The sequence below is a fragment of the Camelina sativa genome, chromosome 12 (genome assembly GCF_030686135.1).
Source record: "Camelina sativa cultivar CO46 ecotype springtype chromosome 12, ASM3068613v1".
Lineage (NCBI taxonomy): Eukaryota > Viridiplantae > Streptophyta > Magnoliopsida > Brassicales > Brassicaceae > Camelina > Camelina sativa.
The window spans coordinates 11,973,580-12,105,880 of NC_141891.1; the positions used below are offsets into that span (position 1 = coordinate 11,973,580).

Sequence of the window (132,301 nt, forward strand, 5' to 3'; positions counted from 1 at the left end):
GAACCCCATCACGACTTCTCCAACTCCAATTCAGCTTCCTCGACACCGGTCCAAGGTAAGACACCTTATCCTCTCACTAATTATATATCGGATGATCTTTTCTCACCTGCTCATCAAGTGTTTTTAGCCGCTGTGGTTGCTGCTGTTGAACCGACTATGTATAAACAAGCTATTAAAGATCCACGGTGGACAAATGCTATAGGAACAGAGGTCGATGCCCTTGAAGGTCTTGATTCTTGGGATGTTGTTGATCTACCACCAGGAAAAATAGCAATCGACAATAAATGGGTTTACAAGCTGAAGTTTCATGCTGATGGTTCATTGGAACGATACAAAGCGCGTCTAGTTGCTTGTGGTAATCGTCAGGTTGAGGGTGAAGATTACAATGAGACATTTGCTCCTGTTGTGAAAATGTCCATTGTACGTGGTCTTTTGCGCATTGTTGCAGCAAAGAATTGGGTAGCTCACCAGATGGATGTGCACAATGCTTTTCTCCATGGTGATTTAGAAGAGGAAGTTTATATGAAGTTGCCGGTGGGTTTTCGTCATTCTGATTCTAATAAAGTTAGTTCGTCTCAAGAAATCAATCTATGGGCTCAAGCAAGCTTCGCGTTGTTGGTTCGCTAAGCTCACCTCTGCCTTAACTAAGTTTGGTTTTGTTCAGTCATATTCTGATTATTCGTTGTTTACATATTCACGAGGTGATGTTGAGCTTTGTGTCCTTGTCTATGTTGATGATTTGCTTATTTGTGGGAACAATCTCCGTATGCTCGAAAGTTTTAAAGCTTGTTTGGGCAGATGTTTTCATATGAAAGATTTGGGTAAGGCTAAGTATTTTCTTGGTATTGAAATTGCTCGGAGCTCAGAAGGTATGTATCTCTCTCAGAGAAAATATGCTCTCGACATCATTAGTGAAACTGGACTACTTGGATCGCAGCCAGCAGCGACGCCAATGGAACAAAATCACAAATTGGGTTTAAGTAAGAGTGCTTTTTTGTCTGATCCCGAGATTTATAGGCGTCTGGTTGGTCGTCTCATTTATCTTCTTACTACTAGACCGGAGCTTGCGTATTCCATTCACATTCTTTCTCAGTTCATGAAGTTTCCGCGTGTTGATCACTGGGATGCGGCTTTGCGTGTTGTTCATTATTTGAAAGGTGCTCCAGGTCGTGGCATATTATTGAGTTCCAACCCTGACCTCACTCTTACGGCATATTGTGACGCCGATTTTTCTACATGTCCTCTTACACGTCGTTCCTTGAGTGGATATGTTATGTTTTTAGGTGGTTCGCCTATCTCATGGAAGACGAAGAAGCAGAAAACTGTCTCACAATCTTCCGCTGAATCTGAATATCGTGCAATGCGTAATGCTTTGAATGAAATATTGTGGCTTAAACAACTACTTGGTGATTTAGGGTGTCCTCAGAAGCATTCTATACATCTGTTTTGTGACAGTCAGGCTGCCATTCATATTTCTAATAATCCCGTTTTTCATGAAAGAACGAAACATATTGAACGGGATTGTCATGTTGTCCGTGATGCTGTTCAAGATGGTGTTTTGACAATGGTTCATATTGGTACGGATGAGCAGCTTGCTAATATACTTACTAAGGCTTTGGGAGGTGTTCCGTTTATACGGTTACTGTCCAAGTTGGGCATTTGTGATTTACATGCTCCAACTTGAGAGAGAGTATTGGAATGTATTGTAGAGTATATTGTATATTTTCTTATTCTAGATATCAATCTACTTTGAATAGGAAATAGAATAACTTAATCCCCAAGCATTGCTTGGTACACAAGTTAGTTTCTCTTGTATAAATATAGGATTGTAATTGTATTTGATTCAATAAGAAAGACAGAAAAGTTTATTCTAAACCTAGCCGCTTCTAGTTTTACAGATATCTTGTTCCACACGTTAATGTGTTTGCCTGTTTGGATGGATAAAAACGAGCTATATACATTATCATGTTTTAATTCCCTTATTTTATAATATCTTTATTTGAACCTAAACTTGACAAGATCACATTTCACATAAACCTAACTAAAACTTACACTTCACAGTCTTCACTCTACACTAGCTAGGCTCTAGCTCTCTGCTTTTTAGCACAAGATATCAATATCTTTACTCTTTATAACACTGACTCTTTCAAATAACTTCAACAAACCTAAAAGGAGGAATACTCTGTTCATCACAGAAGAAATCACAAGGATCAACACTTGTCTTAACTCTCACCAGCCTCTCAAAATTGTTCTTAAAATACTTCACTCCCCAACTCTTCCCTTCCTCATACTTACTCCTCTTACCTCCAACGTACATCCCCAAATCAAGATCCCTCAGATTTATATAAGCTCCTCTGGGAGACCTCGCCACAAACTCACTCATATCATCGTATACTCTCTCCACCCATCTCATATACTTCTCTTTCTCGTCTCCTCTCCAATGATTCAAGTACTGAATCTCATAGATATTACCCTTTCGATGCGGAAACGGTGTTTCGTAATCAGCAATCTCACTCATCCTACCACCAAATGGAGTGAAGATTAGCTGAGCTAGCTCTGCTTCCGGTTCTTGCAACCATCTCCACAGCTTCGAAACCGCGGTTTCAGGCATTGGTTCTTGAATAAAATCAGATTTAGCCTTGAAAGCTAGTGACCCTCGTGTCCGTTTACTAAGAACATCAATAGGTTCTTCACCTAACTCAGCAAACCAAACCACAGACTCAATCCAACTCATCTCTTTACAATCATCTTCCTCCAAACCTAACTCAGGAAACTCCCGGTTTACCAATCGCAACAGACTCTTAACCGGACCAAGATACAGACCCGGGAACGAAGCTCGAACAATGTTCTTGTATCTCTGCAACATAACTCGTATGAATAAATCATCAGAGACTTTATCAGACACGTATTGCCAACGATGAATGATCTTTAAAGCACTCTGTTCTGAGAATTTCGTGACGTTGAAGACAGTTACTGTTGATGGTACATCGATTAAACCTATCTTCCATGAAAGCACAACGCAGAAGCTTGATCCACCACCTCCACGAATCGCCCAGAAGAAGTCTTCACCCATCTCTCGTCTTTCAAGAACCCTCCCTCGTGCATCGACCACACGTGCGTCGATCACGTGATCGGCTGCTAAACCGTGTTTTCTCAGTAAAGTACCGTACCCTCCGCCGCTGAAGTGTCCTCCGACACCGACGGTGGGGCAAACACCGGCGGGGAACGCTAAAGTTTGGTTCTTTTTACCGATTTCGTAGTATAGTTCACCGATGGTGGCTCCGGTTTGGACCCAAACCGACCGGTTATCGACGTCGATTGTGATAGACCGGAGGTTTCTTAAATCGAGGATTACGAATGGTTTGTGCGTAAGGTAAGAGAGGCCTTCGTAATCGTGTCCTCCGCTTCGGGTTCTGATGTGGATACCGAACCGGCGTGCGCATTTAACCGCTGATTGAACATCGGAAGGTTGAACCGGTGTTAAGATTAAAACCGGTTTAGGTGTATGAGGAGCAGAGAATCTTGGGTTCTGTATTGATGAAGCTAAGACTGAGTAGAAAGAAGTGTCGTTTGGTCTGTGTATGACTTTGGAGACGATGTTGGAGTCGTTTAACCGGAGAGAGAGACATTGGAGAAAACCGGATTGATTAGACCGGTTAGCTGAAACATGATGAGATATTGATAGAAGTATGAAGATCATCAGTATAGAAGTAAAGAATCTTTGGAGTTTCATTTTATTTTCTGTAACAATGGGGTTTGGTTTCTAGTTAGAAGTGTGTTTTTAGTTTAGACAGAAGCTAGCAGACAAAATATTTACTAATTTTAAATAAGTTTTTGGTGGAGAAATTGAAAGGTGAAAACATTTGTTGTTGATTTGGTACAGTAGGCTATAGCATGATATATGAAAAGTTGTGGATAGATAGGATCACACGTCTTGATCCAAATAATACTAGTAGATGGATGTGATGATTGAATGGCATTTGTCATGCTGATGCACCAGTCGTAAAAGAGCTGAATCATTGAGACTATTTTGGATTGATGCGAGGAAAAAAAAGTGAAGTAAATAATGGTCATGTTCCTATCTAATAGATAAAAAGGAGTTAATTATTCAATCAATTTAATATATTGCATTTAATTCATATTGTAAAGGTTGAGATAGGAACCATAGACTTGCTTACATGCAAAATAAGATAATTGTATAACTATGATTTTGTTAAATTTATGCTGGAGTTAAAAATAAAATAATGATGAAAATCCTATAATGATATATAGATACATGTATACAGTCACAACATCAAAGATTTTGTTACAATTTATCTTTTCAATTTTAATTTTTAAATATCTCGAAATTCAATAATTTAATGGAGTGTATTCAACTTGACATTTTAAGTGATTTGTGTAAAAGTTACAAATTTTATATTATTCAATTATGAATTTTAAAAAGTCTTATAAAATCTACTGTTATTGAACTGATGATTTAAAATCTACTTTAAAATCCACTGTTATTCAAAACAGTTTGTGAATTTGGATTTTAATAAGTTTTAGGGATTCTGGAGGATTTGAGAAGATTTGTTTAGTTAAAAATACAGAAATCCAAATCTCATTGTTTTAGGTGGGATTGGAAAGAATTTTCCTATAAATCATATCAACTTCCATAAAATCTACAAAAATTCTAAATTTCTTACATCCTATCAAATCCTCCAAAATCATTGTTTCAATAATTTTTTTTAATATGAATATTTACTTACCAAATTTTTATTTTTTAATATGGAAACACATATTTTGTCAAAAATTATGGATATATTTATTTTAATATTTCCATATTTATTTATATTGTCTTGGGGGAAAAGCTATAAATACACAAAGACGAAAGAGTCTTTACGCCGTTTTCTGTTTCACTGTGTTCGTCCCCCTCTCTCTCTCTCGGTCTCAGGTAAAGCAGCTTCGTCGAGATCCGATAGTGTTCTCAAACTAGAGAGAGATTTGATGAACTCTAGAATAAATATATCTCACAGAATCTTGACCTAGCTAGATTTGTTGGGCTGTTCTACTTGTTGCTTCGAGTTGAGTTCGTCGCTCTGAACGTAGAAACCCTAATTCCGTGGTCCATTAGTGCTCATAACCACGAAATCGATCCCAGTCTGTCCATTACCCTTATTAGCGATTTTCAACGTCTCTCTTACGTTCACCAAGAACTTCGAACTATCTTATTGAAAAAATCTTAGGTCAAATTTCAAAGAAAACAATCAATTGACAAAAACGAAAGTACGAGATTACTCTCTCTTCTTCTTGGTTTATATATATAAGATGTTTGCTCTACTAACATCAAAACTTGGAGTATGTCACTCGTTTGGTCCTATATCGAGGGAGTGGTATATTGACTTGTTAAAAACGTATCCTGTGATGAACAGTTTCCAAGAACTAACTCGGGTGGCTGCTCTGTTTTGAATTTCAAGTGATTCTCTTACTTTACCCAGTAGATTGCTCTGTTTTGACGGTTACGTGTATTCTCTTTGCGAATAAAGTAATCTTCTGTATCAGCTTGGAGGGTCAATAACTGTCACAAGACTAGCAATTGCAAGAAACTTCCCATCGTAGGTGTTTCATACATATATATATATATATATATATATATGCATGCTAGCTAGGCCCTGACTCAACTAGTATCAAACACAAACCTAATTTAATATTGGTTCCTCGTTTGGTAAATGTAAAGTCTCTGGTTTGTTAACTCCATCGCAAAATCAAGCCCCGTGGTTGTGCGCGAGCCATTTGTCAGGTAAGTCTTGTTTCGCCATATAAAAAATTATGGATACTTTAGTTTATATAACCTCTGTTCAATCAAACAGTTCCTATGTTGATTTGCATCAAATTTCAGGCTGGTGAAGCTTGTAGCAAGTGCTTTCTATGATAACTATACTCCGGAAAGTGATAAACAGCAGAAATCTGCAAAGAGTGACAACAAAGGGATTGCTGTTATTGTGCTGAATGCGCTTACGAGGTTTGTTGTGCATCTCTTCAGTTTCTATCCCTAAACGTCTACTTCTCACATATAACTATTTTGGGTGTCCACTGCGTTATTATAGAGTTTTTTGAGTAAAATATTGTGATATGGATGGACTGGTTAACTTTTGGTATTGCTTATATTGGTTAATGGTTATTTAAGTCTGCTATGTTTTCACTAAATTTCATTTCTGGTATGTTTCTTGTTCCGTGTATGCTAGGTGGCAATGGGTTAAAGAAGAAGACCTCTTGCCAGGTGGTCCCAAGCAACTTCTTCGGAAAGTATTAAGATACTTTGAAGAACAAAAATTTATCATGCGTGTTGACAGGAAAGAGGTCAGTGCAGAAACCATTTTCTTTCAGATTGACATATTGCACTCTTTTCACAATATTGTTCTTGCTAAGCCTATGACTCAACGACTCTGTTAGTCTTATGATAAACAGCATATTGTCATAAAATATCTAGAGTAATACAATGATTGAAGAATATGAGTATGAGAGAATGTTTGGTTGATTCTCAAAAACACTTCTTTCCTTACTATGCTGTTTTGTTGATTCTCAATCTTTTCAATAATAGAGTGCAAGGGGTGCAAAGAAGAATAGTGTTTCAGTGGCTAATGGCCAACCAGGGGCAAAAGTTAAGGTCCACATACACTCGTATTACTGTCTCGATTATTCACAGGTATATATATGCTTCATGTCCCTAATAGATATACTTTTTTTTAATGTTTATTCAGTTTTCTTTTCTATATATATCACATTGCCCTATATTACTTCTTGTCTCTTACAGATATATGATGTTGTTCGTTATAAACTGCACCGTATGAAGAAAGAATTGAAAGATGAACTAGAAGATAAGGATACTATTCAGGAGTATGGTTGTCTTAACTGCAAAAGGAAGTAAAGCCCACTACTCTAGCTTTCTGTTATACAATCTTTACGTACATTCATGATGTCTTGTGATCTGTTCACTAAACCTGGATTCTCATTTCTGATTTCTAGATACAATGCACTGGATGCCCTGAGATTGATTTCTATGGCAGACGATTCTTTTCATTGTGAAAAATGCAATGGTGAACTTGTTATGGAAGAAACAGTAGATGGGGATGACAATGCAAGGAGACGGCAACGGGAAGATCTGCTTCAGAAGATGGAGGTACGTGTATACTGTTTGAGTGTTTCAGTTCCGTAACTCAATATTGTAGTAAATTTGATAAAACTGAAACTGCTTTGCCTTGACCGAAGCTGTGCATCTTTCCATATTCATCATGACATCAGAATAATTTATTATTGGTTTAAGAATAGAGAGCTCTGCACTTTAGTTATATATGCTGAGATATTAGCTCACTCTCGAGTACATCATCTTTATTTATGTAGTTTGTGCGCTGACACAATAAGAAATATAAAATTGCAGGTTCAGTTAAAACCTCTGATGGATCATATAAACAGAATAAAAGACATACCGGTTCCTAGCTTCGAATCTTTTCCGGCATGGGAAGCTCGTGCAGCTAAGGCTGCTCGTGAAAATGGTTATCTTAACCCTGATGATCCTTCAAGGTCACAGGGTGGGTATGGTTCAACACTGATGCCATTTCTCAGGGAAACAGAGGTACTCTTTAGTGTATGCCAAAGTTTTCCCTGCATATTTCCTGTTTTTATTGTGAATCGGTTAGTTGATTTCTTAAATATTACATGGTTAGGTTGAGGTTAACCTTGGTGAAAAAAGAGAAGATGTCAACTCTGAAGGTGGTGGAGATCCTAGTGTGAAACTCTTTCCATCATGGCTGATCAAGGAAGGAATGAATCTGACTGAGGAACAAAGAGGGTATCAGATGAGACAGGAAACTAAGGTTGATGATGGTGGCTCAGGAGGAGCATCAGAAATTTCAGATGACAAGAAACCAGCCATGGGAAGTGGCGATGATAAGTATCTGATGGTATGCCTTTTGGGGAAAATTATTTGCGTCTATGTATTTACATTTCTCAGTGTAGCATGTTTTGATTTGTTATTTACATTTTGCTTCAGGATGAGTATATCAAAGCTTGCTACGCTGCTATACTGGAGCAGAAAGAGATTGCTGAAAAGCTGAATAAGCAAGAATCCTCAGGCAAACTAAGCCCTGACATTCAATTGGCTACTAGTACATCCTTGGATCGTCAGGTTGGTATGAAGTGTAAACGTGAAGATCAAGAAGATGTTGAATGGGAAGAAGAAGCTCCTGTTGCAGGTCAGTATGAATTTACTATTCTGACTTCAATTTCCTATTGGTTTACTAGCTAGATGATCATATGAAACAAAGTATCATATACTGTTAGTTAGAAGCGACCTTCTTTAGTATTTTCAAGTACTTATAAAACCGAAATAGAGCGTTTGCATTGCTCCAAACTGACCTGCAACAAGAAGATACTCATAGTATTAGTTAACTATACTAGTTTAGGTCTCATGAGTACATGTGATGATGCTCAGCTTGGTAACTTTCTTAATATGCAGCAAATGGAAACTACAAGGAAGAAGAAGACGAGGAGGACGTCGATTGGGAAGAAGGCTGAAAGTAAATGGATCAACCAATTATCATAGACTTTTTTTCCTTGAATATCATCAATTTTGTCAAAGGTTGTACATTTTATACTTAATGTTGAAGCAGCAAAAGGTTGTATGGACCTTTTACCCCACGGCACCGAGATAGTTCTAACACAGTCCCGAATTCTCTTTATTGATCATTGAATCATATCACAAAACAGAGACAATCGTACTATAAGGATAAATATGCTATGCAAGTTAAAGTTACATATGAGCTATATAATGCATCCATGCTGACATAACTTTTTCATTTTTATATTTATTGGTTAAATGATCATATGATAAATTAAACAGAAGAGTTACATTGCACGAACAGGAGGAATACTCTGCTCGTATCTAAAGAAATTCTGAGGATCATACTTAGCTTTAACTTCCATCAATCTCTTTAGATTCCCTAAGAAATACTTCGATCCGTAGATCTTAGCTTCTTCAACGTCGGTCTTATCACTAGGATTGTTTCCGACATCCATGTCTCTGTAATTCAAGAACGCCTCTCTCGGGTTGCTTGACACGTACGGCTCCATCGCATCGTATATCTCATTCATCAAACCTAGATTAGCCTCTGTGGCGTTTGCGTAGGGCCATAACGCAAAGTACTGAATCTTGAACAAGTTCCCTTTCCGGTGAGGAAACGGGGTGGCATTTTCCGGAATCGTGTCCATCACTCCACCGTAAGGGTTCCATTGCATGAACATGTTGTTGAACTTCAACATTATTTTCCAAACCTTCTCCATTCCTTCTTTTGGGATCGGTTTCTTGACGTAATCCGACTTACTCTTGAAGAGTGCTCCTGCCGGATTCGTTGGTCTATCCAAAAGAACGCTTATCGGTGTTCCCACAGGATAGTTCTGCCAAAACAACGTCGTATTAATCCAGCTCATTTCGTAGCAGTCTTCACGTTTTAGCCCCAATTCAGGGAAACTCTTGTTCATAATCGCCATGAGCCTCCTGGCTGGTCCTAAAAACTGAGCGTAGAACACAACCGCTATGGTTTTCTTGCTAGGTATCGCGACATTTGCGAGTTCAGGCATTGCTCTTAGGAAAAGCTCATGAGGCAATTTGCTGGAGACAAGCTGCCACTTGTAAAGAACATCAGTGGCTCCTTGCTCCAATGTTTTGTTAACCTTAAAAACTGTCAAGGTCTTTGGAACATCGACGAGCTTGATCTTCCAAGAGAGGATAACACCGAAGCTGGCTCCACCACCGCCTCGAATTGCCCACAATAGATCCTTTCCCAAGGTAGGTCCAGTCAAGATACTCCCATTGACATCAACCACTCGAGCATCAACGACATGATCGACTGAGATTCCGTATTTTCTGATCAGATTACCGTATCCTCCGCCGCTGATGTGTCCTCCCGCTCCTAATGTAGGGCAAACGCCAGCCGCAAACGCCAGCGTTTTGCTAGCTTCTGCGATTTTGGTGTAGAGCTCTCCCAATGTGGCACCAGCTTCAACCCAAGCTTGCTTTCTTGACACGTCAATGGAGATAGACCGGAGATCGTGCATGTCGAGGATAACAAACGGTACGGATGAGATGTAAGACAGTCCCTCGTAGTCGTGACCGCCACTTCGGATACGGATCTGGATTCCGTTGAACTTTGCACAGACCACGGTAGCCTGAACATGAGATTCATGGTTTGCAGCAACAATGGCGACTAGTTTTGTGTCGTTAGGGTTGGAGTACCGTTTGTTTTTCGCGTAGGAGACGTAAGATGACACGAAGGTGGAGTTATCATGAGTGTAGACTGCTTCGGTGATCGGATTCTCCGGATTGGTTCGATAACGAAGGCATCGAAGGAAGTTTTCTTCATTTGGTTTCGTAACATGTGCACCTGAGGCCGAAACAAGAAGAACAAGTAACAAAAGAGATACTATTTCTCTCATTTTCTTTGTTTGTTTGAAGATCTCAAAAACTAGAATTACTAACTAATCACCCTTCCTTTTATGTATTTATTGTGATTTTTGACTTATAGGAATACTGGAAAGAAAATAAAATTTAAAGTTGAAGATTTTGGTCATAGAAAACTTCTTTGAATAAGAAGAAACCTATGAAATTATGGAAACTAAAGTAATGAGGGTAAGTTGAATATGTAAATAGATGTTCTTTTTAATGCAATCGGAAACGTAACGTAATGAAACTTCATTCATTTATTCAAGAGAATCGAATTGATTATGATCAAAAAAATTTGGTTACAAATAATACGTAAAACTGTAACTCTATTTTCTAGAATACAGTGACTTATTGCTTGTCCTCTCCTTATTTTTTGCGTTAGTACGTATTATAAATCCCGTTGAAATCGTCTTCGAATGCGTTGCATTAGTATTGTTGAATAATGCGGTTGCGTTTGTATTAGTGTAAAATCCTCTAACGATTAAGATGTCTGAGTAAGTTTGCGATAAAATTTATTTTATTCGGTAGAAACGTTGACTTCTTTACTCAAATTAACATTAATGTTAATTTTGTTATTTTTATTCGATGTTAATTTTGTTATTTTTATTCGGTAGAAAGTTTTGTTATTTTTTGACATCAATGTTTATGTGGTTTAATTGCTGCATCTTTGGAAGAATTTTAATTCTCCGCAGATTATAACCTCTATACAAATATATTATGATTAACAACCTATTAAATAAACGTTGAACAGAAAAAAAACCTTCTGAAATTAAATGTTGAACAGAAAAAAAAAACTTATTCAATATGTAGTAGTTACTTGAATATTTTATGTGATTATTTTTTTTTGGTCGGAGGCCGGAGCTACTGATTACTTTTTTTAAGTGTATACATAAATATATTCTTTATTAAACAATTGCAAATTTGAAATGTTTTCATGATATTTTTCCTATTCAATAAAAAGCCTTTCCTGATAAATAATTATTACCAAATAAATATTGTATCTATCCTGGTCTCACTAGTCACTACAGAGTATTACTACTATACACGTAGATTTTGTTTCTTCTCGCAAGAAAGAGAAAAAACATTTAAACAAAATAAATAGACCAAAGTGAGAAAAAAAATACGTGAAAGGGATACGTATTACAATCTTACGTACAAGCAAAACCATTCTAGATCATGTTTACCAACTAATTTTACCGCATAAACACGTAACTTTTTTGGTTTACAATATGGGTACAAAAAGATCTTGGGCCCGTATTAGTTAGAAATTTCGTTAGTTTAGTTGGTTTCATCTGTCGGTTAACACACTACATAAGTGAATTCATCTACATATTTTGCTAATTCTTTCACAAATTTAACTCAGATAGTCCAAAGTCAGTCATTGAATAACCAAAACAGACAATCCTACTATGTATTAAAAGGATAGGTATGTTATGCAAAATTGTAAATTACATGAGCACGGTCTAGTAGTAGTAGTGGTAGTGGTAGCAAAGGAAGTGGGGGAGGTTGTAATGAGCGAGCTATCTTAGATTCACTACAAAAAAGTGTGGTATTACATCATTTATTTTCTATTTTTACATCAGTTTTAAATGATGCAAAAATAAGCTGCATCATTTTAATAAATGATTTACACTTTGTTGATGTAAATAATTTGCATCGATTGAAATGAATATTTGTTTTAATTAGTGAAATTGATGTTCATTTACAAAAAATGTTGTAAGTCTTACATCAGTTTATTAAATTGATATAAAATATTTGTATCAGCTATTAACACTAATTTAAAATATTTGTATCATTTTAGAAAATGTTGTTAAAATTAATAAAATAATAAATAATATGAAAGTATTTTTCTGTAATGTAATATTTAATTATTTATGTTTTTCAATCATTTAAAAAAAATATTCAACTGATAAAAATTATTTATACTTTGGTTGAAAAAAAAAATTAGTTATATTATATTTATGATGGGCCCTACAGTTTTTTGTTATCACCACAAAAAATGGATCAATGTGGAGAACTTTGTTATGCCCCAGTCGATGTGGGATACAAACTATTTTGGATTTTTTTTTTTTTTTCATTTTAGATTTTAAGTTTGAATCGATTAAAGAATATAACTTAATTATTTTTTAAAAAAAATTTTCTTTGTTTTAAGTTTTTGAACTAGAAGTCTTATTTTTGAAAAACAAAAGGAAATAAATATTTAAAAGTTTTATATTTTGATTTAAAAAATAAAATAAAAAATTTGCTTAACACTTTTCATGCTAAAGAATAAAAAAAATAGAGAATAGTGAAATCAAATTATATATATAGATATAGTTCAATCGACATAACTTAAAATAAAAAAATAACATATGTTTATCCAATTACTTTTTTCTTGAAATATATGCTAACATCATTTATAAAATGATGTAAAACTTGTATTATTTTCTAATTAGTGCTGTGAATATAAATTAATAAATACATCAATTATTAAGTGAAGCAAATTTATATATTTGTATCAATATTTTTAAAGTGATGTAAGTGATTTAGATTTGCATTGGTTATAATGAAATGATGCTATACAAATCAATAATTGTATCGCTTATTGTAATTGATGTTAATATCTAATTTCTATATCAGTTATTAAAAATAATTTTAAAAAATATCATTTAGTTTTGTGATACAATACGTTTGTTTTTTTTTGTCGTGATTGATCCATCCTAAAAACATTTATCACATTCACGTGGGAAGTCTAGATCTGAGATTTTGTGCAGACAGTTTATATGGTATCTTGATAACATGCATTAGTTGAATAGTATTCCATATTCGGATTTGAGAATTTGTTAAAAATGCCTCTTTTGATATATCCCTTTTCAAAAATACTCTCTTTTCTGGCCATTTTTATTTATGCCCTCTTTTAATTTTTAATGACCATTTTACCCTTAGATGAAAATTATTTTATTCAATAAAAAGAAAAACAAAATTTTCCCGCCAAAAAATTTCCGACATATTTTCCCGCCAAAAATTTTTCAAAAAAATTTTCCCGCCAAAATTTTTTTTGTCAAAAAACTTTTGATAAAAAATTTCGAAAAAAAAAATTTTCCCGCCAAAAATTTTCCCGCCAAAAAAAATTTACAAGGTTTTTAAAAGGTTTTATAAGGTTTCTACCTTATAAAAGCCTTATAAACACCTTGTAAAGGCTTTTACAAGATTTTTTAAAGAGTTTTAAAAAGTTTTTTAAACAACTTGTAAACGCTTTTACAAGATTTTTAAAAGGTTTTTAAAAGGTTTTAAAAGGTTTTAAAAGGTTTTTAAAAGGTTTTCAAATGGTTTTTAAAAGGATTTTTAAAAGGTTTTTAAACACCTTCTAAACCCTTTTACAATGTTTTTAAAAACCTTGTAAAAGTTTTTATAAAATTTTTAAAAGGTTTTTAAACACCTTTTAAATGCTTTTAAAAAGTTTTTAAAAGCGTTTACAAGGTGTTTAAAAACCTTTTAAAGCATTTACAAGCTTTTTAAAAGCATTTACAAGGTTTTTAAAAGCGTTTACAATGTGTTTAAAAACCTTTTAAAAACCTTGTAAACGCTTTTAAAAGTTTTTTAAAAACATTTACAAGGTTTTTAAAAGGTATAAATTTCAATATTTTTGGCGGGAAAATTTTTTGATTTTGGTGGGAAATTTTTTTTTTTTGGTGGGAAAAAATAATTTTTCCGGGAAAAATTTTCGATTTTGGCGGGAAATTTTTTTGGCGGGAAAATATTTTCGATTTTGATGACTGTACATTCTTGCAGTACATTCAACACTGCCATTGAAGTAATTCCCATCAAGCATCAGACTTTGAAGCAACACCAATCTTGATAAATCAGGAGGGATAGAACCAAACAGATAATTCGAACTCAAATCCAAGTACTCTAGAGAATTCAACCGATGGATCTTCCCTGGTAACTCACCAAAGATACCTAGAGACACTAAGCTAAGAACCCTTAAGCTTGTAAGCCTTATCAACGTGGTAACAAAAGAATCAATTAAGAAAGCTTGAGAGAGAGTGTGATTTGGAAGTGAAGACCCATCAAACATACCAAATGTGATTTTTTCTTTCCTTTCTATATTCTAAAATCACCAAAAATTTAATAATCAAATCTCACCGAATTCTAAAACCCAAATCTCAAAATTCTGTCAAAATATCAAAATCTCCTAAAATTACACTCAAATCTCTCAAAATCCTGAAATATTAAAATCTCAGTAAATCCCCTAAAATATCAAATTCAATACACCCCCTAAGTTAAATCAATTTGATTTTATGTCAAATATTCTAATATTAGTAGTGTTGGTAAATAATTAAATAATGATTTAACCTGTGTTAACACCAATTTAATAATATTTAATTAATACCAACATGTCCTCTTTATAACTCATCTACTATATAACCACATTATATAGTATTTTAGACTTTTTAATTTTACATATTCATTATAATTAAAAAAATTATTAAGTTTATATATGTTAATTATAATTTTTAAATAAAAGTCAATCGAAGTTTTTTTTAACGTTAAGAATCAAAACTCAAAAGTTTTGGAAAACAAAATAGAATCAAATTGTTGTTTTCTTTGTTTGCGAAGGATTCAGAATTTCAGATATAGAAAATATCTTCAACACACAACATAATGTGTGATTAAATATATGATAGTTTCTATTTCTATATTGACTGCTGTTATTTTTTTAGTTGGAATAAAATGAAAGATATTTAGAAAACAAAATGAGAATTTGTTAAAAATACCCCTTTTGATATACCCCTTTTCAAAAATACCTTCTTTTCTAGTAATTTTTATTTTTGCCCTGTTTTAATTTTTAATGACCATTTTACCCTTAAATGAAAAATATTTTATTCAATAAAAAAAACAAAATTTTTCTGCCAAAAAATTTTCGAAAAAATTTTCCCGCCAAAAATATTTTTTTGTCCAAAAATTTTGATAAAAATTTTCGACAAAAAATTTCCCGCCAAAAATTTTCCCGCCAAAAAAAATTTACAAGGTTTTTAAAAGGTTTTATAAGGTAGAAGAAACCTTATAAAAACCTTATAAACACCTTTTAAACGCTTTTAAAAGGTTTTTAAACACCTTGTAAACGCTTTTAAAAGGTTCTTAAACACCTTGTAAACGCTTTTAAAAGGTTTTTAAACACCTTGTAAACACTTTTACAAGGTGTTTAAAAGGATTTACAATATTTTTATAAGGTATAAATTTCAATTTTTTTGACGGGAAAATTTTTCGATTTTGGCGGAAATTTTTTTTTTTGGCGGGAAAATTTTTTTTTTTTGACGAGAAAATTTTTGATTTTGGCGGAAAAAAAAAATTTTTGGCGGGAAAAATTTTTATTTTTGGCAGGAAAATTTTTTTTGATTTTGGTGACTATACATTCTTGTTGTCATTTAAAGAAAGGGTAATTTGGTCATTTTGTTCAAAAAGAGGGGTAGTTTTAAAAATGGTCAACATGGAAGGGTATTTTTAAAAAGGGAATTGAAAAAAAAAGGTATTTTTGAGAATGCCCCTTCGGATTTAAGCGTTGTGGCGGCTCTGCGGAGAGATGTCCATTTTGTAACATTTTAGTGCGTTTCTACCAGAACTGACCAGAGCAGTTGATAGGGTTTATGAAAAAAAAAAATAGATGAGCTATAATGCATATGCATGCTAACATAACTTTTTTATTGATTAAATGCTCACATGAATTATTAAATAAAATATATAAATGAATAAAAAAACAATTCAAAAGAGTTGGTTAAATTACACTGCTCTTCGAATATAATAAAATGGATTTGCTCTTCAGGTTTAATAATATGGATTATAGACGGATTAATTTGCCTTCAGTGAAACCGAATGAGAAGCTAGAGTCTCTTCAAGGTTGATAGAACCGGATATGGTTCTATCAAGGAACAATCAGAAATTAGATGAGAATAGAAGAAAGAGATAAGGATTAGAAGAACAGAGTTGAATTAGAATAGAAGAGAGGAAGGAGAGAGACGAGAAGAGAATTGTTGTTTTGATTGATCTTTTCTTTTTTGATAATCGTTTACAGGGTAAAGAGCAAAGCTAAAATACAAGCAAACAAGTAGCTAACTGGGCTTTTACGATAACACAATAATAAGGCCCAACCAATATGGAAGTAGCATGCTAGTAAGTTGACACCGCTTAGGACACATGCTACTTCCATATACCCTGAAATTTCAATCTCTATAATTTTGGTAAAATTAGGTAACTCAGCCTTTGATCTGGATTCCGTTGAACTTTGCACATAACAAGGTTGCCTGAACATGAGATTAATGTTTTGCAGCAACAATGGCTATTAGTTTTGTGTCGTTAGGGTTTGAGTACCTTTTGTTTTTCGGGTAGGAAGCGTAAGATGATACGAAGGTGGAGTTGTCATGACTCATGAGTGTAGATGGGATTGTAGAGGGCTTGGGCAAAGTAGAGGGCTTGGGTGATCGGATTGTCTGGACTGGTCCGGTTTCATAACATGTGCATCTGAAACCGAAGCAAAAAGAATAAGTAGCAGAACAGAAACTACTTCTTTCATTTGTTTGACGATCTCAAAAACTAGAAAAGTTAAGTAATTTGCTCTATGTATTTTTCGTGATTTTGACTTATATAGGAAAAGATTCTGGAAAGAAAGTACGTAAAACGTAAAGTTGAAATCAATTCCTATAATGCAACATTTAGATCATATATATTGTACATGCATTGTTGTTAATAGATCAACAAAACTATGTAAATTCTTCTATTTATGTCTTCTCTTTGTGAGTTTCATCTCCTTACTCAACCTATCATTGCCTTCTTCAGTGTCACGTTCATCTCCGTGTCGTTTTTAGCCTTCACCATAACCATGAAGACTTCTCCTATGTATCTTCTCACTGCCATGGCGACTATGCTCTCTCTTCTCCCTCTTGGGACTTTTAAGTAGATCACCCTCAAACACCATTCCGTAGTCTTTAGCAACATGATCTGCCGACCCTTTACCATGTTGTTGGGAGTCTTTCCGCTGGAACTGCCGCCAAATTTCAAATACACTCTGACTGAAATCTACACGTATTCTTCTATCATCGATCAAAGCACCGGCCATCTTTAAAACCGCTTGTTCGCATGCTTCCTTAGTCTCAAACTTTATAAAAGCATAGCACAAGCTATTACCCGTCTTGGAATCTCGGATGACATCAGCCGATATGACCGTTCCAAAGCGTGAAAAAATGGTGTGGAGGTCCTCACCCTCAGTTACAGGATTCAGATCACAGACAAACAACACATTGTCAGGAGGTTTTACCTCAGCCTCAGGGATATCTCCTATACATTCAAGTATAACGGCACTAGAATGTGCAGCCTTTTCGCGGATAACATCGACCAGTTCCTGTGGACAAAGTTTTTCATCCAAAGGAACCCAACCAGCTTCAAGTCTTACATGTTTGACACCTTCAAGGGGAGCATCTGCTATCATCTTACTTAGCTGTGGAGGATCTTCAAATGGATCTTCAAATATATGTATGTCTGTGATTACAATATTAATAAATGGTCTGTTTTCTGCATCGACGTAAGCTTCATTTATCTTAGTCAAAGTGTCAAGCCCATCAGCGATTTGCCCAAACACGGTGTGTTTTCCATCAAGATAGTCCAAATCGTCACGAAGTGTGATATAGAACTGGGAGGCATTGAGATTTTCACCAGCACTGGCCATTGCAACGGTGCCAGTCTTCGAGTGTTTTAATTCGGGATGGATCTCATGGCCGAAAAAACGAACATGCTCACCGTGAAGGAATTTGTATATTGAATCTCCACCAGTTCCTGTGCCGGTTGGATCGCCTGTCTGTGCAATGAAACCCTTTTGCACATTGTGAAAGACGCACCCTTTGTAGTAATTGCACTTGCAGAGCTTGAGGAAATTCTTGCAGGTCAGAGGACATGTGTCTGTGTAAAGATCAATCACTATATCCCCAAGGCTCGTCCCAATAAAAACTGACATGTTCGAGTTCGACAACCTCGAATGGAGCCGATCGAGAGAGAAGAGTCAAGAGATGGAGGAGGGTGACAATAGATCCGTAAGGAATCAGAGATTTATTATTCACCTATTCTCTGATTTTTGCTAATAGGGTTATGTTTTGGGGCATTCTCAAAAATGCCCCTTTTTCCATACCCCTTTTTAAAAATACCCCTTCATGTTGATTATTTTTAAAACTACCCCTCTTTATATACAAAATGACCAAATTACCCTTTTTTAGTGACAGTAAGAATGTACAATCATCAAAATCGAAAATATTTTCCCACCAAAAAAATTTCCCGCCAAATTTTTTTTTCCCGCCAAAATCAAAAAATTTTCCCGAAAAAATTATTTTTTCCCGCCAAAAAAAAAAATTTTCCCGCCAAAATCAAAAATTTTTCCTGTCAAATTATTGAAATTTATACCTTTTAAAAACATTGTAAACGCTTTTAAAAAACTTTTAAAAACGTTTACAAGGTTTTTAAAAAGTTTTTAAACACATTGTAAACGCTTTTAAAAACCTTGTAAATGCTTTTAAAAAGCTTGTAAATGCTTTTAAAAGGTTTTTAAACACCTTATAAACGCTTTTAAAAACTTTTTAAAAGCATTTACAAGGTGTTTAAAAACCTTTTAAAAATCTTATAAAAACTTTTACAAAGTTTTTAAAATCATTGTAAAAGCGTTTAAAAGGTGTTTAAAAACCTTTTAAAAATCTTTTTAAAAACCATTTGAAAACCTTTTAAAAACCTTTTAAAAACCTTTTAAAACCTTTTAAAAACCTTTTAAAAATCTTGTAAAAGCGTTTACAAGTTGTTTAAAAAACCTTTTAAAACTCTTTAAAAAATCTTGTAAAAGCCTTTACAAGGTGTTTATAAGGTAGAAACCTTATAAAACCTTTTAAAAACCTTGTAAATTTTTTTTGGCGGGAAAAATTTTGGCGGGAAAATTTTTTCGAAAAATTTTTGGCGGGAAAATATGTCGGAAATTTTTTGGCGGGAAAATTTTGTTTTTCTTTTTATTGAATAAAATAATTTTCACCTAAGGGTAAAATGGTCATTAAAAATTAAAAGAGGGCAAAAATAAAAATGGCCAGAAAAGAGGGTATTTTTGAAAAGGGGCATATCAAAAGGGGCATTTTTAACAAATTCTCTTATGTTTTTTGTATCATAATTCTAGAACAGATATATATACTAACGTATCCCGTTTAGCTTTTTTCCTTTTCTTTTGCCCAGAATAAAATAATATAAATTAATATTAGGAAAATAACTAAAAAAGACTCAAACTATTTTTATTTAATACCTAATAGTTTTTGGTTAAAATAAAAATACCTAGTCTATAAAATTGATGCAAAATAATCATTTATTTTTAAATCGTTGGAAGATTTTAACCCAGGATTTAACAACGGCCGTTACGAAATTGTAACTGGCATTAAATTTCAACCTAGATTTTTTCAGGTTAGAAATAAAAATAATACGTAATAATACTCTGTGTCGAATAATATGGGTTTCGTTTGTATTAGTGTAAAACCATGTCTAAGACCTTCTTCAATGGAGGGTTTACAAAGGGGTTCATAGAAGGGTTTTAGTGTTTTGTGGGAAAAAAATAAATCAGTAGAAAAGACAAAAGTTAAGGAAGCCTCTTATATAGTATACCCAAATTTGATCTAAGAGACGCTACGTGTCACCATTCTGTTGGTGAAAGAATATAATAGAAGAGAAAAAAAAAATTTACTACAGGCTATTGATCTGTTGGAAATGCTAAAGAGAGAATAGGAAATGTTCTCTGCAATAAAGGAAAGACAGTTAAAGGTAGCTTACCTTGGTGTTAATTCTTTTAAGTTTAAGCTGATTCACATTTTACTTGCATAGAATAGCACATAAACAAGTACACCTTTAACTATTTCTTTCATTGATAGGTATTCTCAACTCCAGAAGCAAGTATCGGGTTTCACACTGATTGTGGGTTCTCCTACATCCATTCACGTCTTCCTGGTTATTTAGGTAACTACGAATTTCACAATGATCGGGTTTCACACTGATTGTAGGTAATTAATCATTCTCTCCATTTATGAATTGCATTTCTATTGTAATATGTATTAATGTTTAATGTTTTTATTATGTTTTGTATATTTGAAAATTAATTAAATGCAATATTTTCTATTTTTATAAAATCTTAAATGCTTACACATTTATACCACTTCTATTCTATTTAAAATTTTTAAATTTCAAAAAACAATATTTTCAAAAATAGAGACCCAAAATTAGAATCTATCATTGGAGGAGAAAATTTTAACCAAGAGATCATGGGTACTTATATTCAAAACAATACACAATTAATTCATAAAAAAATCAAACAGTATTTAACAACCCACATATAAGAGACCACCGATAATCTTGCCCTAAAGATTAATATGTCTGAGTAAGTTTGCTAAATAATTACCAAACAAGTGTTGTATCTTATCGGTCTTGGTAATTTTGGTCATATAGGCCTTCCCTGACAAATAAATAATCACACTATATATGATTTTTCTTAAAACCATTTCCATTTATACTGATGAAATTTTAGAGATATAATGGTTTTTTAGAAAAATATTTTCTATACATGGACTCTATTTTTATGTAACAACTAGGTGGTTCGTTATGTATAGACTTGTTATTATATTACAACTAGGATTTACCCCGTGGTACACCACGAGTCCATTTTTTTATATAAATCAATAACCCCGTGCATTCTGAAGAAATTAATTAGAATATTTTATTATAAATTTGAATAGGTCATTATAATTTCAAATCAATAAATTAGTTCCTCTATTTTTAACTATAACAAAGTAACTCAAATGTAAAATAATCTATATCCAGATATACTTGTTTGGTTACAAAAATCCTAAAATAATTTTTAAAATATATATTCGTTTATAAAAATTCAAATCACATCATATAATGAAAAAAAATCTAAAATTTTATTAACTTTGAGTATGAAATAGTAATTCAAATAATTAAATATAAGATTAAATAAAAGTGAAAGGAGAATTATATTTTAATCTAACATATTGCTTTAAATTAGATAGATAGACTTTAGGAAATTTGAAATTAATATTAACAAATAAAGAAATGATTGTGTTTGGTTGTAAGGACTAAGGATTGTAGAGAATTTAGTTGGGACTTGTGTGGATACAAATAAAAAAAGATGGCACAAAAATGTACTCCAAAAATGTTAAGATAGATTTTTAAAATATATATCTGTTTATAAAAATTCAAATCACATCATATGATGAAAAAAATTTAAAATTTTATTAACTTTATGTATGAAATAGTAATTCAAATAATTAAATATAAAATTAAATAAAAGTGAAAGGAGAATTATATTTTAATCTAACATATTGCTTTAAATTAGGTAGATAGACTTTCAGAAATTTGAAATTAATATTAACAAATAAGGAAATGATTGTGTTTGGTTGTAAGGATTGTAAAGAATTTAGTTGGGACTTGTTTGGATACAAAGATAAAAAAAGATAGCACAAAAATGTACTCTAAACATGTTAAGATAGATGATATGGTTTATCAATATAACTAGATTAGGACCATGCTAGAGCACGGGTTGAAATTCATTTTATTTATATTGCATTTTTTATATAAAACATAATTTATGTGATTGTTTAAAAATATTTTTTGGATAATATGTGGTTGTCTATAACCGTACCCGTGCTTCTACACGGTTAAAATCTAGTGATTAAAATCAAGCTGTTCTCTAGCACATTGGTGACTGAAAATTTCTCATGACTTTTCAATTCCCTTTTGTAAGAACTTTCTTAAATTTCGTAACATCCTCCTTTTTCACTCCTGCTTGGATTTTGTTACCCTGTAAAAAAAAGTATAATCGAAAATCACTCATAATCCGCGGAAGAGTGATTAAGTTTTGAGATTTTGTTACCTATATATGGTTAATTGAATATTCTTTGGAGATTTGATGATATCTTTTAAGAGGATCTTAAATCAAGATTTAATTAATGGTTAAAATCCATATAACCTATAATCTATCAAATATTAAATAGTTAATTTTATAACCTATATTATATATTCTAAAAAAAAAATTGTGTACTTCTGTTTTATTATATAGGGGATAAATATATAGTTAATATAATATGAAACGTAACAATATTTACTTATTTACGTATATTTGATAAAAGATGTATGTAATGGAGCTGTTTTGTATTCAACTATTCATAGATGTAAAGTTCTCTTTTAATATTATTCTTATAAAACGGAACATGTTACTTTTATTTAGAGAAAAGTGAAAACCTTTAAAAGAGTTACATTGCACGAATAGGAGGAATACTCTGTTCGAATCTAAAGAAATTCTCAGGATCATATTTGGCTTTAACTTGCATCAATCGCTTCAAATTCCCCAAGAAATACTTGTATCCATATATCTTAGCTTCTTCAACGTTGGTCTTACCACTCGGATTGTTTCCGATATCCATGTCTCTGTAATTCAAGAACGCTTCTCTTGGGTTGCTTGACACGTACGGCTCCATCGCATCGTATATCTCTTTCATCAGACCAAGATTAGCGTCTGTGGCGTTTGCGTCGGTCCATAAGGCAAAGTACTGAATCTTGTACAAGTTCCCGCTTCGGTGAGGAAACGCGGTGGCATTCGCCGGAATCTTGTCCATGGCTCCACCGTAAGGGTTCCATTGCATAAACATGTTGTTGAACTTCAACATGATTTTCCAAATCTTCTCCATTCCTTCTTTTGGGATCGGTTTCTTGACGTAGTCCGATTTACTCTTGAAGAGTGCTCCTGGCGGATCCGTTGGTCTATCCAAAAGAACGCTTATCGGTGTTCCCACAGGATAGTACTGCCAAAACAACGTCGTATTAATCCAGCTCATTTCGTAGCAATCTTCACGTTTTAGCCCTAATTCAGGTAAATTCTTGTTAATAATCTCCGTAAGCTTCTTTGCTGGTCCTAAAAACTGAGCGTAGAACTTAACCGCTATGGTTTTCTTGCTAGGTATCGCGACATTTGCAAGTTCAGGCATTGCTCTCAAGAAAAAGCTCTTGAGGCAATTTGCTAGAGACAAGCTGCCATTTGTAGAGAACATCAGTACCTCCTTGCTCCAATGTTTTGTTAACCTTAAAAACTGTCACGGTCTCTGGAACATCGACGAGGTTGATCTTCCAGGATAGTATTACCCCGAAGCTCCCTCCACCACCGCCTCGAATCGCCCACAATAGATCATCTCCCAAGGTAGCTCCATGCAAGATATTACCGTTGACATCAACTACTCGAGCATCAACGACATTATCGACGGAGATTCCGTACTTTCTCATAAGATTACCGTATCCTCCTCCGCTGATGTGTCCTCCCGCTCCTAACGTAGAGCAAACCCCAGCCGGAAACGCTAGCGTTTTGCTAGCTATTGAGATTTTGGTGTAGAGCTCTCCGAGTGTCGCACCAGCATCAACCCAAGCTTGCTTTTTGGACACGTCAATGATGATGGACCGGAGTTCGTGCATGTCGAGAATAACAAACGGTACAGACGAGATGTAAGATAGTCCCTCGTAGTCATGACCGCCGCTTCGTATACGGATCTGGATTTTGTTGGACTTTGCGCAGACCACAGTTGCCTGAACATGAGATTCATGTTTTGCAGCAACAATGGCTATTAGTTTTGTGTCCTTAGGGTTTACGTACCTTTTGTTTTTCGTGTAGGACACGTAAGATGACACGAAGGTGGAGTTATCATGAGTGTAGACTGCTTCGGTGATCGGATTCTCTGAACGGGTCCGATTGTGAAGGCATGGAGGAAGTTTTCAGTAATATTTGGTTTCGTTACTTTTGCATTCGAAACAGAAACAAAAAGTACAAGTAACAGAACATATACTACTACTTCTTTCATTGTTTTGTTTGTTTGTAAGATCTTACAAAATGAAAAGATCAAGTTATTTGTTATATAAGTATGATATTTTGACTTATATATAGAAAAATAATTAAATTCTGAAAATCATATTTTAAAGAAATAAAAGCTTCGAGATTCATAAAAATGAAACAGAATTGTTGAAATTTAAAATCATATACATATATGATTATATAAACTTAATTTTAAATTAGGCACAACAAGGAAACAAATATCAAAAAATTTTGGTAAGAATTGAAGAAAGTGTAAACTTTCTATTATATGTATTTTTTTCAACCTAACATTAATTAAAATAAAACTCCTAGATTGGTTGCTCAAAATGGAGGAAAGGTGTTTACAAAATCGTTTCTAACAATAGCATTCTAGAAGAACGAGCTAAACAATCAGTCTTCACATTGGACGTCCTTTGTATCTTGGAAAAAGTAAAATGAGGCAAGAAGGCACTAAGCACCTGGAACTCATCAAGAAGCGTATAGAAAGCCGGCCACTCCTCCAGAGCTTGCAACTCTGCAGAATCCATCTCGAACCTCCGACGATCAATTCCTCTGGAAAGAATACACTCCATCGCCCATAATAACGTTTTTAGCTCTGAATGAAGTGGAGATGCACTGCGACGTTGACATCTGGCACCCAAAACTAAAGTCTGATTCTCACTATCACCACACCACCATCCTAAACTTGAATATGGTTCCGTAGCTTTCCACGAACCATCAACTTGACAATGAATTATCATCTCCGAAGTATGCAAGGATTCCGTCGAAACAGAGCCAACCCTTGCAGCTATTTGGGCTTCCTCCTATCAACTTTCTATTATATATGACGTAATATATATATATATATATATATAGCAACATCGAAAACTATTATAGAACAATTTTTATTGCTAATTATTAACCCAAAAATATATTTAAGATTGACCATATTTATATTTTGATAGTGTCTTTATAATTTTTAGAATGTAAAAAAGTTTTAAATTATATAGCAAGGATCAAAGAGAATTTTGAGAAATACCACTTTCAAAAATACAAACTAAGAGAAAAATTGTTCACACTTTAAAATCTCTATTCCAAAACCTTATATGGTAACTTTAGAATCAAAATTCACGAATGCTTAGGATAAAGGCATATTATAAGATATTTGGTCCTTGTCAAAAAAATGTTTGATAAATTTTCCTTTAGAAATCAAATTAATCTGCTCTAGTTTCAATCTAGCCCATATGAACGATATTTTTTATAATAAGGTAAAAAACATTTGAAATTTGTTTTGACAAATTAACTCATTAAACTGTAAAAGTTGTAGATATTTCCAATATTTAAATACTTCACTTTTTTTTTTTTTTGAAATCTTCATTTTCCAAGCACACACGATCACTAAAAGAAAGAAAATGGGCGCGTAAGTCTCTTCCCACTCTGTTTCAACATAACCGCCAACAACAACACCACCTCAAATTATAACTTACCTCTCTGCTTCTCTCATCTTCTCTCTCACCCATACACGAAAACAAAACAAAACGTTCTCCTTCTCTCCAATGGCGTCATCTCACTTCTTCTTCGTCTCCTTCCTCATTTCATTATCATCAACTCTTCTTCCTCTCTCAGTACTCTCAGCAACAGTCGTGGAAGATCTCGCCAATCTTAGCCCACCTCCTGATTTTACCACTACAATCACCAACAACTGTCTCCGTGATCCCTTGCTCCGTTACTGCAACAACACTTCATCCTCTCCAATGGACATCGTCGAGATATTCAGATCAACCATCGTCGCTAGCCATCTCTGCAACGAGTCCAAGAACCCTAACTGCGTTGAATCTTTCCCGAGGATCAGAATCCACGGTCGTCCCAAAACCGCCGCGCTTTACCTCTCTTTCGATTTCTTCTGGAAGTACTGTCCTTTAACCGTAGTCGATATCGAGCTAGTTAACAACTCTCTCAAGGATGGTTTCCCTAAAAATGTTCTGTCTTGTGCTCAGATACGTACTCTTGATCTGAGTTACAACCAGTTCTCTGGTTTTGTTCCGGTTCAGGATCTCTCTGGATTAACCAACTTGACGCATTTGAACCTATCGTATAACCGTTTCTCTGAGAACAAGATCTCAGATTCTGACTTCTTCAAACGGTTCAACGCCTCTAGTTTCATACAGTCCGGTGTTCTTCCAAATGTCAAGCGTTACAAGATGAAACTTTTGGTCTTGTTGATCGTGTTTCCGATAATGGTGATATTGCTCTGTTTTTGCTTTGGATGGTTATGTATCAAGAGACCTGATTACTTTCCAAGAACTTGCCGGAGAAGTTACAAGTTCACATACGCGATGCTCGAAGCTGCGACGGATGAGTTTTCAGATCAGCATCTTTTGAGCACGAGTGATAGAGTTGATATCTACAAAGGAACGTTGAGAGACGGGACAGAGACGAAGATCGAGATTTATAAAGAGAAGGTTTCGAGTGAGAAGAGGCGTGAGTTCGGAGAGGAATGCGAGGCAGCTTTCAGGTTAAGACACAAGAACTTGGTAAGAGTTTTGGGTTGGTGTAATAGCAGAAGCTTGAGAGCTTTGGTTACAGAATGGACTCAAGGAGAAAATGTTGAGACTTGGTTAAGTTCTTCATCGGCTATATCATGGAGAAGAAGGTTAAGAGTGGTTTTAGGAGTTGTAGAAGGTATTTGTTATCTATCAGATCAATGGCCTGAGATTACATTTGATCTCACCACAAACAGTGTTTTGTTATCCGATGATGATCAAGAACCTCTGATTTCTCATTTCAAGATTGGAGATGGGAACAACTCATCAACAAGTAAGGGCTTTCTTCTTCTTAGATAATTATCAAAATTTAAAAGGTTACAAAAGCTAAATGTGTTTGTTGTGTTGTTATTGTTACAGATATATTCAACTTCGGATTGTTTCTTTTAGAGATGATCACAAACCTAAGACCTGATATGGAACAAGAAGATTCAGAAAGGAGGTATCTTGAGTATATAAGAGTTCATTATCCGGACAATCTAGAGAGAGTGATCGATGAGAAGATGAAGACCGAGGAGAGACCATTTGATCAAGTGAAGCAAGCCATTACTCTTGGACTGATGTGTACTGACAAACCACCATTGAAGCAACCTAGCTTGACGCAGATTTATGACTTGGTCTCTTCTTTGTACGAGTCTAGTTTACGACATGATTGAGAGATAAGTGTTTAATCTTTATTTGCTTTGTTTTTTGATTTTCAGATATGTTTAAGACAATACTTGTGTTAGATGGCATTGTAAGGATTTGTGTTTTTTTTTCTTCGTTATGGAAAGTATTGAGAGAATGAATGAGCACATAATTTTGAATATTTCTGTAAATGGTGTTTAGCTTAATATGGGTTTCCATAGTTTTGCGGGTTCTCAATTCGACCCGACCCGGCTCGGGAAGATCTGGAGAAAGCTATACACACACAACAACATGACAACAAAACTAGTTGGCAAATGGGAACGTAGGAATTAAAAATTTCGGTAACTACCCACGAGGTCCACGACGTGACTTGTCTCTTTTCCGTTGAAAAAGCCATGGACAGTTATGTATTATCAACTTGCAAAGACAAGTTTCAGTTTTAGAAATAATCTTACCTTTTAAGTACGTCATTAAGGCATATTAAGCTTTTCTCTTCTAGTATTCATTAGTACGATTCAAAACAGAAACTTGCATCATATTTAAAACAAAGATCATAAAATAAAACGTTACACTCTATCTCGATTTTTCCCGGGAGAAATAAAGATCAGAACTTTTTTCCATTTTAACAAATTTTTCCTGAAGATTATTGTAAACTTTTCAGCATTCATATGAACCAAAAGAAAAGTAATACAAAACTACAATTTTTTATACAAATGTCATAATCGAATATATTATTCGACAGATCACCAAAAAAAGCGACCTTTCTTTAATCTTTTTCGCATTAATGTGAATGTTTATGGGGTTCTGAACGTTCGAAGTTTCTTTCAGACATGGCGGGCCAGACAAAGTCAATGCCGGCAATAACGGACTCTCCCCCAATTGTGTTTCTCATTCTATAATTAGACTCCAATCACTCCCAAATTCCCATATTCTTTTTATCTCTCAGATTCCACAAAACAAAGAAGACAACACAAAGGAAACAATGGAGAGCAATGGAGAGAAGAAGACAGTTTCAAGACAATCATCATCCTTCAGTCTACGTAGCCCAAGCTTAAACGCACTTCGTCTCCAACGCATCTTCGACTTATTCGACAAAAACGGCGACGGTTTCATCACCGTCGAAGAGCTAAGCCAAGCTCTATCCCGTCTCGGTCTCAACGCTGATCTCTCCGATCTCAAATCAACCGTCGAATCTTACATCCAACCCGGAAACACCGGTCTCAATTTCGACGACTTCTCTGCTTTGCACAAGACGCTCGACGACTCTTTCTTCGGCGGAGACGGAGATGTTAACGATGGTAATAACGATCCTTCTTCCGCCGCTGCTGATGAAACGGATCTCCAGGAAGCGTTTAAGGTGTTTGACGAGAACGGCGACGGTTTCATCTCCGCTAGAGAGCTTCAAGCTGTTCTCAAGAAACTTGGTTTGCCTGAAGGTGGTGAGATGGAGCGAGTTGAGAAGATGATCGTTTCCGTTGACCGGAATCAAGATGGTCGCGTTGACTTTTTCGAGTTCAAGAACATGATGCGCACCGTCGTCATCCCTTCTTCTTAAAAAAAAAAAAAAATTTCCTCCAAAGATTATTAAAGTTTGTATTTTTCTCAGTTTATTATTATATGTAACGAATGATTCAAAACTTATTTTTATAAAGAAATAAACTTTTTTTTTTTTTTGAGAATGCGTAGTGGAGGGGGCAATAGGTACTTTGTGAATCTGTTGCGTTGTTATAGAGATAAAAGATGTAAGCTTTCTGGGAAAATCATACATGGGTTCATTGTTAGGACGGGATTAGATAGTGATACTTATATATGTAATCGTTTGTTGGATTTGTATATTGAGTGTGGTGATAAAGATTATGCACGGAAGGTGTTCTACGGAATGTCTCTGAGAGATGTTTATTCTTGGAATGCTTTTTTGACGTTTTGTTGTAAAGCTGGGGATTTAAAGGAAGCGTGTGAGGTGTTTGATGGAATGCCTGAGAGAGATGTGGTGTCGTGGAACAATATGATTAGTGTGTTGGTGAGGAAAGGGTTTGATGAGGAGGCTTTGGTTGTTTATGGGAAGATGGTTTGTGGTGGGTTTTTGCCTTCGAGGTTTACGTTAGCTAGTGTTTTGAGTGCGTGTGGTAAGGTTCGGGGTGGTGTTTTTGGTATGAGGTGTCATGGGGTTGCTGTTAAAACGGGTCTTGATGAGAATATTTTTGTTGGGAATGCGTTGTTGTCTATGTATGCGAAATGTGGGCTTATGATGGATTATGGTGTTCGAGTCTTTGATTCTCTCTCGGAGGCTAATGAAGTCTCTTTTACTGCGGTAATCAGCGGGTTAGCTCGGGAAAATAGAGTGTTGGAGGCGGTTGAAATGTTTAGATCGATGTGTCAGAAAGGTGTTCAGGTGGATCCTGTTTGCTTATCTAATATTCTCAGCGTCTCTACTCCGAGGGAAGGATGTGAGATCTATTGCAATGTGCTCGGGAAGCAGATTCATAGTCTCGCGTTAAGATTTGGGTTTGTAGGAGATCTTCATCTGAACAATTCGTTGCTCGAAATATATGCAAAGAATAAAGACATGAGTGGTGCGGAGCTGATTTTTGCTGAGATGCCTGAAGTGAATGTTGTCTCTTGGAACATAATGATAGCTGGATTTGGCCAGGAATACCAAAGTGACAAAGCCATTGAGTATCTAAAGAGAATGAGAGATTCTGGTGTTGAACCAAATGAAGTTACATACATTAGTGTTCTTGGAGCGTGCTTTCGTTCAGGGGTTGTTGAAACCGGTAGGAGAATATTCTGTAGCATTCCCCACCCGAGTGTTAGAGCATGGAATGCTATGCTTTCTGGTTATTCCAACTATGAACACTATGAGGAAGCAATAAACAGTTTCAGACAAATGCAGTTTCAGAACTTGAAACCTGACATAACCACTTTGAGTGTGATACTAAGTTCGTGCGCAAGATTGAGATTCTTGGAAGGAGGGAAACAGATCCATGGGGCAGCGATAAGGACCATGAGTTCTAAGAACAGTCGCATAGTTAGTGGCCTTATTGCAGTGTACTCGGAATGTGAGAAAATAGAGATATCTGAATCTGTATTTGATGATTGTTACACTGAATTGGATATCGCATGTTGGAACTCAATGATCTCAGGTCTTAGTCGAAACAAGCTGGACACACAAGCTCTAATGCTCTTCAGAAGAATGCATCAGACTGGTGTGTTGTTTCCTAATGAAACTTCATACGCTATTGTATTAAGCAGCTGTTCAAGGTTATGTAGTTTGGTCCATGGAAGACAGTTTCATGGACAGGTAGTGAAGAGCGGATATGTAAGCGATTCCTTTGTTGAAACCGCTCTTACTGATATGTATTGCAAATGCGGTGAAATAGATTCAGCTCGACAGTTCTTCGATACTGTCTCAAGGAAAAACACGGTTATTTGGAACGAGATGATACATGGGTATGCTCATAATGGAAGAGGCGATGAAGCTGTTGATCTCTACAGAGAGATGATATCAACGGGAGAGCAACCCGACGGGATAACCTTTGTATCTGTCTTGACTGCTTGCAGCCACTCAGGACTGGTGGATACAGGGCTTGAGATACTCAGTTCAATGCAGAGAGATCATGGAATTGAACCGGAGCTGGATCATTACATCTGTATAGTTGATTGTCTTGGAAGAGCTGGTCGGCTTGAAGATGCAGAGACGCTTGCAGAAGCGACACCATACAAAAGCAGCTCTGTTCTATGGGAGATTCTACTTAGTTCATGTAGAGTCCATGGCGATGTGAGCTTGGCTAGACGAGTTGCAGAGAAACTAATGCGTCTGGATCCTCAGAACTCGGCAGCATATGTGCTGCTAAGCAACACGTATAGTTCTGTGAGACAGTGGGATGACGCTGCAGCTCTTCAAGGATTAAAGAACAAGAATAGAGTGCATAAAACTCCAGGTCATAGTTGGATCACATATGGCAATGCTTTGGACTCAACATTTCAAAAGTAGCGTGTGAAATTATTCAGTAATACAATGTATATAGAAGATTGGACCATCACAATGATTATTATATACTCAGAGAGCTCTAAGCTTCTGGATACTCACTCCAAGTTATTCGATAATACTCCAAGGAAATGCTCGCGAAACAAGAAAGCAGAAAAAGAGATCCCGACAAGAATTCCCTATTCAGTTTCGAGAATACAGTAGTATTCAAGCAATCACCAAGGTATCTCCTGACCGTCCCAAGCAAAGAACTTGCCGTTATCTTGTTTCTTTGCATTGTTGATGATGTGCAATAACTTCTGAACGGAGTACTCTCTTGTGAAAAGCTTTCCTTCGGGAACATTCTTTTGAAACGGTCGAGAGAGATCAGTGTCTACTGTGCCTGGATGCAGTAGAATGCATACCACAGGATCTTTCCTCCTACCCAACTCAACTGATACATTTTTAGTCACTGCAAAAGCAAAAGTTGTGTACAGAAATTAATGGTTTTCTCAGCTCATACCAGAATGGAAAAATCAATAATCTTCTAAACTTATTATTCAACTGTACGTTGATTGAGTGCGGTTTTTGAAGCCCTGTAAGAGTGCCAACCACCAAGTCGATTATCTCCAATGGATCCAACTCGAGCGCTTAAATTGGCTACAACTGCAACTTCCCTCTCGGTTCCACTTCCTCCACCAGCCTTAAGGAGAGGCCACATATGCTGCAACAGAGCCAAATACATAATCTTTTATTTTTAATAGAGTCCATGGAACCATGTCCATGAGTCAGCAGAATAAGGACATGCATAACTTAGATTTTCTCTTTTCTTTACCCACTTGCCTCCATTTCGCACTCTGTTTCGCATTTTAAAATCCTACTCTGGAGTCTAAAGACACTGTTCTTTACAAAAACATAGACAATTTGGAGTGCCTACCTTCATCATTAGCATTGGACCAACAGCGTTAACCTCATAAGCAAGCATCAATGATGATTTTTCAACCTTGTACAATGTTGTTTCTGTACTGAGATCAAAAGGCAAAATTAAAACCGGGGTTTAAAGAACAGTCGTTTTTTTCACAGGCTTCGTTAGTTATATCCCAAGTTGCAGATAAAGCTGAAACTAACTTCTCTAACATAAGATTAGTCATACCTGGCTGCAGTACACCAGGAATGGAAAGTATACCAGCTGCATTTACAAGTAGGTTCAGAGAACCATATCTATCTTTTACAGATTCGGCTGATTCCTAATAATCATGATAACAGATTCAGAAACATGAACATGTAGCATATTCTACACAACAAAGGAGTCAAGAGACATATATGAGTGTTGTAGAGACAAAAATAACCTCAATGGTAGCTTCATCTGTAACATCAAGCTTTTGGATGACAAGCCTTTCAGAGAAACGGTTCTTCAAATCAGAGAGACTTGTTGCATCTTTTGGATTTCGGCAAGTAGCAACAACATACCCTTTCTCATTCTTCTCCAGCAACTGTCGTACCTACAAAAAACAACGAGAACAAAAAAAGAAGCTAAAACTGAAACCGCCAAATTTGGATCTTATTACTCAACTGAAAAGGTTAAAGATTCTGATTGAGAAGTGTGATTCATTAGCTGAAAATTTGTAGAGACCAGGATTTGGGTAATAAAAGAGAAAGATGGATCAAGAAAGAGACTCACAAATTCGAGGCCGATGCCTCTAGAAGCTCCCTGGACTAAGGAAACTCCACCTTCCCAATTGGGAGAAGAAGAAGATGATGATGACGTGGCGAAACCAGACACTCTAATTCTCCTCAGAGCAGCCGCCGCCAACGACGGGGAAACCATCCACGCGCCACCGCTCTTCACAAGAGTGTTCATTGAAGAAATGGTTAACGATTATTGGAAACTTTTTCCGAGTGTGTGATTAAGATAAAAAGGATGGACCATTTCTCATAAATGCAACCACTTTTCATAGCCATCGTCACGGGAACTTAACTGTCATGTCCACAAAGATGGGAAAAAAAAAACACCAACTTTATTCCAATATTCTGACACTATTCAAACTTTAACTAAAAGCTAAAATTTGTAAATCCAAATAACAATCTTTGACAATTCAGTGATGTAAGTAAGAATTGACAATTGATTAGTTAATACTTCAAAACTTAAAACCGTATGATGTGAAAAATGAGGTTCACACTGTATATCGCATACATCTCCTTCCAAGGATATAGAAATTATAGGTCAAAACTTCAAGCTGCAACATCAATACTTGCAATGTCATCTATCATTTTGAACTTGCAGGAAAGATAGAAGATGGAGCACGGTTATGGCCCTTATGGGGTCACAGATTTCGAGCCAACACTTTGATATGTCTCTGTGCTTCGCAGAATTTTGAGCTATGCCTCTCCACACTGCATCACGGTCACCCCTGAATCCAAAGATTGAGACTTTTACTTATTTACTTCCATGATTCAGCTACCAGAAAGATGAACCCAAAAGACAATTTGGGCTTCAGGATCCGTGGGAAGAACTCCAAAACTTTGAATGGTTAGGTTATCGGCAAACCACACCCACGAAATATTGAATTCGGACTTACACCAACGCCTAAAAGAGCTTATCACCAGGCATGAAGGAATATGCATTTGTTTGGTCAAAAGCACATTCTCTTAGTCACCTCTGCAGCTGGATGATTAATCAGTCCCCAGACTTTAGTTATCGAGTAGTTTGCAACCCTTTTCTCTTAGTTTTGACTCAAGACCAAAAAACGCGATCCCTGAAAGCACCAAATCAGCTGTCTTCTTCTTTGTCTGCTCCACTAACAATTCATCATAGACTACCATATCAGCCTCCGTCATAACTTTGCGCTTCTTCAGCTCTGCGAAGACTTCTCTTGCTGCTTTTATTGTTCCATGTTTACACATACCAGATATAATCGAACAGTATATAACTTCATTGATAGGGATACCTTCCTGGTTCATCTCATCTAGTACCTCCATAACCTTCTCGGAGTTATTCCCTTTGCATACATGACAAACCCTAAGAGCATACTTGAACTCCATAGGACCACTTTCAACGTTTCCCAGACATTCACGAACTAATAACATCACTGCATCAATTTCTCCAATTTGGCATAGTCCTTTAGTAAGAGACAGATACGCAGCTATGGAAGGAACACAAGACATCTCGATGATTTTTTCATGATATGAACAAGCTTCTTGGACATCCCCTTTCTCAACAAAACAGCAAATTGCAATACTGTAAGATGATGAATCTGGTTCAAACCCAAAATCCTTCATTTCAGAGAAAAGTGACAAGCACTTTTGAATATTTCCCATCTTGTAAAGACCTTCCATAAGAATGTTGTACACAGAGACACTGCCATGACCTTTAGTCTTTATGACATCAAAGACATCTAAAGCCATCGTTCTCTTTTCTTCGTCACCACACAACAATTTAAAAAACTGTGAAAGGTAATCTGTGAGAGGATATCTTGATTCTCCAATCCGCTCTATCAAATTGGAAAAATCACTCAGTCTATCCATCACCACATATGCAACCAAAATGGGACTTAGTGTCTCAAAATCTGGTTCTAATTCTTCATCAATTGCAATTTGGAAGAGCTTATATGCTTTATCAACCTGGTTCACACTACACAACCCTTTAATAACTGCATTGTAAATCCCAAGATCAGCTATGTAACCAGAATCCACCAGATCCTCCCATAGATCACAAGCAGATCTGACCTTCCCATCTGCAACAAAACCTTCAATCAAAACTCTGTAGATCTCCCTATCAATCAAAATCTGCTTTTCCTTCATCTCCACAAACAATTCATATCCTCTCTCAACTCTACCATCTCTACACAAACCCGTAACAAGTGTTCCATACGCCATTACATCCGGTTTTATCTCATCGCGTTTCATTTCATCCCAAACTCGTAAACTCGCATCCATGTTCCCTTCAGAAACCAAAGTCTTGATCATTGCTGTGTACGCAAAAACATCAGGCTTACACAAATTCTCCCTCATTCTCTGCAAAATCTCAAGCATCTCCTCAATTCTACCTGCTTTACACAACCCTTTAACCAAGATCATAAAAGTAGTACTCTCCTCCACCAACCCATCTTCTTTAAAATCCTCATAAACAGCCAATGCTAAATCAAAGTAACCATTTTTCACAAGAGCATCCATTATCCTATTATACAAGAAGACCCTAGGCTTAAACCCAAACTTCTTCATCTTCTCGTAAACATAATAAACCCTTAAACCCCTTTTATTATCAGCGTGCATTCTAATCAAAATCTCAAATTGTTTCTCCGACGGAGGCCTTCCCTGAGAATCCATAAGCTCAGGCAACTGATCCGCCGCACGAAAGTGTCCGTTTCGATTAAGGCAATACGCAAAAGCATTGTAAGCAGCGAAATCGTGTCTATACCCTTTCTGCTTACCAGCCCAGTGAAAGAACTTAGCCGCGACAGCAGCATCGTTACCTAATTTCAAAACCTCGGCGACGATGGTGGGCGTTACGCGGCGGAGTTTGTTTAGCTCCGAGACCACGGAGGGTCCCCAATGGTTACGATTCTTGCGGAATGCGTCGAGGACGAATCTCGCTATCGGAGATAGACGCTCCGAGGCGGCGGAGATTACCGTGGAATGTGACGGCGGAGGAGACGAAGAAGGAGATGGTCTTTCCGATGGGAGATGGGTTTCGGGATCCCATTTGCGGAGATCGAAAGGTGTTCGGTGAGAGACGGCGTTGGATTGTGGTTGGGGTGAGTCTCTGGAGAGAGATTGGCGGTTGGAGAAGAGACCACCGTAGACGGTAGGGCGGTTATGTGAGGGCTTACGGTGGCCGTAGAAGAAATTGGGTTTAAGAGATTTATCAGAGAGATTCGGAGGTTTTGGTGATTTCATCTTTGCTTCTTCCTTCTTCTTCTCTGTTTCTCTCACTTGTGTGTGAAAATAACACTCTTGTTGTGTATATACGACGACGTTTACAAGTTCACTTCGAACCCGGTTTTTCGGTTTGATTTCAAACCGGGTTTGATTTGAAGATTCTTGGTTAAGTTCATTTAAATTAAAGGTATTCTTGGTTAGTATTTGATAGAACTTGTAAATATTTGGCACATAGCCTATACAAGTGCACTTAATCTAGTTCCGATTTGGTTAACCAACTTATCTTCTAATGTGTATCGGTTGACAGAAGAAAAACAAAAAGAATCACACCTACACTACACATTATTTCATTCTTACGTCGAATTCAATATTTAGGAGAATGTGTACTAACGTAGCTGCAAGTTTTCTAGAGGAGGCTAGGATGATGTATTATCTAAAGGAGACAAAAACTTGTAGGTAACCTAACTAAAAAAATTCAGCTGTCGATTATAATAAAATTTGGAGGTAGCTAGGAGGCCTCTTTTTGTAGTTTTTGGTTGGTTAGGGACTTAGGCAGTTTAGGTGGGTATCTTTTTTTTAATTACGCTACAAGACTACCCATCGCATATTGACGTCTATATTTTTGGTTTCTTGCGATTGTAAGAAAGAAAGGAAAACGAAAGAAGTCAACCTAAATTAGGCCGTCTAAAAGAATTTTAATCAACAAGAATGAAACACATATTGTAATTGACCATTTTCGTTATTTGGTTATAATTGATACAAATTGATAAACTTGATACCAAAAAAAAAAGAAGATGGTTGTGTTAATAATGATATTATCCATAGTCAATTTCATCTACCTATAAACTATAGAAGATCGATGACTATCTTATCTTTTATTTGTATGAGCAAAAACAAAAACAAAGTTGCATTTGTTTAAACTCTCAATAATTACTCACGTAGAAAGAATGTATATATATTGAGAAATCATTAAGTACTATGATATACACAAAGTCTCTATCATAACATGTCTTTGGTAAAATCATTTGTTTACGATCGATTCGTTGGCTAATCACGTTAAGATGGTTAGGCAGTCGCTACAAGACTACAACTAGGCAGCAAAAAAATCGATCACCCCATCGATTGTTTTTTCCCCATAATTAATCAAAGAATATAAAATGAGGATTGCACGAAATGATGCCTTATTACAATCATTGCAATCGCCATCATAATATATAAAAAATACCTAATTGAAATTAATATCCATGAAAGGAACAAACTCATTTTGTGTCGACGACATGCATTCCAACAACGACTTTGTTTTGTTGTTTGACTTTGATATTAGTCACGGTTTCTCATTATTAGAAACAAGGTTGGTTTTGAATGATATTCTCATGTTTGGATGTGAATGGAAACAAGGTTGCCATCTTTAATTTTCACAAATTTTTATTACTACTAATTGAGAGATAAAAACGGAAGTAATTAAGAAAGTCATATTTATTGTACATAGATCATCATCAGCAGTAAATGTTTTTTGACTTTGAATGTAATCTCACGTTTATGAAAATTTCTTTAATTGGTCAACACCGTTTTTGGTAAAACAGTATTTCACATTCACTGAAATGAACAAAAACTTCACGCACTTGCGGACTACCCGGATCCAGATTATGACACGACGATAAAACTACAAAAACTCGGGTCGGATGGATCAGTATTAAAAAATACTTGAGGGGTTAAAAATATAATTTAGTCAAAGTTGAAGGATTTGGTTCTAAACTTTTTCTCCTAAATATTATTTTCGTCTTTCCAAAAAGGTGAGAGACCTTAATTGAAGGGGGAGAAGAAGGAGAGAGTGGTGACCAGGTCTCGTAGTTGTGGTTTCGTTTTGCATTGCACGTTTCTCCTCACTTTCTTCTTCTTCTTCTTCTTCCTCCGCTTCTCCCCCCATCTTCTCTCTCTTTCTCTCCCTTAAGTTTCTCTTACGTTCTTCTCTCTCTATCCCTTAATAACGTTCGTGCCTTTCGCCATTTCAACCATTCTTCACACACCTCTTCTCCTTCCTCCCTCTCTCTCAATGCAAAATTCTCAGGTAACTCTCTCTATCTATGTCTTGTCTCTTCCCGTTTACCCAATTTTGCTAAACCTGATTTACAACATCTGATCATAATTTTGTTGTTGAATCCGAATACAAAATTGGCAATCGAAACGTTGATGGGTTTGTTCTGATCCGTGATTTCTCAGATGGATTTTTCATAAAGCTAAGAAATTTCGATCAAATTCGATGACTTTTACACTTCTTGCATTTTTGTTTCTCTGTTTTTTTTTTTTTGTTTTGTTCTGTTCTGTGATGACAAACATGCTCTCTCTCTCTCTCTCTTTTGCCTAAGAATTTTTTGTTTTCTCTTTCCAATTAACATATGAAAATAAAATTTTAATAATTAATTGAAACTTTGATAAATGTATTCATCTTTTTGTCTGTCTTTTTCCTTGTTATTTGATTCTTTCATTAAGGTCCCACTTCCAATCATATTTTATATTTTTTTCTATCTTTCTTCTATGTTTTTGACTTTGTTTTTTTTCTTTTTCTTGTATGACTCCAAACAGCAATGAGCTTCATGATTGCTGGCTACTGAAATCTTGAATTTGTCTCTCAATATCTAAAAGGATAAAGAAGACTTTGAGATATTTTTAAGTTCAGATTCTTCTGAATCTCCCAATGCTAAGTTTCTCTAGAGCTAGAAGTCAAGGAAGAAACTCAAGACCTCTTGGAGGTTAGTCTACTGTCTACTACAATTTTACGTATATAGGTATTGAGTCTCTGCAACATGTTAGATGTCTAGATGATCAATCATTTTCTTTGATTTTGATAAAAATTCAGGGATGGAATACTTAGAACCCAAAAGGAAGAGCAATGTCATGGGCAGGATTATCTTGGTTGTTTCTCTTACAGCTTTATGCATTATTATGCTCAAGCACGCACCTAGCTTCACGTCACCAACCGCGGTAAACTCCTCAATTTTGATGTGTTACTCACTTTAAATGTCTGAAAAACATTTCTCTTAAATCTGGTTTGGTTAGTAATCTCAGTCTTGCTGCAATTTGTTGTTCTTCACAGTTCTCTCGCAGTGAGGAAGGCGTGACTCATGTATTAGTCACTGGTGGTGCTGGATATATCGGATCACATGCTGCATTGAGGCTGCTAAAGGAGTCATACCGTGTCACCATTGTGGTAAAGTTTCTTTCTTTGATTGTATTATGTGATCCATTGGAGAAGTATTCAAATTGCAATGTTTGGTTTTGTGACACTAATCATTTTGTCTCACAATCAGGACAATCTTTCTCGTGGGAATCTTGGCGCTGTCAAGGTTTTACAAGGATTGTTCCCAGAAGCTGGGAGGCTTCAATTCATTTATGCTGATTTAGGAGATGCCAAAGCTGTAACTTTTCATACCCGTAATATTCTTTTGAGCTGTTTGTTCCTTGTATATTGTATGAAGTATGTGTTTTGTTCATTTCAGGTCGAGAAAATCTTCTCAGAGAACGCGTTTGATGCTGTTATGCATTTTGCTGCAGTAGCATATGTTGGAGAGAGCACTCTAGATCCTCTAAAGTACAATCTCCAGCCACTGTTTTGTTCACAACATCTCTGCTAGATTGGAATTCGAATCTCATGTCGATTTTTTTGTTCTGTAGGTATTACCACAATATCACATCAAACACATTAGTAGTTCTTGAAGCTGTGGCTAGACATAAAGTGAAGAAGTTGATATATTCAAGCACATGTGCCACTTATGGAGAACCTGACAAGATGCCTATTGTTGAAGTTACTCCACAGGTACTCAAAAAACAGTTTCAGAAAAACCCTCTCTTTCGTATGATCATGTCTCATCAACTTTGGAAATTATCGAATTTTTAGGTCCCCATTAACCCTTATGGAAAAGCTAAGAAGATGGCTGAAGACATGATTCTGGATTTCTCTAAAAACTCTGACATGGCAGTCATGATCCTAAGGTCAAGTTCCACGTTTCTAAAAACGTCTCTGGTTCTGACTTGATAAGCCAAACATTGTCTGATGATCTTTATTACTTCCACAGATACTTTAACGTGATAGGTTCAGATCCAGAAGGTAGACTAGGAGAAGCTCCAAAACCTGAGCTACGAGAACACGGGCGTATTTCAGGTGCTTGTTTTGATGCAGCTCGCGGCGTGATTCCTGGCCTGCAGGTAAACACTCATCAGACTCTCGATGCTTGTTCTTGACTCAACTTTTAAAACTTGAAAAACAAAATGAATTCAAATTTGGTTTATCTATGCATAGGTCAAAGGAACAGACTACAAAACAGGAGATGGAACCTGTGTTCGTGACTACATAGACGTTACTGACCTTGTAGATGCTCACGTGAAGGCACTGGAAAAAGCTAAGCCTAAAAATGTCGGAATCTACAATGTAGGTACTGGGAAAGGAAGATCGGTGAAAGAGTTTGTGGAAGCTTGTAAAAAAGCGACAGGAGTAGACATCAAAGTAGATTTCTTGCCTCGAAGACCTGGAGATTACGCAGAGGTTTACAGTGATCCGGCAAAAATTCTTAGAGATCTTAATTGGTCTGCTCGTTACACTAATCTTCAAGAAAGTCTTGAAGTTGCTTGGAAGTGGCAAAAGACTCATCCCCATGGATATGCTTCTTCTTAAAGACCCCAAAAACAAAAAAGAGTTTTAATTTTTAAACATTTTGCATAATTTGTTTTTGAGAGATTAGCTTATAGAAAAGGATTTGATTTGTTACAGAATTACAGTTCAATAATTATTATTATGGTAATTTGATACAGTTTATGTAAGAATTAATCAGTGATTTTATATATAAAGGTATACAGAATTCAATATGACGCAATAAGCCCATAAGAATGGTGTAGCCACAACTCAATCTTACATATGCTAACATATGGAAGTTATGATAACCAAAGATTTGATCTTCATTATATCAGTGAAGTTATATAAATACAGAGATAAACTAGATAATGACCCACGCTTTACAGCGTGGGAAAATATTTACGTAAATTTGAATTTATTTTTACAAAATAATAGTAAAATTTTTATTTATTCTATACATTTTATAAAACTATGTCTATAATTTACTTAATTTCATACTCCGATTTCGATCCATAGTCGGTAGTACTATTTTGGTTAGGGTACAATATCAAATTCGTTAATTATAAATTCGGTAAAGTCTAAAAAAATCCAATCAAACATGTATTGACCCATGTTAATATTAACACCATTGCAGTTAGTAGTATAACATGTTAGTATATATTAACTTTATACGTGAAAATTACAATTAGATTATGTATATATATATATATATTGTCAATATTATGCATTCAGTATTATTTACATAGTGAATATTATGTATAAAAAAATAAGTTTTAGCCAATTAAATAGTTTGTTATAGTTTCCTAAGATTTCTGAAACAATAAATAGAATATGTTAAATAATTTTATTAAATAATTTCGAAAATATTGTTTTATTATTTTATAAACAAATATAAACTTTTCTTTTGTTAGTTATTAGATTAATTAAAATACAATATCATTTTCGTAATATGCCACATCAAAGCTGGTTAAAATTCTAACAACATTGCTTAAATAAGAATATGGAGATATTTTAAAAATATAAGCAATGTTTAGTCTTAGTTTTAATATATATCTGTCATTATTAAACAATTTAGATATGTAAATATTTAATCTTAGTTTTATAAATAAAATTAAGTTTCTATAATTGTTCTAAATAGTTTGTTATTGTTTCCTAAAATTTCTGAAATAATAAATAGAATCTGTTAAATAATTTTATTAAATAATTTCAAAATATTGTTATATTATTTTATAAAGTAATATAATTTTTTATTTTTTTAGTTATTAAATTAATTAAAATATAATGACATTTTATGTCATATGCCATAAGGTTAATCTTTAACAACATTACTTAAATAAGTATATAGAGATAAGAGATTACCATTAATTTTGAGCTAATGAATAATGAAATCAATAATTATTTTCTTTTGTATTATCAATTAATGTGTGAGATATTATTTTCTTTTGTATTATTGAGTGAGAATATGTAGTTGGGTTCATTTCGTGAAAGGTGGCTGATTAGGTTTTTACTTTATTATTTTTTCTTTTTATATTATTTAATCAGTTACTCTATTTATTTATGGGCTCATTTTATTTTTATATTGTAAATTGTATTCCAATCATTTTATTATAATAGGTCATGTTTCAATTGCTATTTTTATGGGTAATCATTTTCTGGTTACAACAAATTAATATTAAGATTTTGTTAGTATATTTTGTAATTTAATACAGTGGCATTTTGTGTAATATACTACAGAAAATAAGGTTCTTTGTTTAAAGGGTTGTTTAAATAATATAATAGAGATAGTAATTACTGTGTTTAAAAAAAATAGTAATTCAATAAATGCAATAATATTTTTTATATAGATACTGATGTGAAACCCACTGGGCCTAATATGAAATTAAGCCCATAAGAGAATAAGAGCGTTTGTTTTTAATAAACCCTAGAAATTTCACTGTTCTCGAGTTGCAAAGCCAAAAAAACCCCCAAATTTGGCCTCTCGATTTAGTTTTTGAAACCCTAAATCTCGATCCTCCGGCGTACTCGACTTCGCCGGCTTGAATCTCTGCTAGTTAGCGAGTGTCTACTATTGAATCGGCGAAAAAATGTCGATGTCGAAGAGTTCGAAGATGCTTCAGTTCATAAACTACCGAATGCGAGTGACGATCCAAGACGGGAGACAGCTCGTTGGGAAGTTCATGGCGTTCGACCGACACATGAACCTCGTTCTCGGCGATTGCGAGGAGTTTCGTAAGCTTCCGCCAGCTAAAGGTAAAAAGAACAACGAAGAGCGAGAAGATCGCCGAACGCTTGGTTTGGTGTTGCTTAGAGGTGAAGAAGTAATCTCAATGACTGTTGAAGGACCACCTCCTCCTGACGAGTCTCGCGCTAAAGCTGGCTCTGCGGCTGCTGTTGCTGGTCCAGGAATCGGTCGTGCTGCTGGACGTGGTGTGCCTACTGGTCCGTTGGTTCAAGCTCAGCCTGGATTATCTGGTCCGGTTCGTGGTGTTGGTGGACCGTCTCCTGGGATGATGCAGCCTCAGATCTCTCGTCCGCCTCAGCTTTCGGCTCCTCCGATTATTCGATCTCCGGGACAGATGTTGCCACCGCCTCCAGCTTTTGGTGGTCAAGGTCCTCCTATGGGAAGAGGTCCTCCTCCGCCTTACGGTATGAGGCCACCGCCGCAGCAGTTTTCTGGACCACCGCCGCCTCAGTATGGGCAAAGGCCAATGGTTCCTCCTGGTGGTATGATGAGAGGACCTCCTCCTCCTCCACCTCATGGGATGCAAGGAATGCCTCCGCAACGCCCTGGAATGGTTCCTCCTCCTGGAGGTTTTGCTCCACCGCGTCCTGGCATGCCACCACCGCCACATAATCAGCAGCAGCAGTGATTAGGTTAGCAGTGAATGAGAATATGAGTCTTTGTCTTGGGGTTTTTGTTTGCTGTTATCTTGAGATTTGTGAAGGCGTTATTAAAGTTGTTTGATTGAACTTCCTCAGGTTTACAATTGTGGTGCTTTCATTGTTGCCTTTCGTAACTTTAGCCTGCAATCTCTCTGATCTATCTTAGCTTGCAAAGTTTGTAGATTTTGGTGACGAGTGAGTGTTTTTGCCTTTATCTTCTTTTTGTGTTTCATTTCATTAAACCTGTTTTATCATCACCTTATTTGCGTCTGTGTTACGTAGTTAACAGCAGCTTTCTTGAGCCATTTTGAAGAACTTAGTACCCTCTTAGAAACTAATCAGACCTTGGTCGCTAGTTGGGAATATGGGCTTAATCGGTTCCAAACTATATATAGCCTCTCTGTCTCTGGTCCTTGTTTAGGTAGAAGTTAATACGTTGTATAGGGAGATATGGTAAAACGTTCTTACTCACTGATGCTGTGACCACAACCATACATCTGCAATGCCAAAGCAAAGGGCTTTGGAATGTTAATTCTGATTATAGGCGTAGACATTGGGGTTAGTTCACATTCGAATAGTTCAAAGTTAGGTAACTGTAGTTGAAATCGGACCCAAATCATTTTAGCTAGTGTTCAGTTTGCGTCCATATGTACATGTGTTAAGTTTGATAATCATGAAATGATGAACAAGTGTGGTTAGTTGAATGATTAAGTTTTTTTTTTTTTGGGGTCAAAAGTTGAATGATAAGTAAAATGCAGAAATGCTTGTTTGTAGTGAAATTCATGAACTGAAATACAGTGTAATCAAAACTCATTACTAACCAAAATGGTACGTTAAACCAAATAGATGCAAATTTAACTAATTTATTCGTGGACAATTCGGATTTGGTTGGCTCTCAGTAGCTTCAATCATACTAGTGACTCGTGGCCGACCTTTTTTCAATTCGGTCGGGTCTGGATTCTAAACCCGGCAAGTGGTAAAAAAATATCGAATGAACTAACCAAGATTTGATAGAAGCGAAAACTGATAAAATGTCTCACATTCATTACTTCACATCTAGGAATAAAACTTGTATGACTTAGCATCGAATCTTCTTCAATGATGATGATTTATCCACTGTAAACATTTGTAAAAATGTTAACCAAAAAAAGTCTTTGGTCTCATAACAAGGATTGTGCCGTTGAAAGAAAAGATAGAAAACAAATAAAAAAGTACGAAAAGAATCGCAAAGTCAAAAAATAACATAACGGTGTGACCCATTAACACTCCTAATGATGCTTCACGTTTACCCCACCCATTTGATGCTAAATCTCAGCTTTTTTTAATTTTAGTACATCAAATGATCAAACATACTATAAAGAAGGTTGCGACAACTTTAATCATATGTTAATATATAGTCGTTACTTGTTGTTTTTGTTTATTTCTTGATCGGCGATTCGAAATGATACTGTTTCATTTTAACCAATTGGAGTTCTCAATTAAAAAGTAACAGACTAATAATAGAATCAGATTTTTATATAATGATCAAATTCAGGATTACTCGAATACTTATTAGTATTACACTGATTTCTTTAAGATTTTCAGTAAAATTTGTGGAAGTTACTAAAAACCTTAATTTAAGTATAAGAAAAATAAAAATAAAAAAATCCAAGCCGACAAGTTCCAACAGCTAAATTTTGCAAAACTCTGTTTTTTTTTTTTTTTTCTTCCAAAAAACACTGTGCTCGTCCTTTTCATTGCCTCTCGGTCTCTGGGGGACCCTGTTGTAGTGTAGACTTGTAGTGTAGAGTGTTAAAACGTTCAAAAAATTTACACAGAATCCAATAAACATTAAAAAAAAGGTTTCAGATTCTCGTGAGTTTTGGGTTCTTCTTTCTGCGAAAAATCATATCTATCTTGTGTGTACTATATACATACTAGTATGTGTATCTATATATAGCTTACTCTTCTTTTCACCGTCTCCAACACGAAAAAAATAAATAAAAGGCAGTTCCTTTTTTTCTTCTGCAGATTCCACTAACTCACCATGTTTGCGTCATGATGTCTTCTTCTTTTTGCAGCTTTTTTATCTCACTTTATCTTCTTATTTAAGGATTTGGTTGGTTTCGTGGGGTTTTTTGTTTTTAATCAGTGAGTGAGTGAGCGAGATATGAGGAGAGTTTTAATGGTGAATTTTGGGGTTTTTCTTCTGTTCTGTTTTGGTTTTTTGTCGAACTCATTTGGACAAGATTATGATGATTCTGATGTTAACTCTACTACGGCTGTTTACATTGTTACTCTACAACAAGCTCCTACTCTTCATCTTTTCCAACAAGAAGCAGAAGTTAAAAGAGCCAGAGATAATTCCAAACATGGAGACACTTCCAAGTTTACTAGACCAAAACTTCCACCAAGGTAATTGCACTTCTCTTTGGAATCTTGAATTTTCAGGTTTTTGGTTTGTGAAAGAGTTCACTTTCAGGTACATGCATTGTATGATTCACTTAACTATCATGCTTTAGAACAGTACTAGAAACTGGATATTGTGTATAAAAGTTTACTCTTTTGTTGTGCAGAGTCTTCCCTGTTGTTGATTTAGTTTCTCTGGTTATATATAGGAACATCTCGAAATCACGTTATTGGAGATCAAGGAGATCAGCAATTGCTCAAGCTCATGACTCTTTGCTTAGAAATGCACTGAAGGGAGAAAAGTATATAAAGCTTTATAGCTTCCATTATCTCATCAATGGGTTTGCTGTCTTTGTTAGCTCACAACAGGTAATCTTGATCATATCCATGTCTTTATCAGCTTATGTACTATGTTTGGTTTCTTTATATAAAATTTTCTTAATTTTTCTCTTATTTGCTTTTTAAAAAGGCTGATAAGCTGTCAAAGAGAAAGGAAGTAGCAAACGTAGTGTTGGATTTTTCTGTAAGGACTGCAACAACTTATACACCTCAGTTCATGGGTTTACCAAAAGGTGCATGGGTTAAAGAAGGTGGATATGAAACTGCTGGAGAAGGAATTGTTATCGGGTTTATAGACACTGGCATTGACCCAACTCACCCTAGTTTCAATGGCACTGACACTTCACAGCGTCAGTATCCCATCCCTAATCATTTCTCAGGTGTTTGTGAAGTTACACCAGATTTCCCATCGGGCTCGTGTAATAGGAAGCTTGTTGGAGCTCGCCATTTTGCAGAGTCAGCTATTACTCGAGGGATATTTAACTCATCTGAGGACTATGCTTCACCTTTTGATGGTGATGGCCATGGCACGTAAGTATCAACTTGTTTGTAATGTTGAAGGGTATACTACTTCACATTCTGTTACTAAATATTGTTATTCTTGATGAAACAGGCACACAGCTTCCATTGCAGCAGGAAACCATGGTGTCTCAGCTGTAGTTTCTGGCCATAACTTTGGAAGTGCTAGTGGAATCGCTCCTCGTGCGCAGTAAGTAGTTAGATATTAACGAGATACTATCTTTTTATCATTCGTAGTGCATTGAGTGTACTAATGACATGTTTTGATATGTACCAGTATTTCTGTTTACAAGGCACTGTATAAGAGTTTTGGGGGATTTGCTGCAGATGTTGTTGCTGCTATAGACCAGGTAAACATATTTGTTCAATTTATTACTAGAATGTATCGATCTTTCCATGACACTTTCCAGTGGTTATGAATTTTGTTAGGCAGCACAAGATGGAGTTGACATATTAAGTCTATCCATTACACCTAATCGACGTCCTCCTGGTGTAGCCACGTTCTTTAACCCGTTAGATATGGCTATGCTATCAGCTGTTAAGGCCGGTATATTCGTTGTGCAAGCTGCTGGAAACACAGGTCCTTCTCCCAAGAGCATGTCCTCCTTCAGCCCATGGATTTTCACAGTTGGTGCTGCTACTCACGACCGAGTTTACTCTAATTCGATACTTTTAGGCAACAATGTATCTATTCCAGGCATAGGACTTGCACGTAAGTCTTATCTGGTTTCATTTCATCAGCTAAGTTTTTAGTGACTGAGCTTTGAATTGCTGTTTCGTTTTTCTTCTTCTAGTTCCTACAGATGAAGGCAAGAAGTACACAATGATCTCTGCTCTTGATGCATTGAAGAACAAAAGTTCAGTAGTAGATAAAGACATGTATGTAGGTGAATGCCAAGACTATGACAGCTTTGATAAGGATCTTGTCCGTGGGAATCTCCTGATATGTAGCTACTCTATCCGTTTCGTGCTCGGGCTTTCCACTATTAAACAAGCTTTAGCTGTTGCCAAGAATCTAACTGCAAAGGGTGTTGTGTTCTATATGGACCCATATGTCCTTGGCTTTCAGATCAATCCGACACCGATGGACATGCCTGGCATCATAATCCCATCCTCAGAAGATTCTAAGGTGATAATATAACACTTAATCTCTTCATTAATAACTAGTAATAACAATATGTAATTCATATATAGGTTTTACTCAAGTACTATAACTCTACTCTTGAAAGAAATGGAACCACCAAGGAGATTGTTAGATTTGGGGCAGTTGCAGCCATTGCAGGTGGACAAAATCCTAACTTCAGTGACAGAGCTCCCAAGATTATGTACTACTCAGCAAGAGGGCCTGATCCAGAAGACAGTCTTTTTAACGACGCCGACATTTTGAAACCAAACCTTGTAGCTCCGGGAAACTCCATTTGGGGAGCTTGGAGTTCAGCTGCCACCGAATCCACTGAGTTTGAAGGTATACAAATATCTCCAAAGCATGACATTGTTATAGTCAAGGATTTTCCCATTTACGCTTTTGTGTTCTTTTTGCTCTTTTTTAGGAGAGAATTTTGCAATGATGTCTGGTACAAGCATGGCTGCTCCTCATGTAGCTGGTGTAGCTGCATTGATCAAGCAGAAATTCAGAAAGTTCAGTCCTTCAGCCATTGCATCAGCACTATCAACAACCTCTGTTCTGTTTGACAATAAAGGCGAGGCGATAATGGCTCAGCGTGCTTATGCTAATCCTGATCAAACCTTGACTCCTGCAACCCCATTTGATATGGGGAATGGCTTTGTGAACGCAACCGCAGCTTTGGATCCTGGCCTAATCTTTGATACTAGTGAGCTAAATTGACTCTTTTCCACATTCTCATATAACCAAATGTAGATCATTCTAACGGTCTCTCTCTCTGTCTATGCAGGTTTTGAAGACTATATGTCATTTCTTTGTGGGATCAATGGATCAGCTCCAGCGGTTTTCAACTACACTGGCAAGAATTGCATGCTTAGAAATGCAACAATCAGTGGATCTGACCTCAACTTGCCGTCCATCACTGTCTCGAGGCTTAACAACACACGAAGTGTCCAAAGACTAGTGACAAACATTGCTGGAAATGAGACCTATAATGTCGGTTTGATTCCTCCGTTTGATGTTTTGATGAAGGTATCTCCTACTCAGTTCTCTATAGCCAGTGGAGAGACAAAGTTACTTAGTGTGATCCTCACAGCGAAGAAGAACAGCTCTATTGCTAGCTTTGGGGGAATCAAACTGTTTGGAAATGCAGGACACGTTGTTCATATTCCTGTGTCTGTCACAGTGAAAATTGCCTTAAAACAATGAACTTGAGAACTTGGTAGATAAGATAAATTGTATTAATTTCTTTTTCCATGTAAATGTCACATAGCATTTGATATAATACATGGTACATTTTATTTGTTACAATATGTAAAACTAGAGGAAAGATTCAGTATTTCATTAAACACAGTAAATCTTCAATCATTATGCGTTGCCTCCATCTCTGTTGTTTCCTTTGTTTGGAGAAGAAGGCACCTTCTCAGATTCCTCTTCCTCAGCAGAAGCAGCTCCAGAAGACGACGGTGTTGTTGCAGGTACAGAGGGATTTGTAGGCTTACCCATTGGGAAAGGAGCATACTTGTGGAAAGGCCAGCCTTGGAATGGGAACTTATGCCTGAAGAAACCGGCTATCGCAGAGTTTGTTGCAGGCTCATCAATCTTGGTCATCATGGAGGAGGATGATGAATCAACCTTGGTGGAATCAGGAACAGAGTTTGTTGCAGGCTCATCAATCTTGGTCATGGATGAGGATGAGGATGAATCAACCTTGGGGGAACCAGAAACAAGCATTGCCGGAGAATGAACATGTGCTTTCCCATGCTGCTTACCTATTGCAGCTGATGGTGCTGCTGATAAGTGCGATGCCACAAATAGCCAGTGTAAGGTATGAGGATATGCGCTCTTGCATCTCTGAATGTTAGTGTTGCGGTTAACTGTTTACTTCTTAACACCATTTTATTTCAGGCCTATCTTAGTGCAATCATCGTATATCTGTATGCTCATGACCTGAAGCAGGCAGAAAAATGCTACAATGACTGTTCTCAGTGAGTATACTCTTCTCTCTTTATGCAGCCACTCGGTTGGTTAATGACTAATAATACCTGGACTGAATATGGTTACTACGAACAAGAAAACATGAATGATTTAGGAAACGTGATACCAAAATATTGTCTGAATATTTTTCTTCTTTTGGGTAGGATTGATGCGTTTCTGAAGAGTGATCAGAGCCGAAGTGCTAGCAGACTTCTCACAGCCTATAATGAAGGAGACATTGAAGAAATCAAGAAGGTGGCGAGTTCAAGCACTGTCTCCAATTTGGATCATTCGGTAATTCACTTAAATGATCTGTCTAATCCTAATTATTATGTCTCTCTGTGTTTCTGAATTATGCTGATTATAGAAAAGTTTCATTAAACTATTGCAATCTAATGCGGAGAAGTATTTTGTCTGCAGATCATCAAGTTGGCTAGAAAGCTACCCACTGGAGATGTTACTGCAATTCAGATGAACACTAATGACGATCTCGACGAGGATGATCTCACTTAAAGTTTCTCCTCTTTGTACAGATTTAGATTTCTACACATTGCTTCTTTCCAAGCCAAAGATTTAAAAAGACATATTATCGTTCTAGTCCAAAGTACTGTGTGGAATGATTAGGCTCTGAATTCGAATTTGTGCATGTTTTTTTCTTCTTTAAAACAAAAGCAAACAACACTCCAAGTCTGTTATTTTTATTTGTTAATACAGCTCATACAGGTTTGTTAAAAAGATAATATACAGTTCAAGTTTATTCTGGTTTTTGTTTGAAATCGTCTACTAATAAATAGTAAAAAGCTTTTTCTTTTTCTTCAATTGAAACTGGTACAAATAAGCAAATAAAATAGTGCAAATGCAAATACAATACAATCATTAATTCCCTAATCCCTTTTTTTAGTAAAAAGGAAAGACATGTCAACGAAGTAACCCCTTCTGTCTATTTTTATATTGTTGCCTCTCTAGATTTCTCGACTTATACAGATTAACTGAAGCAGAACAAAGGAACAACAAACACAATCAACTTCAAAGGGTGTTAGTGTGTGTTTATCTGCTTGCTCAGTCGTCAAGGACTTTTCTCCATCTTATCTACCAAAGTAGAGAGCTCTTCCGTGAGCTCGGTGTTGCGTGCCTCACCGCACAGAAGTCCATGCATCATAACTAATTCTTCAGGTGTCGCCTTCTTCAACAGTCCACGCAAAAGCCTTGTGTCTCGGTCCAAAGAGGGATCTGAAGCCCCTCCTTTCTCTGTCTCATCTTTTTCTTCTTCCTTTGTTGGTTCAGCACCAAACAGTTTCGCTGCCTTTTGGTTCCAATACTCCTCCAATTGATGCTTCGGATCAAGAGCCTCAACCACCTATCCACAATGTTAACTTTCAGTCTAGAACACTTGCAGATAAAATGAAAGAAAATATGCAAATTTCATGCAAACGTAAGGAATATGCTCAAGGAGACTAAAACAGAAGATGGGAGCTTCTCATCCAACAAACATAAAAAAAGGATGAATCTTTTCACCGCAAGAAGGTTCAGAAGAACATAGTTTTATGGCTATGTGTGGGAAATTAATTGTTACCTTAATGACATGCGGGGAGAAAAATCCAAACATTTCATGCCCACTTATACTCTCCAAAGGTTGTAAAGAGGTCAAAGAGCTCACTGGTTGATCACATCTCTTGATAATTTCGAGTTTGAGTCTTTGTGTCACCATTTGCCAGCACTTCTCAACAGATACATTCGAGAAATTCTCAGTGGGGTAATCTTCTATTGAGACCTGGAAATAATACTGATGGATCAGTAACTTACTTCCTATATTTGTTATGACTGATAAACAGATTTAACTTATAATCTCGAAACCACTACATAAATAGTGTACCCTGAACAATGGACCAAGAAGCCCTGCATCCAGAACCTCTGAGATGTAGTTGGTTAGTTTTGTTGGGTCAAGCACGCTTAAAAACTTAACACGGCTCTTGAACCCTGCAACATTCATTCAAAAGCAAAAGTCTTAGAAGGCACAAAAAATGCTAAAGTACAAAGCTCACCAAAAAATCCTCAATTCATCTCACCTTTTGGGTATATGGCTTGTTTACTGCACCAGAGCTTTTTAACAACGAGAGATCCAGTGCTCAAGAGCTCAACAGAGTGACGTAGCTTATTGGTTGCAGCTTCTTGGTCCTTCCCTTCTAAACAACCATCTGCTTTCTTCGCCATGTCGCTACATCCTACATCTGAAACTGAATGTGGATTTTGAGATTCAACCGAAATCTTCTTCTCGTCAAACTTACCTCCCTCGCCAAGTTTTACATCCGTGACAGCTGACTTATCAGTGATGCAGTTTACATTTTGATCACCATCTTGTTTCAACTGAACTTCCTTGTTTGTAGTTAGATCACTTTGTAAGTGTTCGGAAAGCTCTCGTTGCTGTGCTTTTGATGAACCACGGCTCTTTGAAAATGAGCTAGCCTGGAAGTAAGAATATTCTTTTACTCTCTGATGATGTGAAGGATACTGGTCACGGCATTTACTTGCCCATTCGTCTATGGCATCGGGATCCCCTTCTAGAGCTTTGACCAATGCCCGTAACTCATCCAAGGTGTGGCGAATTAGGACAAATCTCTCCTTATTTTCACATGAACAAAGATCCTTGGCGTGAGTAAGACATGCAAACCGGTTGGGGGAACACTTGCAGCTTGATGCAGACATATGCAAGTCATAGAAGCACAAGAAGCACTCTCGTTCTCTCTTAATGTCAAAATCACCCTCCATCTTAAGCAAGCTAAAACCGTCTTGAAGGTTGTTTAGTCTTTCTTCTTCCATCTGCACCCGCTTCTGCTAACATCAGCTATGTTAGTCCCATTAAAATGTTTGATTCAATCTTATCAACAATCAGGTGGACTATTAGACAATTACTTAAGAAGATAATTGTCAATCTATGAAATGTAACATATTATCTATGAAATGTAACATATTATACATGCATATGTAAGCACACGAAAAAGAACAGAGAATCAGAATCACCTTGACTGACTTCGTAAGCAATCCATCCTCACTACAAAACCTTTTCCATCTCGCAATCACAGGATTTTTCTTCTTGAAAAGTGAAAGCTCCCAGAGGGAATAAACAGCTTCCATAGCTGCTCCAAGAAGCAGCTTGTCATGTGACAATGAACTCTTTCGCCGCTGCTTGCTATAGCCTTCCACTGCATTCTGTCCATGCACCAGCCAATCAACTGGTGCAACATTTACTGCTTCCGCACAGTTGAAACCACAATTAAACCCAGAGTGATAGGCCTTAGGAAAGGTTAGGATAAATTCTCCACTGCGCTGGACAGCTCGATAGACAGGTATTCCCTCCTCCTTTAAGATTCTTGGAGATAACTGAGTGACCTGATAAAAAGAAAAAAAAAAAAAAAAAAAAAAAAACGGGAGGTGCAGAATGAGATACATATTATCCTAACCAAAAGAGAGCTCTGCCATATCATCTCCAAAATTACACATGTAAGGAGTTTTAATTAATTAGCAAAGTTTGAAATGTAAAACGAATTGGGAGAAAGTTTTCACCAGTTGATGTAGCAAGTCAGGCTGCTCTTCAAACAAATCTGGAAGATGCTTTTTCATGACGGTTTCAAATGAAGCGTAATGGTTTCCAGGGATCCCATACCAAACCTTTGGATCGCCCGTGTGTAAGTAGTTCAAGGAATAAAGGTGATGATCTTCAACATGCTGTTTCAAACAAAGTAAGCAGGTTAGTACATAGCTCCTAGAGAACACATGAAAAATGCAACAATTCCATAATTTTGGTTCCAAAGGCGTTACTTCGTGTAAGTAATATAATCTTGATTCACCAATAAAACAGGTCTTTATATAACTCTTTCATTAGCTTTTTTCTTTTAAGCAACAAAATGTCCAGGAAATATCAAAAGTTTTGTTTATGCAATTCAAGAAATTAACAAGAGTCTTACCCAACAAAAAGTTGAAAAGCACATTCCAACATAAAGCCATGGCACAATGACTCCTGAGATATCGCAGCTCTCAAAAGCTAGAACAGATCCGGGAAGACGGGATAAATTATTTAAGTTCCAACCACATTTAGAGTATTGATCTGCTTCACATTTAAGATGCCCTGGTGAATACTTAGGGAAACCACTTCCAAATTTCTTTGTTTCCAAGTCAGCCCCATAGTACACCTGTCATAAGCCCAAAAACAAGAGCAGCGAGTTAGAAGAACCTTATGCAAAAGAAAATGGTAAAACCAAGAAAGACAGAAATAGTACAGCTGCCTGTACATACCTCTACTTCATCAGTTGCTTGCTCCACTATCCGCCAATATTCACCTTCGATGTCTTTAACCTTAGGTTTAAATTTCTTACTCTCAGACGCTTTGGAACCAGTCTGATCCTCTGCCTGAAAATAACACTCCTTGAAGTATTCATCATACTTCTGAAACTCTTCCAAGGTAAAATCTGGCCCAGTCTGAAAACCAAATTTTTCTTCGCTATCACTAGAGGAAGAAGTATCACCGCCTGAATCTCTCTTTCTTCTTGTGTATCCAGTTTTGACTCTTCTCCGTTTTCTCTTCTTGCTTTTGGTAGATTTTTTAATCGGTTCTCTATTTTGAAGCAAGTCAATGAGCTGAATCCGGGTGGGAAATTTAGATTTCTCCCATATGTTTTTCTCCTTCAGAGGGCAGGGAGGTCTCCAAGCAACAGGCGGTACTATTCGACATATTCCATATGATTCAGCTTTGGAACGCAACTTTTCTATGTAACCAAGTGGATCATCAAAATCCTAACCATGAATCATCAAAGGGATATAAAACTTTCAATTAGACAACACTTAAATTACCAAGACAGAACCAAAACTGCAGCTAAAAGTTACATAACATACCTCATTAGTGGGATAAAATATGGGAGCGTCATCAACAGACGGCCTGCAAGGTTCTGATGGATTCCACCTCGCAGTTATCTCAAATACAAAACAAATGGACATAATTTAGGAACCAGATTCATCTATTCTTGGAGAGTCATATAGGTAACAAAGTAGAGACTAATATAAGAGCAGTTCTTTATCAATGGGTGAGATTGCTAAATATCCAACAAAAACCATAAGAATCACTCTTAGAAACTGACTATAACTAGAACCGTGAATCTAAACGGGTTGAGCAAAATATACAAGTCATGTTAATAGTTGCTAGAGAAACCAAATTGACTGGAGACAGATACTACAAGTCATACATATTAGCTTACTTTGGGACTAGGAGGAGGACTAGAGGAGTCAGGTTCAAGGCTACTCTCCCTTTTAATCGATTGTTTCTCAGAATCTTCCTGTAACAAAAAAAAAATACACACATTCAGAAACTGCAACAGTGAATTGAATCTAGCAGAAACATGCAAATTAGAGATTACAAAGTCGGGGGAGGAAAGCAAAGACACAAAATCAAAGAAGCAAAGGATAAGGAAGAGAACCTCCATAGCCACAGACTCTGCTAGAGATGCAAGCTGGTCCATTTTCGAGAGTGAGATTAGGTTTCACACAAAGCCCGATACTTTATAAAACCCGCGTGAGTGAGACCTAAGAAATTAAAAAAAGGATCTGTTGAAAGAGAAAAACTCTTACTTGAAATGCAGCAGTGCCGTTTCGAAACCCTAATAAGAAACCCAGAAGAAGAAGAACGCATAAACAACTTAAAAAGATTTGTCGGAAAGAGAACTCAATCTGTAACAATAACTCAGTCGCAAGTAATAAAGTCAGAAAAAAATCTACGCAAGAAATAAATGAGAGTACTTTTGGGGGCATTCGTTTTTTTTTTACGAGATTTGGAACATTTATTTTTACAGTTTCACCTTTGGTTAAAACTATGTTTGACGAAAAAGAAAACTAAAACGTTTGACCAAAAACAAATCTTAGGTTAGAATTTAGAAATATCTCAAGGTTTTTTCTAATTTTTTTTTTTTCAACAATTTTTTTATTTATTTCTTTTAGAAAAATGATAAGCTATGTCAAAAAAAAATACTATAATAATAATAATAGTCACACAAAACTCGCAATTATAGTGAAATTAATCGCAAAAAATACAAAATTTATAGTAAATGTGTTATTGTATTTGTATATCAAACTAATCATTTTGATGTCTTCAATATATAGTTGAACTGCTAGTTTGCATTTAAAAATATTTATATCATGGTTTACCATTGTTAATTTCATATTAACATAACAAATTTACTAAAATATCATAATTTATTTTTAGCTTCCATTAAAGAAAAGAGTTATGAAATGAGGATTTCTCGGAAAAGTTTGTTTAATAGTGAAAAATTGAGTTGGAAAAACATTGTAAGATATATATAAAAAAATATATGTGAGGAATTTTTAATCTTTCTCATCTAAAAAAACATTAAAAATAATAACCATGCACAAAATTCGCGTCAAACTAGCTAGAATCAATTATGACGAAAAGAAATAAAATTTTATAGTTGTTACCTTAATTCTGATTATTACAAGTTTGATTTTGAAATTTGCCAGTACGTCGGCTTGATTGCAATCAACTGCCTAAACTAAAGACAAAGGTATGAGAGTACTAGAGTCTAAAAAAGAAAAAAAAATCAAGGCCAAAAAAAAATGGATACATTTAGAATTAGGCATTCACAACATAATTTCTACGTAGATTTGAAACATTTTCTTTATTTATAATGACATATAAAAAACTTTGGTTAAATTATGTTTGACAAAAGAATATATTTTTGAGCAAAAAAAAAAAAAGATCAACTAAATATCTCAAGGTCTTTTCTTTCCTTTTCTTTATTTCTTTTTGTAAGAAAATTAAAGATAATAACAACTTAGAAAATTGGCGTCGGAATGAAATCAGTTATGAAATATGAACATTACAAGTACAATGGTTACCTTTAGATTCTCATTATTACATGTTGATTTCTCTTTCAGACTATTTTTAATAACTAATGAAAAACGTCATAGTTTATTTTTATTGTTGTATGTCTTCAATATATGATGGTTTGCATTTAATCTATTCTCTACCAAATGAAGAAAATGTATAAAATTATGTTTTTAAATGTAAAAAAATGGCAAATTTGAAATATTTTAGGGAAAATGATAAAGTCTATATATGCCACTAACAAAAGTCTCTTTCTCATAATTAATTCTATTTTGATATAAAAACCTTTAGTTAAATATATGTGAAAGGGGTTTTTCTCTTCTGTTAGTAGAAAAAAAATCCTAAGGTAGAATTAGCTAAGGCAATGATTAAAGCAAATAAAATTTATGGATTGTGCTTTAAGAAAAAGTTTAAGAAAAAAAAATACAGAGGAATTTATCGGTTCATCAAGTAAGAACCATAATAAACTATCTTTTTAAAAAAAGTAATATACACTATCTCTAAACTTATTTATATCAACACAAATACATTTTTGAACATATATTAACAGAAAATTAAAAGTTTAATTCAGTCATTTTTCGTAGCTAAGGAAACTACTTTAATGTTTTATTTATTATTAAATCTGGTAAACATTTATATTATTTACTAGGTGCTTCCCCACGCAACGCGTGGGTTGTGATGTAGTTGGCACTTTCTTGTTTTTTTTTTGTCATTACGTTTTCTCTTTTGTATTATTTCATTTTAATTAGGCATATACGGGCTTTGCCGTCACTTTTATTTATACATTATATGTTTATACCATTTCGTTCAGATGTGTATAATTGTGGCGTTTACTTTTTATGAATTATGAAGATGTTGTTTCTTGCTTTTGAGGATCCAATCTTATCATTGACTGATATTGTTTCCAATACATTTATTGTTTTATATATTTTCTAATTAACTGCTTATGTAAACCCTTCATACGTTGATGTTGCAATAATAAGTTATTTTTTAAAAATATCTTCCGTGTAAGTGATTATATTTGTATGCCCATGTTTTGGTCTAATATCAATAAGATCGTTTCTGTTTTTCTTTAGTTGGCTTTGAAACCAATATTGAGTTAAGCAAATAATGGGTCGAATTATGGTGTTAATAAGTAATATAAATTCTTATGTATATATATTGTATATATGTGACTATAAATTTAGCTAACTAAAAAATTATGTAATATTTAAATACAATCTTGAACATATATATATATTTTTTTTATTTGTGGGAGGAATGTATGAAATTATTGGATAGAAGTTATTTTTGAGTTAAATGACCTTTAATGTCTTTAAAGTGAGTTAAATATTAATAAATTTTTATATGTGTCTTGACTTTTTTTAAAAGGAATACCAAGTGTTTCCTTCCAAATTTGAAGTGATATAGTATTTTAGTTTTCTTATATGATTTTATGAACTTCAATGTAAAAGTTTTTCAAAGTAATAAGTACACTCACTGATTGAATTATAAAATTTGGAGAAATGTTTATTTCGTTTAATCATCTGCTCTTTTAAATAAATTAAATAAGTATGTTGTTATTCCTACAAATAGGACAACATATATTATAGTTTAACCATGGAGTTAAGCAATGGAAATGGAACTTGTGATTGCAAGACAAAATGATTATATGTTACACATTGATCGTTTAAAAATGAATAGGAACATCTAATTCTCAAATAAAGTTGATTGTTTTGTTAAAACCAACAGATATGAATTTAAATTTAACTATGCAAATTTTAAAAATAAATATGAATAAATTAGAAAGGCAAGAAATATAAAAGAAATATTTTTTATATAAATAAAATAAAAATTGAAAACAATGTTAAATATATATAATACTTTCTATATTAAAATATAGAATCAAACTCTTACAAGTTACAACACATATGAGATATAACAACATTTGATATTGGTAGGAAAGGAAGAGATAATGTTTACTATAAGATGGTAATCCAAATTAGATAATGGAGATGAATCTTTAAAAAATAGAACAATGTAATATATATATATATATTATACTTTCTAAATTAAAATATAGAATCAAACTCTTACAACACATATGAGATATAACAACATTTGATATTGGTGGGAGAGAAAGAGAGAATGATTACTTATAAGATAATAATCCAAATTAGATAAAGGAGATAAATCTTTTAAAATAAAAACAATGTAAAATATATATCATGTAGTCTCTAAAATTAAAATTTAGCATTAATAATTTACAATGATATATATTTTTTTTTTACAACCCATACAACAAAAATAAGAAATCAAAAATAACAAAAAAAAAATAAAAAATGATTTGAGGTATTGTAGAAGAGAATGAGAGAATGTGAAAATGAGATAGTAAAAGAATGTCAATATGAGAGAATGATAGATTGAGAGAATGCTTATTTATATGATAAGAAATGATGGAAGTTACATTTAGAACTATGGAGTTACAATAGTAATTTATTGTGTTTGAATAGAATTGAGTTGTAGAATATGATTAACGCATAATTTATTTTATTTTCAGTTATAATTTTATTTTAATGTGTGAGTTAAATGTATTGTGTTTATTGGATCTTAAATATTGTTTAAAGCAATTAGAAAGCAAATAAAAAAAATAAAAAAAAATTAGAAAACATTAAATGAAAATCAACCAATAAAGAGAGACCAAAACCTTACTTTTATATATATGATATATTGCTTTAAACTTTGAAATGAGAAATATATTATAAACAATAATTTCACATGAGAAATATATTAATTTAGCCAACCAAACTATGAATATAAGTTTAGCCAACCAAAATAAATTAAAAATATTAAAATTTAACCAAAAATAATTTCTCTTGAAAGATAATAAGTTAGTAGGAGGAATGAATTAATGTACAATTATTGGATAGGAGTTACATTTGAGTCAAATGGAGTTACATGTCTTTAATTATAAATAAATATTTTAATTTTTTATAACCTAAAATAAAAGGAATACCAAGTGGCTGAATCAAAATTCACATGATTTGGTTATTTGTTGATATAAACTCAACACTTACACATAATATTTCAAAATAAAAAATATTACTTTTTAAGTGACAAACTAAATTAGTTTTTTTATAAAATTATATGAATTCTTCAATCTCAATAATTTTTAAAATCCTAAGGATAACTTATATTTTTTTGGTTTTCACTCATCAATTTAATTTATAGTGCTAGATTTCATACTAATGGTTTCATCTTTAGAGAATTTAGTGAAATGATATTTTTAAAATGATATTTTATTTTTATATTTAAGTTCCAGTTGAATATGTTTTGTTTTTTTGATCATTTTTTATTTTGATTAAAGACACAAAAAACCAATTGTTTAATTATGTTCTTTTTGTTTTCAAAAACCTCAAATCATAAAAAATATATATATATATATATATATATATATATTATATTGATCTCTGCAGATTTAACAATTGGATCACAAAACAAAATAGTCTTTATAAATGGATAAATGGATAATTATATTGATCTTTAAATATTATATTAATCTTTATAAATTATTTAAAATGATATATGAATATGTGAGATAACCAGAGACATAATAGATAATTACATATGGATCATTTCAACTTTATGATCTTATTGTGTGGTGAATATTGTAAGGAAGTATGAAAATAATGACTTATAAGATGTTAATATAAAATAGAAAATGGAGATAAACATTTTAAAAGATTAAAATAAATATATAAGATATACATATCAAACAAACTCTAAAACTAAGCTTTTACAATGATATTTGATTTGATTTTTTATAATCCATACAACAACAATAACAAAAAAATACAAAACAAAACAAAACAAAACAAAAAAGAGATTTGAGAGTAGTGGAAGAAGATGAGAGAATGAAAGAGTGATAGACTAAGAGAATAACATAATGAGTATTTATAGGAAGAGAAATGATGAAAAATTACATTTAGAAAAATGAGAGTTACAATTCTAATTTATTGTTTTGTTTTAATACAATTGATTAATACAACTTAGTGGAGAAATAAAGTTAATGCATAATTTATAGGGAGAAGCTATAAAGATTTTAGTTTTATATTATGTGAGTTAAATGTGAGAATTAATTGTTTTAAATTTGTGTTTTAATATAATTTTTTTTTGTTAAAGTTGCATTGCCAAGTGGACCAATAAGGAGAGATTAAAACTCTACTTTTATATATATGACTAGTCCAAGAAAATAAATAATTCGAATAATTATAATATCACATTTATTAGAGACATATGATAATGAGTTAAAGAGTAGTATTTTTTTTCAAACAAAATATAGTTACATGGGAATTAAATTTTCTTAAATGGAAGATGACTGAAAAATCTAGGTATAATTAATTTGAGTTGGTCTGATTCTTTTTTCTTTTTTTTCTTCTGCCAAGAGTTGGCCTGATTCAATTCAATCATGTATTGTATTTTTTTCGCTTTGTTCTATATGCTTTTTACTTTGTTGAAATGTCATTTTACGAATAAAAAGATTAGAGAGGAATGAAAACTCGAACAAATACGAAAGTGATAGAACAGGGGAATGCATTAGACAATCTGATAGTGACTTGAGAGTTGAGACTTGAGACGACGACAACATCTAACACACACACACACACACATGTAATACTTATCGCTGTATTTTGGCCGCCATGTATTAGGGAACGTCGGTGGCGGTGGCAGGGGCTTTGGTGGTGGAGAACTTGTTAGAGTTGAATAAGAGGCGGGAGATGGAGACGCCGGAGACTAAAATCATAAGAATCACTCCAGCGAAGGCGGCTATGAGTGCTCCAGCGCCGTGATCACAGTAAGTGGCAAACCTGTCGCAGACTTTGTTCCACTTGGCGTGTTTGTTTCCGTTCTTCCCCAGCTCCGCTACGAACACTGCCGCGTTTGCAGCCGCAGATACTAGAGTTGCGTTTAGCTTATACAAACGTTTTTAAAGATAATCAAGAAACCAAGTCAACAACACATATGTCTTTAACTGTGTTTACACTATGCGGATAAGTATATCTGATTTTACCATGTCGAGAATGGCGATAGAGAGGACATGGAGACCTTTGTGCTCCAGTTTCGGGCTAAAAATCTGAAGAGCAATCATCAATAAGTTGTGAAAGCTCGCCATTACATTAGCTATAACAAAGAACCTGTAATACAGTTTTCACCAAGAATCAGTGTTAATGACTTTTAAAACATTTTGCTATCAATGTAACCTGAGAGTTCTTATAAGGGTTTTAATCGCTTACACAAAAGCCGGTGTGTGCTGAAACTTAGCGGTTAAAGTGGCTTTAATAGGAACAGTACCGATGGTGGCCACAACCAAGGTCTTTGTCTCTTTGTTCAGGGCCATTACAATGGCTGCAGCTAAAGTAGCCATGAATGCAAAAATTCTCAGCCCCAAGAGTAGTTTCCAGCTCTTTGTGTTCCCACCAGCCAACACAGTCTTCCCTCCGGCCATTGTTGATGCAGTGAGTGATCAAGAGAGTGTGATGAATCTCTGTGTCAGTGTGAGAGAGTATTTATATAGAAAGAGCTTGTGTTCGGTCTCTTGTTGAGAAGTTTTGACTGATCATCTAACTTTTAATGTTCGTGGAGGGTACTAATTAGGTTTAGGTTGTTGTGACAAGATGACTCCAAAATAAGTTTCCAGATTCAAGACTTCCTCCAAGACAAGTCTTATCTACCAAAGCTAAGATATTCACTACCACTTATTGTTCCATGTAGCAAAACTTATCCACAGATTTCAAACCCAAATCTCAATGTTTGGTAGGTGTGTCAGATTATATTAATACATACATTAACAATGCCTCGAGGGCCAATGGAGTTTTTACAAGTCTACAAACAGAAGAGAAGGTCAAGTTCCATGGGAGCAAAAGAAAAGCCAGATTATTAGAGCAAAACCACTTTGTGTCTTCAACTATGAATAAACCCCAAAAAATGCAGTAACAAAAAGATTCTGAATAAGCCTTTCTCTTGGGTTAAAAAGGAGTCGGCAGATATATAAACATAGAGTTTTTTCCGCGTATGTAATATGCACAAACCAGACGCAGGAATAGACGAAGAATTTGGATATGATCTTTCAGATCTCACTCATTCTTGGTTACTTCTTATCGGTCGTCACTCCAACAACAACATTGCTCACCTACAATTTGTGTTTGCAGTCACTCTGTTAAATCTTCTTGTAATGTGTAAATAAGAACAAGAAAGAAAGCTGTATGTGAAGCCGTGAGAACACAGGTGATAGAAATACTCACCAACTTTCCACTTTCATCAACGGACATGGGGTTTTCTACAACAACGGTTTGGGTCTGAGAGGGTGGTGTTGACTGTTGGAAATGGAAATGATAAATCGATGGATAGAGTAAGTATTAGTTCCATAAGAATACACAGAACTATTGCAAATTCATAATCTGATAACTCACAGTTGATGAAGAGGGCATTGTCCCGGGACAAGCTGTTCCATTTGGCCGGTTAGTTGGGAGAGGTACCCTTCCATTGCTCATCTAAGAATGAAAATGAATCAGAATTAAAATTCCTACAAAAAGATCTACATACTGAACTCCACCATGCAGAAGTGACTTAATCGATAGGGGTACTCACATTAACGTTAGTAACAAACTGACAAACAGCACATTTAACAGATGATGCACCATAAGGATACATGAGGGTCGTCCGACAATGCCCACAATTAATTTGGGCAACCTGATTGGAGGGTGCATGCGGAACCTGATTGGAGAGTCCTGTCGATTTCAAATAAGTCAAGCACAGTTTCAGCAAACAAGCAACAATAAACTAGAAAATCCAATTAGCAAGAGTATTTCAGATAAACAAAAGGAAATCATAAATGTATGTTCTTAAGCTGCAATTGATGAAAGTAAATCATATATCCAAATGACAATACTTTAAGGCTATTTAAAGATAATAATCTAACGGTAGATCAAAAGAAACGGTAATGCTACAATCAAGTAAACCCTTCCAGCTCTAACAAGTAGTGCCAAATGAAGCATCTCAAAACCGTTGTTTTAAGTATTTTCAGCTGCCCTATACAAATCCCAACTATTTCAGATTCAGTTACATTATGGGAAAAGTGAAAAAAGATGTAATGTAAGCATCTCCAAAGAACAATGCAGATCACACAAAAGTTTGAGAGAAGATTCTAAAGAACTAGAGGACCTTTTAAGCAATTCAAAGAGCTTTGAATGATTGATTTGGATATCATTATATACCTGGCACAAGGTTTGTAGTCTGACAGCAAGAGCATCTTACGCTACTTGCCCCACGCGTATACATAAGCATTGTCCGGCAACCACCACATACAATGTGAGCCATGTCCATCCCTGCATGAGCTGTGTTCAGACCTCAACCAAGTTATAATCCAATAGCAAAGCACAGATCTCACTCAAACTCAAAACTTTTTAACCTCCTCCTCAATTCTAATATAAAAGACTCAAACCAATTACAAAATCCACAAATTACAGAGAGAAAGAAATCAATACCATGAGGAGGAGGAGGGTGAGGATGAGGAGGAGGAACCATGTTGATAGTGTTACATAAGGCACAACGCACATTGGATGCTCCTCTAGGATACATCAATAAATTTCTACAACCATGACAAACGAGCTGGTCCTGCATATCTGGTGCTATTTACATCCATAAAATCAAAACACACAATAGTCAAAACTCAATCAATACTTATGCATGCCTAAGTCATTGTAATGAAGCAATTAAAGATCCAAGAACCTAAAAAAGAAAAACTCACCTGAATACGAACGAATAAAACACAATAAAGGAGCTGACTTTGAAAACCAAAACCCAAATCCAATCCAAAGCCAAAACTTCTGAAACCAAATCGAATACAGAGAATTGAGTTTTGAATCAAACGAACAAACAATAATCAATACTAACATTACAAATTCGAAAACTTTGAAAAAAAATAAAAAATAAAGGAAGAGACTTTGGTTATGGATCTTACCGATTGAAGATGGGAAAGGAATCGAATTCAAAAACCCAGAAGCGATGATATGAGAAAAGGCAATCCAGAAATTGGGGAAATCTTCTTCAATAGATTTTCGATTTTTTTATTATCTTCTTCTTCGTCTTCTCCCTTTTCCCCCAAAATCTCTCTCTCTCTCTCTCTCTCTCTCTCTCTCTCTCTCTCTCACCCTAATTTTATCTCTCTGTTTTTTTTTTTTTTACTAGACGCGTTAGTACACGTAAGCCTTTTTTTTTGTTTGGCCCGTCAAAAACGCGTTTTTAATCTAATCGTTATAAATGACGATTCAAACGCAGCGATTGGCTTTTGCTTATTAAAATATGAATTTCTTAGGTCAAAGCTTACGCCGATCATTTTCTATTTATATTTTAAAATAAATTATACGATAAATAAACTTCATCAAAATGGTAATAGTTATGTCATATGTGGGACAGACAAATATATTTGTGGATAATCAATATTTTATGTATTATTAATTAATTATAATCTGTACTATGGACAATCGTCGGACAATCTTATTCTTTGCGGATTAATATTAATTAATTTTACTTAAAACTATTTTTTTTTGCAATGAATTGTTTTATAATCCTAAAATCAAATGTTATAGTAGGTTAACAATTTAGTCATTTGGTTTGCAACGTTTTTGGAAAAAATCTAATATCGTGCCGTTCAAGTCCTAGTATTTTATAGAAAGAATTTTGTAAATATATTTTTTCAAAAAATATCTCATAAATTTTATTACAAATACCACTAAAAATATAATATTTATCCAAATATTTGTGTTAACTTATAATAATATTTAAAATATACACGAACTATTTTTATATGTGTGTAAACTTTAGATATACTTATAAATATATTTTAAAAATCTTATAAATAATTGGATCGAGTTTCCAAATAGTAGTTATTATAAATAAGTAGTTTAAAATTCTTATAAAACTTTATAAATTTTCATATTTTAATAAGTGGTATTTTTTAAGAAGAATATTTTAAAAAGAGATATTTATAAAAAGAGATACGTTTGAAAATGATATTTCTAAAAAATAGATGATTATTATAGTAACTAGTAAGCTAACTTGGGCAAGCTAAATCGAATAAGTGGAATAATATGATTTATGTTTCTATTGGTGGGTTTGGAATAGGAATACCATCAACAGAGAAAAAGAAAGAAACAATGAATTGGGGAAATAAGTGATGTACGTACGTCGAACCAGTTTTAAAGATTCTGACTACATACGAAAAGACTGTGGTAATGATTTCATTGGAGCGAACAAAGTTAACAGTTGCTATTCCCATAACATTATATAAATAAAATAGGAAGCAAGGTGTTGGATACATATATACAATAAGAAGTAATCATTTGTTGAAAGACTTGAGACTTGAGAGAGAGTCAAGAAATATATATGTCTTTTAAGTCGTGGAGATCCTCTTGTGGTGGGAAGAGTTGTTGGAGATGTTCTTGATCCTTTCACCAGGTTGGTCTCTCTTAGGGTCACTTATGGCCAAAGAGAGGTTACTAATGGCTTGGATCTAAGGCCTTCTCAAGTTCTGAACAAACCAATGGTGGAGGTTGGAGGAGATGACCTCAGAAATTTCTATACTTTGGTTCTATTCTCTCTTTCCCTGCTGTTTTCTTCATTGCTTCATTCTTCCTTGCGCTCACTCTTTTGTTTTCTTAAGCTTCATTATTGTCGAAAAAATCTTAGATAGTCAAATCAAATATTTATATTTTCAGTTTCTCCTTGAGGCCGTTAAAAATTTTAATCAAATTCCAACTCAAGTGTAAGTAGTTTTTGATAATTATTTATTTTCTTTCAAAAGTACATGATGTCCAAAAAGATAATATTTTAAGTGATTATTTTAACGAGTCGACTTTTGAATCTAGATAATCAAACGAGTACTCTAGATACTCTTGTATAGGTGTAAAATTGTAACTAATACCTTTATTCTAATTTAAGCTTCTTTCTAATTCGTGTTTATTTCCCCTTATAGTAGTTTTTAGTTATTTCTATGTTGTCGAGTTAAAAAAAAAGGGACAAAACTCGTGAGTTCTTGATTGTTTTGATATTTTCATAATCGATCTTCTTAGACGGTTGTTGACTGACTGTTTTAATGAAGGTTATGGTGGATCCAGATGTGCCGAGTCCAAGCAACCCACACCTCCGAGAATATCTGCATTGGTTTGTATAAAACTCTCTTCATGTCATATTACAACTTAATTAACTTTATACCTCACACTTCTTGTTCGAATATAAAATAGTAGAATATATATATATATATATATATATATATATATATAGAGATCAATAGATTTCTAAGGTGACACATATAACACGATATTTTTACATTTTTGCTAATAATAGAAGGGAACATATAGAATAAAAACTTTAAGAGAGCAGCAATTTGTCACTTTAAACGTTTTACCTATGATGTAAGGGCTTAATATACTTTAAATGACTTAAAATATTCTATGCAAATACAGACGTGACTGGTCAGAGTTAAAATTTCTGTTTTAAAGTGTCATGTTATATCATAGCTACCACAAAACAAAACGTCTATTCTTAATTAGTCTTATCGTTCTGTTTCTATATGCTTTTGATGCGTGCTTGCTTTGTTTAGGTAGCACTTTAGTTCACTATGTATGATCTGTATATCTAAAACTTAAATGGGTACTCTCGATGCAGGTTGGTGACTGATATACCTGCCACAACTGGAACCGCCTTTGGTAAGTTTAATAATTCACTCTATAGTCATAGACCATAAAAAAAAAGCTTTAGTCTGATAGATCTATATGTACGTTTCTGATTGTATTGTTTAGGTAATGAGATGGTGTGTTACGAGAGTCCACGTCCCCCCTCGGGAATCCACCGTATGGTGTTGATATTGTTCAGGCAACTCGGAAGACAAACGGTTTATGCACCCGGGTGGCGTCAACAGTTCAAAACTCGTGAGTTTGCTGAGATGTATAATCTTGGTCTCCCTGTGGCTGCTACTTACTTCAACTGCCAGAGGGAGAATGGCTGTGGAGGAAGAAGAACGTAGATGCCTTCCTTACTTTAACTATTGCAGTATTCCCCTAATGATGCTATTTAAGCATCTATGTAATAATAATTTTAAAAGATACTAGCAACAAAATAAAGTGATGCATACATGTGCATCTACATATAAAGTGGTGTCTACTTTTTTAATAATTGAGAGGGAAGAAAGAAATGTGTGTACGAGATAAAAGCCTTTTATCAGATAAAAAAGTGATGTTGTAAGAAATGTGTGATGTTGTCAAACCAACAAGTGAACTACTATTATGATTAAGATAAAATGAACTAAGATGAGGTTGACTGTTTAGTAGTGTATTTTGTTGTTGTAATTGGTTTATTCCGGTTTAGTATTGTATTTTTCGTTGAATTAGATCGTTTGTCAAACTTTTAATAAAACATTTAGAAGAATAGATTAGTGTGAAGACACGGCTAAAGTACCATTTGCGTGGGCGTTAGATGACTAAAGGAGACACCTTTTCTCCACTGTCTCTCTCTTCTCTCTCTCCATAGATCAACTTCACTTCCTCCTCGAAATGTGATTAGGGGTTTGTCACCATAAGCTCAAAGATTAGGGATTTCGTCACTTACTCAATTTCAGAGAAGACAATTTAGCAATGAACATTTTCAAGAAGAAGACCACTCCCAAAGGTAAAAGCTTTGATTTTTTTTTGGATTTTCGTATCTTGCCGGCTATGGACTCTGATGAGTAACTGGGTCTAGGGTTCTAGAAGAAATCTGCAAAAAAAAATTGTAACTTTTAAATCTGTTCCTGCTTCAACCTGACGTTGTGGAGTGACGAATCTGCTGAGTCCTTAACCTGATAGTGATAGTGTAGTGTGAATAATCTTCTCCGATTCATACTTGTTTCAGTGCATCGTTTTTTTTTTTTTTTTGTGTGTGGTTTCTCTCAAGTTATTAAGTGTTGTTTCTCTTTTACTTGCTTTTTTTTCTGTTTTGATTGATGTTTCTTGTACAGATGCTCTCCGTACCAGCAAGAAAGAAATGGCTGTGGCTACACGAGGTATGTGTTTATTTGTCTGTTGAAAAGCAGATTATATCTTAATGGTCGAAGACCGTGTAGTCAAATGGAAGTCTTAGAGCTGTATTAAGTTTTTTATCCTACCATCATTTCATTGAAGTTCAAACAGCTGTTTTCGCTTGTTACTCTGGAATCTTAGTGGATCCGTTAGATCAGATTTAGAAAGAGCCAAACAGGCAAGAATCACTTCTTACTGGTTTGTTTGTTCTGTGGTTTGATTTCAATAGTTGCATCATGCTATGTGCTAACTAAGTTATAATCTTTGGATTGCTTTATCAATTTATACCACTCTTTCTGAACAAGTGTTACTTATTCATCTATCTAAACTGGGCAGTGGGCATATATCAAGCACTAAGCTACGTTTATCAATGGATCCGTTAGATCAGATTTAGAAAGAGGCAATAATCACTTCTTACTGGTTTGTTTGTCCTGTGGTTTGATTACAGTACGTAGTTCCATCATGCTATGCTAATTAAGTTATAATCAATATTCGTGTTTGTATCTTTGGATTGCTTTATATATTTATACATCTAACTGGGCATATGTCAAGCTCTAAGCTACGTTTATCAATGTGTAATTGCAGGAATCGAACGCGAGATTACATCTCTTCAATTGGAGGTAGATAGCATCTACCAAATTTTCTTCTTCTATTGAGTTTATCCACTAACGATGCTTTTAGATTAGTTTGTTCTGACGGTTTTAATGAACATGGCAATTAGGAGAAGAGGCTTGTGGCAGAAATCAAGAAAACAGCTAAAACTGGAAATGAGGTAAAGCCTTTCTTTCTAGTGGAGAAAAACTAAATTCTCTTCCTTATTTTGTGAGAAACTTTGACTCCTTATGGAAACTATTGTGTGGGTAGTAAGTTGTTCAGTGTCCAGATGACTGAATCACTATTTCACAGTATCTTTTGTACTGTTTACTAGCTTTTTGGTTCATTTCTGCCTATATAAACTCCTCCAGACTCTTCTCTTCTACATTAATAAGCGTGTTTTGGTTAAAACATTGTCATAGGCAGCCACCAAGATCTTAGCTCGACAGCTTGTTCGATTGAGGCAACAGATCACCAATTTGCAGGGAAGCCGTGCTCAAATCCGGGGTGTAACCACTCATACACAGGTTAGGTTACTTAAATCTCTCCACCCATTCCTTGCCACATGCTTTGATACAATTATCAACTTCTTGAATGTTTCCTTGCTGGCTGGACAATTATAAAATATAGGCTTTGTATGCAAGCACCTCTATTTCATCTGGAATGAAAGGTGCAACCACAGCTATGGTTGCAATGAACAAGGTGATATTCCCACTTTGTTTCATTTTGCTACTTTGATGGGGTTCTTTCACTTCCCTGCTAACAAAGTTTACTCTCTTGTTTCTCACACTTACAGCAAATGGCACCGACAAAACAAGCTAAAGTTATCAAGGACTTTCAGAAACAATCTGCACAATTGGACATGACGGTAAACAAAATCACAATTTATCTTTAAGAGCATGCTTTTAAGCGCAGTTTTATCACAAAGATTGGCTGAGTAATAATTGTTTTGGATATTGCAGATAGAGATGATGTCAGAGGCAATTGATGAAACTCTTGACAAAGATGAAGCTGAAGAGGAAACAGAAGATCTCACTAACCAGGTTAGTTACTGCAATTTGAATCACAAGAATAAATACTTACCCTCTTGAGAAATTTCTCCAAGCTTCCTCTATCCAACTCATTCACCTGTATTGATGTCCTTGTAGGTTCTTGATGAGATTGGTGTTGGTGTTGCATCTCAGGTAAGGGTTCTAAACAATTTAAAACCTTGAAAGGAAGTATTTGGTTGTCGCTCTCTCGGCTGACTTAATAGAACTAAAATCTGTTTCATACTTTTTTTTGTCTTAACAGTTATCTTCAGCTCCAAAGGGCAGGATTGCAACGAAAACTGCTGCTCCCGCTCCTACCACTACCGACAACAATAATGAGTATGAAGACACATTTGGGTTCTCATCATTTACTGTGATTTATAAAGACTATTTTGGATAATACATTCATTTCATACATCTTTAACTTACAGCTCGGAGTCTACTGAAATGGAGGAACTAGAGAGAAGATTGGCTTCACTACGACGAATCTAAAATATGATTTTTTCTACATCTTCCATCACGAGAAAGCAGCTTCTTCATATTCTTGTATAAATCTACTAATGTAACAAACTGGGTCTCATGTTTAAATCAAATACTTAAATATATAACATCGTCAACCTTGCAAGACGTGAAGGTGTCCTTTTGACTCTTGTCTTAGAACTGTTTTTTTTCCTCTATCCTCATAAGTCTGCATCAGAAGCCTAAGAAAGGGATTATAAAATTTAAAGATATAAAGAAGATAAAGAGAGGTCATCATTGTAAGACCAAGTTGGAGGATGATGACACTCTTGACACATGAGATTCCTCATGTCCACCCCCATTACTTATCATGACACCTTGTAATAAGAATCTTACATTAAGAAAATCTCATTAGGCAAAACCTATCTCTAAACAGTGCCTTACCCTCTGTCCTCTTCTGGATTTTCTCCTTCACATTACAACTTCCCTCTTTTAGTTTTTTTTTCATATCCTGCAACTTCCAGTGATAAGACCTTTTTTTGTAATTCACAGGTGTGTAAGAGGGATGTTATGTAATCTTTCCACTGTTTGAATTTTGAACAATGGTTTCAAACTAAGTGGTTGTTGGTACAATCGAAGTCATAAAACAATTAACTTTTGAGTAATCTGAAATTCACATGATAGTTATGACCTAAGAATAAACCACTGATCTTCGGATCGGACCCCAAATCAAATGCAAGAATTATATAGAGGGTCAAAGAAATCAAGAAATATATGACATTTTGATTTCGAGTTCTTAAAGAAGAAAATGGCACAAAAAAGAAAAGTAAAAACGAGTTCGAGAATCAAGAGGGAAACAAAAAGAAAGCAAGTAGATGCTCACTATGTGAAACTCTCCCAAAAACCCTCATTTTATAATCATTCGATGATAGCCTGAATAACTCCCGCACCAACAGTCTTACCTCCTTCTCTGATAGCAAACCTCATACCTTGTTCACAAGCAACCGGCACAATAAGCTCAACAACAATCTTGACACGATCACCGGGCATAACCATCTTCGACTCTTCATCTTTGTCGTTCATAATCTTCGTCACTTTACCAGTAACATCAGTCGTCCTCATGTAGAACTGAGGCCTGTAACCTGCAAAGAACGGAGAATGCCTTCCACCTTCTTCTTTCTTCAACACATACACAATCGCTTCAAACTTGGTATGTGGAGTAATCGATCCAGGCTTAGCTAAAACCATACCTCTCTGAATATCAGCTTTTTGAATACCCCTAAGCAACAACCCAACATTGTCACCAGCTAAAGCCTCATCAAGAATCTTCTGAAACATTTCAACCCCAGTGACAGTATAGTTCCTAGTCTCCCTCAAACCAACTAAATCTACAGTCTCTCCTACCTTAACCGTACCTCTCTCAACACGCCCTGTAGCTACAGTACCACGTCCAGTGATAGAGAACACATCTTCAACAGCTAACAAGAAAGGCAACTCAGTCTGTCTCTGAGGGATAGGGATGTAACTATCAACAGAATCCATAAGTTCGTAAATCTTATCTACCCATTTGTTATCACCTCTCTTCACATTAGGATTCTCAGTGAGTGTCTCTACAGCTAACAAAGCAGAGCCAGATATAATCGGAATATCATCACCGTTAAACTCATACGACGAGAGAAGCTCACGAACCTCAAGCTCAACGAGCTCTAATAACTCAGCATCATCAACTTGATCCTCTTTATTAAGAAACACAACCATATCAGGAACACCAACCTGCTTAGCCAAAAGGATATGTTCTTTAGTCTGAGGCATAGGACCATCAGCGCCGGAGACAACGAGGATAGCTCCGTCCATCTGAGCAGCTCCGGTAATCATATTCTTGACGTAATCAGCGTGACCAGGACAATCAACGTGAGCGTAGTGACGATTCTCAGTCTCGTACTCAACCGTAGCAGTGTTGATTGTGATACCACGAGCTCTCTCCTCCGGGGCCGCGTCAATCTCGTCGTACTTTTTAGCGACGCTGTTTCCCATGGAAGCGAGAGCCATGGTGAGAGCTGCGGTTAGAGTAGTCTTCCCATGGTCAACGTGACCAATTGTACCGATGTTGACATGAGGCTTCTTCCTCTCGAATTTGCCACGAGCAGCACGGACGGTGAAGGAACGACGAGTGGATTGAGAAGCGGAGGTGGGAGTAGTGGTGGTGGTTAAGGAGTAAGAAGGGAGGAAAGAGGAAGAGAGGGTTAGGGTTTTGAGTTTACCAGAGGTGGAAATGGCGGAGACAGGTGCGGGGTAAAGAGAAGGAGAAGGGGATGAGTAGGAACAGAGGAGTCTAGAGGAAGAAGAAGAACAAGCGGCTGGAGCCGATAGCGCCATGGAAGACGGATTTGGAGGAGAAATCGAGAATCCCTAGGGTTTGATTGGGGGAGACGAAGAAGAGGATTTGGGGATAGAGTGAGGTTTGTATAGTACTGTGTTGTTGTGTTATCTCTTTAGAAGAAGAAATAAATAAATAAATATACAAAAATAAGAAAATAATGAAGGGCTCATATTTAATCCTATCCGCTGCAACTTCTTTGTCCTCAAGTTTACCGAACTACATATCGTGTCGTTTTTATATTCCCACGTCGCAAATCGTAACGTTTTTACAGTCATAAACGACAAGACAAACATTGTGTTTTCCTATCTAAAGCCTGAAGAGATTTTTGTGGACTTTGGGGACTAAACGGCAAGTAAGTGAAACTCGAGTTTGGTCTCTATGAAGAATCTTGTCACCATCTTTTCTTGAATTAGAGTAAGCCAAAGCTTCAGCTTCATTAACGACCTGAAGATAGATAGACACAACAATAAAATCACTCTCCCTTTTACATTAATGTCACTACCGTTTTACATTTTGTAGATATGAGAGAAGAGCTTTGTGTTGCACCTGGTTGTAGCATTGCGTTGGACTATCGCTGATGCCGTGGAGGAAATCTGGAAGCAAGACAGGATAATAAGAATGTTAACCGGATGTTTTTAAATCGTTCCTGATTACTACTACTTCTCTCGCTCTATGTAGTTTGATTATGGATTGATGATTTTACCTGAATATGAGTCGTCTTTGAAGATGAGTAAGCTTCGAGGCATCATCAAGACAGAGAATGAGTCTCTCTCAGGCACACAACTCTCTTCACCAAGACATTGGTCTTTGGAAATGTAATCATCACCTGATCTTAATCTCAAATGCGGAGTGAATTCCATAACGACAGGTGAGCCAAGAGACAGTATAGCTACAACAGGAAAATAAGCGGGTCCATCCTGGTGCGGCTGTGGAAAATTACAACCATGGAAATAACAATCTTGTTCACGAACTTAGCAGAAAACTAAAACCTCAGGATGAACAAATTGAAGCTGCGTTAACTCTACAGCAAAAGCTTAAAACCAACAAATAAGCAAATAACCACTCAGGAGGACGGATGATAACGGACCATTATCCCTTGGTCAGGATGGTATTCATTGATGAGGACATGATTTATAGCAGAAGGGAACAGACCCGAGCTTTCATGAATCTTCGATGTAATCTCTGTCAGCCAGGAAGGCACTGAAACAAAAGAGAGAAAAATACATATGTTTACATACACTTGAGCATCTAGAGGTTAGATAATCAAGGATTGGACTTTTTTTTTTTTTTTTTTGTCTCATTCTTACTTACATTCTTGTGGAACAAGACCCTTTTCATGAACCATACCACCTGAAGAACAAACCAAAGGTCACGACTTTATAGTTCTTCAACAATCACCCAATGAAAACTAAAGTATGGAGAAAGTGTACCCCAGTTCTGTAATCTTCTGTTCTTTAATGTCTTCCACTTGGAACCAGATGCTCCATATATCTTACAGGACAGCAAAAAGGTTTAACACAGTAAGTTGAAAAAGAGGAACAAAATCAAGATTTTAATTTTTAAGGAGAGGAGAGTTTTACATGATTTAGGAGCTGAGTTTGCTCATCGTCAGTTATAAAACCGGGAATGTAGAATACTGTTGGAGTAAGACCTACCCTGAAGTTATCTAACTCCATGGCTGTCATCAAGAATCAAAACAACTTGAACACTTGTTACTGAATCAGAACTATAACTGGGAGTCTATTCAGCTAATTTGTTCGCACCGATTCGTCTGTCGTATTCTACTTTAACATCTCAAATGTTTATAAAAAAAAGAGGAAAGATCAACAAAAAAAAAAAGGAATGGCAAAATTAGGGATTCAATGAAACTAACCAGGAATTGCAATAGGAATCGATAAACCCTAAGCGAAAATCGTTTGATTTCACTTAGACTTTAGAGGAAGAATCTGAAATCAATTGGCTGATGGAGAAGGAAGAATAAAACCAGGTTTTTTCTCCCGCTTAATTAAAAAAAAAAGAGCTTTTATTAGGCCCAAACAAACTTCTCTTTGGGCCTTCCAGATTTTATTTGGTAATAGTTTTACAATTTTATTTTGGGAAAACGTCCTGATTCCCCATGAGAACTATGATATCGTACCAGATGGAGCCCGATCTTTACCCCCGTCCCAGATGGCTCTCATGAAATTCTTCTCAATCTATATACCCATATATCGGGATGTTATCGGTTTAAAGAGTGAACCGATACGAAACCGTTCATACCAAATAGAAAACCAAAAATAAAACCTGACTGATGTTAATAATCCGACCCGAGACGATACATCTATAACACATCTATAACTCCATTAAAATCCCCAAATCCTCAAACCCTAAAAGCATAAAATTCTTAAATCGATCTTTGCAACCATGAGTACCGTTTCTGGAGGTTCGAGTGGTTCATCAAATGTTCGACAAAGAGGATTCGTCGTTGGCGTGCCTAAGAGATGCTGGTGTGGGGAACACATCGTGGCAAAGAATTCCAAATCCGAGCCTAATCCTTCTCGGAGATACTTTCGATGTCGAGAAGCAGCAGCAAAGAAGGTACTATGTTATGCTTTGTTTGATGTAGACATCGACCTAATCCAAATCCGAGCCTAATCCTTCTCATCAATTTTCATTGTATTCTATGATATAATGTTAGCTTGTGAACGATAACCACATCTTTAAGTGGGTCGATGAGGCATTGTTGGACGAGGTAGCAACATTGGGTGTTCAATTTGAGAGAGTAAAAGAAGAGATGAAAGAGCGTACAATAGAGACATTGCAAGAACAGAAGCTGAAATTTGAGAAGATGCAAATGGAGTTCGAAAAAGAGCTTTGTGAGAGGGTTGAAGAAGTTTTGTTGGAAGCAAAAGCTGAATTGCAATGTAGGATGAATAAGAGTATAATTGTATGTGTTTTCGGTTTTATGATCTTGTTTGCTCTGTTTAAGCTTGTATGATGAGCTATTGTAAACTATTGTTCGGTTGTAATCTATTGTTGTTCAAAAAATGAGAACAAGAGACTCATCTTGAGAAATAAAATGAGAAAAAACCGATTAACAACCTGTGTTTGATTCTTCTTCTGGTGGTACCTACGGTTATGCTGATCAGAACCACAAATTCCACAGTGCATTATCCTTTTTTTATGTTTTGGTTTCTTCTTGACAGGAGACTCATTTACACCTGGCTTCCTCTTCTTGTCTGCCTTGGTTATCTTCTTTCTCCCAGGTTGTGGTGGCTCAGGTGGAACATGAACATTCTCACCTAAAGTCGAAGGCCAATGACGAGCACCCCTTTGTGGAGTAATGCCATTTGTGTAGTTAAGCCTCCACATAGCAGTTCGAAACCACTGGCAGACATAGTCATCAGCACTTAACGTCCTCTTCAGAATCACTCCATAGGCATGCTCACATGGAATACCACATATTTGATATTTTTTGCAGGTACAAGTCATATTTTGTAAACTAACTCTGTGTTTGTCTCCATCCAGTGTGACTTCAAAGCACCCATTAGTAGAAGGATGCACCTGGCATTCCGAAGCTTTGTCATGCTCTTTAGCAAGAAACCTTGCCACATATGGAGTACATAAACCTGAAACATCAAAAACCAAGAACATTGCATTAAATATGTAGAAATCATAGACAGTCTTTGAATAAAATCATAGACAATCGTAGAAAATTGCATTAAATTTTGAATAAAGTTAATTACCTTTGTGAGAATGAGAGAGAGCTGAACGCTTGGCAATCCGAACCATAGACAGTCTTCTAACTGTCTCCAACATTGCCACAAACGGTTTCTCCCTTGCTTTGTCGATGGTCTTGTTGAAAGATTCTGTGAAGTTGTTGTCAACATCTTCGCAATAACCCCCCAACTTATAGAAGGCACGACACCAGCTCTTTGGTTTCGACTTCATAACATCATCATACACACCAGTGTCATAAGCGTGTATCTGTTCCAGTCTCTCACCGAACTGTTTTGCATTATAGCTCCAAGCCATATGCCAGAGGAGTGGCTTGATTTGCTTCTTGGAAGGATGAGTCTTCTTCAAGTTCCCATAGATGTGTCTAACACACATTCTATGCTCTATTTGTGGTAACTCCAACTCCACAGCTTTTATCAACCCCTAATTGAGAACCAAAAACCAAACATATTAAAAACGAGAGCATTCACATTTATTAACCAATATAATAAATTAGTTAGATACATACCTTTTGTCGATCAGACACTAAAATGTAACCATCTCCCTCGTTTAGATCCAGGTCAGTCTTCAATCTCTTCACAAACCATAACCAATTGTCTTTGTTCTCAACTTGAACAACACACCAGGCTATTGGATAGATGCCATTGTCTGCATCTCTGCCTAATGCAGCAAGCAACTGTCCCTTGATCTTTGCCTTTAAGAAGGCGCCATCAACTCCTATTATTGGCCGGCAAGTCTGTTTCCAAGTTCTTCTAAGGGCATCGAAACAAACATAAAACCGATTGAAGACGTCTTGACCAACATCATTCTTAATTGTATCAATCTCCACAACAGACCCTGGATTTGCTTCCAAGATCTCAGCTTGGTAATCTCGCAGTCGTGCAAACTGTTGTTCATACTCATACTCTATCCATCCCAAAGCCTTTCTCCGAGCAGCTTGACATTGTGGCCTAGTAGCGGATATCTTCCACCTTTCCATGATAATCTGTTCAATCCTCAAAGGCTTGTAATGATCCGGTTCCTCTCTAATCTTATCGAGAAAAATTCTAGCTATGACTGGGACCTTAAACATCTCACACTCGCCATTGGGGGTACAACAATGCTTATCAATGTATTTCGTAATCTTCCACAAAGATGCGTTTGGAAGAAGTGCAGCAAACACTTTCCACTCACAATTGCCCTTATCCCCAACACATCTAAACCCGAGTTTATCTTTGTCATACCTGTATTGCTTCAAATTGTAACCAGTATGTAGTGCATAGTCCAAGACACTCTCCTTGAATGCGACCCCATTGTAGAAGGATTGGTCTTTCCACAAAGTTCCATCACCACGTCCGATATCCGTAAACACCCTCTCTGGACCCGCACCACGACCACGACCCGCACCACGACCACGACCTTCTTCCTCGTCGTCACTTTCTGGGTACGTATCATGACGAATCGACTCTTCAGCATCGGTAAATTCCTGAGCAAGCATATCGACGTGAAATTCATCTCGATCCTCTCCTTCTTCATCGTACTCTCGTTCTCCAACACCATCTCTTTGCCCAATACCATCTTGTTGCCCAAAACCAGATCGGATTATTAAATCCATCGATTCAATTTGAGAAATCGATGGTGAAATTTGATTTTCTAGGGTTCGTCGCGAGAGAAAACAAAAAAGAGGTTAAAATGTGATTTTAGGGATTTCTCGGTTGAGGGTTATGTTTCTAATCGGGTCAAAATCAGGTTTTAATCGGGTCGAAATCAGGTTTATTTTGGTTTGTAAACTTCGTCACTCGGTTAATCAAATAGTAAACCAATTAAACCTATAGCAATGGTGAAATAGATGATATCTTCTATTCTCATGGAGATACAAAACGTAAATTACAGATATATGGGTATATAGATTGAGAAGAATTTCAGGAGAGCCATCTGGAACGGGGGTAAAGATCGGGCTCCATCTGATACGATATCATAGTTCTCATGGGAAACCAGGACGTTTTCCCTTTTATTTTCATGTAATAACTACGAACGTTGTCAGCCTGACTGTTTAACGCTGTTCTGTTGATGATCATGTTTCAATTCAACCTTTTTTTCTGCTTCTACAAGTATAAAAGATTAAATAAAATGTATCACCTTTGATAAAATTGGTGTAGCTAACGAAATTTTCAGCAAGTTACTAAGTGACTATTAGTGCTCATGAAAAATTAACAATCAAAGCTTAACTCCATGAGTACTAGTTTGAACTGAACCATTTGTTTTCAGTTCAGCCTTCTTCCCAATCAATATCGTCTTCTTCTTCTTCATCTTCTGCTTCCACATTCAAATCCACCTTGTCGTTTCCATTGGCTGCATATTAAGTTACATGAACAAGGTGAGCATCATATTATCCTTTAGATATCATGAGTCCTAACTCTGGCCCACTACTACAGTATAAACTATGAGCATCTCTTAACAAGTACGTATTTGGAGCAAATGCCAACGCTCTGTTCCGGTTTTATACTTCTAACTAACCAATGTGTTGTGTGATCAACTAGTTGCCGAACTGTAAATGAAGTCATAGTAAAAACTCAAACTGACCTGCCACAGGAGCTTCTTCTTCCCATTCAACATCTTCTTCTTCTTCCTCCTCTCCACGTTTGGATTTCATACCAACCTGACGATCTGGAGACGTAGCAGCCAATTGGATGTCAGTGGTTGACTCACCTGCGGGTTCTTGCGGATTCAGGTTTTCAGCAAGCTCTTCTTGCTGCTTCAGTAAAGCGGCGTAGTAAGCTTTCACATACTCATCCTGAAGCAAAATGGAAATGAAATGTTATCACGATTCTGGAAACACAATCCACAAGATGCTACTGTCTGTGGGATTCTAAATAAACACATAATTTATCTCCGAAAGCATGCCTTCACATCCTTATCACCATCGCCATTTCCCAAGACTGTTTTCTTGTCATCTGAAAGCTTTGCTGCTTCTCCATCAACCTCTGCTCCCTGTCTCATCTCTCCTCTTTGTTCCTCGGTCAGCTTCATGCCTTGCTTGATCATCCATGGAGGTAAGACTTTCAGACTAGAATCTCCACCTTTAGATTTGACATCTTCTTTTTCTTCACCAAGGTTAACCTCAACCTACCCATGTAGAATTAAAGAAGTCAACAAACAGAAAATGAAGGGAAAACTTATCTTCCATAATAACATTGAGAAGTAAAGATAACCTTTGTCTCTCCGAGAAATGGCATTGGTGTTGAACCATACCCACCCTGTGACCTCGAAGGATCATTAGGATCAAGAACACCATTTTCACGAGCAGCCTTAGCTGCACGAGCCTCCCATGCCGGAAAAGGTTCAAAGCCAGGAAACGGTAGGTTTTTTACTTTATTTATTTGATCCACCAGAGGTTTCATTTCAACCTACATTTTATTTCCGATCGTGTCAACACACAATCTAATCACTAACAGCAAGTTATAAAATGACAAAACAGAAACAATCTTTTCCTAACTCAAAAAAAAAACAATTACGCATGAATAAAAGTAATAGAACATAAGCCATGAATTACTTATTGCAAACAAATAAGACTAACCATCCTAACTTTTAAATAAAAGCCACAGAGTCCTTTTATTTTTTTTTGTAATCTCAAGCATTGGACATTTAAGAACTGATCTCTTAGAAAACTAATCAAGATCATATATCGTTCTGTGTCATCATGAATATGGAACGATGCACAGCTTTAGTGAAGACAAATCAATTTATGTTTTATCAAATTTTCATTGAGCTAAGCGGCTAAAACAGTATACACAGACCTCCATATTCTGAAGCCAAACTTTTATTTTTTCCCGCCGCCGTCTCCTTGCATTGTCACCTCTATCTACTACTTCTTCGGAAGATAGCTTGTTACATTCCATAACAAGTTCACCATTGCAATTTTCACAACGAAAAGTATCGTCTTCCATAGAGATTAATCTCAGGGCATCCAGTGCATTATATCTATACCAAAAATGAGAATCCATTCAGCTTTCGGGAAAATAACACAACCCATCAATGTAAAGATTTAATTTAAAAAAAAAAAAAAAAAAGTAGTGAACTTTACTTCCTTTTGCAGTTAGGACAGCAATACTCCTGAACAGTATTCTTATCTTCTAGTTCATCTTTGAACTGTTTCTTCATCCGGTGCAGTTTATAACGAACAGTATCATATATCTGTAAGAGAAAAGAAGTTCTAAAGGGTTAGTTTGATGATTTAAAAAACAAAAACAGCAAAGTAAAAGAAAGAAAAAAAAGTCGTAGGGACATGAAGCATACCTGTGCATAATCAAGACAGCAATATGAGTGTGTGTGGAACTTAACGTTGTCCTCTGCTCGGCCATCAGTTGTAGCAGCCACTGCAAAACTATACATCTTCGCACGCTTTGCAGTCTATTGAAAAGATAAAACAGCAGAGTAAGTAAAAGAAATGTTACAGGATTAAAGTCAAGCACACAATCAAACAGAGAAAACGTGGTGAGAAAATACAACCACAAAGCATAGGGGACAAGCTTGTGGTGAGAAAATACAACCACAATATGAAAGAAGATATGTTTCTGAACAGACCTCTTTCCTGTGGTAACGAACGATAAATTTTTGTTCTTCAAAAAATCTAATTAATTTACGAAGTTCCTTGGCATTCTGCTTCAACTCTTTTGCCAAGTCTTCTTCTCTTACCCATTGCCGCCTAACAGACACAAAAAACCAAAGAAAAACAAACCAGAAATGAAAGTAACTCAAAAATTCACCTAATAGACTATTAGTGGATAGGAGAAATAGAAGAGAGAGTGCAATATAAACCTCGTAAGCACGTCCAGCATCATAGTGGCAGTGCATCTACTGCCACCTTTAGCAGATTTCTGCTGATTATTATTATCAGTCTCCGTAGGATTATCTAAATAGAATACCCTTGCTGCAATCCTCACCAGCCTGCCAAAATGCAACATAGTAATTACAAAATAAACACTTGAACAAAAAGGCTATGTGTGTAATCAATGGTATAGAGAATATACCTCATAAATGGCTCGAGCACAACGGTCTTATGCACCACCGTGACTGATTTATCCATTGGATTATAACAAAACCAGATACTAACATGTACCAGAAGGAAGAACCAGTTGTTAAGTTTAATGTTATTTGAGATACAAACCTCTGGTGAAACCCTCAAAACCCCCACACAAAATTACACCAGATCAGACACATACGAATTATGAATCAAATCATCACCGAGAAACCATTTCTACGGATAACGACACCTAAAACACACATGATAGAGGCAATGGTGGTTGATCAACAACGAAAATTAGGGATTTCTACGTTTCGGAGCGTTAAAAACTCGAATCGAAACAACAACTAGAGAACCAGACAAATTATAGCGTCAAGTTTCTATGGCATATCAGTCCGAATGTCCGATCATCGAAGTTTTTACCGGAGAGTTCGAGAGGGAACGAGAACGCGGCACAGAGGCCAGAGCCAAAGAGCCAGAGCGATCAACAAATTGAGGGTTTTTTATAGTCTAAATTAGCTAAAGAGATTAGTAGTAATATAATACGATTATTAAAGGTAAGGACTGTTTCGGACATTAATTATGGAAATAAATGATTTGTTTTGGGTTATTGGGCCTAATTTTTAACGGGCTTAACATAATGAATGAAACGAACCCAACACCGTTCTCAATCTCTTCGTCTCCCTCAGTTGTATACTATTACTTCAAAAACAAAAAGCAAGAAATAAAAATCAAAAGGCTTCTTTCTTCTTCGATCTTTTCCTCTCGCTTCTGGTTTTTATTTCTTGCTGTATTACTTCTACCGAACCAAAGGTTCGATTCGATTCCAAAAACACTAGCTGCTTTCGTTCTAAGATTGGAGAAATTGAAATCGATTGTGGTGTTTTTAGGTTGCGGAATCGTAGATATTGGAACTTCGCACACTAGATAAATCAGCCTTTTCTATTATCAATCAATCAACCTCGAATTCTACTTTTTGTTCGTTTCTAAAGTAAGATTCGAGAAATTGAAATTTAAAGTGATGTTTTAGGTTTTTAGATGTCTTAGAAACCCTAATTTTGAGGAATCGGCCTTTGTTTTAGTTGATTTAGTTATTGACGGTTAGGGTTACGTTTTTTTCTTTTCTTCAGATGGCTCTAAAGGAGCAGCTAAATAAGTTCAACAAACAGCAAGAGAAATGTCAATCTACGCTTTCGAGCATCGCTTCTTCAAGAGAAAGATCGGGGACTTCGTCGAGGCAGAACGTGCCTCTTCCTGCAGCAATCACTCAGAAGAAGCCTGATGCTGCTCCTGTCCAGTTTTCAAAAAACACCGAGCAACTTCAGTATATTAACAGCATTAAAAAATCTCCTGTTGGTGCTCAAATCAAGCGTGTCATTGATCTTCTCTTCGAGGTTTGTGTTTGTGTCCCCCTTTCATATGAGAGCTTATATAAACGAAGTTGGTTTGACTGTTTGCTCTAACAGACAAGGCTAGCCCTAACGCCAGAGCAAATAAAAGAAAGATGTCATGTTGATATGCATTCCAATAAGGCTGTTTTTGATAGTTTGAGGAAGAATCCTAAAGCTCATTATGACGGAAGAAGGTTCTCTTACAAGGTAATATCCTAAAACATTTCATTCAAGGAATATATTTTTAACTTGTTCTCTTTTGTAAAAAGGTTTGCGTGTTTACGATTTTGCTCTGCTGTTACAGGCTACGCACGATGTCAAGGACAAGAGCCAGCTTCGTTCGTTGGTGTATAAATACCCTGATGGGATTGCTGTCGTTGATCTCAAAGACGCTTACCCGAATGTTATGGAGGATTTAAAGGTATTCATTGTTATAATTGAGACTAGACACTAAGATGTGAGTTTTGGAAATATAACTCCATTCGCCTTAGATCCCCTAGGTTTTCTGGTTGGACAATCAATTTAGACAACTTACTGGTTCCTGTCTTAAGTTGTGTTTTCTGCAACAAAAGTTGTAGGATCTAGTGTATTTTGCTAAGCAGATGGAGAAAATATACAGTATGTTGCTTTTTGAAACCCAAGAAACTTATGGGAGTTTTTTTTTTTTTAAATTATCTTGTATTTTGTAGGCTCTGAGTGAATCAAAGGACATCTATTTGTTATCAAATTCACAAGAAGACATTGCGTACCCAAATGATTTCAACTGTGAGATTGCGGTTGATGACGAATTTAAAGTACTATTCCGTGACATAGATATCCCGAGCGACATGCTTGACGTGGAGAAGGATCTGCTGAAGATAGGTTTGAAGCCGGCTACAAACACTGCGGAGAGAAGAGCTGCTGCGCAGATCCATGGCATATCAAATAAATCGAAGGATAAGAAGAAGAAGAAACAAGAAATCAGCAAGAGAACCAAACTCACCAATGCCCATCTTCCCGAGCTCTTCAAGAGCCTTAACGCCAGCAGTTCCCGGAACTGAACCTCGTAAATGGGTTCAAAAATTCAAAATGATCCCGAATTTTTATTAATTAAGAAATATATAACAGTGGAGAGCAAACATATCGTTGTAAGTTGTCATATTGTTGTAATTGTTACGATCACCACATTGGTTAGCAATAAACATTTGTGAGTTGGTCTTTGTTTTAGATATTGCTAATGCTAGCTAAGCAAATATCATCTGATAGCTGAAAAAAATAATCATAAAGAGTTGGCAAAAATACAATCATAAAGAGTTGGCTACTGTAACCGATTTTATAACATTCAGCATTTTTTCTTACAAGCCCTTGAAAACATATCCCTTATGTTCTTTGATCCAGTCTCTACCTTTGCTTGCTTTGTCTGTTTTCCAGGCTTCTTTTTTGCTTTCTCCTAAGAAATGTAACAAGTAACAATTAGTATCTAATAACAAGGAACACCAAAAATATATGGAATTTAGAGCTTTTTGTCTACAGATTTTACATACACACACCTGTAATGAATTTGAGGATGCCGTGGTATTCTCATTTGTAGTAGAAAGATTCTCCATATTTGTTTCTTTCATTGTCGGGTCAACAAACTCCAGTCTGTAAAAGAAACCAGGTATAATTAAAGCTTTTGTAAGGAGTTATGATTCTCTTTTGCTGAGTGATTGAGGATTTCAGATTTTGATTTTAAAAAGTACCCAAGATGGTCATAGAGAAGCTTCAACCAAGGCTCTGTCTTCAGGTACTCTCCCACAATTGAAACGGCATCTACCACTGTACATTAAAGGTAATATCAGTGAAACCCACATTACACCACCTTTTGAAGGGTCAACTTGAAGAAAGGACATGCACCAACACCTCCTAGAGATGCACCATTTCGACAATCAAAACACAAAGTAAAAAGATTCTATTCTACAACTTACATGTTTGCTTCTCATCTTGAGCTGCATAGTTCTTGTCCAATTCTGGTAGTGTCTTCTTTAAACAGTACACCTGCGTTCATTACAGTGCACGCACGTTAAGGATCTAAATAAAACAGATACGAGCTAACCTGCATTCTCTTTCCCTCAAATCCAAACAGAGAGGACAAGAATTATAGAATGTGAAACAACCGGTTAAGAGTGCAGCAGTAGACTCAGATTCTCTTTAGAAGAAGCCAATTCAGAATTTTCACCAAAAAAATATTCGAAAAGACATATAAGCAACAAACATGTCTCATTCCTGAAGCATATGGGGTCTGTGAAACGTAATCAGACCCAAGTATCACTCTTAAATGGTATAAAGAAAAGGCTGCAATAATCATGTTCTGACAAGAGCATATACCTTACAGCTTAACCAAGCTAAAACTTTCGAGTTATCAAGGCGATAGAATTTCATAGATCCAACCTCTGCAAGAAGCGAAGAAAGATAAATGAGGAAATTGAACAACTAGAGATCACCAAGTTCTCCCAGAGTGACGAGAAACAATCCTATTAAATGTATATAAGAAAAAGTAAAAGGTTCTACAAGAAGAAAGACGTAGCAATATGAGAAATCTGGTTCTGTTTAGTAAGTGCAACCATGATTTCAAAAACCAGAGAGCAGCAATTTACCTTGAGTTTGACAAACGATTTCCATACACTTCTCTGCAACTGACAACAATTGTTGATATCCAGGATATCCTTCCAAAAATAAAATCTCATCGAGTTGCCTGAACTTTCCAAGATCTTCACCTTTCTACAGATCGACAATTTAAGAACACAATTAACATTTCCAAGAAATGGAAATCAGACGGGAAATAGTAGTGAACTGAGAAGAGACAGGGAGCATAGAGTGACCTTCATTCTTGCTTCGTCGAAAATAGGCAACAAGATGAAAACAGGATCAACTGGGGTGGCCATATATAAGCTTCCATCTGTAACAAGAAAATAGTCATGAACATAAGGGGAAGGGAATATTTGTACTGATGCAGGCTTGGATAGCATATTACTATGATCAAAATTACTAGGAAGTAAGCCTTTATCTACACCTAATAAGCATCAAGATCAACAGTGGATTTACCTTCAGAAATGTAATCTCCTAGGAGCCAAGAACCATATGATTGCTTAAACCACTGAAGTTCTTGAAGCATCCCATTACTAAAAAGGTAGCATGTTCCATTTTCTGCCATATGAACAACATAGATACCACAAACCACAAAAGATGTTACTTGCTGAATTTCCCCAAACATACACTACATAACAAGCCTGTCCATAATCTACATCCCGTTACCTGATTTTGGATGGCGAAGTTTTAATAGTTCTCCGGGTTTGTTTCCACCACAACCTGAATCTTTTACATATGAAACAAACAAGAAAAAGCGAACATGTTATCTAAAGCAACAAAGACTTCCAAGTATCATAGTCAGGGAAGGATTCCACTGAGATAGCAAATCGAAGGATATAATTCGTTGGAATAGTCAGCACTTCCTTCCTAACCTTTAAAATCATTGATAAACACTAACCAACACCATAATCTTAATCCTAAACCATTTCATAATCTAAGTCATTTTAGGTAAAATCGCAGAGTCATAATTCCAACTGGAGGACAGAAATTATAAATCCTCAGAAGAAAATATGCAAGTAGAAGAGAGAACCTGGAGCGATAAGAACTCGTGTCTTCTCAGCTCCTTCCCACCAAACAGTAGAACTCATCTTCAAAATCGTTATCTTCAAGCTACAATTCTGATACCAAGAGAAGATAAGAACTCGTGTGAAATCGCTACAACAAACTCATTAGAAGACGATACATACTCTTTCCCTAAACCCGAAAGTAAACTTCAACAAAACCGTAAAACTAGAGCTATGCGAGAAAAGATTTAAGATTGCGAAACCCTTAACACCAAATTAGATTATATATACCTTGCAACAAGTGAGCTAAATGATTCAGGACGAAATTTCTCTAAGATATTTCGTCGAACAGTTGGTGTACAATACTGAAACCCAAAAGATTCGGAACAGACGGAGAAACGCGAAAGTGACGATCAAACTCACCCAGATTGGCGCCATTAACAGAAGAAGCGCGCGCGCCTAAATATGGGCCTAAGCCCATAACAAATTGAAAATAAAATATTTGTAAACCGACCCCTAACTTTACAAGAACTGTAAGATAATTCCTCTTATTAATTTTAGTAAACAATACAGCCCCGGAAAGTGAAGAAGCTTCAATGAAGAGTCTCTCTCACAATCTTGATAATAATAACCAGAAAAGAAGAAAAGAGATAACTAGTTTTATAACCACTAGGTGGGTGCCCGCGCTATGCGCAGGTTGTTGTTTCCATTTGTGTTGTTTATTTTTTGGTTTCGTATTTTTGTATTTTGACGTTTATTTTTAGGATGTTTTGTGTATATTTTTAAATTATGTATGTTTAATAGCAGTCGTCTCAACCAATATTTCATACTTTGCAATAGATGCAATAGATGTTTGAGGAGTAGTAGGATACCAATTCCTTCTTCTCGACAACCGCATGAACAACAATATCAAACACCTAATTTTTCAACCGCAACAGTTCCACCTGCAGCAGTTGCAGCAACAACAACTACTACTAAAAGCACTCAAATTCAAAACTACATCATCTGAAGAAGTATGTATAATCCAGATGAAAATAATAAGCAAGAGTCCTCACAAAAACAAACAAACTTCACTAACCAACATCTTGTCTCAATATTTTTAGGCCCTAGGTGAACTAAATTTTTTAGACCTCTTTCACAGTAATTTTTTTTTGTCCCCTTTGTTCAAAGGTTTTGTTCTGAATTTTGGAGTAGACTCTTGGATTTTGCCGCTCCCGCCACCCCCTTGAGCTGGTTAACATCGAGAGGCTTTTGAAAAAATTTGCGAGACTTTTGTATTATGTTATTAATTTAACTTTAGATTGAGAAAGTGAGGTTGCTTCTAATATGCGATGAGGCTAAGTGCATACACCCTAACCAAAAACCCTCAAAGAACCTCAACTGTAACATACCATAGCAATCATATCCAATACTCTGGATCAAGCTATTGTACTAAGAGTTGCTACACAAAAATATCAGATAAAAATGTAGGAAATGAGAATGAATCAATACAATACAAACCACACACAAAAAACTTACAAACAACAAATGGTCAAAGATACACTTAAAAGATGAAACTTTAAGATCGAGCATGTCAGAATTGAGGTTACCTTGAAGACGGGTCTAAATCTATCTTCACCAAGTTTGTGAGTTGGGTGAAAATCTTTGGTCGCAGAAACTAACTTGAAAAGAGACATATTTGGTTTTGCTTCTACTCAAATTACCTCCGTCTCAAAAACTTTTTCTCTGGTTTTGTGATAGAAAATTGACTGACATTGGAAAATCAAAGAGAGATATCCGAAGAAGAGAGAAAGAGGAAATGAGAGAGAGAGAGCCTAAGTCTCCAAATGTATTGTATTTCTACTTCGGGTGAAAATTATGGCAAATCCATTACAATTACGCTCTAGTTTGAGACAATTATAAAGGATATGTTGGTGGTGATACACGGAGTGTCTGTTACAACGTGAACACATCAGCCGCTACTCTCTCTCTCTATATGGGTTGAGGACGAAAAGCATATGGTGTGAAGAAGAAGAGCGAGATTTTTTACCTTTTTTGATTCGGTGTGCCAAAAACTTACGAGTAGAGAAAAGCTGATGTGGAACCGAGAATAATTATCATCGGTTCAAAAATCTGAGCTGTATTAATTGTTATATTTTGATTGGCTAGCTGTTTTAAATTAGGTGTCAGCTTCAGGTTGTTCTAAAATGCTGAGATGGCATGCAGAGGGAGAGAGTTAGCCAACTTTCATATTATAGATTCAAATAGCAGAGATACTACTACATTAAAAACATACAGAGAAATCAAACTATGTACCGGAAAAACATCGGTACTTCTCTGGGAATGTTTTAAACCCAAAAAAAAAAAAGGAAAAACACAAGAACAAAGACAAGAAGCTACTGATTAATACTACTACTACATAAGAATCCAAGAAACACAGCAACAGAGAGTCAATGTTATGACACTCTAAATACTACCCATTACAAAAGACAAAGGTATATTCTAATGCTGCTTGTGTTTACTGTTCTTCTTCTTCTTCTTCAATAATAATAATAACCTTAAGAAAAAGCATCTCATAAAAAGCCAATCTTCAAACTGTACAAAATCAGAGTCTTCTCTCTCCCTCCATAGGTGAAGAAATCCATGTTAAAAATTCCGGATAAAATAGCTTTTTTTTTCTTTTTCAGAGAGAAGTCACTGTTGATGCAGACACGTTCATGAGTAGACACCATCACATAAACTGTACACAACACTGACTGGCTTTTTCGGTGAGCCTTTCCAATAAACTCTCTCAAATTTTCCATTGGATAGAGGACGTGGAACAACAGTTTCTTGGCAGCTTTGTTGCAGTACATTGTCTAGTTCTCCACTTGCTGCTCCAATTAGTCCTGCAATTTTTTTAAATGCAAGATTTAAAACTGTACACAAAGACAAAGAACCGAGAAAATGTTTGGATTTTGTGTTTGTTAATCTATTCACCTAGAAACAAAGGAGATGGTTTGCCGGGTCTGGACTTGTACTCGGGATGGAACTGAGCTCCGATGTAAAATGGATGGTTAGGCAGTTCAATGATCTGTATCATTAAATGTAAGAAATTATAACCAAGAAGATAACAAATTTTCTGTGGTGTAAGGGGTTTAATTATTTGCTTTTACCTCCATTCGCTGACCAGTCTCGTCTTTTCCAGTAAATGTGAGTCCAGAGCTCTCAAAACGTGGAACCATGGCTGGATTCACCTGTAAGAAAACATACTGTTTTAGCTTAAACTGTCTTAAGAGGTAAGTTTTTAGTATAATCTGAAAGCTGCTTAAGTACCTCATATCTGTGTCGGTGTCTTTCATCCACAAAACCTCTGCTCCCATATCTGAAACATTCAAATAAGATATCTGTTAAGCTATATGATGCATCAAGTTGAGACTTTTTAGAGTGGAATAGTACTCTTAGTGCTTACAGTTTTGCTGATTTGGAGTCCTTAGCATGAAAGTAAGTTCTTCTTGAGCCTAACCTCATAGTGCCTCCCATATGCGTTTTAGACCCCTGCTTCAAACAAAAATTACACGAAATCCCGAATTAAAAAGAGAGTGAAGTAATTGAAAAACTCAAAACATAAAATGTGGAAGGGAACAAACCTCAGGCATGAAAATAACACAAGGGTTCTTGGTGTTGGGATCAAGTTCAGTGCTGTTTGCATCTGGAATACCGAGTACGGTTCTTGCAAACTCGATCACAGCAAGCTGCATCCCCAGACAGATACCAAGGTATGGAACTCTGTTTTCTCTGGCATATTTCGCTGCCAGAATCTTTCCTTCTACACCTCTATGGCCAAAACCACCAGGCACAAGAACACCATCAGCACCCTGAAGACAAATTACATAGACCAGATCAACAGAAAGTTCATCTCGACACAAGAAATCAAGATTTATTTGAAATGAAGATAAGGTCAGACCTTGAGTAACTTCCAGGCGGCCTTATATGCATCCGGATTCTGCAGATAGGAATCATTTTGCTTCAGTTTCTTAGGTTTCATAATTTGTCTAAGTGATAGAGCTTAGTGTAAAGTGTAAACATACCTCCTTTTTTACACCTTGTTCAAGATCACTAGCTGAAATCCAATCAATGACAAGTTTCTTGCGCCTAGCCACAGAAGCGTGCAAGAGAGCCTGATCATCAAACACAGGAGTTCCTTTATTAAATACCACAATCGAATCACAATCAAAATGAGATTTGTGGTAGTTGGGTTAGTTCTATCCTGCAAAGGTGTACCTTGTGAATGGAAAGATATGAATCCAAGAGCTCAGTGTATTTCCCAACCACAGCAATTCTTACCTACAAACTCAAAACATAATGTAGTCAGTCACCAGCTGACAACCATTGATAAAAACTAAGCCTGAAATGTCATGGTAGAACCAGAAACACACCGGAACATGCAACTTGTCAGTCATTTTAGCCATCAAAGACCATTCCTCTAATGCAGGCTCCTTTGCAACTCTGTATATGAAAATATAACACAATGACTCCCACAAGAATCAGGATTTAAATGAATGAAGCAATCTTTCTGAGAATATGAGTATGCGAGACTTACCCTTTAAGGTTCAAGACACGCAAAATTGCCTCGTGTGCCTTTTGTTCCTGCTCAAAACAAATTGAAATGTAAAGACATTGGTGATGAGAACTATTTGCTGAAACCAGGGTGGATGAGAAAGTTACTCACTTTGAGAAGCAATGGGATGTGCCAAATGTTGGGACAATCGTAGAGAGTGACAACGTTTTCCATCTGCAAATGAAGTATAAATTATTAACAATGTTTATATGTGCAAAGAGAAAGATTAAGTCTTGTTTTGCAAATAATACATACCGGGACATGGCAAAACTGAGAGAGTTTAGCCTTCACATTATCTTCAAGTGGCTACAAAATCAAGTTCAATATAAGAACTTAGAGCCACGATAGAAGAAGAAGAAACGTTATCAAAAACAACAAAAATTACAAGGATGAAACCTGTGTGCTTCGGCAAGCCAAGATATGAGGGCTCAAGCCAAGACCTCTCAAGTCTCGAACGCTGTGTTGTGTTGGTTTAGTCTTCTGTAAGCAATTAGATATTGTTAGGACAACGACAAATCCAAACAGATCAAACAAAAACTTTAAAAGCCAAGAAACTTGCCTGTTCACCAACAACATTCAATACAGGCACAAGACTGACATGGATCAAGCAAAAGTTTTCAGATCCTGATAAATAAATAAAACATCATCATTAGACTTTGACATTTTTCACTGTTATACTCTCAATGAACACATACACAGTAACACAGACACAAATAATGTCTTACCCACGCGATAGGAGAACTGCCCAAGAGCTTCAATAAAAGGCATAGACTCTATATCTCCTACAAAAATTCAAAGAGTAGCTCCATATTGTTAGAAAAAAAACAGAAAAAAACCTGACACTGAGTTAACAAAAGTCTCTACTGAAAAAAATACCAATTGTGCCTCCAAGTTCAATGACACAAACATCAGCTGGACCTGACTGTCCATCAACTGGAATCTGAGCTGCACGCTCAATCCAGTCTTGAATAGCCTCAGTGATATGAGGAACAACCTACATAACCCAAAAAGGAATCTCAATAAAACTTCATCTCTCACTTTCTCTATCACAGGGGAATTTCATCAAACACATGGTCTACGTATATCATCAATCTTGTTTTTTTTTGCTAGTTACCTGAACAGTCTTCCCAAGATAATCTCCTCTCCTCTCTTTCTCAAGCACATGCTGTTCACAAATTTCAAACGTGTAAAGTTCGTTTCTCACAAAGTTCAAATTTTGATTCCCCAAAGAGGGCAAAGACACAAACCTTGTAAACTTTTCCAGTAGTTATGTTGTTTTCACGTGTCAGCTTGATATCCATGAACCTCTCATAGTTCCCAAGATCAAGATCAACCTTTTTATTAACAACACACAGAAATTAAAATTAAAAAAAAAAAATTGGTTGTTGACTATAACAGTTATTTTATAAAAGAAACAGAGCAATATTGGTGAAAAGGTATATGTATACCTCGCCACCATCGTCCAAGACGTAAACTTCACCATGCTCAATAGGTGACATGGTCCCAGCATCAATGTTTAAGTAAGGATCTGCAAAAAAAATTCACATGGCCTTATTAAAAATCAGTGATTTGTATAGTAACTAAACAAAAATATTCCAACTTTTTCTGAAAATATCATGAAACTTTCAACAGGGTTTTTAATAGAGAAATTAGAAAAAAAAAAAAAAAAAAAAAAAGAAAGATTAAATCTTTGGTAATTCTAAAGATCTTTTAAAAACTTTTTGTTTGTAGAAGAAGGAAAAAAAACTCCTTTTTCATGTTTATTGTGTACCACTGGGGCCAAAAAAATCAAATCTGAAACTTTTCTTTTTCTCAAGTTGGTTGAAAACAAATCAAAAGAAAAAAAGCAAAAGTGAAAAGAAAGAGGAACGAACTTTGCGTGAGAAAAAAAAAATGGAGACAAGTTCGTTTTACATGAAGGAATTGACAGGTATATGGTTTCAGTTGTTAGGTAAAAAGAAGAGAAAGAAGAAAAAGACCGATTTTAATGGCGGTGACACGGAAGCCACACGATTTGAGAATGAGTCCGATGCTACTTGCTGTGACTCCTTTTCCGAGTCCACTCACTACTCCTCCTGAAACCACAACATACTTCATCTTCTTCCCTTCCTTACTGTTTCCTTAACCACCCACTACTTCGTCTTCAATATGACTTTTCTCAACTCAGTTTCCTGCAAAAACAAGAAGAAAAAAACATACCTTTCTAAGCAAAAGAGAGACTAAAAGAAAAAGAAAAAACAGAGCATAGGAACAGAGTAAAAAACAGAGAATAGCTTTGTGTTTGTTTTCAACGGTCCTAGAACTCAAATTATTATTACAAAACCTGTTTCATTTACATGTCTTGATTAATTTTACTGTTATACAGAATCTGTCCCAACCGCAGTAGTAAGTAGCAAAAGGACTGAGGAAGTCTCACAGTGAGTCTTTTTTTAAGCCAAAAGAGAAACAGAGGACCAAAGACAAGAAGAATCTTAGTTCTTGAGTTTTTGTGTGTTAGGGAGTTGAAAAAGTGTAGAGAAAAAAATCAAGTAGATGAGATATTTTTAGGGAACTAGAGAGACACTTACCTAATCTTTTATGAAACGAGAAATGAAAGTAGAGAGAGATATAAATCCAAATGTGAAGTGAATTGAATGAGAGATGGTGAAGGGGCCTTTTTATAAGGGGAAGCAAGTTAGCATCGGACTCACCTTTGAACAGAAGATATATGACTCCTCTCCTTCAGTATTTTAATTAGCAATTAAAAAAATTCTTAAACTAATCTTTTAATTTTATTACTGTTATTTTATTCATTATAGACAAAAAAGAAAAAAGACAAAAAATCTACTAGTATTACACAGTGTTAACATTTCTGGAGCTACTCTTTGATTATGACTATATGCTTCTCTTTCCTAACTAAAATGCGCAGATTTTCAAATCTAATCGTTTTTTTTTTTTTTTTTGTCTTGAAGATGATTTGTTAAAATAGAGTATACTGTTTAGTAATAAGTTAAAAACATAAACAATATAGATGAAAATGGATAATGAAAAGTTCTTTTTTCTTTCTAATATATACTGTTTCAGTCAAATTTACTATGGCATATCTTTTACCTACTACAACATAGATCTGGTAGATAATTCTTATCTAGCTTTAAGAAACACACTATCATTATAAAAATAACATCTTCCAAGATAAAATTGTATGAAAACCTATAAGTTATATTGTATAAAATAAAAGATTCTGTTAACTTTTTTTGTTATTTTTTTTAATAATCATGGGTTATAAACTCTAACTAATAAGCAACTAGTTACTAATCCAAGGTAGACCGTGGACTGAACATTTTATTTGAAGAAAAAATAAAATAGTTTTATCTGTTATTTTGTTATTCATAATCTTTAAAAATATATGATTTTTATTTTTTCTTTTACTTTTTGCTATCACCCTAAAAACTGTATAAAATCAGATTATATTTATAATCTTATATCAGAAGATAATCTTAGTTGTTTAACCGAATAGATATTTCTAAATCTTTTTTTTTGCAACAAATTTAATAAACTAATATTTTGTCTACTCTAATTAAATTGTCTTAATTATCCTTAATAATCATATTTTTTGTAGTATTTCTAATGGCATTCTAATGTAATTTTTTTACATTTTTAATATTATTTTTATAAATGTACTTCTCAATTAATATAGTAGGATGAATAATTTGGTTCATGTCTTTTTACTTTTTTTTTTTTTTTTTTATCTACAATGTTTTTACACATCCATTTCCAATTTGGATAATCTAACATGCTCCTTGAAAATGAAGGCGAAAACATCACATCATAATCAAAACAACGCTACACAAAACGAACTATTTAGAATGAATTGTGTACATCATGTAAACCAAACTTTGATAATTGATACCAATGTATAGATCATTTGTTTTTCAACTTAAAAAATGAAAATAATAGGTATATTAGTTCATCTTCAGACTATATTCTGTTTTTCCGTGTCGGATCCTACGGATACGGGACTTATAGAGCCCTGTGAACCGCAATTTCAGCAACGGTATTAACTAATGCATGCGGTCGTTCCTTTTTTTATTCTACGACTACGAGTGACTTCTTGTTACTCTTTGTGCTATTATTATGGGTCCTGGACAATCATCGCCTAGTAAGTAACGATATTTCAACTATGAAACTGATGAAGTATGTATATTATCGTAACGACTTTTTTTAAAAAACATGATAAACAGTTTCATTATTGCATTTGTTTTGAAATAGCCCACGGTCTATTGTTAGTAGTAGCTTCTAAGTTTGTTTATCATGAAATCCATGAATCGTAGTTATTTGCAAAGTTGAAATCATTTGATAATGTAAGTTTTATTTATTTTTAAGCTACCGTAATTGCATTGTGAATAAAAACATACTAGTAATTGGATATCGTTACAAACCCTTTATATTAACTGTGTGATCTTTGTGGCCGATGTATACTTGTGGTCTAAGCCTTAATTCATGGTAATTGGTGAAAATTATTCAACGACCACTGTCCACTGTATTAGTAGTAGCTAATTTACTGTGAATTTATTGGTAAATTACTCAACGAACACCTTGGATTCTTAAGGATATTATTTTGATTGTAAATAATTTTTATTATGTACTTTTATTTAACTTACTACTGTACATTGAAGATGTGACAAAAATATGTCACATGTACAATCAATATTTCCTGTTGAAAGACAGTTTAAATGGTATCATATTATTCCGTCGTCCTCAAAACAATTGACCAAATGAGAAAAATTATATTCTAATACATACTAATAAAAAATCGATAAATAACCTGAAAACTATGAACTATGATTTTGATTAGTAATTTTTCACCGCTACACTACAGAGTCTACCACTTTGATAATAATTAATAACTAAAATGATATAAAAACATAGCTAACGTGTTATCTTCAATTTTTGAAATAATTATCGTAACCTATTTTTTATATAATAATTTTGTTTTATTCCGTAACAAGTTAAACAAGTTTGTGTTACCATTGAATTTTATGTTTAATGCTAAGTGTCAACTAAACTTCACCGTTTACAAAATATAACGAATAAGAAACGAGACTGCATTAAATAGAAAGTTTAAAACAGGGACTACTTATGTATAGTGCTAACGGTTTAAGTGTCAACTAACTATATAAAAACGAACAAAATGTACAAAACAAATAAAACGAATAAGAAACGAAAGCATTAAAGAGAGCATAGAATAATGTAGTAACCAGCGGCAGTTATGGTATTTTAGAGTCGCAAAATGATCATATGGGTCCACATGCATCCGATCTCGTTGTGCTTATCAATGAAATTTCATTATCAAAGTAAATGCCTACCAAATTTTATGTAAATTTATAGTAATAACTATTTGAATACATTTACCAATTTCATTTTTTGAATAAATAAATAAATATTTGGTCAAGAGCTGATGACCTAAGGCAAAATAACTACGGATCAAACCGGAAGTTATATGCTGTCTCTAAACTTTTTATACAAAGAGTTTAAAATGATTTCCCCTAAATTTGTCACACTCGTTTTATAACAAAAGAATATCACTTTGGCAGGTTATATAAAACAAGTCTATGAATCAAAAGTTCCATTTTTTTCTTCTTATGGTTTGAGACTATCTATATATACATTTTTTAAATACATTTTGGGTTCTATCTTTTTATTTGTATTTATTTAAAAACTTATTTACAAAATTAATTCCTAGAGGCGATGACTTACGAACTAAAGCTGATGCATTGTATTATTTACTTAGTTAACGAATAACTTACGAATCAGAGACGATGCAATGTATAGGATACCAAGCTCGATTATTCTCCATTGTATTGTAGTTTAACACTCAAATTTCTTTTATTAACCCGACAATCTAAGCTCATATTTAATTAAATAAATTTTGTATTAATTTTTTTCATTTAGAATGTTATTATATAAATTTTGGTTTTCAAAGTTAGTAATTCATGTGATCGCGACAGGTGTCAATTTTAACAATTTTTTTTTGTCATGTGTTATACAAAAACTTTGTTTTAACATATTTGTAAATTATAAGAAATTAAAAGTTTAAACAATTTAATAAAAAAAAGGATTGTTCATATATGTATATAAAAAATAATACTAATTCTAATTTTAAATTACTAATTTTATAAGAAAAAGAATTAAGAAAATTATACAATTAATTACTATAATATTATAATTAATAAATTATACTGTCAACTATTAATTCTAAATAGAAAAGGAGTTTAGATACTCACTTTTACATAAACAAATGATTTTTTTTTTCCACAAATTGAAATATATTGATTAAGGCAAATCATTACATAGAGAGATCCTTAGCCATATTGGCTTTGATACAGTGTAAGAATAATAATCAGAAGTCATACAACCAAATTTTGCTAAATTATCTACAACTCTATTACATTCTCTTTTTGTAAAAATAAAGGTAACTTTGTTCAATTTAGTTGACCAGAGCCTTATATCAAGAAGTAAATTTGTTAATGAAGCATTCTGTGTCTGACCATTGACTAACTTGATTAGCACTTCACAATCTCCTTCAAAAACCACCGTTTGATATCCTCGTATCCAAGCTTGCTGGAGTGCAACTAAAAGGCCTTTAGTCTCAGCTTCTAATGGTGATCCTGCATTATCCATTCTTGTAGCTCCCCAGGCTTTGGCTTCCCCTTGGTGATCCCTAAAAATCCATCCACCTGTCGCCTGCTGTGTATTGCTGTCATAACTTGCATCAAAATTGCATCTCATTGTCAGATATTCTGGAGGTAACCAGGATATGTTAATCGTCCGTGATAAAGGGGTCTTTCGTACGGGTAGGCTATTATTGTTGATCCATTCCTTTGTATCTGATTTCGCCTGCAAAACCGTTTTGGTCGCACTTTCACGAAAGTTAGTAAAGACTTGGTCATTTCTTACCTTCCAGATACGCTACAACAGTACAAAAGGCAGAGTAGCATTAAAAATATTACTACTTCCTGTAGAGAATGAAATCAGTTGTGTGACTGTATCCTCCACAGTTGTAGGGATGTTATTAATGTTTAAAGAAAGAGTTGCTGAAAATCTCCACGCCGATTGTGCAAACGGGCACGAGAACAATGCATGGTGGATGGATTCCTCTGTTCGATGGCATCTTGGACATAGAATATCAATGTTCATGCCTCGTGTTCTCAATCTTTCTCTAGTTGGTAAGGCTCGTGAAATTATACGCCAGAGAAAGTGTTTGATCTTTGGTAGAAGTGGTAGTTTCCAGATTTTGTTTTTCAACTCAACTGATCCATGTGGTATGTTTGGTATTGCCCCTGGGTCAAAAGGAAAGTGGGTAGTAAACCAGTAGCCTGATTTAACCGAATAACTACCTAAACGTGTATAGTTCCAGATGAGTTTATCTGGTTGTTCTGCCTGGACATTAACAAATGATTATTAATATTTTTTTGCACTAAAGAGAGTCTTTATATTAGTTAACTCAACTAAGCTTTATTCTTAATTTAGGATTTACATTTTAACTTTTAAGTCATCGTTTACTAGAAAAGATGATTTTTGTTTTGGAAAAATGTGTTCATCTGCTACTTTTTGAGAAAGAGATCTACACTGATAACTCAAGAAGCCAGTTTTACTGGATACTGTGTTCGTGAGTTTGCTGTTGTGCCAAGATATCAATTCTAAGACCATGCTTTAAAAATTAAACACTCTCTTTCGAATTGTCTTTTTTGTTGTTGTTAAAATTCAATTTGTGTCTCTTTAATTCTGTAGTTAACTACATATGATTGTGTTCATAGATGTTGCTATGTAGTTGATTTGCATTGCCACAATCAACATTCTCCCAGGCAGTAATGTTGAAGAGAAGAAAAAAGCAAAATTGGGATGTCACTCATTAGATGGATTATAGTTTTTTTAGCCGTCGGTAATGTAAATGTTATTTTTTTAGGTAGAATTCGTTAAAGTAAACTTATAATTATTTTTTTAATATATTCCAAAATTGAGGGGAAAAACATATGAGGATAAGATATGAAATAATTATTATATTTTTTTTTAACAGACATCTGCTGAAGATAATGTTGATTGTGTTGATGTATATAACCAACCGCCGTTTGATCATGATCTTTTAAAAAATCACAAGATTCAGGTTAATTATTTTTCTATCATTTTATTTAGTAAACTTATTATATAAACTTTAGTTTCCAAAGTTAATAATTCATATAATCGCGACATGTGTCAAGTATATCAATATTATTTTGGCATTTGTGAAAAGAAAATTTATTTAACAATTACAGAAAAAAATAAAAAATAAACTTAAAAATAAAAGGATTACAGTTAATATTTTTGAAAAGTATATAAAACCAAAAGTAATCTATTATGTCACTAATTCTAATAGGAAAGTCATCGATTAAATTACTAATTCAATAGGAAAATATGTGCAATTAATAAGGAAAATATTTGCAATTTTATTACAATTATTATTTATTATAATCATATAGTAAAAAAAAATTATACAGAAAAGTGATTAAAGTATAAAAAGGTTAAATGTGTTGAACTTAGTGATTAACGTAATATAAGAAAAATAAGATAATTAAAATAAGAAATTAATGTAATTTTCTTAAGTTTTTTCAGTTTGTTAATGATTTGATAGCGTATTCAATATTATGTTATTATATAAAATTTGGTTTTCAAAGTTAGTAACTTATGTGATCGCGACACATGCCAATTTTAACAATCAAATTTTTTGTCATGTGTTATACAAAAACTTTATTTTAACATATTTGTAAATTATACAAAATTAAAAATTTCAACAATTTAATAAATAGAAAAGATAGTTCATATATGTATATAAAAAATAATACTAATTCTAATTTTAAATTACTAATTCTATAAGAAAAAGAATTAAGAAAATTATACAATTAGTTACTATAATACTATAATTAAATAAATTATACTGTCAATTACTAGTTCTAAGAGAAAAAGGATAGTAGATACTCACTTTTACATAAACAAATAATTTTTTCATAATAACGTCTTTAAATTTTTGATTAATTTATAATAATATTAGTATAGTTTTATTTAAAATTAGTTGGACAAGTAGTAAAACTATTACATATGAGATTACAAAATATGAAAAATATATATTTAAGATATTGTTACTTTTTCAAATATGAGATAAAATTAGTTTTCAGTTTTTTCTTTGAGAATTATGTTTTATTAATTTTAGTTGTTTTAAAAAATATTAAGTAAGGTATAGATTTGATATATTGCACATTTTTTTATATGAAAATTATAAATGTTACTCATTGGGATTGAGTGCATAAAATTAGATTTTAATTTTATTATTATGTAATATACAAAGAAATTGTATTGCAAGATGGAGTGTGTGAACTTTAAACTTGGTTATAAAAAAATCAAATGAAATAAAATTAATATTTTAAATACAATTTATAGTTTCACATATTTTTCTTATATCTGCATTAATACGCGGGCCTAATCTAGTTAAAAGTTTAGAAGATTAACACTTATGCATTGATTTTTAGTGAATCTTAATTAGTGCAAAGAAGTACAATTATTTGAAATGTGTTAATAATTAAAGAAATTTATATGTTTGTATACCATGTTTCAACCACTGATGAAATGTTTTTTTTTATATGTTATATAGCAAATGATGTAGTTGTGAATTAGCATTTCATGTTTAACAATAATTTATTATTCACTAGATAAGGGCCCGCACCTCTTGCGGGTTTTAGAATTGTTGAAGAAAATAAATCTTTAATCTTTTTTTTTCGTCTAAAGGATTTCATTCATATAGTTCTTCAAGTTAAATTACAGAGAGCTGGCAAGGAAAACAATCCTTCCAGAGATTAAAGCCGGCGAGTTCATGAATACTCCCGGAGACTTAAGGCCAAACAAGGCGAGCGAAGGGGAAACAACCCAGACAGACAGACTACATAAACATCCATTCTTTACTTCCCGGAACAGAAACAAGAGATCCAAAAAAAGAAAAATAAAGCCTAAAACTTATGAAAACAATTAAGACAGATCTGAGAGAAGAGAAAACACATAACGAATCAACTTGCAAGAATCTCCTTTACCACAAATTAGAACCGGTTGAGCATGCCGTGTGACCCTTTATGTTGCTTCACGAAGGAGCTACCAGGTGCGGCGAGACACTACCACCGCCTAGAGACCATTTAGGATGAAAGACTCTTTAGAAGCAGGAAGGAGATCTCGATCTGCGTTGGTGAAGAATCTTCATCAGAAGCAGAGAAGGATCAGTTTGAGACTGCCTCAGCCATGAACCGGCCAGATGTGAAGCCAAACTTGACGGAGAGTAAAGGCCAAGAAGCTGAACCCAAGGTTAGGAAGATCTAAGCTTAAAATTCTAGATCTGAAAATTCTAGATCTGTATGCCGTTGGAAGAAAACAAGATGGATGAGCCGATTAAAGAAAGAACAAAAGGGGAACTAAAGAGAGAAACCTGACTCCGGTGCTGAAGAAGCCACCGGAGTCGGTCAAACCTTAACGGCGGCGGTTTTTGGTTAGAGAGAAGGGAGAGGGTTTTTAGGTTTTTTAGAGAGAGAGAAAAAGAATAAATCTTAAATCTTAAACAAATTTTTAAAACTATAAAAAGAAATTTTATTTCATGAATTAAATATATGTAAATAATTTTAGTTAGAGAAAAAATCATATTTGTATTTATCTTCATACATTTATTATATTTATATATTTTTAATATATTATAACAATTATTACAATAGTTTAAAGCTAAATTATATCCCACCAAAACTTTTACCAAATACTCATCATTAAGAATATTATTATTGTCAAATTTTAAAAACGTTTCACAACTTATTCACAAAATATTTTACATGCAAGTAATTCATCAAAACAACATCTAATAAAGCATGTACAATTTTACTCTATGTTTTACCATTAAAAATACTTGCTTACATCCAAAATTAATTTATTGTTAAAGTATGCTCTTTATCACCACCTATAAAATATATTCTGAACAAACTTGTAACATCCGCGAACCGAAATCCCGGTTTAGAGGATTGCATCAGTCGATGCATATAGTGCATCGGTCGATGCAGGTTCAGTTATTCTGCGTTTTGACTTAAGTCAAACGCTGCGTTTGGGGTTAGGAAACCCTTAAGTCGTGTTTTTGTCTCATTCGACGGATTTGGCCGTTTTTGAGAGAAAACAAAAGAGAGAAAAGTTCCCTAAGTGTTCTTGAGTGTTCTTGGTGATTTGTGGAGATTTGAGGCTGTTCCTGTAGAGATCTGTAGCTGTGATCGTTGTAGGAGCTTCTTAGGGAGCGTTGTTTTGCTTGTTTAAGGTTCATAATCTTCTTGGCAAAGGTAAGTGCATGACCATGGCTTATCTAAGCTAGAGATCTCTCTGATTTGCTTGTTATGTGTTGTTAGGCTTGTTAGATGGATATTTGGGATGTTAGGAAGCTTTCTTGTTGCTTGGGATCGAGTTTTGTGGTTGTAGGAACGAAGATCCAGCGAGAAGCTTTGGGGAAAACACGATGCTCGGCATTGCATCGGTCGACGCACTTTGTGCGTCAGTCGATGCAAGTGCAAGGACGGCACGTAAAACCTAGGGTTTTCGTGTTATGTCGAGCATGAGTCGGTCGATGCAGTGTGAGTGTCGATCGATGCAAGTGCATCTAGCATCGGTCGATGCAACCTTATGTCGGTCGATGCAGACCCATCTTGTGTCGGTCGATGCATGTTGGTGTCAGTCGATGCATAGTCCTGGTTTGTTATTGTTCGTTGTTGTTTGTTGGTTGATGGTTAGAGATGTATCTATTGCTTGTGTGTATAGCCCAGTAGATGGGAGGATTGCCTTACTGAGTGTTTATAAAAATACTCATGCATTGCAATTTGTGTTTGTGGTGCAGGTAAAGGCAAAGTGTGATCGTGGAATCAAGGCAATGAAGAGGAGGATGTTCTAGGGACTCGATTGGTTGTTGTCTAGCACTGCTAGGTTGCTAGAGTTGGGTCATTAGAAACATTGCTAGGTTGCTGGTTCTATGTTTCATGTTGTTATTGGTTATGTTTTGGAATATTGGTTATATATTATTGGATATTGATATTGGTTATTTCCGCTGTTGAATGTGATTGTGGTCAGGTGGCTAGTGGGTATGGGACCACTAGCTGTAGTTTATTTATTATTATTATATTTATATATTTATTTTTTATTTTTATTTTTTAAAAAGGGTTGGGTCCTTTCAGTTTGGTATCAGAGCCCTTACGGTTCTAGGTTTGGGTTCGCTAGGCTTTTTGCTGTAGATGTTTGGGATTTGCATGCTTTGATTGATTATGTGAGTTAGTCAATTGTGTGTGGCATGAAGTCCTAGAACATCCTCTTCGAGCCTACTTTGTGATTCCACGGTGAGTTTATGTGTCTGTGTTATAATAGAATTTGTTTGCTTAGTCTTCTGTTCATGGTAGTGCAGATGGCTAGAGATGGTGCTGTTGCTGGTCATGGTCGTGGATGCGGACGTGGTCATGGACGCGGACGTGGTCGGGGTAGGGGCAGAGGCAACAGTGAGTGAGACTGCGGACCAGAGTGTGATAGCTGAGGGTGTTGGCGAGTCGCAGGGTATCCAGAAGGATTCCATGAGTGTGGCCGGAGGGGGCGGTGTTGATGCTCCAGTGGCCTGTGATGATAGGGTCCCGGGTGTGGGAGTCCCAGCGGGTGGAGTCCCTGGTGCTGACTTTACGGCTTTACTAGCACAGTTGTTGGAGCGGTTGCCAGCAGTGGTAAAGGCTCAGGCTCAGGTAGTGCCACCAGTGGTGGCGGAGGAGCGGCAGCCAGTGGCTGCCGATGCAGGAGCACATGGACGTTATTTGTCCATGCTCAAGGAGATGAAGGGCATCGAGACTGCACGGTTTTCGGGTGGTATAGATCCTACTGCTGTAGATGCGTGGAGGACGAGTGTGGAACGTAACTTCCATACTCTAAGATGTCCTGAGGAGTTTTGGGTGGACATAGGGGTCCATCATCTGATTGGTGATGCTCAGGTGTGGTGGAGATCAGGGCTGCTAGGAGAGTGCAGAGGGAGATGACTTGGGCTGACTTTGTCTTGGAGTTCAACCGCAAGTATTTTCCTAGAGAGGCATTAGACCGGTTGGAGGTGTAGTTGCTTTAGTTGTCTCAGGAGACACGGTCAGTGCGGGAGCTGGACTTGGAGTTCAGTCGACTTCTATGTTATGAGGGTCGGGCTATGGAGCCTGAGGAGGCCCAGATCAGGAGGTTTATGAGGGCTCTTCGTGATGACTTGAGGGTCCATTGCAGAGCTAGTTGAGACTGCAGCAGAGATTGAGGAGGATATCCGGGCACAGTCAGTGGCGGTTCTAACAGGGGCGGCAAGTCTATGCAGGGAACCAAGAGGACGTGGGAGACTACGCAGACGTCGAGTTGTGCGAGTTGCTTCAAGTGTGGGAGCAAGGAGCACAAGTTTGATAGCTGTCCCAAGAGGAGTGTTCCGACGGCAGGGGTTCGTGTATGCTATCATTGCAGGGAGCCAGGGCACATCAGGCCTTTGTGTCCCAAGTTGCAGCCGGCAGCAGTGGCAGCATTGCAGCAGGTGCAGCCTGGAGGTCAGCAGGTGGCACGGATTGAGCAGGCGCCACGGGTTTACACGACTGCAGAGACTTGTGGAACCAGTGTCGGAGCGATCACATGTATAATTTCTGGTACTTAAGCTTTGTGAATTTTAGTAGGTTCAGATTTTATGTTTTTCCTGTGATAAAGAGTTAGGTTCTCAACACATTAAGTTTGTGTAGAGACCTTGTTGGTGGGCGGGATTAAGTCCCACATTATGTTTGATTCTGGAGCTTCTCATAGTTTCATTACCTCCGGAATGTGCAGAGAGTGCGGGAATCAGAAGTTATCCCAGGGAGCGTACAAGAGTTGTCAGAGTTGCGGGAGGCAAGTTCCTGACAGTTGTTGGACGAGTTAGAGGAGTTGATATTCAAATCGCAGGAGAGTCGTGGCCAGCAGATTTGCTTATCAGTCCAGTGGAGTTGTATGATGTTATTCTCGGGATGGATTGGTTGCATCGGCATATGGAGCATTTGGATTGCCATAGGGGTAGAATGAAGTTTGAGCATCCAGGAGGAAAGTTGGTTTTCCAAGGTATTAGACCGACTACAGGGAGTCTCGTGATCTCGGCCATACAGGCTAGGAAGATGATAGAGAAGGGCCGTGAGGCTTATCTGGTTACTATATCTATTCGAGAGTCAGTGGAGAAGTCTATGGTTAGCGGTATTCCGGTAGTAGAGGAGTTTGAGGATGTGTTTCAGTCATTGTAGGGATTTCCACCATCTCGGTCGGATCCTTTTACTATTGAACTGGAACCAGGGACGACGCCATTATCCAAGGCTCCTTACAGAATGGCTCCAGCAGAGATGGCAGAGCTGAAGAAGCAGCTAGAGGATTTGTTAAGTAAGGGATTCATCTGTCCTAGTGTATCACCGTGGGGAGCGCCGGTGTTGTTTGTGAAGAAGAAGGATGGGAGTTTCCGGTTGTGTATTTATTATCGGGGTTTGAACCGGGTCACTGTGAAGAACAAGTACTCTCTTCCTAGGATCGATGAGTTGTTGGATTAGTTGAGGGGTGCTACTTGGTTCACCAAGGTAGATCTGGTATCGAGTTATCATCATATACCGATAAATGAGGCGGATGTGAGGAAGACGGTTTTCAGGACGAAGTATGGTCATTATGAGTTTGTGGTGATGCCTTTCGGGTTGACTAACGTGCCAGCAACGTTTATGAGATTGATGAACAACGTGTTTCAGGAGTTTCTGGACGTGTTTGTCATCATTTTCATTGATGATATCCTCGTTTACTCTAAGAGTCTTGAGGAGCATGCAGTGTATTTGAGGGCAGTTCTTGAGAAGCTGCGAGAGCAGAAGTTTTTTGCTAAGTTGAGCAAGTGCAATTTTTGGCAGCGTGAGATGGGATTTCTGGGTCACATTGTTTCTTCAGAGGGGGTTTCTGTGGATCCGGAGAAGATTCAGGCTATCAGGGATTGACCTAGACCGCCAAATGCCACAGAGATCAGGAGTTTCCTTGGTTTGGCAGGTTACTACAGGAGGTTAGTACATGGCTTTGCGAGTAGGGCACGCCCTATGACTATGTTGACAGGGAAGGATGTTCCTTTTGTGTGGTCAGAGGAGTGTGAGGAGGGCTTTGAAAGCCTTAAGGAGATGTTGACTACTACGCCAGTGTTGGCTTTGCCTAAGCAGGGAGAACCTATGTGGTTTATACTGATGCATCTAGAGTTTGTTTGGGATGTGTGCTGATGCAGCATAGGAAGGTGATTGCCTATGCTTCGCGGCAGTTGCGGAAGCATGAGGGCAACTATCCTACTCATGATTTAGAGATGACTGCTGTAGTTTTTGCCCTGAAGATTTGGAGATCTTATCTTTATGGTGCAAAAGTACAGGTGTTTATAGATCATTAGAGCCTGAAGTATATATTCATTCACTCAGCCTGAGCTGAATTTGAGACAGAGGCGGTGGATGGAGCTTGTGGCAGATTATGATTTGGAGATAGCTTATCACCCTGGTAAAGCTAACACGGTTGCAGAGGCTCTGAGTCGGAAGAGGATAGCTTTGGCTCAGAAGTAGGAGATGGAATCTTTGGTAGGAGAGATCAGTGCTATGAGGTTGTATGCTGTTTCAGAGGAACCATTGAGTTTGGCGGCGGTTGATAGAGCAGATCTTCTAAGTAGGGTGTGGTTGGCTCAAGAGAAGGATTTGGGGCTGGTGAATGCCTGAAAGGATGTTGATTCAGAGTATCAGGTCTCAGATAATAGAACTATCTTGGTGCACGGTCGAGTTTGTGTGCCCAAGGATGAGGAGTTGAGGCAAGAGATCCTGAGAGAGGCTCATGCGAGCAGGTTTTCTACCCATCCAGGAGCGACTAAGATGTACCGTGATCTCAAGAGGTACTATCACTGGGTCAGGATGAAGAAGGATGTAGCTAGTTGGATCGTGAGGTGCGATGTGTGTCAGCCCCTGTCTTAAACCGCGGCCGCCGCCGAGGTGCCGGTGAATCGCTCGGCAGCGGTCCTCCGCCGGGATTTTATTCAAATCGGTTGTAAAATCAGAAAAACAAAAAAAAATTGATCTATTTTACTGAAAATGAGACAAGGGATATTAGATCTAATATTGAGTTATCAAAAACAGTTGAATTAACAAAAGAATCAATGAAAAACGGTTAAATAAACGACCGGCGGCCATGAAACTAGGGTTACAGGTTTGGGTGGAGAAGATGAATTCGAAATGACTATTTTACCCTCTGTTAGAAAATGACGTAAAATGCACAAAATATAGTTTTGGGGCGTCGAACCCGTGTTACACTACACGAGAAGCGGGTCACTAACCAACTGAGTTGTGGTTTTTTCTAATAAATCACTCGCAAACAAAGTATATAACCACCAAACGTTATAATATTAATATTAATTATAAAAATATTAAAAATACCCTAAAACTAGTTCCCGATTAATATCCGTATAATCTTCGATTAATCAATTAATTGCTAGGCCCTCTTCGACCGCCCGACTAGCGCCTAGCGATTTTTAAAACATGGGTGTCAGCTAGTGAAGGCTGAGCATCAGGTTCCTGGCGGGTTGCTGAAGAGTCTACCCATTCCTGAGTGGAATTGGGATATGATTACTATGGGCTTCATGGTAGGTTTACCAGTGTCCAGGACGTTTGATGCTATTAAGAAAACTGATGGAGCAGTGGTCTTGGCTAAGAAGTATGTGAGGGAGATAGTCAGGTTGCATGGGGTGCCAGCGAGTATTGTATCTGATAGGGATTCTAAGTTCACTTCAGTGTTCTGGAAGGCATTTCAGGCAGAGATGGGCACTAAGGTGCATATAAGTACAGCTTATCACCCCCAGACAGATGGACAGTCAGAGAGGACGATCCAGACGCTGGAGGATTTGCTGAGGATGTGTGTTTTGGATTGGGTGGCCATTGGGCAGATCACCTGAACCTGGTACAGTTTGCTTACAACAACAGTTATCAGGCGAGTATTGGGATGACTCCTTATGAGGCTCTGTATGGGAGGTCGTGTCGTACACCGTTGTTCTGGACTCAGGTGAGGGAGAGGAGCATGTTCGGTAGGAGAGATCTTGAGTTTCAGGTAGGAGACCGAGTTTACCTCAAGATGGCCATGTTGCGGGGTCCGAACAGGTCATTGAGTGAGACTAAGTTGAGTCCAAGGTATATGGGTCCATTCAGAGTGATTGAGCGGGTTAGACCAGTGGCGTATAGACTGGAGTTACCTAAGGTTATGCGTGCATTCCACAAGGTTTTCCATGTGTCTATGTTGCGGAGGTGTCTTCGTGAGGATGATCGGTTGTTGGCTAAGATTCCTAAAGATCTTTAGCCTAACATGACTTTGGAGGCGAGACCAGTGAGGGTTCTCGGGAGGGGGATCAAGGAACTTTGGAAGAAGAAGATTCTTTTGATGAGAGTGTTTTGGGACTGTGATGGTGTGGAGGAGCAGACTTGGGAGCATGAGGCGAGGATGAAGGCAAGGTTTAAGAAGTGGTATGAGAAGCAAGCCGCGACTTGAACTTGTCTAGCCTGGTCCCATCTGTAATCCGTGCCTGGAGCGGGAATGGAGTATTCCAGCCCATCTCTCTTGTTTACTCGGTCGCTTGGGGTGGTTGGTTGTGCGACTCAGTAACAAGATGAGGTGGTGCTCGGGGTACAAAGTTTCCGTGAGGTGGGGTTTTGGAGAAAGTTACCTGAAATAGAAGTTTCCAAAAGTGGAAAGTACTAAATATGGAAAGTTTTCTGTGAGTTAGAATTTGTCCATTTTAGTGGTGGAGAGCCTTGGAGGGGCTTGTGAGTCATTGTTCCCGTGTGTGGCAGTCTTTTGAGACATTGTGTGGCATTTGTGGCGGCCTGTTTAGCCAGATGTGTGGCCTTTGTGGCGGGCTGTTTAGCCAGATGTGTGGCCTTTGTGGCGGACTGTTTAGCCAGAGTGCCTGTTTAGGCGGTCCTTCGGGACATATGGTCTTTGTGACGGTCCTTCGGGACAGATGGTCTTTGTGACGGTCCTTCGGGAAAGATGGTCTTTGTGACGGTTCTTCGGGACAAATGGTCTTTGTGACGGTCCTGTTTAGGACATATTGTTTGGTCTTTTTGACGGTACTGTTTAGGACAAATTGTTTGGTCTTTGTGACGGTCCTGTTTAGGACAGATTGTTTGGTCTTTGTGACGGTCATGTTTAGGACAGATTGTTTGGCTTTGTGGCATGTATGTGATCCTTGTGTGGTCATGAGGTATTCCAGTGAGGGGATATGTGGTTGGTAGGACATTGAGATGTTTTACGCAAGCCATGGGAAGGAAACCTGGATAGGGATAGGACTCAGACGTGTTCAGAATTATTTGCTCGTGACTCTTCGGGGAGTTAGGTTCTCCTAGTACTGCCATATGCTGAGACTTTGTGGCTTGGAAGTATGGTTGGTATATTGACTTCGGATGACGATCCGAGGGCGCTCTGTAGGGTGGCAACCCGAGAGACGAGTATTGGATTTTCCTTATATATTATGGTATGCGGGCTTAGGCCCGATGAGGAGCCAACATTATGGCATGCAGACTTAGGTCTGATGAGGAGCCAATAAAAACTCAAGGTTTAGGCCTATGAGTAAAGTAAAGGCCAAAAATCGAGAGCAAATAATGCCTAGAGCGTGAGTCTATCACCTAGAGGTGACCTTCCATAGATCGGTCGGAGGAGTGTGGGCCGTGGAGACGGTAGCACGGGAGTCCTTGGCTGATGGTTGTTCGAGATTCGAAGACGAATCTAGATTGGTGGGGGAGAATTGTAACATCCGCGAACCAAAATCCCGATTTAAGGGATTGCATCAGTCGATGAAGGTTTAGTTTTCTGCGTTTTGACTAGTCAAAACGCTGCGTTTGGGGTTAGGAAACCCTTAAGTCGTGTTTTTGTCACATTCGACGGATTTGGCCATTTTTGAGAGAAAACAAAAGAGAGAAAAGTTTTGTAAGTGTTCTTTAGTGTTCTTGGTGATTTATGGAGATTTGAGGCTGTTCCTGTAGAGATCTGTAGCTGGAATCATTGTAGGAATTTTCTAGGAGCGTTGTTTTGCTTGTTTAAGGTTCAGAATCTTCTTGACAAAGGTAAGTGCATGACCATGGCTTATCTAAGCTAGAGATCTCTCTGATTTGCTTGTTATGTGTTGTTAGGCTTGTTAGATGGATATTTGGAACCCCCCCCCCCCCCCAAAAAGTTGTGGCTTGGGATCGAGTTTTGTGGTTGTAGGAACGAAATTCCAGCGAGAAGCTTCGGGAAAAACACGATGCTCGGCACTGCATCGGTCAATGCACTTTGTGTGTCGGTCGATGCAAGTGCGAGGACGGCGCGTAAACCCTAGGGTTTTCGTGTTATGTCGAGCATGCGTCGGTCGATGCAGTGCGAGTGTCGATCGATGCAAGTGCATCTAGCATCGGTCGATGCAACCTTGTGTCGGTCGATGCATCCCCATCTGGTGTCGGTCGATGCATGTTTGTGTCGGTCGATGTAGAGTCTTGGTTTGTTATTGTTGGTTGTTTTCTGTTGGTTGATGGTTAGGGATCTCTCTATTACTTGTGTTTATAGCCCAGTAGATGGGAGAATTGTCTTACTGAGTGTTTATAAAAATACTCATGCATTGCAATTTGTGTTTGTGGTTCAGGTAAAGGCAAAGTGTGATCGTGGAATCAAGACAATGAAGAGGAGGATGTTCTAGGGACTCGATTGGTTGTTGTCTGTCACTGCTAGGTTGCTAGAGTTGGGTCATTAGAAACATTGCTAGGTTGCTGGTTCTATGTTTCCTGTTATTATTGGTTATGTTTTGGAATATTGGTTATATATGATTAGATATTTATATTGGTTATTTCCGCTGCTGAATGCGATTGTTGTCAAGTGGCTAGTGGGTATGAGACCACTAGCTGTAGTTTATTTATTATTATTATATTTATATATTTATTATTATTATTATTTTTTTTTTAAAAGGGGTTGGATCCTTTCAAAATTAAACAAATTTTATGTTGCTCTACTTTCATTTTGGCATAATTATAGTTCTAATAATTACTAAAAAAAATTTGTGACATAATTTCTTCAACCATGAATTTTTTTACTCTAAAGATATTTTGGATGAACAACTGGTGAAAATTATCGACTCTATCACAATTTGAAAATTATAATCACGATGATATATATAAGTCTTAGATAATTCAAATATACAAAATATAAACTTTATAAACAATCCAAAACATGATATATGTGATAATCATGTTAATGATCGACGACCTGTTTACTCCTCAAAAGTATCGCACTGTACCAAAACTACTTATAACTATGACCTCCTCTCAGATATTATCGAATCGTAAATTCTCAACTTATTTCTATCTGAATCAAAAGTTCTCATATATTTCTCCATATACCTGGGTTTAAACGATTTAGGAACCAAATCCGATAGAAAGCCACAGAAAATCTGGTTTGAAACCAATTTTAAAACGGTTTACCATTCCAACTTTCCAAATTTGAAAATCGCTTCTCAATTACTCGATCAAGCAGCTCTTGTTTCAGTACCGGAATCATCAACATTATTCAGATTAGAAAACTTTAGATTTTGACCAGATACATGAATACATCAATCACCGACTAATCTTCCAAACTTATAATGCTATTAACTGTAGGATCACTTTTGGAACCTCCATCAATGTCTCAATCCTCGATTAAATTAGCAAGCTTTATATACTTCGATTCCTTTTCATTGCATCTGATAGCTTCCATTAAAGAATTTGCAAGAATCAAAGACCCACACAATAGATCGGCAAAATTATATTGGAAATAGAAAAATCAAAGATCAAAGCTTTCGATATAAACATTCGATCCCTGATGTGATGGTACCTACTACAATTGAACTTACCAATGGCCCATTAAGGTCACTTCACAAACATAATTTTTATTAAATTATGTAGAAATAATGTTATTTTCTTAATTAGCTGTCCTATTACATTTCAAAAATAATAATTATTTTGACATAACTTATGTTATTCTTTTTAAATTTGTTATTCACTATTTATTGACTAATAATAATATACATGCTTAATGAATTGTTTTTTTGTTTATACATGTCAAAATCTAACTGAGAAAAATGTATAATATAATTAACGTATAATGGAAAATAGATTGGTTTTGTTAATTTTCCTTTTTGAGTTAGGAATTTTTTTAAGATATAAACATGTAAATTTTATGTAGATTTAATGTTATTTTTTAATTAAATATTTTGTAAAATAATAATTTTTGACACATGTCAACATCTCATCAGTATATTTGACATGTGTCATGATCTAATTTTGAAAACCCAACTTTATATAATAAGATATTAATTCCTATACGGTTCTAATCCCCTTTTTAATAAAAGGGAAGTACACAACTTAGTTTTTGTAGACTTTATAAAAAATATAAATGGTTACAAATGCATAAAAATAAAAATAGGTTATATATAGGATATACATTAACCCTATACTCTTCATAAGATAACTCTTCATATATAGATAATAAATGATAAATGATAAATGATATCCATAAATCGTGGAGCAAGATTTAGTTATAATATATATGAAGATCCTCCTTTCGTATGTTTGTAACAAATCGTAGACTTTATAAAAAATAGAAATGGTTACAAATGCATAAAAATAAAATAGGTTATATATAGGATCTATATTGACCCTATACTCTTCATAAGATAACTCTTCATATATAGATAATAAATGATAAATCCTCTTTTTAATAAAATGGAAGTACATAACATTGTTTTGGTACACTTTATAAGACTTTATAATTTTAATAAATGGTTACAAATAGGTTATAGATTAATCTGTATATTAATTAGTTACAAGTTGATAGTTCATATATTAAAGGTAACAAATAAAACCTTAATTGTAACAGAAAATCTTAAACGTGATATTCCAAATTGATAGTTCATGGATATTCCAAACTTTATTTTCGGAAGATTACGTTGTTTCCAAAGATCTACAATTACAATATTACCAATTTATTTTCCTGAGATTTTATTGATAGACCACAACGTTAACCAAGTTATTAAAGGAGATAAAAATATACTCTCAATAATAAAACAGAAGTACACAATTTTTTTTTTTATAATAAAACAGAAGTACACAACTTTTTTTTTTTTTTGTGCACCCAAACTTATATTAGAATTAGACAGTTACAAGAAGATGAAGCCGATTCGGACATTCCCGGACAGCAAACTTGAAAGGTAAAGCAACTAAACCACAAATCAAAGATAGAGACACAAACTTGAACAAGCTTGATAGGGTACCAGGAGAAGTATTGAAACTAACTATCACAAGAACACCCATGAAAGAAGTAGCAATCAATACATAAACCTCGACTGGAATAGAGTAAGTCACCATACATTGTGACGTTAAACGAACTGCCTCATACAAGGACAGGTTGACGCCGGAGGAGTCTCCGGTGAGCAAAGAACGTTGGAACAAAGCAGAGGCTAAACCAACAGAGATGGTTTTTGGCTGGACGCAAACAGGTAAAGTTACATCAGAGAAATATCCGATGAACCAATTTCGCCGAAGATGGGCAGAGAAGGAACCAACAGCAGTGGTTCTAACCTGGAGACCAACAGAATTAGTCTCAACTGCAATCAAGCAGAGGCCGGAGTAGTATCCGGTAAAATCAGAGAAGTATCCGAAATTTCTAACCTTGCAACAAAGTGGTTCAAGAGACTGACCAACCGTAAGCAAAAAGAAAGAGACACACTGCTGGAGGAGCGCAGGTGGAGAGGTTGAGAGGAGGGACCAGCCCCAAACAGGAGGCCCACTGAAATGGATGAACACCTTCAGGGGAGCAACGGGGGGGAGGGGGAGGAGAGATAACCACTCTCCATCGAAATCACTGGAAAAACGGGAGCAATAGAATGGCAACGACCGAGGTGAGATGAACTTGTCATCTGGCGGATCTGGTGGGTCTGGCGGATCCGGAGGAGACAAAAGGCTCACCCGCAGTGCTATATCCGGTGGCCTTGGACAGGAGGAGCCCATTGAAAGCAGGAAAAGCTGAAACAGAGTCATGGAGATGGAGACAAACCTCGCCGGCGTCGTAGATCTACCGACGGGAGGAGAAGCAGATCGATTAGGCAGCGAAGAGGGCGGTGGAAGGACACCGGAGGATGGGAAGGACCATATCTTCAGCGAGCGGCTGCCTCGAGCTTCGTGCCTGGGAGAGAAAAACTAGGGCACACAATTTTTTTTTGTATAATAAAACGGAAGTACACAACTTTTTTTTGTAGAATATATAATTTTTATAAGTTGGTTACAAAATAAATAATATATTAAATATAGGTTGGTTACAAAAAAAAAAGTTATAGATGAAATATGTGGGCTATATGAAATTACAAATACACTTCAGAATATCTCAAAGAATCCTCTTATAGATAATATTCCAATGATTTATACAATTTCCAAAAAAATCTTAATTATTCCATATATTGTTACACTATATATAGTGTTAGGCACAAAAATATACTGTTAGGTATAAAAAAGAATAAAATCTTGGCAATTAATCACACTTAAACGTGATTTCTGAGATTTTATGTGGATTTCAAAATAAAATCTGACCTAACATCCTTCCAAGCTTTTAATATAAATCAATATCTTTAAAACCGGACCGGAAAGTGAACCGGAAGTCTTTCAGGTCACTGGGTCAACAAGTCGGACCGATTGAATTACAGGTCAATTAGTTTATTAGTTTGATTACATTTTATGAATATAACATCTACTTTTTATAAATATATGAACAAAACATACATAGTTAGGTACTAAGCAACTAAAATTAAACTTTTAAATGATTAGATAAAATAACTAACTGATTCTTTTATAAATAACAACATTTATTTTTAATTTGGTTTGAGTTTAAAGTGTGACCAAAATAAAATATTTTAATTTGAGATCGACAACTCGGTCCGACCCTCCTGTTCACCACCGGTTCACGGGTTTTTAGTGGGTTTTTCTATTTTTTTGTGGGTTTAATTTTTTAGGTTTTTAGAGGTTACCATGACCGGAATATCTATCGGGTTGTGGTTGGATCGAACCGACCGGCCGGTCTGGTCCTGATTAAAAAACATTGATATAAATCATTCAGATCTCCATTCACCAAAATACATATTCATACAAAAAAAAAAAATAATAACAATCGTTTCTCAGTTTACGATGCTAAACCGTCTTCTAAATTATATTTTATTTTGAAATTATAATAAAGATAAAAGAAATTTTAATCCGTGCTCTAGCACGGGTCCAAATCTAGTACATTGTATAATCATATACTAGGACAAATGGACAATGATATATGTTCAAAAATATACAATCACTACAGTCATTCACATTGTTTGAAAAGTTCATCGGTTCAACGTAACGTTTTGTTTTGATGTGTGCTGTAATTCATTCTGTTTGTTTTGTACTAACTGTATGTGTTCGGTCCTCTCTTTTTTTCTTTTTGTTATCTTTTCTAGCCTAGCTACGTGTATCACAACATTGTTTTTTTTGGTTGCCGCTATTTAAAATGTAACTGTAAATATACTCATCCGATTTCAGATAAGATGTGTAAAACTCTCTTTCAACGGTGAGAAGGGAGAAAGGGGTATCAAATGAACATTATAAGCTTGTACGATTTTAGGTGTATTTGTTGTTGTTGTTGTTGTTTTTGTTGCAGTTGGCGTGGTGTTAAGGACTATCAACTATCGATTAGTTATGAATATTTTTATTTTCTTTAGAATATATAGTGATATTATAGCATCAGTGATTGGTTATATATCACCCTCTTAAGAGGCAATTAGATTGGTTATAGTAGGTTAGATATACCGTTGGCTCTTGAAATAAAGCTGAATTCTTGGCAGGACCAGTTTTCTAAACAACTAAAGGTGTGTGAACGACTAATTAAGAATAGTGAAGTGGATCAGTCAATCTATCTGTTTAATCAAATATTTTAGTCGACCGACTCGCTTAAAAACATAGTCACGAACATAACATTTCAAATTCATATAGTATTGTATTTTTATGAATTTTGTGATTAAGTTATTGTATTATATTTCTAAAAGAGTGAGGTTTACTATGTATATATTATTCATTGCATATATATCAAAATCCAAACATAATTTAGTATCAACGTTATTGAATGAGATTCACCCAACTCCGACAACAACATGAGACTTTGGCCCCTACAACGAGTTTAATAAGACCCTACCAATAGGGCTATAGTTTACACTTGCATGATCATAGCTCGGTAAAATAAATCTAAAATTGGTTAAATCCCTAGATTTAATTGATTCCATTAGAGATTTTCCTATTTTTAATTAGATATAGTAGTGAACGACACATCTTTAATTATATTCATTCTTTGACTTTGATATTAGTTAATTTTTTCTGATAATACGCTATTTAAAAAATATATCAAAACTTTGTTCAGTAAAAAATTAACGATACATTGAAATCTTAACAAATAAAGTAACTTAACATTATCGTATTTATAGATTTTGAGGTATGCAAACAAATAATTATTTTATATTTGCTAAAATCATAAAATTACATATTAAATGTTTCACAATCCACTTTGTTATTTACTCTATATATCAAAAAAATTATAATTCATAAAAATTGGACCTTTTTGTTTTGGTCAACAATTGGAGTATTTGTTTAATAAGTACCGATATTGTTTTTGTTTTTTTTTTTTTTTTTGTAAATGGTTATTCATGTTACAATATATGTGATAACATAATTCAGGTGAGAATTGGACCAGGGGAGGAGTGTTTGTTTTCCTTAAAGGTAACGTAATTTTTTGGGTGATATATATTAGTAATACACAAAAAAAGGTTTTTAAAAAATAAATTTAAAATGAATCTTCAACTGACAAGTCCATTAGTTAAATTCCAAAATATTAGGACCCGTCAGATTTTATTTTCTTACCAAAAGAGTAATGTATTCTTATTTCTTAATAACAAACAAAAAATAACTAAGAAAAAAAAAATTCAGTCGGCATATCTTAAGATAATATATAAAACAAGAAAAAAACAAATATAAAACAAAAGAAATATGAACACGGAAACCTCCTTTTTCTTACAAGAAGCAAAGAATAATTCCCCCCAGTATTCCTTTTCAAAATTTGGATAATGAAAATTTGAGGAGCAACGTACCGAAAGTGAAGAAAGTAGTAGAAAAATAAAAAAGGAAAGAAATATAAATTAAAAAAATAAGATACGTGAAATAGTAATTAAAAAGAAAAAGAAAAACATAGTATAAGAATTTCATAAAAGTATGGCTAAATAAGGGTCAAAGATTAAGAAAGACGAAGCTTCGTTATGAATCGAATCGATAGGAAACGTCAACAACGACCAACTAACTTACCTTCCTTCTCTCTCTCTCTCCCTTTATGGTCTTTCTCTTTTCTTTGCCCGGTCGGTCCATTTTTTGTGTATGTGATATGTCACTCTTTATTTTATTTTATACTACTTTCTCTATTTATTTATTGTCAGCTTTGTTATTTACTTTTACTACCATGGTAAATCTAACAAACTTTTAAAATATACTTAATAGTTTTCAATGTAAAATTCATTGTTATATATTTATTCTTATTACCGTAGAATAATTAAACGACAAAATAATCTCTGGTATATAAATATCAAAACATATATATATAACCTGAAATTGAAAATATATGTATATATAGTGTTATATGACTCGTTGCACATGGGGCTTGAGAGCTACATAAATATTGTGACTAACTAACTATAAGCACGTGTAGTTAACTAATTGTAAACCTGTTTCTCTCAACTTTTATGATTCGGATATTTTTAGTATCAAGTTTAACAACTCAAAACAAATATCATTCAGAGGAAAAAAGTGGAATAGAAGTACACACATGAGTATACTCTTCTCTCTATAATGACATTTAAAACAAGAACAACAAAATGCATACAAATTGTTTTATTTTATGGCCCACGTCAGATTAATTAGTCATCTTGTTTCTCTATATCCAACGTACGTACAACCTAGATTATTCCTTTGCGAATGTTTCGATGATACACCAGATATTTATTTGCTCGGAAGCAAAATTCGATTATGATAATGGTTGAGTACAAAACCAGGTTGTTAGTTTAAGGAAATTTCAGATTTTGTTGGATTGACGGTTTCACGGTAAAAGGGTAACTTGACGTATGCCTCTTAGGAAGAAAATGTATCCATCACAAATTAAAACGATACATTGTTACGTTGTTGTTGTTTAAAAAAAAAAAAAAAAAAGGATGCTCAAGTAAGAAATAATGAAAGAATTGGTTGTAGAATCAAAACGATAGGGAAGAAAATACTTGTCTTGAACCGAGCGAAAGAGTAGTACAAAGGGTTAATTTACATGTTTGTGGGTTGAAAGAGAATCAAGAGATGATAAATAAGTTATTTTCTTAGTAGAATTACTGAGGTTTCGAGGAATACATTGAAAAGATCAAATGCACTATAAAAAACCGTTGGCCATACGTCCATACAGAAAAAAAAAAAAAAAACATAGTTAGTTCCCATCATTAATACACTAAAATGCTAGTTTATACTGTATAAAACATAAATGATGATTCTTTTTTGAGTAATATTTTCCATGTATTATAAAAGGATTAGAACTCATTAACATAAAGAGTGAGTATTAGATAAGATCCCAAGACCATCGTATTTCTTCGCAAGGGCTACGAATGGAGAATACAGAAGTCTTGTATATATTGTTTTGAAGATGAGAGGTAGCTCTTTCTTTCAAATAAATATAGGGGTTTACTGCCATAGTAAAAAAAAAAAAAATCAGAAATAAACTAAATAAGTTGTATACAATCACATGTCTAGGGGAAGAAGGTCAATGGCAAAATGGCAGATCACATGTGTTCGCTTATTTCAATACACTTTTGTTTGTTGGACCTCTTACCTTTTTTAACTCTCTCTCCAATAGTCACGGGAAATATATTTTTTCTGACATTGTCTGACAACAGTTAACAAAAATAAAACAGTTAGATTTTTGGCAAATTTTAGCAAATATATTTAAATTATTGGTTAATCCACCAAGGCCACATCAAACAATTGCAATTGATTTATGACTATGTGATACAGTGATAGCCTGATAGTATATACTCTTCTGGAGATGTTGTAAAAGAACACACATGGAGATGTTGTCAAAAAAGCACACACATAGATTAGATTGGCAAAAGGATCCGCAGTTGGCTGTAAGTAAAACGTTATCATCAATCTGGCTGAGTAAGAATTAGTGTCTTTTACTGATACTTTAGTTATTCCGTTTCCAGAATATCTATTTTCTTGTAGGTTATCATCAGTGCCCCATTTTAGGAAATTTTTACATATTGAGATGTTTGTTAATTATGGTCCCTTAAAATGTGGGTTTCGATTTATATCAACCCCTTCTCCGTGGTTAATTAGTAGATCAATGCTTATCCTAGTTAAGAAAAAAGGAGGTTTGAACTTTCTACTATGATACTATATAGACAAAAAAAGTTACTATATTTTTAAAAAGATAAATAAATAAGAAAAAGGTCACATGGGTGATTAAAAATAGAGAGACCATTCACCAATCTTGATACGTGAAAATGTTAGGTAATGGCAGTTGGGATACCTTTTTGCATGTGCTCTCTCTCTCCTATCTTATTCTTTCTTTCTCTCTCTCTCTCTCTCTTATTTCTTGACGCTCACATGCACAATATGCACATCCTCCTCTCACTCTTCTGATACATATATCTCTATTCTCTCCTCATACTCGATTACTATACCTGACTCATGTTTCACACGTTAGTACGAGACACATGTTCCACTGTCAATGCATGTTTGGTTAGCAATAATATAGAGATCTTTGAATCGCAGAGTTCAACAAGTCGTTACATTAATAAATATAGACGTTTGTGAATTTACATTAACTGTTTTTACTATACAAACTGTTTACCATCCAACAATATTGCCATTCACTGCACACATGATCAATTTATCACCCTCGATCGTGGGAAAAATATGTTTGGTAGTATAGTCTAGAGTAGGTTAAGTCCCCGCCCATGGCAATGGTCGATCTTTACAAGTTAATGACAAGCTGCTACATATGTTAAAATTTAGGTTTTCCGGCAGTTATATTTGGATTCATATTTGGTCCAAACTGATGACAAAAATGTTTTTTTTTTTTTTTTTTGGTTAATGATGACAAAAGTTAGTTATGCGGACTGCGGTAAAAAGGAATTTAGAGAATAAAGGAGGAAGACATATCGTTAGGTTAAAATATGGAGTATTGATTAGACCTGCTGGTACAAAACAAATAGCTGTTCAAGAATAATTTTGATTTGTATTGTCGACAAAAAAAATAATAACAATTTTGATTTGTACTATTTTAGTGATTTACATAGTACAGTTTGTGAAAATATGAAAATAAATATTTAAATGTTTTATCGAAATGTTAGCATCATAAAAATAAAAAATAAATACCTTTGTATTTCTGTTCTACCATCTAATTATTACAGTATTTGGACTTTGGAGCAAAAGTAAATTGTTACTATTGTTTTAGACAACAGGTAATCGAACAAAAAATATCTTTTGAATAACACACTTTGAGAAAATTAATAAATATTAAATACTCGTAAGTCGTAACAGTCATTAGTGGATATTGTCAAAGATCTGAGCTATATAAAGTAAAAGAATTTGCAACTGAAAAGACTTGATCACTAGAAAAATCTATGTAAAAATCGGCAGATGTTCTTTTAGAATTAAAAATAAAGACGTCGACGGTTATTGTTTGAAGATCATCTGAACCTTTATTATAAAGATTTTCATAATACTTGAGGATCCTTCTTGTTAGAATAGTTTTCTTATTACATTATCGTTTACATCATTGTTTATCCAAAACAATGTTATTCGAAGTTACTCTTTGACAAAAGTTTACTTTCTTGCTTCAACATTGATCACTAACTTGCCTGAGCTGGTTACATAACCTCCATTTGACATACGTATTATAGTTTTTTAAAAATCGTTCTAGTAATTAATAATATATTAGATGGTCAAAATTTTACGAATCAAAATAAGCATATTGTATACGTTTCTGTGGTAGAAAAATGGATGGTAGTTGAGAAACAGTAATTTTGATATTAAAAAAAAAAAGCTTTGTTTCAAAAAGATACCGGACTTTAGGTTAAAAATGAAAAAAGAAAAAACAATAATAATGATAAAGTAAAAGTAAAGCTTTTCTATTATTTAATTTTCATGTCACAGAGAGTCTTCTCAGTGTAATTGTCAAGAATCGAAATGACTAATGTTCCCGCCGAATCTATTGGCTCTTTGTCGCTTAGCTTTAAGCCAATTAGACCGACACGGTTGTAAATCTTCTGACGTATGCTACGAGGCTTCGTGTGTTTTGAATATATACTTTTCTTTTTTTGCAAAATCTTTCTTATTCTTTTACTATTAATAATAACAAGAAATCAAATTAACATATTTCAAATTGAAACCATGCATGGTGAAACCGTCCAAGATTTTGTTCAACGCTTGGTTTGTTTTTTTATGGAAAAACATGAAAGAGAATTGACTTCCAATACATTATCTTTTACATATATATAAACAGCATATAATATTTATCATAATTAAAAATAAATAGTTCTATGACCTTACTAATACATACTTCATCTGTTTTATAAAGAATGTTATTTTAGAGAAATAAATTTGTTTTATAAAATTAAAATGTGTCATTTTACATTTCTAATGTACTTTTAATTATGTTAACGTTTTTTTATTTTACCCCTAAACCCAAATCTTAATTCATTACATTTAAATCATAAATCACTTATTAGATAAAAATAAACATGAAATTCAAGATTTCTTAATTATTATGAAATATATCAAAATAATATTTTTTTTGTGAAAAAGAACGAATATTATTTTAATTAACTAACCCAATTTTTTTTTTGTTCTGCCCAAGTTTCAAACTTACAATTCATACTTTCACTTGCATATATCCTGACGAAATAAACAATATAAATTTGTAATTTTAAGGTTCTATATAAAGTAGTATAAACCCCTTAGAAAGACCTGAAACCTAATTAAAATGTGAAAGAAGAAAGAAGAGAAAAACATTTAAAAAGGCGTAATAAAAGTCTTGATCACATTCACGGGTCGAATCATGGCTCGCTGAAGAAGCAACCAAACGACCGAACCATATCCATATCCGATCCCCACATGTCGTCTTCTCTTAACTCTTAAGTTTGCTTTATTAACATTGCGTACGTGTGCTTTATAATTTCGAACACAGTAACAAAGATTTCATTTTCGGCAGCGTGACGTTGTTTTCATTTTCATAAGTTTTTTTTCTTGCTAATAACGTGCGAGAAGATTTAATCTCAATAGATAAAAAAAAAACAATTAGGGAAAGGCGAATTGATGAATGACACGGTGCGTTTTTGGATACCACATGACTTGGGCTAAGAAGCAAGCCCAACGCAGTTTGTATAGCCGACCTTTTGTTTCCACGTTGGTCCTACACATGCACACGTTTTCATCTTTTCGTGTGTTTTGTTTACTAGTTTTACTTGTCAATTTATTTGGTCTATCTACTGTCAAAATATTTAATACTCAACATATAAAATAATAAAAAATAAATTCTATAGTATTATATCATTATTTAATTATATATTCTATAATATTTTTATTTGTTATAAAATCATGTACTACCCTGAACTTCATACATAATTTACAAATAACTAGATTAAGATCCGTGTTAGAGCACAAATTGAAATTTATTTTATTTATATTATAATTTTAAAATAAAATATAATTTATATGATTATTTTTAAAAGTTTTTTTGGATAAAATATTATGCAATAAATCATATGTTAAATATGATGGTTTTAAAAAAACATCTATTTTGTAAGTTTTATATTGTTAGTTTTGTAATTTTATGTATGAGATATATGGTTATGTTTGTTATTTGTTGCTTGTTTTTATTTTAATTTTTGAACATGTTTGGTGAAAGTATTTTAATATGACTCATGCTTAGGTAAGATTTTATTTTTAACTATAAAATAAGATCCCGGAAATCACGATTAAGTGTGATAAATTGCTAAGATTTTATTCTTTTTACAATATATATTTTGTAAGAATACATAGAATACTAAAAATTTTATTTTAGAAATTGTATAAATCATTGGAATATTCGTTTTTAGAAGATTTTTTGGAATATTCTTACTTGTATATTAACCAATTAATCTATAACTTTTTTTATAACCAACATATATTTAATCTATAACCTATTTTGTAACTAACTTATAAAAATTATATAGTCTAAAAAAAAGTTGTGTACTTCCGTTTTATCATATAGTGAATTTTTTTAAAACATTATAAACAGAAAAACTGAACCGTTGATGATGATGGTATATGTTGCCCAATGCCCATGTTGGATTCATACCGCGTGAGACGATAAATAAAATAGTGTACCAAACGTAACACTACTTTGTTTTCAATACATCATCATTCTTTTGGGGTTATTGTAACAATTTCTTTTTTTTGACATCTGTAATATAGATAACAAGATTAGTGGTTTTCCAACGAAGGAGAAAAAAAAAAGAAATGTTATAGGGAGTGACTTAAGAAAAGAAGAATAATCGTTGAAAATAATGGACCGTGGGATTGAGAATCTTATCTATTGCGCTCTTTAGAGCCCCTTTGGTCCACCTTTAAGGTTGCTGTTGGTGTTTTCATAATTCGGAATATTCTAATCAGTAATCACAGTCATCATTTTACCAAAATTTTGTTGAACAATACTAAAAGTACAATGGAGAAAAAGATATTAAAATATCATTCATCACCCGTGGGTTGTTTACCATCATTAAAATGATCTTTTAACACATCAAATCTAGAATCTGCTTAAAGAATATGATCTAATGATATCGAAATCAAATAAAAGTAGGGTAACACTCGATTACAAAATTGCATCCAAATACTATTATTATATTACAAAATTGCGTCCATATATATTAGTAGAAAATTGCATCCAAATATTATTATGATGATAATAAAATATATATTGTGAGTGTTCGATTCTGTTTGGGCCTATATTAGATATTTAGATTTTAATTCAACACATCAAGTGAACTTGAGAAGAAGGGCCTAATAGATTCACAATTTTTGTCCAACTGAACGGTCCATAGCCAAATTTAAGGTTCAATAAATTTTGGCAAATGTATAAATTGTAAACAAATTTGTTGTATGTAGAAAGATAAAAGTGAGATTCATCATGAGGATCTAAAGTGTGGAACTGATTTAGATACTATACAACTATATATCTATAGTGAGGTCAAACATAAACAATCCCAACATGATCCGAAGTTATATGATTCCTGTTTGGTTTCTGTACCTCGCTTGAGTGCAGTTATAACAATCATATTGTAAAGATTTGAGAATCAAGATCGCAGGCATCTACCATTGGCCACTCTGAGGTAAACTGATAAGGAAGATTTTGAATACGGCGAAGAGAGAGAGAAGACTCCCTCCCACAAGGCATACTCGAAGAGTTGTCTTCTTCTTTCTTGGGCTTAACCAAGTGAAAGACTGAAGACTAGATTCTAAAATGGATTCACCATCAAGGTAATACACCTAGCAAAAAAAAATATATTAAGATCAAGCAATCAAGATTTTAATTTACATATAAGATTTGGTGTCGAGTTGAATGTAGAACTTACAGGTAAGCTGTTCAGAAGCACTAGTGCAAGAGAGACATGGAATGTGCAGGTCAAGCTCTTTTCTAGGATATCCGGGAAGGATTTGGCAAAGATGTTTAATCGCCAACGAGGATGATATGCAGTTAAACGAACTGATCTCGACATGCGAATCAGATCACCGACAAAAACAAACGTGCCAAGACAAGATGATGTATTGAAATCTCGACCAAGCCTAGAACAATCCTGTGATGAGGTTTTTCTATAAGTAATTTCTGTCCATGACACGCCTGGAGTTTGCATTGCTTGTAAACACGATTCGCCCTGAGACATCAAATGTATCAGAATTAAGAAAACGCAATAATATATATAATCAATGTTTTCAGTCCATGAGCAATATTCACCTGTGAACACACGCAGTCACTTTTAATATCAGTGTCTGATGTTGTCACCCATCCGTCACCGCATTTGTTAAGCTTGACAATATCCTTCGCATCCAAACAAACAGAACCCTCCTTGTGTGCTGCATCTGAGCATGGCATTGGTAAGAATGCAGTGAGATCACCGGGACAAACAAATTGGTTCTCAACCATTTTCCCCTTGAACCCTTGTTCAATCAAAGAGATAGGGACACAGTAACCCTTCCCGTGATGAAATCTCCTTGACCCTCCAAGATACAAAGAAGCATTCGATGTTTCACTGTTTTGCTTATCCAAAATCGCTGCCAGTTCTAGCCACTCACTAGGTTTATGGACTTGTATGCCATCCAATGATACAATAACATCTCCAGGAGACATGTAACCAAACAATGGCGACACAGAAGGCACATCCATAACCTACACAAGAAGCTAAAGCATTAGAGTTTCCACAGAGTATTATTAACGTTAAAATAACCTCAAAAGACACAAGAAACATACCGTGAGGCTTTCACCGTGTTTGTAAAACGGAGACAACATCAGAGGCAAGAGAAACAAAGCAAACACACATAGTGCACAGAACTGCACATAAAGAAAATACAAATCAAGAAACTCTCTTTATCCAAAGAACAAATAAGAAGAGGAGGAGTAAAGAGCCAAAACACAAACCACTGCATTATGCCAAATACCGGCACAGTAGATACGAAGAGCGTTAAAGCTTGGAAGTGATTGCAAGACATCATGATCAAAAGCTACAAGACCTCCTGGAAATATAGCTGCAATGAAAACGGCAATGTATTCCATCTGTATTCCTTCACTGCCGCTCAATCAGAAGAAGCCTAAGAATTGGATAATCTAAGAATAAAGCTCCCAAAAGCAAACCCAATTCTAATCTACAAAAATTACATTCCCCTTCTCTCTATTAAAAAAAGGTGATAGCTTTTGAAGGAACTAACCTAGCAGCAGCAAGAGCATGGCCAAGTTCATGAACTGAAACAGTAATAACAGTGGAAACGAATACATAGACAATGCCGGATAATGATACACGCTGCCAAAACCACACACACACAAATTCAAAGTAAGTAGCTTTAATTTCGAATGTTTCCAAGATGAGATTTTTGTTTGAAGTGAGAGCTGACCGTGGAAGGAGAGAAACCGAATACGGCGGAAGTGAGACGATTGGAGAACAAAGGGTTAGGGTGAAACTGAAGAAGAAGGAACATGGTGACTAGGAAAAGAGAAGCGACGCCGAATCCGAGTCCGATTGAGAACCAGATTTTCATCACGCCGGAGAATCGCCGTCCGATACGGAAGATAGGTTCGTTGAAATTAAAGATCTTGAAGTCGCAGTAACAGCATGAAGCTTCGTTTTCCATGTTGTCGCCGCAGGCGAGGTGGTCTCTTCGGAATCTCATCCTGAATCTTCTCACTCGCCGTCCTGAAATCTCCATCGGGGTTTATTCAAAGATTCTGATTCCTTTTCTCATAAGTTGATGGTTTAAAAGTAGACCCGACCAATTTTATAAACCCTCTCCGGTTTAGATCAGACCGGATCGGTCCGGTTTACCTAAGCAAGGGGGTGGTTCGATTAGAACATTAAACCATGTAAGAAATTTGAGCAAGAACCGAATAATGAGATGTCTCGACAACGACATAACAAAAAGACGAAGTAAATGTTCAGTGTGGTTCGAACCTTGGATTCATATTTAAGCGCAAAAGAACATTATTTTTAATTAAATTTGATTATTTGTTCTTTTTGGATTTATAAGATTTCTCTCTTTCTCTTTGGAAACTCTTTAGAGAACAATTTCTCGTTTTCTTTTTCCAATAATTAAATAGAGAAATTATGATTTATGAAGATGGGATCTTCAACTTTCTTTTTTGTACACGAAACAAAAGAAAGAGAATTTTGGAACCCCCCCCCCAAAAAAACCAAAGAAGGAAAAAAAAAGAAAAATAAAAAAAGAAGGTAAGTTCTCTCGATCGTATAGGCTCGATCTGGTTCTTGCTGAGCCTATTCCGCACGCGCTAGCCACACGTGTGCGTCTTGTTTTTTTTTTTCTTTTCTCAAAAGAGAAATCGAAAAACCACATTAACCCAAAAAAAAAAAAAAAAAAAATTAATTTATTCAGAGTCGGTGTCCAAATTCTCCATGCCTTTCAATCCTCTCCGTTTTGGTTGCTGCTGCACAGTGATATACAATTCAATATTAACAATCTTTAATCTCCAATTACCAGTAATAAAATCCAGGTTACTGAAATTAAATTAGTGTATTACTATTATTATTCACCTAATCAATCACATAAACAAACAAAAAATATCAAATAATTTTCACAAACTTTTAATAAAAAAAAACAAAAAACAAAAACAGGGAGACACCACTTGTGTTTATTTATATGTTGTTACTTTGCAAACAGTTTTTTATAATAACAAAACAGTTAATTATTCTCCTCCATTAGGTGGAATAGTAGGTCCCATGTCTTGTCCATTTTGTGAATTCCATTATTATCTTTTTTTGGTTATTAATAAATAAATAATAAGGTCCACCCAATTTTCAATTTTGTCTACAACTCACCACCTTCTCTGCCACATATAAAAATAATAATACTACTACATGTAAAATTATATATACACCTAGAAGAAGACCCATATTAGTTTAGTAGATTCATCATCTATAAAACACATTCTCCAATTATACTTATTTAACATACTTTTTTGTCATTATCATTATCACACAAAACTAAGAACCAAATATAAAAAAGGTTAAAAAGTAAAGTTCAAATTACCTTCTTCACATTTTTCTTCTCCCTAACTTCATAACGGTTCTTGGTCAAATCAGATAACCACATCCCTGGGAAACAAAACTGTCCAAACACACAAAATATTAATCATTTTATGATATTTCTAACAGTGAGATAAAAAAAATGAAAACTTTCTTTCTTTATCAATGAAAGGAATCTATAGTTAGTAGTTACCTGAAGGGCTTTATCAATGTTCTTAGCACGTTTCCTGGGTCTATGAGGGAGCTTAGTTCCTTTCATAACCAAGAAATCTTCTTCCTTCTCTTTCCTAGACAAAGCAATGTAGATCCTTGGCCACTCTTGCGTTGCTTTCTCTCTCTCTCCTCCATTCATCTCCACTTCTGGATGATGATGACCCTGAGCCGTTGATTCTGATCTGACCACTCTCTGATGCTGCTGTTGTTGATGATCAAACCCGTTTTGTCTCTGATCTCTAAGTAGGCTTGATCTCTTCTCGATTTGGTCAGGTGAAGGTGGAGATCGCTTTGAGCCACCACCCGATCTGGACATCATACGGCCGTTCATGTTGTTGTTGTTCCTTGATGGTGATCCGTTGGCTGATCGATCTTCTAGATTCCTGGGCATGATTGATGATGATGATGATCAACAGCTAGCTTTAATAATAAATCCACAGGTGATACTTTTTTTGCTAAACTATCAAACTTTGAGAGAGTTTAATGAAAATTACGACATGAAGAAAAAGATTTGTTTTTTTTTTTTTTTGTGTTTTGTTTTCCCCTTGTGTTAAAAAAATAAGGAAGAAAATTAGAAAAGGAAACTAGTTGTACCCATTTACATATTTAAGAATCAGAATCAAAACGCAGACACACACACACAACAACACACAAACTAAAGAGAGGGACCAAAAGCAAATATTATGATAATCAAAAACGAGTAGCTCAGATTTGAAGATTAGGTCAAAGAAAGGCAAGAAAAAAAAATACGAGATCTTCTTTATATTTAACTCCCAACCCCCAAACAAACAAAAAAAAAAAAAACCAAGACTTTGATCCAAAAATCTCTTCTAGTTTCACCCAAAAGCTAAAAACACATTAGAAGAAACAGAGCACTTTGGGGGAAAAAGGCAAAAAAAAAGACACAACTTCTCTGCTTCTAAGTGCTTCTAAGGGTACTACTGTAATTACCTAAAAAGGAATTTTTGGATCACCAAACTTTGGTTAAAGCAGCTCTTTTATAACTGAAGGAAGGATGAAGCAAACGTTTAGATCTCAAAAAAGATAAAAATACAAATAAATTTAATTTAAATTGGATAAATCAAAAAATACCCGGAAAATCAAAAATAGCAATTATAATTAAAAAAAAAAAAGAGGAAACAAGTATTAAATCACATAACAAGGATGAACAAAAACAGAAAGCTAAAATGGAAGTCACGATCATAGAGAAAGATTAATTTAGAGTAACAAAATCTAAACATTTCTAAGAAACACAACACTTCGGTTAAAAAAAAAAAAAACAAAAAATCTTTTTACATTTAAGGTAAATAAATAATATCAAAATATGGAAATTTAATGAAAACGAAAAAAGATTTTGAGAGAGAGGCTAGGCTAAACAAACCTGGAGGAAGAAGGGAAGAAAGATTCCTTGCCGACGACGAAACCGTTTCTAGGGTTAGTACTCCGGCTAGTGAAAACCGGAGGAGCTGGTGGTGGTGGTGGTGGCATAGAAGGATTCACCGATCGTCTCTGGAGTTTGTTCGATTGAATCTTACCTTGTCCTGAAGAAGATGAAGAGTCATCAGCTGTGATGGATCGGATCTCGGCTCTGGAAGCTCTCGATCGTTTTCGTTGTCCCCACTGTAACAGCACATCTCCGCCGCGACGGCTTGGACTAGGATCATGTTCTTCTTGCTGTTGTTGTTGTTGGGAGGTGGATCTGAATCGGACTCCTTTGGGGATTCCATCTAAGGAAGAGGTTGTTGTTGTGCACGATGATGATCCGGCGTTGAATCCTCTTCCGGCGGCGATTGAGGTTGTGGTGGTAATGACGGTGGTTGTGTCGTCGTTTGATGGTGATGGTCTTAAGTAAGGCTTCTTGCTTCCATTTGTTGTATGGGGAAGACAATCTGGGCTTACTCTTTGATACCTAAATCAATCAAATCAAAAACCAAAAAAACCAAATCAGATCAAAATCTCTGAAACCAATTTGAAGATTTTAACTGCGAAATTTGCAAAATGCTTTCTCTCTTCTCCAAAATAAAAAATAAAAATAAAACATGAAGTGATCAAATTGAAAAAAAAAAAGAGCTGTAATCTAATGGAGTCAATCAGAAGTTTTTTTATGAAAGCAAAGCTCAGATCCATAGGACCAATTGGAAAATCCTTTAAAAAAAAATATATATATACAGAGAAGAAGAAGAAGAAAACAAAACAGAAATCAGTGAAAAAATGGAAAAAAAAAAAAACAAAACTCTAGAGAGGTCAAAAAGGAAGAACAGAGAAGAAGAGAAACCTCATCATTATACCCAAGTGAGAAACCTGATTCGAATTTTGTAATGGTACGTTTTCCGATTCCGATCTGTTTTTTTTTAATTTAAAATTTTCAGAAATCTATAAGATTCGTTTAATCTCTTCTCCACATCCAATTCGAGGATGACGAAACAATAGCCGTGCTTCTACTTTCACGTATCCGATCACCACCAGCGAATCAAATGGTATTTTATTAATGAATTAAAAAAAAAAAACTTATTCTGTAGAGAAAGAGAGAGAGGAGAAGAAGAGAAGAGAGAAGAGACGGAGGTTCTCTCTGCGTTAAACAGTGAGGAGGAAGAAGAAGAAGAAGAAGAAGGAGGAAGGCGGAAGGGAAGGAGAAAGATAGTGGGTGCGTTATTGTGTCTAAAACTTCTTTTATTCTTTTTATTTTTCCAATACTAGTCCTTTAAGTTTCTGTAGACTTTTAATACGCTACCCTATTTAGTTTCTTTTTATTTAACACTACTAGTCCCCATGCCTTTCGTTTCGACACACAGCCCATCCATAAAGCCCACTACTATACTAAGATCCTCTTTCGCCGCAACATGTGTGATTTAAAACGTCTCCGTACTAATTAGAGACACTATAGACCCAATTCTGATCGTGACGCTGAACAGCATATAAAACTGTTGTAAGGAGAGATTTTGATTATTCGAGTAAGGGGAAACGTAGGGGTTTAGGAATAAATGTTGTAACTGACAAAACCTAAAACCTTTAAATGCCAAATCAAATCTGAAACAGACACCAACTTTTAGTTAGCCAAAAGCTTATAACCGAAACTACTAATACCAAACAACATACCAATTCTA

The 132,301-nt window shown here is 35.3% G+C and overlaps 28 protein-coding genes, 1 long non-coding RNA gene and 4 pseudogenes across 54 annotated transcripts in view; 13 read left to right on the forward strand and 20 right to left on the reverse strand.

Annotated features, from left to right (window-relative positions):
• Positions 1 to 1,968: 1,968 nt before the first annotated feature.
• LOC104731478 (berberine bridge enzyme-like 18) lies at positions 1,969 to 3,866 on the reverse strand. The gene has a single exon (XM_010450857.3). The coding sequence runs from the start codon at positions 3,731 to 3,733 to the stop codon at positions 2,147 to 2,149; it is 1,587 nt and encodes a 528-aa protein (XP_010449159.1). The 5' UTR covers positions 3,734 to 3,866; the 3' UTR covers positions 1,969 to 2,146.
• Positions 3,867 to 5,307: 1,441 nt separating this feature from the next.
• LOC104733448 (transcription initiation factor IIE subunit alpha-like) lies at positions 5,308 to 8,553 on the forward strand. Its single transcript, XM_087476862.1, has 12 exons — positions 5,308 to 5,430; positions 5,542 to 5,594; positions 5,717 to 5,779; positions 5,879 to 6,001; positions 6,225 to 6,339; positions 6,581 to 6,685; positions 6,794 to 6,903; positions 7,006 to 7,159; positions 7,418 to 7,612; positions 7,704 to 7,940; positions 8,030 to 8,231; positions 8,495 to 8,553. The coding sequence occupies exons 1-12, from the start codon at positions 5,308 to 5,310 to the stop codon at positions 8,551 to 8,553; spliced, it is 1,539 nt and encodes a 512-aa protein (XP_087332988.1).
• Positions 8,554 to 8,818: 265 nt separating this feature from the next.
• On the reverse strand, positions 8,819 to 10,612 carry LOC104731479 (berberine bridge enzyme-like 17 pseudogene; annotated as a pseudogene). The gene has a single exon (XR_015573859.1). The product of XR_015573859.1 is annotated as a berberine bridge enzyme-like 17 pseudogene (transcript).
• Positions 10,613 to 16,306: 5,694 nt separating this feature from the next.
• LOC104733449 (peptidyl-prolyl cis-trans isomerase CYP59-like) lies at positions 16,307 to 18,461 on the reverse strand (annotated as a pseudogene).
• A 4,324-nt stretch (positions 18,462 to 22,785) lies between these two features.
• On the reverse strand, positions 22,786 to 24,378 carry LOC104733450 (berberine bridge enzyme-like 17 pseudogene; annotated as a pseudogene).
• A 1,523-nt stretch (positions 24,379 to 25,901) lies between these two features.
• Positions 25,902 to 27,567, forward strand: LOC104733452 (cysteine-rich receptor-like protein kinase 10). Its single transcript, XM_010453031.2, has 2 exons — positions 25,902 to 27,185; positions 27,272 to 27,567. The coding sequence occupies exons 1-2, from the start codon at positions 25,925 to 25,927 to the stop codon at positions 27,565 to 27,567; spliced, it is 1,557 nt and encodes a 518-aa protein (XP_010451333.1). The 5' UTR covers positions 25,902 to 25,924.
• A 953-nt stretch (positions 27,568 to 28,520) lies between these two features.
• Positions 28,521 to 29,217, forward strand: LOC104731482 (calcium-binding protein CML42). The gene has a single exon (XM_010450863.3). The coding sequence runs from the start codon at positions 28,521 to 28,523 to the stop codon at positions 29,091 to 29,093; it is 573 nt and encodes a 190-aa protein (XP_010449165.1). The 3' UTR covers positions 29,094 to 29,217.
• On the forward strand, positions 29,217 to 31,623 carry LOC104731481 (pentatricopeptide repeat-containing protein At4g20770). The gene has a single exon (XM_019234144.2). The coding sequence runs from the start codon at positions 29,217 to 29,219 to the stop codon at positions 31,530 to 31,532; it is 2,316 nt and encodes a 771-aa protein (XP_019089689.1). The 3' UTR covers positions 31,533 to 31,623.
• LOC104731480 (uncharacterized) lies at positions 31,499 to 33,441 on the reverse strand. Its single transcript, XM_010450859.3, has 6 exons — positions 33,187 to 33,441; positions 32,855 to 33,007; positions 32,659 to 32,752; positions 32,443 to 32,525; positions 32,076 to 32,229; positions 31,499 to 31,977 (listed from the first exon to the last, which is right to left on the reverse strand). Exons 1-6 carry the CDS (start codon positions 33,364 to 33,366, stop codon positions 31,742 to 31,744), a joined length of 900 nt encoding a protein of 299 aa, XP_010449161.1. The 5' UTR covers positions 33,367 to 33,441; the 3' UTR covers positions 31,499 to 31,741.
• A 60-nt stretch (positions 33,442 to 33,501) lies between these two features.
• LOC104731483 (pentatricopeptide repeat-containing protein At4g20740) lies at positions 33,502 to 36,401 on the reverse strand. The gene has a single exon (XM_010450864.3). It carries the CDS (start codon positions 36,399 to 36,401, stop codon positions 34,197 to 34,199), a length of 2,205 nt encoding a protein of 734 aa, XP_010449166.1. The 3' UTR covers positions 33,502 to 34,196.
• Positions 36,402 to 38,110: 1,709 nt separating this feature from the next.
• On the forward strand, positions 38,111 to 41,246 carry LOC104731485 (putative UDP-arabinose 4-epimerase 3). Its single transcript, XM_010450865.3, has 10 exons — positions 38,111 to 38,451; positions 38,967 to 39,133; positions 39,241 to 39,365; positions 39,478 to 39,591; positions 39,692 to 39,799; positions 39,881 to 39,972; positions 40,056 to 40,197; positions 40,279 to 40,373; positions 40,457 to 40,586; positions 40,681 to 41,246. The coding sequence occupies exons 2-10, from the start codon at positions 39,079 to 39,081 to the stop codon at positions 41,050 to 41,052; spliced, it is 1,233 nt and encodes a 410-aa protein (XP_010449167.1). The 5' UTR covers positions 38,111 to 38,451; positions 38,967 to 39,078; the 3' UTR covers positions 41,053 to 41,246.
• Positions 41,247 to 42,934: 1,688 nt separating this feature from the next.
• On the forward strand, positions 42,935 to 44,198 carry LOC104731486 (uncharacterized). The gene is made up of 2 exons (XM_010450866.3): positions 42,935 to 43,884; positions 43,990 to 44,198. Exon 1 carries the CDS (start codon positions 43,095 to 43,097, stop codon positions 43,878 to 43,880), a length of 786 nt encoding a protein of 261 aa, XP_010449168.1. The 5' UTR covers positions 42,935 to 43,094; the 3' UTR covers positions 43,881 to 43,884; positions 43,990 to 44,198.
• A 1,430-nt stretch (positions 44,199 to 45,628) lies between these two features.
• On the forward strand, positions 45,629 to 49,630 carry LOC104731487 (subtilisin-like protease SBT2.2). 2 transcript variants are annotated; one of them, XM_010450867.3, is made up of 10 exons: positions 45,629 to 46,287; positions 46,491 to 46,650; positions 46,751 to 47,151; positions 47,234 to 47,329; positions 47,417 to 47,489; positions 47,569 to 47,851; positions 47,934 to 48,268; positions 48,334 to 48,604; positions 48,690 to 48,971; positions 49,053 to 49,630. In XM_010450867.3, the coding sequence occupies exons 1-10, from the start codon at positions 46,043 to 46,045 to the stop codon at positions 49,469 to 49,471; spliced, it is 2,565 nt and encodes an 854-aa protein (XP_010449169.1). In that variant the 5' UTR covers positions 45,629 to 46,042; the 3' UTR covers positions 49,472 to 49,630. The 2 variants fall into 2 exon arrangements, with proteins under 2 accessions (XP_010449169.1, XP_087334915.1); XM_087478789.1 differs by lacking the exons at positions 45,629 to 46,287; positions 46,491 to 46,650; positions 46,751 to 47,151; positions 47,234 to 47,329 and having other exon boundaries at positions 47,573 to 47,851.
• LOC104733454 (uncharacterized) lies at positions 49,631 to 49,996 on the reverse strand. The gene has a single exon (XM_010453033.2). It carries the CDS (start codon positions 49,994 to 49,996, stop codon positions 49,631 to 49,633), a length of 366 nt encoding a protein of 121 aa, XP_010451335.2.
• Positions 49,997 to 50,012: 16 nt separating this feature from the next.
• LOC147930423 (gamma-soluble NSF attachment protein-like) lies at positions 50,013 to 50,996 on the forward strand (the record flags this gene model as incomplete). Its single annotated transcript, XM_087476864.1, has 4 exons — positions 50,013 to 50,090; positions 50,171 to 50,250; positions 50,404 to 50,533; positions 50,660 to 50,996. Coding segments are annotated over 4 exons (381 nt in total), but the record flags the coding sequence as incomplete, so codon positions are not given.
• Positions 50,997 to 51,030: 34 nt separating this feature from the next.
• LOC104731489 (lysine-specific demethylase JMJ14) lies at positions 51,031 to 56,099 on the reverse strand. Of its 2 annotated transcripts, none has more exons than XM_010450870.3 (12): positions 55,856 to 56,099; positions 55,705 to 55,737; positions 55,486 to 55,563; positions 55,127 to 55,204; positions 54,530 to 55,027; positions 54,202 to 54,426; positions 53,801 to 53,962; positions 53,258 to 53,626; positions 52,306 to 53,068; positions 52,113 to 52,216; positions 51,813 to 52,010; positions 51,031 to 51,596 (listed from the first exon to the last, which is right to left on the reverse strand). In XM_010450870.3, exons 1-12 carry the CDS (start codon positions 56,033 to 56,035, stop codon positions 51,306 to 51,308), a joined length of 2,979 nt encoding a protein of 992 aa, XP_010449172.2. In that variant the 5' UTR covers positions 56,036 to 56,099; the 3' UTR covers positions 51,031 to 51,305. The 2 variants fall into 2 exon arrangements, with proteins under 2 accessions (XP_010449172.2, XP_010449171.2); XM_010450869.3 differs by having other exon boundaries at positions 55,705 to 55,784; positions 55,856 to 55,982.
• A 5,581-nt stretch (positions 56,100 to 61,680) lies between these two features.
• LOC104731490 (CASP-like protein 1B2) lies at positions 61,681 to 62,716 on the reverse strand. Its single transcript, XM_010450871.2, has 3 exons — positions 62,399 to 62,716; positions 62,176 to 62,299; positions 61,681 to 62,076 (listed from the first exon to the last, which is right to left on the reverse strand). Exons 1-3 carry the CDS (start codon positions 62,608 to 62,610, stop codon positions 61,810 to 61,812), a joined length of 603 nt encoding a protein of 200 aa, XP_010449173.1. The 5' UTR covers positions 62,611 to 62,716; the 3' UTR covers positions 61,681 to 61,809.
• Positions 62,717 to 62,932: 216 nt separating this feature from the next.
• LOC104731491 (protein LSD1) lies at positions 62,933 to 65,367 on the reverse strand. Of its 5 annotated transcripts, none has more exons than XM_010450876.2 (8): positions 65,125 to 65,367; positions 64,912 to 64,990; positions 64,649 to 64,786; positions 64,379 to 64,498; positions 63,753 to 63,892; positions 63,575 to 63,655; positions 63,407 to 63,478; positions 62,933 to 63,294 (listed from the first exon to the last, which is right to left on the reverse strand). In XM_010450876.2, exons 3-8 carry the CDS (start codon positions 64,782 to 64,784, stop codon positions 63,253 to 63,255), a joined length of 591 nt encoding a protein of 196 aa, XP_010449178.1. In that variant the 5' UTR covers positions 64,785 to 64,786; positions 64,912 to 64,990; positions 65,125 to 65,367; the 3' UTR covers positions 62,933 to 63,252. The 5 variants fall into 5 exon arrangements, with proteins under 5 accessions (XP_010449178.1, XP_010449177.1, XP_010449176.2 ...); XM_010450875.2 differs by having other exon boundaries at positions 64,649 to 64,792; XM_010450874.2 differs by having other exon boundaries at positions 64,379 to 64,489; positions 65,125 to 65,353.
• Positions 65,368 to 66,372: 1,005 nt separating this feature from the next.
• Positions 66,373 to 68,409, forward strand: LOC104733455 (protein TWIN SISTER of FT). Its single transcript, XM_087478793.1, has 4 exons — positions 66,373 to 66,750; positions 67,264 to 67,325; positions 67,830 to 67,870; positions 67,964 to 68,409. Exons 1-4 carry the CDS (start codon positions 66,706 to 66,708, stop codon positions 68,185 to 68,187), a joined length of 372 nt encoding a protein of 123 aa, XP_087334919.1. The 5' UTR covers positions 66,373 to 66,705; the 3' UTR covers positions 68,188 to 68,409.
• A 19-nt stretch (positions 68,410 to 68,428) lies between these two features.
• On the forward strand, positions 68,429 to 71,469 carry LOC104731492 (vacuolar protein sorting-associated protein 2 homolog 2-like). Its single transcript, XM_087478791.1, has 11 exons — positions 68,429 to 68,828; positions 69,157 to 69,201; positions 69,803 to 69,837; positions 69,939 to 69,989; positions 70,234 to 70,338; positions 70,442 to 70,513; positions 70,608 to 70,679; positions 70,774 to 70,854; positions 70,960 to 70,995; positions 71,105 to 71,181; positions 71,274 to 71,469. Exons 1-11 carry the CDS (start codon positions 68,795 to 68,797, stop codon positions 71,332 to 71,334), a joined length of 669 nt encoding a protein of 222 aa, XP_087334917.1. The 5' UTR covers positions 68,429 to 68,794; the 3' UTR covers positions 71,335 to 71,469.
• Positions 71,470 to 72,064: 595 nt separating this feature from the next.
• On the reverse strand, positions 72,065 to 73,829 carry LOC104731493 (elongation factor Tu, chloroplastic pseudogene; annotated as a pseudogene). The gene has a single exon (XR_015574772.1). The product of XR_015574772.1 is annotated as an elongation factor Tu, chloroplastic pseudogene (transcript).
• Positions 73,829 to 75,680, reverse strand: LOC104731495 (alkylated DNA repair protein ALKBH6 homolog). 2 transcript variants are annotated; one of them, XM_010450882.3, is made up of 8 exons: positions 75,555 to 75,680; positions 75,262 to 75,359; positions 75,112 to 75,172; positions 74,993 to 75,031; positions 74,769 to 74,881; positions 74,385 to 74,607; positions 74,228 to 74,274; positions 73,829 to 74,125 (listed from the first exon to the last, which is right to left on the reverse strand). In XM_010450882.3, the coding sequence occupies exons 2-8, from the start codon at positions 75,355 to 75,357 to the stop codon at positions 73,988 to 73,990; spliced, it is 717 nt and encodes a 238-aa protein (XP_010449184.1). In that variant the 5' UTR covers positions 75,358 to 75,359; positions 75,555 to 75,680; the 3' UTR covers positions 73,829 to 73,987. The 2 variants fall into 2 exon arrangements, with proteins under 2 accessions (XP_010449184.1, XP_019089634.1); XM_019234089.2 differs by lacking the exon at positions 75,555 to 75,680 and having other exon boundaries at positions 75,262 to 75,491.
• A 231-nt stretch (positions 75,681 to 75,911) lies between these two features.
• LOC104731496 (uncharacterized protein At4g04775-like) lies at positions 75,912 to 76,689 on the forward strand. The gene is made up of 2 exons (XM_010450883.3): positions 75,912 to 76,258; positions 76,359 to 76,689. The coding sequence occupies exons 1-2, from the start codon at positions 76,085 to 76,087 to the stop codon at positions 76,656 to 76,658; spliced, it is 474 nt and encodes a 157-aa protein (XP_010449185.1). The 5' UTR covers positions 75,912 to 76,084; the 3' UTR covers positions 76,659 to 76,689.
• A 1-nt stretch (position 76,690) lies between these two features.
• On the reverse strand, positions 76,691 to 79,138 carry LOC104733456 (uncharacterized). Its single transcript, XM_087476865.1, has 3 exons — positions 77,907 to 79,138; positions 77,407 to 77,821; positions 76,691 to 77,289 (listed from the first exon to the last, which is right to left on the reverse strand). The coding sequence occupies exons 1-3, from the start codon at positions 78,990 to 78,992 to the stop codon at positions 76,691 to 76,693; spliced, it is 2,100 nt and encodes a 699-aa protein (XP_087332991.1). The 5' UTR covers positions 78,993 to 79,138.
• A 355-nt stretch (positions 79,139 to 79,493) lies between these two features.
• LOC104731497 (uncharacterized) lies at positions 79,494 to 82,930 on the reverse strand. The gene is made up of 10 exons (XM_019233813.2): positions 82,408 to 82,930; positions 82,196 to 82,324; positions 81,962 to 82,082; positions 81,674 to 81,787; positions 81,462 to 81,571; positions 81,175 to 81,358; positions 80,590 to 80,784; positions 80,282 to 80,503; positions 79,961 to 80,171; positions 79,494 to 79,729 (listed from the first exon to the last, which is right to left on the reverse strand). Exons 1-10 carry the CDS (start codon positions 82,461 to 82,463, stop codon positions 79,647 to 79,649), a joined length of 1,425 nt encoding a protein of 474 aa, XP_019089358.2. The 5' UTR covers positions 82,464 to 82,930; the 3' UTR covers positions 79,494 to 79,646.
• A 148-nt stretch (positions 82,931 to 83,078) lies between these two features.
• On the forward strand, positions 83,079 to 84,997 carry LOC104731499 (transcription initiation factor IIE subunit beta). 3 transcript variants are annotated; one of them, XM_010450890.3, is made up of 6 exons: positions 83,105 to 83,213; positions 83,291 to 83,391; positions 83,531 to 83,794; positions 83,867 to 83,998; positions 84,096 to 84,212; positions 84,481 to 84,997. In XM_010450890.3, exons 3-6 carry the CDS (start codon positions 83,531 to 83,533, stop codon positions 84,829 to 84,831), a joined length of 864 nt encoding a protein of 287 aa, XP_010449192.1. In that variant the 5' UTR covers positions 83,105 to 83,213; positions 83,291 to 83,391; the 3' UTR covers positions 84,832 to 84,997. The 3 variants fall into 3 exon arrangements, with proteins under 3 accessions (XP_010449191.1, XP_010449190.1, XP_010449192.1); XM_010450889.3 differs by having other exon boundaries at positions 83,079 to 83,391; XM_010450888.3 differs by lacking the exon at positions 83,291 to 83,391 and having other exon boundaries at positions 83,091 to 83,213.
• Positions 84,998 to 85,015: 18 nt separating this feature from the next.
• LOC104731498 (uncharacterized) lies at positions 85,016 to 87,855 on the reverse strand. Of its 2 annotated transcripts, none has more exons than XM_010450886.3 (11): positions 87,694 to 87,855; positions 87,429 to 87,516; positions 87,065 to 87,124; positions 86,855 to 86,956; positions 86,632 to 86,708; positions 86,407 to 86,530; positions 86,138 to 86,202; positions 85,738 to 85,807; positions 85,513 to 85,588; positions 85,321 to 85,414; positions 85,016 to 85,220 (listed from the first exon to the last, which is right to left on the reverse strand). In XM_010450886.3, exons 2-11 carry the CDS (start codon positions 87,484 to 87,486, stop codon positions 85,113 to 85,115), a joined length of 834 nt encoding a protein of 277 aa, XP_010449188.1. In that variant the 5' UTR covers positions 87,487 to 87,516; positions 87,694 to 87,855; the 3' UTR covers positions 85,016 to 85,112. The 2 variants fall into 2 exon arrangements, with proteins under 2 accessions (XP_010449188.1, XP_010449189.1); XM_010450887.3 differs by having other exon boundaries at positions 87,065 to 87,118; positions 87,694 to 87,835.
• Positions 87,856 to 89,617: 1,762 nt separating this feature from the next.
• LOC104731500 (uncharacterized) lies at positions 89,618 to 94,681 on the reverse strand. Of its 4 annotated transcripts, none has more exons than XM_087478395.1 (23): positions 94,549 to 94,679; positions 94,318 to 94,404; positions 93,961 to 94,152; positions 93,430 to 93,509; positions 93,229 to 93,315; positions 93,096 to 93,146; positions 92,858 to 92,975; positions 92,707 to 92,763; positions 92,541 to 92,605; positions 92,378 to 92,461; positions 92,237 to 92,287; positions 92,093 to 92,155; positions 91,964 to 92,010; positions 91,800 to 91,869; positions 91,645 to 91,707; positions 91,452 to 91,541; positions 91,328 to 91,366; positions 91,011 to 91,238; positions 90,833 to 90,918; positions 90,697 to 90,745; positions 90,537 to 90,617; positions 90,361 to 90,454; positions 89,618 to 90,269 (listed from the first exon to the last, which is right to left on the reverse strand). In XM_087478395.1, the coding sequence occupies exons 3-23, from the start codon at positions 94,076 to 94,078 to the stop codon at positions 90,097 to 90,099; spliced, it is 1,794 nt and encodes a 597-aa protein (XP_087334521.1). In that variant the 5' UTR covers positions 94,079 to 94,152; positions 94,318 to 94,404; positions 94,549 to 94,679; the 3' UTR covers positions 89,618 to 90,096. The 4 variants fall into 4 exon arrangements, with proteins under 4 accessions (XP_087334521.1, XP_010449195.1, XP_010449193.1 ...); XM_010450893.3 differs by having other exon boundaries at positions 94,305 to 94,404; positions 94,549 to 94,652; XM_010450891.3 differs by lacking the exon at positions 94,318 to 94,404 and having other exon boundaries at positions 94,549 to 94,681.
• Positions 94,682 to 98,293: 3,612 nt separating this feature from the next.
• Positions 98,294 to 98,749, reverse strand: LOC147930424 (uncharacterized). The gene has a single exon (XM_087476866.1). It carries the CDS (start codon positions 98,747 to 98,749, stop codon positions 98,294 to 98,296), a length of 456 nt encoding a protein of 151 aa, XP_087332992.1.
• A 26,580-nt stretch (positions 98,750 to 125,329) lies between these two features.
• Positions 125,330 to 127,769, reverse strand: LOC104731502 (membrane-bound transcription factor site-2 protease homolog). 3 transcript variants are annotated; one of them, XM_010450895.3, is made up of 7 exons: positions 127,342 to 127,769; positions 127,159 to 127,250; positions 126,872 to 127,019; positions 126,704 to 126,784; positions 126,191 to 126,622; positions 125,811 to 126,110; positions 125,330 to 125,724 (listed from the first exon to the last, which is right to left on the reverse strand). In XM_010450895.3, the coding sequence occupies exons 1-7, from the start codon at positions 127,651 to 127,653 to the stop codon at positions 125,548 to 125,550; spliced, it is 1,542 nt and encodes a 513-aa protein (XP_010449197.2). In that variant the 5' UTR covers positions 127,654 to 127,769; the 3' UTR covers positions 125,330 to 125,547. The 3 variants fall into 3 exon arrangements, with proteins under 3 accessions (XP_010449197.2, XP_087334920.1, XP_010449198.1); XM_087478794.1 differs by having other exon boundaries at positions 126,872 to 126,978; positions 127,342 to 127,697; XM_010450896.2 differs by having other exon boundaries at positions 126,872 to 127,041; positions 127,342 to 127,697.
• A 247-nt stretch (positions 127,770 to 128,016) lies between these two features.
• Positions 128,017 to 131,717, reverse strand: LOC104731503 (uncharacterized). Of its 6 annotated transcripts, none has more exons than XR_015574775.1 (6): positions 131,473 to 131,717; positions 130,579 to 131,106; positions 130,149 to 130,201; positions 129,178 to 129,580; positions 128,989 to 129,066; positions 128,017 to 128,383 (listed from the first exon to the last, which is right to left on the reverse strand). XR_015574775.1 is itself a non-coding variant. In XM_087478797.1 (5 exons), exons 2-5 carry the CDS (start codon positions 130,683 to 130,685, stop codon positions 128,327 to 128,329), a joined length of 645 nt encoding a protein of 214 aa, XP_087334923.1. In that variant the 5' UTR covers positions 130,686 to 131,106; positions 131,486 to 131,717; the 3' UTR covers positions 128,017 to 128,326. The 6 variants fall into 6 exon arrangements, 4 of the variants coding, with proteins under 4 accessions (XP_087334923.1, XP_087334922.1, XP_010449202.1 ...); XR_015574774.1 differs by having other exon boundaries at positions 128,017 to 128,386; XM_087478797.1 differs by lacking the exon at positions 130,149 to 130,201 and having other exon boundaries at positions 131,486 to 131,717.
• On the forward strand, positions 129,222 to 131,966 carry LOC147930425 (uncharacterized). The gene is made up of 2 exons (XR_015574776.1): positions 129,222 to 129,637; positions 131,717 to 131,966. It is a non-coding gene; the product is annotated as an uncharacterized LOC147930425 (long non-coding RNA).
• Positions 131,967 to 132,241: 275 nt separating this feature from the next.
• LOC104731504 (transcription initiation factor TFIID subunit 11) overlaps positions 132,242 to 132,301 on the reverse strand; it is a 1,520-nt gene continuing 1,460 nt past the window's right edge. For all 4 annotated transcript variants that reach the window (XM_010450901.2, XM_010450902.3, XM_010450903.3 and 1 more), the window contains exon 5: positions 132,242 to 132,301. This exon is cut by the window's right edge and continues 349 nt beyond it. The gene's annotated coding sequence lies outside the window, so the exon portion shown is untranslated.

Excerpts from the sequence above, each read along its gene's own strand:
- LOC104731478 (XM_010450857.3), bottom strand. The coding sequence starts at position 3,733 with ATGAAACTCCAAAGATTCTTTACTTCTATACTGATGATCTTCATACTT.
- LOC104733448 (XM_087476862.1), top strand. The coding sequence starts at position 5,308 with ATGTTTGCTCTACTAACATCAAAACTTGGAGTATGTCACTCGTTTGGT. Across the intron at positions 7,160-7,417 it reads ATCTGCTTCAGAAGATGGAG|GTTCAGTTAAAACCTCTGAT; the intron begins GTACGTGTATAC and ends ATAAAATTGCAG. Across the intron at positions 8,232-8,494 it reads AGAAGAAGCTCCTGTTGCAG|CAAATGGAAACTACAAGGAA; the intron begins GTCAGTATGAAT and ends CTTAATATGCAG.
- LOC104733452 (XM_010453031.2), top strand. The coding sequence starts at position 25,925 with ATGGCGTCATCTCACTTCTTCTTCGTCTCCTTCCTCATTTCATTATCA. Across the intron at positions 27,186-27,271 it reads TGGGAACAACTCATCAACAA|ATATATTCAACTTCGGATTG; the intron begins GTAAGGGCTTTC and ends TTATTGTTACAG.
- LOC104731482 (XM_010450863.3), top strand. The coding sequence starts at position 28,521 with ATGGAGAGCAATGGAGAGAAGAAGACAGTTTCAAGACAATCATCATCC.
- LOC104731481 (XM_019234144.2), top strand. The coding sequence starts at position 29,217 with ATGCGTAGTGGAGGGGGCAATAGGTACTTTGTGAATCTGTTGCGTTGT.
- LOC104731480 (XM_010450859.3), bottom strand. The coding sequence starts at position 33,366 with ATGAACACTCTTGTGAAGAGCGGTGGCGCGTGGATGGTTTCCCCGTCG. Across the intron at positions 32,753-32,854 it reads CAGATGAAGCTACCATTGAG|GAATCAGCCGAATCTGTAAA; the intron begins GTTATTTTTGTC and ends CATGATTATTAG. Across the intron at positions 31,978-32,075 it reads AAAAACCGCACTCAATCAAC|TGACTAAAAATGTATCAGTT; the intron begins GTACAGTTGAAT and ends TTGCTTTTGCAG.
- LOC104731483 (XM_010450864.3), bottom strand. The coding sequence starts at position 36,401 with ATGAAATCACCAAAACCTCCGAATCTCTCTGATAAATCTCTTAAACCC.
- LOC104731485 (XM_010450865.3), top strand. The coding sequence starts at position 39,079 with ATGCTAAGTTTCTCTAGAGCTAGAAGTCAAGGAAGAAACTCAAGACCT. Across the intron at positions 39,800-39,880 it reads ATTTAGGAGATGCCAAAGCT|GTCGAGAAAATCTTCTCAGA; the intron begins GTAACTTTTCAT and ends TGTTCATTTCAG. Across the intron at positions 40,374-40,456 it reads ATGGCAGTCATGATCCTAAG|ATACTTTAACGTGATAGGTT; the intron begins GTCAAGTTCCAC and ends TTACTTCCACAG.
- LOC104731486 (XM_010450866.3), top strand. The coding sequence starts at position 43,095 with ATGTCGATGTCGAAGAGTTCGAAGATGCTTCAGTTCATAAACTACCGA.
- LOC104731487 (XM_010450867.3), top strand. The coding sequence starts at position 46,043 with ATGAGGAGAGTTTTAATGGTGAATTTTGGGGTTTTTCTTCTGTTCTGT. Across the intron at positions 47,152-47,233 it reads GATGGTGATGGCCATGGCAC|GCACACAGCTTCCATTGCAG; the intron begins GTAAGTATCAAC and ends TTGATGAAACAG. Across the intron at positions 48,605-48,689 it reads CGAATCCACTGAGTTTGAAG|GAGAGAATTTTGCAATGATG; the intron begins GTATACAAATAT and ends GCTCTTTTTTAG.
- LOC104733454 (XM_010453033.2), bottom strand. The coding sequence starts at position 49,996 with ATGCTTGTTTCTGGTTCCCCCAAGGTTGATTCATCCTCATCCTCATCC.
- LOC104731489 (XM_010450870.3), bottom strand. The coding sequence starts at position 56,035 with ATGCCCCCAAAAGTACTCTCATTTATTTCTTGCGTAGATTTTTTTCTG. Across the intron at positions 55,738-55,855 it reads ACGGCACTGCTGCATTTCAA|CTTGCATCTCTAGCAGAGTC; the intron begins GTAAGAGTTTTT and ends AAAATGGACCAG. Across the intron at positions 52,217-52,305 it reads ACAAGCCATATACCCAAAAG|GGTTCAAGAGCCGTGTTAAG; the intron begins GTGAGATGAATT and ends TGAATGTTGCAG.
- LOC104731490 (XM_010450871.2), bottom strand. The coding sequence starts at position 62,610 with ATGGCCGGAGGGAAGACTGTGTTGGCTGGTGGGAACACAAAGAGCTGG. Across the intron at positions 62,300-62,398 it reads CAGCACACACCGGCTTTTGT|GTTCTTTGTTATAGCTAATG; the intron begins GTAAGCGATTAA and ends ACTGTATTACAG. Across the intron at positions 62,077-62,175 it reads CTATCGCCATTCTCGACATG|CTAAACGCAACTCTAGTATC; the intron begins GTAAAATCAGAT and ends CGTTTGTATAAG.
- LOC104731491 (XM_010450876.2), bottom strand. The coding sequence starts at position 64,784 with ATGCAGGACCAGCTCGTTTGTCATGGTTGTAGAAATTTATTGATGTAT. Across the intron at positions 64,499-64,648 it reads TCACCCTCCTCCTCCTCATG|CTCATGCAGGGATGGACATG; the intron begins GTATTGATTTCT and ends GTCTGAACACAG. Across the intron at positions 63,295-63,406 it reads TTGATGAAAGTGGAAAGTTG|GTGAGCAATGTTGTTGTTGG; the intron begins GTGAGTATTTCT and ends CACAAATTGTAG.
- LOC104733455 (XM_087478793.1), top strand. The coding sequence starts at position 66,706 with ATGGTGGAGGTTGGAGGAGATGACCTCAGAAATTTCTATACTTTG. Across the intron at positions 67,326-67,829 it reads CTCCGAGAATATCTGCATTG|GTTGGTGACTGATATACCTG; the intron begins GTTTGTATAAAA and ends CTCTCGATGCAG. Across the intron at positions 67,871-67,963 it reads CACAACTGGAACCGCCTTTG|GTAATGAGATGGTGTGTTAC; the intron begins GTAAGTTTAATA and ends TGTATTGTTTAG.
- LOC104731492 (XM_087478791.1), top strand. The coding sequence starts at position 68,795 with ATGAACATTTTCAAGAAGAAGACCACTCCCAAAG. Across the intron at positions 69,202-69,802 it reads AATGGCTGTGGCTACACGAG|GAATCGAACGCGAGATTACA; the intron begins GTATGTGTTTAT and ends GTGTAATTGCAG. Across the intron at positions 69,838-69,938 it reads TTACATCTCTTCAATTGGAG|GAGAAGAGGCTTGTGGCAGA; the intron begins GTAGATAGCATC and ends CATGGCAATTAG.
- LOC104731495 (XM_019234089.2), bottom strand. The coding sequence starts at position 75,366 with ATGACAGCCATGGAGTTAGATAACTTCAGGGTAGGTCTTACTCCAACA. Across the intron at positions 75,173-75,261 it reads AAACTCAGCTCCTAAATCAT|ATATATGGAGCATCTGGTTC; the intron begins GTAAAACTCTCC and ends CTGTCCTGTAAG. Across the intron at positions 74,608-74,768 it reads ATCCTGACCAAGGGATAATG|CCGCACCAGGATGGACCCGC; the intron begins GTCCGTTATCAT and ends AATTTTCCACAG.
- LOC104731496 (XM_010450883.3), top strand. The coding sequence starts at position 76,085 with ATGAGTACCGTTTCTGGAGGTTCGAGTGGTTCATCAAATGTTCGACAA. Across the intron at positions 76,259-76,358 it reads GAGAAGCAGCAGCAAAGAAG|CTTGTGAACGATAACCACAT; the intron begins GTACTATGTTAT and ends ATATAATGTTAG.
- LOC104733456 (XM_087476865.1), bottom strand. The coding sequence starts at position 78,992 with ATGGATTTAATAATCCGATCTGGTTTTGGGCAACAAGATGGTATTGGG. Across the intron at positions 77,822-77,906 it reads TAGTGTCTGATCGACAAAAG|GGGTTGATAAAAGCTGTGGA; the intron begins GTATGTATCTAA and ends GTTCTCAATTAG. Across the intron at positions 77,290-77,406 it reads TCTCTCTCATTCTCACAAAG|GTTTATGTACTCCATATGTG; the intron begins GTAATTAACTTT and ends TTGATGTTTCAG.
- LOC104731497 (XM_019233813.2), bottom strand. The coding sequence starts at position 82,463 with ATGGATAAATCAGTCACGGTGGTGCATAAGACCGTTGTGCTCGAGCCA. Across the intron at positions 81,788-81,961 it reads TTCGTTACCACAGGAAAGAG|ACTGCAAAGCGTGCGAAGAT; the intron begins GTCTGTTCAGAA and ends TCTTTTCAATAG. Across the intron at positions 80,785-81,174 it reads TTTGGCTTCAGAATATGGAG|GTTGAAATGAAACCTCTGGT; the intron begins GTCTGTGTATAC and ends AATAAAATGTAG.
- LOC104731499 (XM_010450889.3), top strand. The coding sequence starts at position 83,531 with ATGGCTCTAAAGGAGCAGCTAAATAAGTTCAACAAACAGCAAGAGAAA. Across the intron at positions 83,795-83,866 it reads TCATTGATCTTCTCTTCGAG|ACAAGGCTAGCCCTAACGCC; the intron begins GTTTGTGTTTGT and ends TTGCTCTAACAG. Across the intron at positions 84,213-84,480 it reads ATGTTATGGAGGATTTAAAG|GCTCTGAGTGAATCAAAGGA; the intron begins GTATTCATTGTT and ends TGTATTTTGTAG.
- LOC104731498 (XM_010450886.3), bottom strand. The coding sequence starts at position 87,486 with ATGAGTTCTACTGTTTGGTGGGAAGGAGCTGAGAAGACACGAGTTCTT. Across the intron at positions 86,531-86,631 it reads TCGACGAAGCAAGAATGAAG|AAAGGTGAAGATCTTGGAAA; the intron begins GTCACTCTATGC and ends GTCGATCTGTAG. Across the intron at positions 85,589-85,737 it reads TCAAGATGAGAAGCAAACAT|TGGTAGATGCCGTTTCAATT; the intron begins GTAAGTTGTAGA and ends TTTAATGTACAG.
- LOC104731500 (XM_010450891.3), bottom strand. The coding sequence starts at position 94,078 with ATGAAGTATGTTGTGGTTTCAGGAGGAGTAGTGAGTGGACTCGGAAAA. Across the intron at positions 90,746-90,832 it reads GACTCCAAATCAGCAAAACT|ATATGGGAGCAGAGGTTTTG; the intron begins GTAAGCACTAAG and ends TGAATGTTTCAG. Across the intron at positions 90,455-90,536 it reads AGACTGGTCAGCGAATGGAG|ATCATTGAACTGCCTAACCA; the intron begins GTAAAAGCAAAT and ends TTAATGATACAG.
- LOC147930424 (XM_087476866.1), bottom strand. The coding sequence starts at position 98,749 with ATGAGATGCAATTTTGATGCAAGTTATGACAGCAATACACAGCAGGCG.
- LOC104731502 (XM_010450895.3), bottom strand. The coding sequence starts at position 127,653 with ATGGAGATTTCAGGACGGCGAGTGAGAAGATTCAGGATGAGATTCCGA. Across the intron at positions 126,785-126,871 it reads GTATTTGGCATAATGCAGTG|TTCTGTGCACTATGTGTGTT; the intron begins GTTTGTGTTTTG and ends CTTTATGTGCAG. Across the intron at positions 125,725-125,810 it reads TGCTTCTGAACAGCTTACCT|GTGTATTACCTTGATGGTGA; the intron begins GTAAGTTCTACA and ends TTTTTTTGCTAG.
- LOC104731503 (XM_019234205.2), bottom strand. Across the intron at positions 129,581-130,578 it reads TTCTTCCCTTCTTCCTCCAG|GAATCTAGAAGATCGATCAG; the intron begins GTTTGTTTAGCC and ends AATCATGCCCAG. Across the intron at positions 129,067-129,177 it reads ACATTGATAAAGCCCTTCAG|TTTTGTTTCCCAGGGATGTG; the intron begins GTAACTACTAAC and ends GTGTTTGGACAG.